The following is a 141785-nucleotide window of genomic DNA, read 5'->3' as shown; positions in this document are numbered from 1 at the left end:
AATAGAACTTTATTGTCATTATACATACAACAAAATTAATCATATAACGACATTCTGTCATAATATAAAGAAACTGTGTTTGGAACAACCATCCAGAGAAGAACAGACAGACTAACAGATGGGTGTCTGCAGCCGCTGCCGTTTTTCACTGGCGCCACCCCTACAATCAGTCCCCGGAAAAGGAAACAAACACACATCATGGGGTAGTTAGGTTAAAAAAAGTCAACCACCTTAGCAAAGCATATTTGCACATTTAAAGCCAGGATAGCAATATGGTCGGTAAGGGAGGGGCAGGAGGGGATGCAGCTGGAGATTAGAGGGTGGGGGCATTGTGGAGCCAGATACCAGCTCCTAGCCAAAACAGTTCACTGATAGTGATGGAAGTTCATCAGCGGCCGTGGTACACCAGATCCAGCTTCACAAATCACAGAGAGGGCTGAGGGGGAGAGCGACCGTCACACATAGTCCTGGAGAGATATGATTACCAGCCCAAGGCCGGCAGGGGAGCCGAATCCTGATAATGCAGATGTTGTTTTGGAACAGGCTGCTTGTTTTTTTCCAACAGCCTTCAGTTTCACTGGGAACCATTCAGTAATCCAATAATCCAAATTCATTGGTTACCGTCCTCGCCGTGCAGAACCGAACCTCCAGATCTAATCCCACTCACCTGCGAGCACGTGAGTATAACTGAGCATTACTGTGTATAACTGAGTATTACTGTGTATAACTGAGTATTACTGTGTATAACTGAGCATTACTGTGTATAACTGAGTATTACTGTGTATAACTGAGCATTACTGTGTATAACTGAGTATTACTGTGTATAACTGAGTATTACTGTGTGTGTGATGAATAATCTCCTCCTCGGAGGCCCGCCTGCTGTGACGCGTGCTCGAGGACGCATCGCGGTCTAATCTGAGCCACATCTCTGTGACGACTTCAAAACATCTCGACTGATAAGAGTTTCAAAACAAAACAATCATACGGATCACCGGCGCCAACGCGTCATCGATGATGTAACAGGCAAAAATAAAAAGCCTGCACGGCCTCATTGATCCATTTTTCATCTTTTCCTTTTGTTCTGAGGTTCTTCATCCGGCTCGAGGTGATTACCATCTCCAGCTTCAACCAATCAGAGTCTTGCTCCACACAGAACCTTAAAGTGAGGTTTTCACACTGGAAACGCACACAAATATGTTCCTGCAGTAAAAATATCTACTAATATTTGAGAACTATTATCGCTTCCCTGCAGTCAGTGGCGCAAAAAGGGGGTATGCACTATATGCAATGCATAGGGGCGCCGCAAAAGAGGGGGCGCCAAAACGATGTGGGAAAATATTTCTCTAGTTGCATTTTCTGTATTTAACAGCTGTGCATATGACATGATCAATAACAGATGTGCGGCGCTGATTAGGAGCCCCTGCGCTCCTTCACCTCCCCTCCTCCTGTCCCCGTTTAAAGACATTCGGTAAGTTATGTCATAGAAGTCTCGTATTTTATAAGTCCACGAATAAGTGATCTGCACACATGAACACAGTAAATGTTGAGAGGATGCGGATGGTGCGTTGTGTGTGTGTGTGTGTGTGTGTAGTGTTGTAGCTAGTGGTCGGTCACAAGGCGCCGCTCCGGATTTCACCTTCACTTTCGGAGCTCTGCTGTCTCTGCATTCAGCAAACAGGAGCCCCGCGGACTCCTCACCGGCTAGATCGCTGCTTTTATCGCTGCTTGCGCCTCTATTATTTCACTGCAATTTACAATCTACCACAGCAGGGAAAGTTCACAATGTGCACGTTTGATGTCCCTAAGGTCATGCGCGCACTTGATTTCGCAGCTACAGAAATTGAAATGACAACTGGCATGAATGAGAAGAAGTAAGAAGAAAAACGAAGATCAAATGAAAATTTCAGGCATGCTTTAGCATGAGTGGATCATCGCTGACAAGTTTTTTTTTCATGCCTCCATTGTTCTGTGTGGTTTTACTCCTGTGCAGAGAATGTCAGCTGTTATTTTTTGCTTACATCAGCTGTAGCCACCAGAACGATCATTATAACCACAATCTGGTGATAATCACACTATTGTGGTTTGTGCGATTGTTTGGTGCCGTTTCCTGCACTTTCTATGAACTGACAGATTTCCTCAGGCAGATAATCACACCTGTGTAATAAGGCACGTCACCAAACTCAGAAGCTATTTACTCCAGAAAAGACTGAAACTGCTGTGATTTAAACCTCTTATAAAGTTCCCTGTCTGTGTTTTGGTGTTTATGACGCGTTCTGTCTTCAGGACTTTGCTGCAGCGTTTCCTGCTGTGTGACGCAGTGATGCACTGTCAGCTCACCTGTGCAGGTCTCCCTCTTCATCTTGTCCCGTATCTGTCCCACCAATCCGCTCTTTTCCCCGCATCGCGAGTGAGGAAAAGAGACAGATGGTTTACCTCCGATGTCAGCGTTCAGGTCTTTTGCCTCCCACCTGTTTGGAAAATCCCTGTTTTCCACTTTTCGTTGGGTCATTTTTGGGGAGTCAGGCAGCTTAAATGTCACCAAAGTGCTGACCGATGTTTTATCCGCTGATCATTGATCAATCGGCAATACGGAAAACGGGATAGCACAGTTCTTGCCGGCTGCCGGCAGCTGTTGCAGTGCATTGTGGGATTTGTAGTGTAAGTGGTGGAAGCACATTTATCCGCGGGCCAAGCTATATGAAATCATCTTGCTGGCCGTATAAAATTAGATCGTGGGCTGGAAGTGGCCCGCAAGCCTCGAGTCTGACACATGTGACATAGAGAAAAACTGCAGTACGGAAGTTAAAATGTGTAGATGAATTGTTAGTAGGGCTGCAACGATTCATCGATTAACTCGATTAAATCGATTCTAAAAATTTATCGACACAAATTTACTGTGTCGATGCTTCGTTTAAACTCTGCAGCGCTCAGCTGTCTCAGTGTAAGCGGCGCTCCTCACTAGCATTAGCAGCATTAGTGCTGACGTTTTTTTGTGGGTTTATTGGGGGCTGGCAAACCAACATAGAACTGCATTACCGCCACCTACTGGACTGGAGTGTGAATCACTCACGTACACACAAGCACACATTCTAAAAAGCTCTCCGTCGCTGCGATGGATTTCCTTTAACACAGAGTGGATCATCACTAGAGTTGCCACCTGTCTCGTAAAATACAGAACCCCGTATGTTACGGGACTCCGTGGAATACGGCTCCGTAACATGCGGGGTTCCGTACTTTACGGGACGGGTGGCAACTATCGCTGACATGCATTTCCACGCCTCCACTGCTCTCTGTGTGTCTGTGTGTGTTGTGCTCGCTGAGAATTTCAGCTGCTATTTTTGTCTTTACTTCAGCTGTAGCTACCAGAACTGGTTTGCTAGCGAGCGCGGGCCATTAGCACTAGCGATGGTTCGGTACCGGAAGGCCCGCCCCCCAGGACCGAGGGGCTCCTTCAAAATATTTTTATACTTTAATCCCTTATTAGTGACTAAATATAGACCTGCAGTAGAAACGTATTTTCGAGAATGCTTGTGAATACAAAGCATTACACCATTACTCACACATGCGCCATGGCTCCCACAGCCACTAGTTTTTCAAAACACTCATAGCAGGCAGCGGTTTTAACTGCGCAAGCGCAAAGAGGCGAAGCTGTGACGGTGAGCGCAAGTAGTGAAAAAGGAAACGTTTTTCAGCGTCCAAAACAGCAGCTTTTTCTTTTAGTAACCACCATTAAATCTGTGAAACAGCTGGAGGTCCTTCATCAAGCACCTGATCAGCAAGTGTTAAGGTGAAGAAAAGAGAACTTTGTAGCTGCTCCATTCACCGCTGTTTGTTCACATGGCGAGAAACTGCATTACGGAAGTTAAAATATGCAGATAAACTGTTAATAAAAAAAGTATTTCTTATCCGATTACTCGATTAATCGCTGGAATAATCGATAGAATACTCGATTACTAAAATAATCGTTTTATGCAGCCCTAATTGTTAGTACGAAAAATTATTTCTTATCTGATTACTTGATTAATTGATGGAATAATCAAAACAATACTCGATTAATAAAATAGTTGCAGCCCTACTTGTATTCAGAAAGCCATTGTCAAACATTAGTTTTCAGCACCAGTGGAGCTGTGAAAGGCCTTCAAGAAAAATGACATGCACCTCGAGAAATGTAACTACAGGTTCACAAAGACTGTGATTAGGCTTTAGATGTGCTTTCTGGTTACATGTGTAGGCCCCGTCACTCAGTTAACAAGCAGGAGCAACTTTTAGTGGTTAGCATTAGCTTGCTAATTAGCATGGGGGGGGGGGGGGGGGGGGGCGTCCAAAATGTGTCCGCATACACCTCAGAAAGTATATAGCTGCGCCCCTGCCTGCAGTGCTGTGGCAAAAAATATCCACCAGGTGGCAGAACAGTTTCCCTAAAAAGGTTAAAAACACTCAGTCTTCTCTGTAAAATGTACAAATAAAGTTTGACTGGCTGATGGTGTGAGGTGTTTCCTTAAGTTAACCAATCAGCCGGCAGCGTGGCTAATATTGCAGATTAAAATCATCTGTGAAATGTGAAGGTGGACGTACCGATGACGTTTGCATTTGACCTTCCCGCACACGGCGCAGCTGTGACCCAGAGGAAACAGTTCCTGCTCCTGCCGCTGTGCAAAGAGAGGAAATCAGTCAACACTTCATCACAGAGAACCTGTCTGTGTACAGAGATAATCACTCAGTCAGAAGCTCTCAGGTAAAGGTGTGCGCCTTACTCTGCTCCTGGGCTTCGCCGTGAACAGGACGCTCGGAAGGAGCGTCTCCGGTCTGAGGGAGCAGTAGAAAGTCACGCAGCCAGCCAGGAGCGACCAGAACACCATCAGGATGTGAATGTACCTGCAGGATGATCACACAGCAGTCAGAGATGAACTGGGGCACCACCTTGTGTTCACTCCGTATGAACTGCAGCCGATGCTGGCTCTTCCTCTAATTCAGGCCTCTCCAAAAGTGTGTTAACGGTAAATAAACACTGAGCTTTATGATACTTTTAGCTTTCAGAAACAAAAACGTAACAAAAGGAGAGTTTTACAGTTTATCTGTAAACACTGTGTCATATACAGGATGAAATCACAGCTCCTACTTCTTTGGAAATATCCACGTAATTTAGAGCATTTATGAGCAGTGGAGCCTCAGGCTGAATAGCTCCACCCACCATCTGTTCAAACCTTCTGTTTATGAGGGGACGGCCAATCAGAAGAGAGCTGAAGGAGGGGACGAGCTAAAACGTTTCAGAAACAGAATGAAGTGAGGGGCTGCAGCATGAGATCGAGATCACTTTATATTATAGGGTCTTTATGCTACAACAAAGCAGCTTGGAGGCGACAGCTGTTTGGTTTATAAATGAAAATGAATTCAGATGGATCAGTAGAGCCCAAGAATAAAAATACAGAGCTGGAAATGAGCAGAAAGATCCACTTTGAACATCAGAACCACCACAATTTGTTTGAGTTATGTGCAACTAACAGGCACTGACACAAAGACAGGAGGCCGAGCTGTTCAGAGCTTCACTGGGAGTGACCGAGACTAGAAATGAGCCCATATCAGAGGGACAGCTCAGGCTCAGATGGTTTGGACATGTGCAGAGGGGGGAGGATGGATATACTGCACAAAGACGATGAAGACAGAGCTGCCAGGCAGGAGGAAAAGGAGAAGACCTCAGAGAGGGTTTATGGGTGTAGTGAAGGACCTACAGAGGGTTGGTGTGACAGAGGAGGATGCTGGGATAGGAAGAGATGAAAGCAGATGATCTGCTGTGGCAGATCAGCTGAAAGAAGAAACAGGGTTTTCCTGGTTCATAGAGGACTTTTAGCACGACTGGTCTGCATACAGTTTAGGCACAGTCAGTGCGACCTGACTTAACAGATGCTCATGCATTTACTTTTTGTCAAGTCAAGTCAAGTCAAGTTTATTTATAAAGCACGTTTAAAAACAACAGCAGTTGACCAAAGTGCTGTACATTTAAGATAAATAAAATAACTTAAAACACAATGTAAAAGAGATAGTTAAAACAGGAAGCATAAAATTATAAAAACAAAAATAAAAATAAAAGAAAACAACATCAGTAATGTATCCAGTACTCATTTTGATTTAAAAGCCAAAGAATAAAAATGGGTTTTCAAACGAGATTTAAAGATGTCAACTGTAGGGGAGGTCCTGATGTGAAGGGGCAGCTTGTTCCATAATTTCGGAGCAACGACTGCAAAAGCCCGATCACCTCTATGTTTTAATCTTGACCTCGGTACAGTTAAGAGCATTTGCTCAGCAGACCTCAGTGATCTGATGGGAGTGTGCAGGCTTATAAGATCAGAGAGGTAGGTAGGTGTTAACCCATGCAACGCCTTAAAAACAAATAATAAAACCTTAAAATCAATTCTAAAACTGACTGGTAACCAGTGTAAGGATGCAAGTATGGGGGATATATGGTCTCGTTTATGAGTGCCGGTTAGTAATCGTGCTGCTGCATTTTGAATCAGTTGCAGACGACGAAGTAGCGACAGACTGACACCTGAATAGAGACTGTTACAGTAATCGAGTCGAGATGAAATGAAAGCATGGATAGCTTTCTCAAAATCCGTGGAACAGAGGTTTTTGGCCATTTGATTAAAAAAAAAAAGCATTTTAAACTTAAGTAAACTGTTTTGTGTTTTTCCTTTGGTGGAAGCCCAAACCAAAAAAGGCCAAATGTGGAGGAAAAGCCTGCCTAATAAGCTGAGGGTGTTTGGAGAAAGCTCTTAGATGATTAAATGTTCATTTTGTGGAGTAAAGTATGCTGAATTAGCCCCTGAGAGCTGTTTTTCCTCTGTAACCGCTGCTGCACGGATACATGTCAGAGCAGAAACCTTAAAAACGGCACATTCTCAGGCAGATTCCCCTCCGACTGAACAGGAGCCGCACACGGACCGTCTGACACCGTCCACGCCGGTGAATTTTCCAGGTGAACGGGGTCGTGTGAGCTCACCTGTTGAGTAGCACGGTGAGCGTTAGCATGGACACCAGGAGGAAGCAGGTAAGCGGATACTGGCGGCCGGCTTCCCGCAGGACATCCACCTTCAGCCGCCGCTTCACGTCCTCCACACACGCTGAGATCTGCGCCATCCTGTCAGTGCAGCTGTCCGAACATGATCGGTCGGGGCTCGGAGAGCGGGGCTCAGGCGGTAAACGGTTGAAGCCCGGTAGCGTCGCTACTTTAGCCTGAACACAGCTAGCGTCGGAGCAGCTTTACCGCCTCAGCCACGAATCTACCGCCGCGGCTCCTCCCGGGACTAAATCAGCCTCCACGGGCGCTGCTGCCCACTCCGGTCCCGAATTACTCACTTTGGTCACTTCCTAAAGTTTTCACTTCCTCTTTTCCGTTTTGGTTTTCAAAGTCCGACAAACTTCCTCAACAGATGGAAAGAGCTGTAATCCCACCGCGGGTTGCCAGGTCTGCGGAAGAACGTAAACCCACCAGGAGCTCCGGCTGTTTGACGGGATTATGTGCGGCTGTTTCACCGCACAATTTACATGCAGTGAGTTTAATCTGAGTGTGGGGTGTTCCTCTTGAATGCATCTATAAGCACTGATATACATGTAAAACACAGGAGCTGCCCACTGAGATTTAAATAAAGAAAAAGAGGACTTTAGGGATTTTTTTGTACATAAGTTATTGTGTGTTTATCTAAATGTCAAAATGGTAAAAATTCAGATAAGTTTTTACCTCATTAAAATGTTCTGTAATACTTTATTTTGAGGTATGTACAGTTCTATTGGTTTGAGCTAGTTTAACTTCTAACTGCTGTACAAAATCATAATATGTAATAAAGTCAGCATTATCTGACTGAATCAGCTACGCCAATAACAAAAACAGTAAATAGTTTATTTTCTAATCAAATATTTGACTTTGTTGTAAACCTTTTTGGTTCCGTTTGTTTCGATCGCCTGTGCACAAACCAAACAGCCTTTAAGCTGCAACCTGATCATTCCTCAAACCTCTCTCACTGCGACTGTGTGAAAACGTGACTTCATCAGCAGACATGGCAACCCTGAACCAAGAAACGCCACTTCCGGTTGGGCGACTTGTTTTGGTAAGCTTACAGTGAGGAGATGTATTAATCAGTAATCAGGGAGGGATTTTATCATTAAAAGCACGTTTTTGTATCGCAGCTTGTAAATAAACAGAACTGTTTTCTCAGTAAAATTTTAATACTTTAAAAACATTAACAATTCTCCAATAAAACAGCAGGAGGCCTGTTTTTATAGACATCAGATGTTTAATCAAATACAAAATATACCATCAGAGCAGAAAAGTGTAAGTGAGTTTTGTGGACTTAATAATTCAAATTCATTATTTTTGAAACCGGTAGAAGAAAGAGAGATTATTGAAATGGTAAATAAATGTAAAAATAAACTTTCCACAGACTGTGATGATATTGATATGATGGTAGTAAAAAAGGTAATTGATGGAATTGTGTCCCCTTTAACATATCTGTGTAATTTATCATTCAGAACAGGTACATTCCCTGAGAGAATGAAAATTGCTAAAGTTATTCCTTTACATAAAGCCGGTGATGTTCATGACTTTACTAACTATAGGCCAGTCTCTTTACTTTCACAGTTCTCTAAGATAATGGAGAAATTGTTTGTGGCAAGGCTTGACAATTTCAATGAAAAATGCAATGTATTAATGGAAAGTCAGTATGGTTTTAGGGCAGCCAGGTCAACAACATTGGCAATGATAGAGTTAGTGGAACATATAACGGAATATATACAAAACAGAAAATATGCAGTGGGGATATTTATTGACTTAAAAAAGGCCTTTGATACTATTGATCATAAAATATTAATATATAAAATGGAAAGATATGGAGTGAGAGGGGTAGCAAATAACTGGCTGAAAAGTTATCTTGACAACAGACAGCAATATGTACAAATTGGTCAGTCCAAATCTTTATGTTTGAATATTACATGTGGGGTTCCTCAAGGCTCAGTATTGGGTCCCAAATTGTTTATTATGTATATTAATGATATATGTAGAGTGACTAATGTTTTGAATTTTATTATATTTGCTGATGATACAACTATTTTTTATACTGGGGATGATCTAAAACAGGTTTTGGATGATGTTGGTAAAGAAATTGATAAACTTAAATATTGGTTTGACAGAAATAAATTATCTTTAAATTTAACTAAGACAAAATTTATGTTGTTTGGAAATAAAGAAATTAAGACTGTGGTAAAGTTAGAAATTAATAATGTAAGGATTGAGCAAGTTTTTCAACATAAGTTTCTAGGAGTAATATTGGACCACAAGTTATGTTGGAAACCCCATATCAAACACGTGTGTAATAAGATGGCAAAAATTATAGGGATATTAGGGAAAAATAGGCATATCTTGAATATTAAAACTTTGCACACTTTATACTGTACAATGTTACTACCATATTTGGAGTATTGTGTTGAAGTTTGGGGTAACACATATAAGAGTTCTCTACAAAAAATATGTATTATGCAAAAAAGAGCACTGAGAATGATATATAATGTTGGGTATAGGGAACACACAAATCCACTATTCTTTAAATCAAAACTTATGAAATTTATGGATTTAGTAAAATTTAAAACTGCTCAGATGATGTTTAAAGCAAAAAACAGTATGCTTCCAAAGAATATTCAAAATTTCTTTAAAAATAGAGAAGGAAGGTTTGATCTAAGAGGGAAATGTAACTTTGTTCAACCATGTGTTCGCTCAAATCTTAAAAGTATGTGTGTATCAGTTTGTGGAGTGCGTTTGTGGAATGGTTTAGATGATGAAATTAAGTTGAGTACAACTATTGCACAATTCAAGAAAAAATATAAGGAGCATATAAATAATGTGTATAAATACGAATGAGATGTTTTGTTATTTTTGTTATTGTTGGATTGTAGCTTCATGTACATTAAAATGATCTATAGAAGATTGGGTAGATTGTATCACAGGGCACTTTGGCATGGGTAGGTGTGTGTAGCCATGCATGCTGGTGTTAGAGTATGCATGTTTGGTTAAAATGTTTGGTTAATATTAAAATTCAGTTTAATTATGAACTTGTAAAAGGCAATGGGGACAGGACTAGATAAGCTATTGCTTCTTCCTGCTCCCTTTTCGAACACCTTGAGATTGTTATAAAATACATTGCTGGTCATTTTATTTATTTATTTATTGATGTTTGATTTGCATTTGTTATATAGGTGAATATGTGTATGTATGCATATATGGATATATGTATGTTTTATTTTCCTACACGTTTATTTATTTTTCGTTGTTGTTTTTTTTTTTTTTTTTTTATTTTATTTTGATTGTTCGAAATAAATTGAATTAAATAAATAAAAAAAATAATCAGAAATAAATGTATAGAAAGCAGTGTGGGCACCACCTGCTCAAACATTTACTCAAACGCGCCCCCTACAGGTACGAGTCAAACTGCACCTTTAATCAAAGTGAAGGTTTTAATCAAAATGTTTATGAAGGTAATCCTGCAGACGCATAAACATGACATTGGATCACAATTACTAACTAGATGTGTTAATAATTTTGCACCTGGACATCTGAATGCTTTTCTTCATTGTGTTCAGTAAACATTAATATTTCCACAGCCTCTGAAATGTGTTTAATGCACAGAGATAAACAAAAACACAGCTGAGTTCAAAGTCCATCGCTTTATTAGAAAAATAGGTTTACGTCACCTCACTGTACAGTATAAAACAATCATCTGCAAACTGCAAACACACTGTTAGCCAAAAAAGATCTTTGACCTTTAAAATCAAGTCGATTCTAATGTGAAAAACAAACTAATGTGGCTCCATTTTTCCTGCAGAGGAAGAACAAGCAGAACAACCCTCTGAACTGGAAGAAGCTCGACATGACACCGACACAGCGGGGTCACGGCAAAGGTCACAGAGGAGGCCACCGAGAGGAGCTTAAAGGAGAAATCCAACCTCACGTCCACCTTCAGAAGTGCACCATACATTCAGGCTGCGCCTGCCTACATTTCCCAGAATTCCTCAACTTTAATGGATGTGTAACAGGCGAATTTTGTGTTCAGAAACTTCATTTGATTTGTCCTTATAGTCACCTGATCGTGAACTACTTTAAAAATGCACCACCACTAGTTTCTAAACACGCTGAACAGTTTTTGGACATTTTGAACAAAAAGTTAAAAAACTGGAACGAGCGCTCCCGCAATTATACGCAAACCAAAAACTGACGTCAGGAGTCAGAATGTGTTTCTTTAAACGTTCAGGCTCCACAGAGGTTCTTCCTGTTCCTCCCGTCAAAACCAAACCAGCACAAATCTGATTTTTCCAACATTTCACTCTGGAAAAGAACGTTCGAGTGTTTTAATGCTGACCTATTCTGCTCTTTGGACCAAAAAAACCCGAAAAGCAGCACTCCTATTACTAAAGATGATTTTCAAAATAAAATCTCAACAGAAACAGCAAATATTAAAAAACATTTCCTGTGGAAAACATTTTAAAAGTCATCCTAAAAACAGGAGCGGTCCAGTTTTAAAAGTACACCATGAGAAAGGCGGAGTGTTTAACATTAAGAGCGTAAAAACTTGAAACTTTCAGCTTCTTTTCCTTCAATTAAAACCATCAGCGGACAGTTCATCACCAAATCTTTTCCCTCCAACGTTTAACGGCGGAAAGAGAACAGACGTTAGTGTTTCTGTCACTCCACGATGTCGGACTTTTTGCTGTAAGACGACACATGCAGCGGTCCAGTTTTACATTACTCGAGGATAAAAACCGAACACATCTGATCCTCTGTATGAGCCAAAGTACCGGGACACCTACAGGAGCTGCTCGGCCACGAAGCTCCCGGCTCACCGTTTTTGCGCCGATGTTAATGAGGTTTGGTGCTCTGTAACTTTACAGTCTTTAGGAAGTCGCTCAGCCACAAACACTTCGTCTCTGCAGTAACATCACATACAGCTGAGTATCACAAATTGACTCGTTGCTACGGTGGCATCCTGTTACATTAGCGCGCTCTAATTCAGTGGAACGACCCTTTAGTGTTTGTAAAGCGACTGCGCGGCTTGGTGCTTGATTTTATACTCGTGGCAAAGGGACTGCAAACACCTGAATTCAGAGGTCGCAGCTCTGTGACCCAACACTCAGCCAATGAAGGGTGTAAAAACGAACCTTGAAGCTCTTTGGTAGTTCATTCTCCTCCCGATCAAATCAAACAAGCCCTCCAAATATCAAACATTTAACGGTCGATTTCTCCTTTACACTCACCATTTTTACGCTGACAGTGAGAAGACATGAAGCAACAGCAGTTTTACACCACAGGTACATTTGTCACGAGCACATACATACATGGCATGATAGTCTACAGCGGCATACAATGTGAAATGTGTAATTCATCTTCTTCCAGACCTGCTTAGTCGTGGCAGGACGTCACTGGATGACATCCTAAATCTAAAGTTAAGACAGCTGTCGGGTCAGGATGTGGAAGACAGAGGAGAACTGTGGTTTTCAGGCTTTACAAATAAGAGCTCAAACAGTCTGTTCATTAACTACATCAGTGCTCAGTTCATGTACAAAGACAGCCAAAGGCGCGTTCAGGCTCGCTCCCGGAGGACCGGCCGACCGTCACTGCGGCCGGCGCCGGGTCTCAGTGAGAACCTGAATTAGATTAAGTGCTCTGTTGCGAGGCGGAGGGGGCCGGGCCCCGTCCGTTTCCTCGAGTACATGATCTGTGAGAGCAGGCGTGTCCGTGAAACTGAGGTAGCTCATGAACCAGTTTTCCTGTGAGACTCAACTTTAAAAACGCCGGGCGACGGCACCTCAAACGTCTCAGTCCAAGAACTCCGAGACAAAAAGTCCTACTAAACCACTCCAAGCTTTAACGATTAAAAAAAAAAAAAAAAAAAAAGTGCAAAGCCTTTTCCAGATGGATGTCCATCACGACCTCAGCACGTCTCATATGGCTGACTTGGGGCTGGAGGAGGAGGAGGTGGGGTTCACCCTTCTGAGCATCTTCATACGTGGCAGTTTCTTTTTTAGAGAGATTTCCTCCTTCACATTAAAATCAAAATAAGAAAAAAAAAACAAAACAAAAAAAAATTGGGCTACCATTGGACCACTGAGTCAGCTGACCTTACCATTTCCATCCGCCGAAGCCGCAGCGTGCAACGCCGTCAGTCCTCATAGCGACACATCAGGACCGGCCTCGCCCCCTTTTTCCTGCTAGTCAGGTAACAAAAGGAAGCAATTAGTGAATGGAAACAGAATCACATCACATCTACACACATTTACAGTTTCTGGAGCTCACACACACACACACTCAGACGTTAACATGCACATGTCAATGCCTTAAAGAGGACGGCGAGCAGAGTCAGCTGGGCCGGTTATTAAACATAAAACTGAGGTGCGGCAGGTGAGACGTGGCTTAGACAGGCAGACAGGCAGAAAGGGGGGAGGGAGGAAGGGAGGGGGGGCAGGTGAGGGGTAAGAGCAGCCATTTTTATCATCAGTAAAAGCAACGGGAGTAAAACAAATAAAACCTACGAGCAGGTCATGCACAAGAGCACAATTATCAGACCTCCAGATTAAAACATGCAAGATTAGTATCCAGGCCTTCAACAGCTAGGTAGATCCTTCTGGGACAAGGAAAAGCTTCACTTTGAAAGAAATCAAATTGTGCTTTTATCCCCCTCCCACCAACGCTGATAACAGGGACTCTTATGAGAGACTTGTAGGGGGGCGGGGCTTACTCCTGATGCTGCGCTAACAGTGAATTTCGGACACCAATTTGTGAAACATTTATGTTTTTGGACATGAGGAACTCATAAGGATGGAGTATGTCACTACACATACACTTGAGATGCCGACTATAAGAAGTAGGTGATTTGGAATTTGATGGCATGCAAGGTGACACTGTAGCATGTGGCCAAACATTGGCAAACCTTTGGTCCATTTTCTTCCACAAGGAGCCTTAAAATTTGAAGGCAATTTGAAGAGAGAATTTGCCGAAACATGAATTTGCAACACAATTTGAAGTTTTGTACACGAGTGCGTGTATGTTTATTAAAGCAGACAAACAGCAAAGAATACAAGCCAAAATGTAAAGCCAAAAAAAAGGAAAAAAAGAAAATAGGACTCCGATGGTCCCTTTTTTTTTTTCTTCTCAATAACAAGACACGCATTACTTTGTGACAATACAAATTGTATTCATTAGATTTAAATACATGTTTAGGAGACATATGCTTTGTTGCTGTTAGCTACTTAAAACATGGTAACCAGAATTTCTAAAAACATACATAAAGCTATAGCCAAATAGACAGCTCGAGCACATTTGCATCTAAAATTTTTTTCAAACTTTGTTATGGAAAATCTTTTAAAACGACCATCTTTGTTTTTTTTTTGTTGTTGTTAAAAAAGAAAAACCCAAAGGAAAAGAAAACCAGTTCGCCAGAAACAGGTGGGAGTGTGACTACGATTCGAGTCCAAGCGGATTATTAAAATATGTACAAAAAGGAGATCTTGCCAGATGTCACCAATTTTGAGGGAAAAAACAAAAAAAAAAAAATGCAGGCAACCGTATGGGATTGAGGGCCAATCAGATCAAGTCTCTAAATAAAAAGACAAAAACAAACACGGATTTTGTTATCAAAGCACTACGGGGTTTACTTCCACTGTTGCCCAAAAGAATCCTGATAAAATTCCTGGTTGTCAGATTTGTAACCGGAATAGTTACCAGAATGATCACCACCTTGGAGCGGTTGCTGAGCAATGGGTTGAGAGCCCCAGTTCTGATTATTGGTCTGGCGACGCTTGGAATCTGGCTGGTTGTACCCATCAGCTTTGCGCTTTCCTCCTACATTTCCACCGCGGCCACCCCGCGCACCACGTACCCCTCCTCGCCCTCTCGGCTGCACGCCTCCTCTTGCGCCGCGCCCGCCACGGCCTGTTCCTGGCCCGCCGCGCTGGGAGAAGTTTGCCCTCCCTCTGGGTGCCCCGGAGCCACCGCGTCCTCTGGCCGGGGAGGCTCCGCCCCGTGCGCCCCTGCTGCCGCCCCGCCCTCGGCTCGGGGCCTGGAAGTCGTCATACCCGTAGTAGGGGTCGTCGTAGCCGCCACGGTAGTTGTGATAGTCATAGCCGTAGTAATCATAGTAATCCTCGTAACCGTAATAGTCAGGGGGGTAGGAGTAGCCGCCCCGGTTGCCACCTCTGCCCCGCCCTCTGCCAGGAGGAGGCATGTGTGGAGGGGGAGCGTAGTAGTAATAGTCGTCATACCTGATGAAAGCAACAAGGCGGGGATTAAATACAGAGCTCTGATAATGAATCGCTGAGGAAGAGGCCTGAAGGTGTTTCTTACATTTGCGTTTTGGCCGCTTGTCTCTGGGCTTTGCGCTCCTTCCTTTTCTGATCGGGCGGCTTGGCGAAAACAATCTCAATCGGCTCTCCCTCCAACTCCCTCCCGTTCATTTCCTCCAGAGCCTGAACGAAAAGGACACACACGGTCACATCAAGTCCAACAACTGATCGGACTGAGCCCAAACTGTTATCAGTAGCACTCGGTACCTTCACTGCACCGTCCCGCTCCTCAAAGTGAATGAAGGCGTAGTCTTTGAGCTTCTTCACTCGCTCCAGTTTTCCAAACTCACTGAAGGACTTCTCCAAGAGTTCCTCTGTGACTCCGTTAGCGAGATTTCTCACAAATAAAACCTTCACCTGCAACACAAACACAGAAAGGCACCCATTTTAATTTTTAATCGTATTTTTGGGTCTTGGCTGTTCACCACTAAAAACATCTGGGCCACACGTCCAGCGCCCCCTGCTGGACTCAGCAGTCATTTGCTTAGAAGAGCGAGTCCCAAACTTCAGACAGATCAGCTCTGTGATCATCACAGGAGCCAAACATCAAGTTTGGATCTTCATGTTTTGATTGTCCACTAACAGCTTTAAATCTGCCTCTGACCGCCGCCGCACTAACAGAAGACGAGTTCAGGACAACAGGTACCCTCTAACAGCTGTGTTTAGTTTTTTTTTTAACTAGCTCACTAATCTGACAAGAGCGTTTCCAAAGTGGGTGGTGGCATTATTCCTCCCACTGAATGCTTCCGATTCCCGAAGCTCACCTTGGCCATGACTTCTGGGTCGGGGTCTTCGATGGGGTCGGCCCACTCCACCGTCACCAGGTTGCCCCAAACCTTCACCTTGCCGCTCATTAGCCGGCGGCGAGCCTGAGCAGCTGTTTTGTGGTCTTCATACTCCAGGAAGCAGAAGCCCCGGTTCTTCTTTTTGTCGTCGGGCTGATGGTACAGTATGACATCACTAAGGCCCTCTGGATGGAGGAAAGAAAAACATCGCCTGTGGCTAAATATTAAAATCCAAGTGTCTGAATAAGCAGGACAGCAGCATAACGTTAAAAGCTCGAGAAAACGTTACCTGTGACTTTAGAAAACTCCTCAACAATCTGCTCCTTTGTTTTACTCTTGGGAATGGAGCCAACAAATAGCCGGTTGTTGGCAACAGATATACACACCCCGATGTGCTTGCCAGGGCGAATCTCATGATTATTACACTGGAAAAAACAAAGCCAGGAAAGGCTGCATTAGAACCAATACCTTCCACATTCAAAGCAGGTTTCTTTGGTTAACTGCAGGGTCTGTTTATCTGGCAGTGAACAGATCTCCTGAGCTCGGTCACTTCCTGGAGAGAAACCCGTTCTGCTGCAGGTTCCTGACAAACTCACCAGCTTCACCGCCTCCTGGGCCGCGTCTTTAGTGCAGAATGTGATGAAAGCGTAGCCCCTGTTCAGGCTACTCAGCGGATCCATCATTAACCGCAGGTCCCAGATCGGGCCAGCCTTCTCGAACAGGGGAACCAGCTCGTCTTCATACAGATCACGAGGAATCTTCCCCACGAATATCTACAAGAACAAAGAGGATTCAGAAAATTCACGAGGGGCTGATTTCAGCAAGCATTTATTAGACGACCAGTTTAACTGATTCAAAGTGCAGACATATCGATCAGAGTGAGCGTTCTTTGTTTTAGTGAACCAGCAAGTGTCTGAAAATGCACAAAAATACTTTCATTGATTGGCTTTTTCCTGCAAACACGTCCGGCTCCCCTCCCAAAGGAACTTCCAGGATTTCAGCTGGTTTTTGGTTTTTAATTAGGTGGGCTTTATTTTTCAACCAACTGGGCAGAAATAACAGGCAAGAAACATACTTCCATAAAGTAAATGGGTCCAACCGAGCACGTTTTCAGACCCACTCTCAGCAGGAAAAGTCCCACCAGGACAGTCAGAATACCTGTAAACACTAAGGCGGTGGAGAGCCGGGTTCTCGTGCTGCACGACTTTTTCTGAAACTTGAAACACGTGTTTTATCATCTGTGTCTCTGCCATCAGGCCTGTGATGATGATGATACGAACATACATTCCTGTGACTGCAGAAATGACAGCGCTGCCTCTCAGCTGGACCGAGGGCATCAGAGGCCTTCAGCCCGAGTTAACCTACAGATACGGGGCCAAGAAAGCTACAGAAACTCTGCCTGCTGCAGAAGAACGAGCAGCACGGATGTTTGCTGCTGGATTGTGTGCAAGTGTCTCATAAGGAGATACAGAGGCCCGTTATAAGCTAAACTGTCAATGGCACAATTCAGACAGCATTAAAGCTTCTACACACGAACACCGGTGCACCTTTACTTTGGAGTATTTCTGTGCTTTAAAACAACTCGTAAGGCGATCGACACATTTCTGGGAAGCGGCTGCATCTATCAGTGTTGGAGGGGTTTAATGGTCTGTGACGGATCAATCAGGGGATGAAATTAGAAATAAACGCCCGTGTTTTGCACCATTATGTGATAGTACAACAAGCTGTGGATAAATCGAGTAGTGCCTTCTTTCCCCATCGTCCTCATGAGCCCAACAGCACGCTAACAATTCGCATCAACGTCTGCAGATACAAATCCAACCTCAGAGCGGTCAAAACTTCAGCATATCCAAATATACAGTCCACAGCTAAAACAAGTCTGGCTAGAAGCTCAGAGTTTGTGTTTATGAGTCTTTCCTCATCAGTAAGTGCACGAAGCCTCATCTGTTTTTCAGCTCGCTCAAGAAAACTCATTCTGCCCTTCCACACTTCATAAATCAGGCTCAAAACTTCGGTGAATAAAAATTACGCCCAAACATGATGATGCCGCCTTATACTTGGGCTTTTATAAACATGCAATAGACTCTGGCTGGGTTTATGATATCGAGCAGAGCAGTAATCCCTGTAACAGGATTTGATGCTTTTCTCAGCCACACATGACAGTGAACAACACTTGACTTTACTGAGGGACAGAAAGCATGAAGACCCCACCCTGACTGTGGGTTTAACCATTTAAAATAAGTCTGGTTAAACTGATAAACTCAGACACGGGCCGATAAGGAAACTGCTGAAGGTGAGAACGCCTCCCTGCTTGGGTGTCTTTCATTCGCTGTTTCCTTTCTCCAATAAACTCGTTTTTCTACAGGTTTTAAACAAACCACCTAAAAAAGTTACCTACAGCAGCATGTCAGGAAATAACATTTTTCTATAAAATGATGGGGCGTACCTCTGTGCCAACGGGGGGCTGGGAACCTGAGTACACCGACTCCGGCGGGGGCCCGCCATACTTCCTCTGGCCAGTCGTAACGTCGAGCGTGTAGCTGGTTCTCTCGAGGAGTTCTTTGATTTTAGTCTCATCTGGTCCTTTAATGGAGTCTGAAACTTTAGTCCCTTGTTTCTCTCTCTGTCTGTAAGTCTTCATCACCCCACAGAGAAAGGCACTTTTGTTCTGAGGAAGAAGAAGAGTGTCAGAAACCTGGATATTTCCCTGCTATTACGGCATAAACAGACAGCAGGTAAATAACTCACCTGCACATGTGACAGGTCGCTCTCTTTGAACTGGACCAGCACTTGCAGGGCTCCATCTTCATTGAACTCTTTCAAAGCTTCAATCGCCCTTTCGTCGAGGTCACCGTGTGCTACCAGGCCTGATGGACACACAAACACACACCTCAGAAAGCCCAGCAAACACAGAAGGCAACAACAATAAGACCCCTCCACACTAATTAGCTCGTTGGTTACGGGATGGACTTGAAACCAGGTCGAAGCAGGTGAGAAGGCACACAGAGGCAGCGGGACTCGTACAGTTGCTTAAGAATAATAAAGCCCTCATTACATCCAGGTTCAACAATCATGTGCAGCAAAGTTTTCCTGTCATGCTGCCGAGTTTCAGGAGCCTGAAACCTCTGCTGGAGGTTCAGACAGTGCTGCTGCAGACACACAGCTGCTCTTTTGTTCCTGCCAGCTGGCCTCCATCTAACTTCACCGAAGCCTTTCTGGTCACAGGAGCTGCTCCATTTGATCCCATTTCTATACTTCAGTGTGACAATGCTTAATCTGATGCTCCCTCAGCCATCTGTCAGCACCTGATATGACTGGTTTAACTACTTTTAACCAGCTCTGCAGTCACTGTTGCTCAGTAAGGGTGTTGCTTCATTCACTGACATCATGTTATTTTTCTTACTGGTGACCAAAAATAGCAACACAGTAACCAGTCTCATCTGGAGGAGATGAAAACCTGTAGCACTGACACATTTTTGTTCTTTACTCTCCTCCTGAGTGACAACAACACAAAAACATAAACCACTTCAGCTCTTCGTGACTTAACTTTGAACAGCAGATACATATCATCCATTTGTCAACACAAATTAGGGGCTTTTATCTAAGACGGGACCGACACGTGACCCAGGGGCCGGAAACAGCCTCCCCAACTGTCCAATCCAGCTTTGCAAAGCTGTGAATTTTCATTAAAATGCAGCCATATTCTTTTTGTGGTGATGTCATCTTTACCACACAGGAGTGAAAGTGCTTCAGTCTTAAAGATTGAAGCTGTTAAGTGTAAACACAGCATGTTCTCATCTCAGGCTGCTGTCATCTATTCTGCAAATGAGTCATTCAATAAATGAGAAGTTTTAAATGGAAATAATATCTTTAGCCTTCAGCCTTTTTAAACGCTCAGGTGTGGTCTTCATAATGCACCTGTGTGGCTTTGGTATTTTTTAAGTACCCGTAAAGCAAAATAAAATAAATTTCCTGGTCTTGGAGCTGAAATTTTAAAGAGGAGCATCACCCGTTTCTGAATTCATGCTTTCTGCTGGTCTCAGTCTGCTGCTAAATTTACCCTTTCCATTTAGGACAAACACTTTAGTCCAGTTCAGAGTCAAACTCATTGTAGCTCATAGGCCACACGTTTGATCTCAAGCAGGCTGGACCAGTAAACATAATGCACAATTGATCTTTTCAAAGATGTACAATGAAACAAACCACCCACTTACAGAACAGGAGCTCAACAGCCTTTAGAATATAAAAGTTGAACATGGTGTGCATTACAGTTCAGAGGAACTGCAAACAGAACCACCACAGGCAGATTTAGGAAATGACGAGCTTTAGTATTCATATGCTGTGAACTGTTAACACGTTTTCACTCCTGTGTCTGTGATGTTGGCATCACCTGTGGAGGTGCTGCATTACATGCACAAACTTCAGATTTTAATGACTTCGTTTTCACAGTTTGCAAAACAAATCAGAGGGCAGGACAGTAGACTGGTCCGGCTCCAGCTTACCTGCTACATAAAGTTCATCCAGCTTCTCAGCGACCTTCTGAGGTAAACCTGCCTCCAGTAAAGCCTGGAAATGCTCCGAGTGGGTCACCTCGGCTGTAGTGTCCATTGGTTCCTCCGTCCCGTTCCCGTTTACATGATCTGTGGCCATGTCTCCAGACATCTGTGCACAGAAAACCAGACCTGATCAACCCCCAGCAGCACTGCCCTTACTGGATGAAGTGGAACAACAAATAACGCGTGCAGTTTGGCGCCATCGTTCACCTGGTTCGCACGCGTCTCCTGCGTACGCCGCGAAACTGACAACATTGAGCTGGCGCGTTAGATGCTCACGGAAAACCAAAGTCACGCTATCCTACCACTAAACAACATCAGAACAGCGAGCAGAAACGGCGGCTTCCGTCACCGCGCCTCTGAGCGTGGATATCTGCGGATCGTACAGATCACAGGCCTCGCTTTGCGCGGTACGCATGGAGGTGCAAAATGCACGAGGTTAGCGGCAATCAAACGACTTCCATATCTCAAACATGTGCGATATGCGGTAGATCTGCAAGTTTTGTGCACGCTGGTAATGTACACCGCATTTCTTTAACCGAGAGTCAATGAAAGCAGGCCCGTTTTTTCCAAAATGCCGGCTAGCCATGAAAACGAGCTGCTACGCTAACAGCAGCCGGTCATGCAGCGCATCCAGCGTTAGGGTGCAGAAAGCTGCAGCTTGACCCCGGAATTTAACATCTTCTGCGAGTTCCCCGGAGTGTACATACCATGCGAATCTAAATTTGGGTGCACGATGCTGCTCCGCCGTGTTTAAGATGGTCCGAATGAGGGGAAATGTCCACGCCGGCGGTCTCGGGCTGGATTCTCCACTCCCGGTGAAACAAAATGGCGGCTACGTAACGTCGCGAGCTCCGCTTCTTCCTCTGCCTGTCCGGGGTTTCTTCTGTTGTTTTTCACGGGCTCCTCCAGCGCTTCGTACATCCGGTCAACGGTGACATAGAAGCTGTGTTTCTTTATTCTGTTTTATTTTTAACAGAATTGTGTCACTCGCCGCACTTTACATCCATTTATTTTATACATATTGCACGTTTAAACGTACATTCTACGTGTAAATTCAATACTACTTCTAGAGTAAATGAATTAGTTTCATTTGAGCCTTTATTTTGAAAATTCAAGCCGGAATAGCCTTTAAAACCTTAATACTTTCTGGAAAATCTTATTTTATTATGAAGATGTTTAATTTGATACGTCTTGATACTGTAAAACAGAAATTATTTTAAAAACGTGTATTTCAAACACCAAGACTTTAGGTGCTTTCTAACTGCTTCAAAGTGAGGTTTCATTCTAAGTGTAGATTTCACCCTTGAACTGGTGAATAAGAAAATTAAAGTCATGACTTATGTACATTTAATTATAGCATTCTTTTCTGTAAAAATGAACATAAACCCACAGAATAGTCTATGCTTTTTGTTTTTACTTTTTAATTTATTTTATATCTTTATTTTATTTTCCATGTTAATGTAATTTTGTATTTTTATTGTATTTTTATTTTAATTTTCGCAATCTTTTTAAACATTTTTATCCATCAAAGTGGACTTTTATTTGAATTTCTTTTCTTTTTTCTTTTTGTTACCACTGTGCGTCGCATATTGTGGGAGTAGCTTCTGGCGCACTCTGAAACGCTATAGGCTGAGCGCGAAATTTGAAATGTGATGGGACCAGCAGCGTCTCGGAGGAGAAAAACAAGAGCAATGATGCGAATTTTCTAGACAGGAAACGATCAATCTAACGGAATTAAAGGATACAAACAAATTCACTGCTGTTTTCTTGGGAGACATTTTTTTTTTAACTTAAAGCAGAATGGATGTCGCCTCGTATTTACAGTAAGTCACACCGAAACACGGACGTTAGCCGCTGTTAGCTCAGTAGTAGCGGTTAGCTTTAGTGCTAACATGAATGTATGTCTGTTTTATAACTAATTAATAAAAAACAAAAATCTCAGGAATCTTTTAATTACTGCCATTTTTATCTTTTCAGGTGTTTTGAAAGCAGTTTGACCTCATACACAGGGGACGACCCGCTCGACCACTGGGTCAAGTGAGTGTTTTGACTCCTTCATGACTTCATGTTTGAAACTCGTTCAGAAAAAGTTGGTTGTCTGTTGTCCACGAAAGAAAAATTAGTCCGGCAGCCACTTAAATCACATTAAAACCTGTCGGGGACAGCATTAAACCCAGTATATCAGGAGGATAACAAAGCTCATCAATCACAGCTATCACTGTGATCATCCAATTATCTCTGTCCTGAGCGTTAATGTAGGAAATAAACCCGTATTTATTTGTCAAATCTCACTGTCTGTAAGCTCCTTTTTCTCTGTTTCCAGCTTGAGGTTATTTCATAAAAGATATTAAAGCCAAAGGTATGCATCATAATTGTTTCTGAAAAAGGAAAGTTATCCTCCAAAAGTTGGGCAGTTTGTCTCACAGCAGCCAAAACATCAACCACAACCAGTACCAAAGTTAAATAACTGCCCAATAACTTAGTAAAACAGAATAATGGAACATTGTGAATAAGTTCATTATTTTGTAATTTAATTAAAAAGGTAAACTTTCATATATTCTATATTCCTTACACATAAAGTGAAATATTTCCACAAGTGTCCAGCCTCCGAAAAGCAGTTGACTTGGTTCATTTCAACATGCTTGGTTGGGGCTCCTTCAGGCATGAAGGCGACCGGCTTGACGTGCTGCTTCGATGTTATCGAAGCCAACTTCTGTGACACTTCACTGGGAACCGAATGTGATTTGCAGCTATAACATGTTCTTTAAACCTTCTTGAATGGGACTTGTTTTGCTCTGTGAAGCTACAGGCTTGACAAACCGAGATCACAGTGGAGGCACATTTCTCTGTGTGCTTCTTAGGTTTGTGGAGAACCTGGAGCAGAGACTACCTGCAGGTGGTGGCAGTGGGATGTTGCTGGTGTTTGACCGTCTTGTCCAGAGATTTTTGAATGTTGAGCAATACACAAATGACCTCAGATATGTGAACTACTGCATCAAATGTGTAAGTTTGACTAAAATATGACATCTTTATGCAGCAGTCTCCATAGTTTATATGTTTCTAAGTTGGATAAAATCTTACACAAGCTTTATTTTTATCCTCCTCACTTTGTCTTACAGGCGAGTTATTATTCAGACCCAGTTGCACTATACAGCTGCTTCTTTAGTAAGGGCATCGGCACCAGGACTGCTGCCCTTTACGTGGCGTGGGCGCAGCAGTTTGAGCAGAAAGGAATGAATGAGCAGGCTGATGCGGTGTACCAGAAAGCGCTGGAGAACCAAGCCCATCCAGCCAGCGTTGTTCTCCATGAATACAAGTAAGTATTCAAGGAGCGACAGGAACTTTTTCATAGTTCCTGAAATTCCTGGAGGAAGTGTCCTCTGTTTTGTGAGTCTGCAGTGCAGAAACTGCCTTCCTAAATCCTTTGTTCATCATCAAAACTCGATGTTTGTGGTGTGGCTGTAGTTGCTGCTAAACCAACTGTCAGCTAGTTATTGCATCACAGTAGCATTCCCACGGGCGGTGCAAATTTAAAAAAAAAGCCTTTGGATGTCTGGTTTCGGGGATCTATCCCATCATATTTGTATGCAGACACGAGCAGCTGTTTAAGTCCTTTCAGTCTGAAGGATGCATCGTGCAGTCAGAAAAGAAACCGTGAGGCGTGCAATCGTCTGCTCTGAACATCCTGTCCACCCTCTGATGATGACATTTACATCACTGTGACCCAAGCGGGCCCTCACATAATCTGGGGTGTGGAAACTCAAACATTGCTGTAATCTTTTAAGGATGGTGTGATTGAGGACTGAAAGACTTTAAAGCAGTTTTCTTTGGTGGAGAAGAGTCCTCTGAGAACATAACAAGAACAAAGGTTGTTCTGCACTGAAGATTCAGCCTTCTAATGTGGATGATATCTGTGTAGGCACACTTCACAGCAGTTAAATGTACTGATTACAGCCTGTTACTGTGGTTATATGTTATATATTGTGGACTGAGAGAAACTGTGATCTGCAGGCAGTTTCAAACCAGAACCAGAAGTGAGGCAGCAGTGTCGGGTAAGATGGTATTTATTTACTTGCTAGTTTATTATGAAATGTTGGATTTCTTTATTTGGAAAATGTTATTATTCTACTGTCTGATGTCATCTTTTTTAATATATTTAATGAAACAGGAAGTCGAAACCCTCTGCAAAACTCCAATTTAACCAATCAGATGTCCCACAGAGAGCCCGTCACTCAGAATAAGGTGTGTTTCCCGCTGGATTTCCATCCTAATCGTGCATTAACACCATTTTCTGCTTTTCCACTAAAACGTTTCTGTCCTCTGCAGCAGGTACCTCTGGACTCCCAATCCACCTGTGGGCCTGCAAACAAAGTGGTCATTACGTAAGTGACACAGGAGCTCTGTTTTGAGGGTCGCAGTTTCTGAGGCCTGTCGACAGCAGGTGGCGCTCTGACCAAGATAGTTTGAAAACACTGTAGTGATGTGCTGATAAAATACTGAGTGCTCAAACACAGAAAAAAGACTAAATCTTCCTTCAGCAGTCTTTCTGCTCTTCATGTAAGCAGTGTTAATTTTGACAGCAAATTTTGATTTAGTTTTAGTCATAATTTAGTATCTGAATAGTTTTAGTTTTAGTTGACGAAATTATCATAAGAATATAGTCGACTAAATCTACAGTCGATTTAGTGACTAAAATATAAAGGGTGTAAAATGTAAATGCTTTTTCTTCAGTTCCCTTGAATTAGTCATTATACACACTTACACAAAATTAAACATTTATTCAAAGTTATGGAATATTATTAATAATATTAACATTAGCGTTTCACCTGCTTCCCACACACCTGATCATTAACACCACCTTACTGAGATAATCTGAGCGTTTTACAGCAGGACGCTCTGAAAGGTACAGGGCAGTGTTCAGGACTAAGATTATAAAGGCTAATCCAGCGCGGTGTGGAGATTTTCTCTAAACACAAACTGGGAAAAACACTTGACCCTGCAGGACATTAAAATGCTGACCTTTGCATGGAGATCTGGGTGATTTGTCGTGTTTTTACCCGAGATAGTCGCCCCACATGGTTTACACATCGTTTTGTTTGTCACAACGTCAAAGGACAAATGTGTCCATACATCGGCTCTTCTCTTTCTCCCTGCTGACATTGGTTACATCACTTAGTTCTATCGGAAGGAACGACCAATCACAGGCTAGTTTGGTCTTCCCGGGTTTAGAGCAAATTTGTGCAACTGCGTTTGATTGGATGTTTTCCTAACTTGTCCCGCCCTGTCACAAAATTAAATCAGTTTCGTCCCCGGCAAGCATTTTTGTCTCGTTTTCATTCGTTGACGAAAGTGTCAATTAATTTCATTTTATCATTTTAGGTAGTTTTTATTTAGTTATAGTCATGAAAAAAAAAGGTTCATCAATGAAAACTATGATGAAAATATTTCATCAACGAAATTAACACTGCATGTAAGACGCCTGTAAGTAAGTAAGTAAAATTTTATTCATATAGCACCTCTCAAGACATAGATCACAAAGTGCTTCACAACACTAAAACAAATTACAATTGGAGTAAGGAGGACAAAAATATATATATATAAAATAAACTAACCAAATGCAAGCCTAAAAAGATGGGTTTTTAGCTGTTTTTTAAAAGACCACAGTTCCTATACATAATGGGGTAGGGCCTGTAAGATTTATATTAAACACAGAGATAAATGACAGTGTCTTAGAAAGTTTTGATTCCACACAGATGTTTTATTTTGAAGTTTTGGACCGAGATCTTCCACAAATGCTCGCATTTTGGCAGCACTATTACAGATTCATATGAAATTAAAACTTGATTCTCCTTTAGCTGATTTCATAAGTTTCAGCATGATGTCATCTGATTTCTTCTCTCCCTCGCAGAGTCTCTCGCTCTGAGACTTCAGGAGCGATTCCCTCCAGTCAGAGCTCCAGCGTTCAGACCGTGGCAGAGTACACGAAAGAAGACCTCATCTGTGAAGGATCTGAGCTGTGCTTCGAGGAGGTCCGAGCTCAGAATTACTTCCACAAGCTCCGGGAGCAGAAGGAGAACGAGCTCCGGGAGCAGAAGGAGAACGAGCTCCGGGAGCAGGAGGAGAACGAGCTCCGGGAGCAGGAGGAGAACGAGCTCCGGGAGCAGGAGGAGAACGAGCTTCGGGAGCAGGAGGAGAATGAGCTCCGGGAGCAGGAGGAGAACGAGCTTCGGGAGCAGGAGGAGAACGAGCTTCGGGAGCAGGAGGAGGAGAACGAGGAGAAAGACTTAAGTGAGTTTTTTAAATGTGCAGCTAAAAATAAATCCATGTTGCGTTTACTTGTCCAGATTTTTAAAAACTGCGTTTGCTGTTTTTTGTTGTAGTGACAATCACGCTGAGTAAGGGGGAGGCGATAAGTAAGTGGTTGATGGAGAAAGTTCACCATGTTCTGGAAAACCAGGGAGGTTTAACCAGCCAGACGTCATCCCAGAGGGTGAGACTGTGAATTCAAAAGCACCATGATGCATTACAGGCTGCCCTGGAGTAGCATCAGGCCTGATGTGTCTCTTGGTTTGCTGATAGCTACAACAAAATGATCCGAGGTCCTAAAAACACAGTGGACCAGATCCAGTGATTACTTTGACCCGTATCTGTTACAGGCAGCGCTGCCTGAATTTTGGTCTGATTTTTGCAGTTTTAATCAACAATGATTTTATTTCATTACTTTTTGTGTAATTCTGGCTGTAATGAGTTTAGTTCATGAATCAGTTTCTTCTGAGGAAGGTTAATAAACGTAACTAAAACTAAGCTAAATCTGCTGGGATGTAACACTCGTTCTGTGACTGCAGACTAAAACTAATGTTAAAACTTATAAAAGCTTTTATCTAAAACTTTTTTAAACAATAAAAAAGTAACTAAAAGGGATTTTAACTCACTCTGGAAACTAACTGGAGAAATATAAAATAGCCCAGAAGACCCACTCACCTGTTCACACCTTCTGTTTGTGAGGGGCGGCCAATCAGATGAAAGGTGGATTAAAGGCAGAGGACTTTCAGATGAACTCAGAGTCTGCAGCACCCAGTATAAGATAGATGAGAATTATTCTGAGCAGTCCAATAATAAAAATATGGAGCGATGGGCAGATTAGGTTTGCTGTATCAGAATGAGAACAGCACATTTTCTTCTTCATTCCAGCCGCCTGTGTCAGAAACAGCTAACAGTCTGAGCCTGTGTCAGCCTTCCTTCGAGCGTCCTCCACCTTCAAACCGTCTCAGCAGCCGGCGCTCTCTCGGCTTGAGATTACACTCCGATCCGACCTTCATCCGAGAGGCCGCCGCTCTTCACGTACCTCCTCACCAGCAGCGCATCGACGGGACTGCAAACATACCGTGCTCAGCGGTATCCCATCATCCCTCTGTCCTGGCTGACAGGAGCGTGGGCCTGCAGAGGTCTGCGGCTAGCTCAGTGCCCACAGGTGAGGAGTCGGTCCTCCGGGTCTCAGTGGTCCAGCCTCCCTCGGTTCAGCAGCCCGTGAGCTTTGAGACCGCAGACCTGCAGCTCCACAGAGCCGCCTGCAGCTCGGCTGTGAATGCTGACGTTCTCAGCAGCTCAGACAGCTCCCCCCCCCCGGAGCTCAACGCTTCACACCAGTGAGTACCATCTAACTCCGGGCATGTGACTCCTGTTAGTTTATGGAACTGCCATTTCTGGCTTTGCAGGGAAGTCGTCACATCTGGGATTTAATCTTCTGAGAATCTGAGTTGTTGTTTTATAAGAACAGTGATGCAGCTGGATTATAGAAACACCCTGTGTGTGCTGTGTTCCCCTCACACGGCCTTCTCTTGAGCCCAGCTACACTGATGGAAAAAGTCAGTCAGCAGTCAGTTATGAAGAATTTTTTACTTGCAGGGGAACAATTACATTTCAGTGAGACACCACACAAAAGGTCGCTGGAGCCATCTTTAAAGGTGTATTTCAAACAGCATACTTTAGCTCAGATAAGAGAAAACACACACACACTGAGTCACAATCTATCCTCCTCAGTTATCTTGGAGCACACACTGCTCCTCCTGAGCAGCAGAAACCTGCAGCCTTGGAGGAGAAAGCACAACAGCGCTCACCATTCATTCCTTAATTGGCTACATAGCATTATACCAGTGCTCCTACTTTAATTTGTTCGTATGTTAAAGTGAGAGAGCTACACAATGATTATAATTACAGAGCATTTTCCACCAGAGGAGGAAACACTGGTGGGGACTGGCTGGGTTTGTTGAGCAGGGGGCTGGTGATTGCTCGAGTCAGATGAGTTCAAATGTTTTTCAGCATGTACTGTTTCATTAAAAGTGCGCCCGCACACATACTGAGGATTTTCATGCTCGTCATCAGTGATCTAAGATACTAATGGGATACTTTCTCTCAGGCACGCCGGTCAGCCTGCGGAGCCCCAGGAGAAGCTCGATGGTAAGTTTGCTGTGGTTTCATTGAGCTGTTCAGTGCGAGCCTCTGGTGGATGTGGTCACATCTCCTGTTTGTGTCTCTCTCAGTCTCACAGGGAGCCACAGCTAACCTGTCTCACATCACTCCTAACAACTCACTCGGCTTTGTTCAGGCCACGCCGTCGCGGGTGCTGCCGTCACCTACCGTCAACACACGGGAGGCACTGGGTGAGCACGGCAGTTTGTCCTGTTTGGTGTCACGTCAGAGATGTTTTGTGGTGCTGTGCAGTTTCCTTTCATGCACGTGATCAGACTGTTCTTCACTTCAGTCCAGGCTTTGGTGGCTGTGACCCAAACTGAGCTGTATTTATGGTTTCCTGTTTGTGTTGAATCAGGTGTGATCATGGACATGTTCCAGGCCCCAACCTTCTTAGAGGAACCATTCAGCAGCACATCAGTGCTCCACGCCGCTGAGAAGGAGCCTGACGCTGGATTCTGGACAGACGGTAAATATGCTGCAAACAGCAGTCAGGACAAATTTCACTAAATCTGAGTCACCAGTGCACAAAGTTAATGATCTTAATATTTGAATTAAGGCTGGATCCTCTGAAACTGTTTTCCTGCTGGTCTCTGTCCAGTTAAGCTAATTATTCTGTCTCTTATCATTTGCAGGAGGAGCCTCCTCGTTCCCTAAGCCTCCCGCTACAGCTGCGTTCACCATCTTTCAGGATGACGACAATAAAGAAAACAGCAGGTAAATAAGGCCTCCTCAGTGTGCACGTCCTGAATACGAGCTGTGATCAGGACGTTCAGGTGATGGGCTCCAAAATCATGTTGAATTTGGAGCATTTTGCTGTTTCTGATCACTCAGTGGAAGCGCTGTTAGGATCTCCTGGTAGTTGCTCCTGTGTGATCTACTGTGTGTCCTGGATCTCCTGCAGTGTGTCAGAATGCTTTGGTGATCCTTCAGTATGAAGTCCATTCGTCCATCTTCTGCTTCTCCAGGATAAGAGGACGTGTTCTTTTTTTATTTCAGTGCTTTTGTACTTCAGGGCAGACGGCCCAGCCTGAGACGGCTCAGGGACTCTTTTAATCTTTGTAATTTCCAGGTTTCCTTTGTCAGAACAAACGTTCATACGTGAGGTTTTTTTCTAGCTAGCAGGTCAGATGTTTTATACTTTTACTCTCAGCTGGACTTGTAGTGAATGCAGTAACAGAGCTTTCAGACAGATTCAACTTTTCCCAGCTTTAACTTCCACTCGGATGTCGACATGACATGAGTGCAGCTTTAGTTCACAAACACTCGAGGCTTCTGGGAAATGGTGTTTGTTAAAACAAATCCAGACACATTTTTCACTTATTTCTGAACAGAACCAGTTTTTCAACCATTTCTGTCCGTCGTGGGTTTGAGCAGTTTTCACACATGCGGCGTGGATTTCAGGAGAATCGGGTCGGGATATTTTCCACAGCTGTCCGTGCTCACGTGTAGGAAATACTGTGATAGAGCCGCTGGATTGAGGTAGCAGCAGCCATGATGCCCTCTCACTAGTAGTGAATGCAGTGGAATATTATTCATGCAGCTACTGTTGGATTAAATGTCCAATTTTATTTTTATATTCAGCATCATTGAAAATTTATTGTATTTTATTTAGATTTGTACTTATTTTCTTGAAGTCGTTTTTAGCTTATTGAGCTGTGTTGTGTTGTGTGACACAGAAACGTTGAGGGAAAAATATAGTATATTTGGATAACAGTAATTTTGTCCCTGTGCTGTTCAGCGCCGCTGCTCCTGCTGCTGCTGAGAGGTCTAAAGCAGTCAGAGCTCTGGCTGAAATCTCGCTGTCGAAGGCAGACAAACCCAACGTGAGTATGAGGAGTCAAACACTCGTTTAAGCTTCTGGACAGTTTCGTCACCAGGGTCGCTGTTTGGTTCACGTGCAAAGAGAGACACTCGGTTTCTGTGTTTGATCCCCGTCAGGAGACCCCTCCAGATCTGATCCCGGATGAGAGCACCATGTGGGGAGCTCGCTACAACTCCCTAAACTCGCTCGCCGCCTGTCCCAACAGCACCTCAGACTTCGCCATGCTGGCCCAGGTTGTCTCCACACCGTTCGCATGTAAAAAAAATTTCAGCGGCGACTTCTTTGAAGATCAAGGTGTGAGACTCAAACCTGCATGCTGACATAAACCTGCAGATGCTTATTCTTTATTCCTGCTGCAGCGTTCTCACTTTTTCTGTCTCCAGAGAACAAACGTGATGATTGTGAAGCTGATGACGACGCTTATATGAGACGTCAGACCAAAAAGCTGAGGTAACCAAATCTTATGTTCGGTGTTCTGGTATCTACAGTCCAGTAATGTCTCTGCTTTATAAGTGCAGATCTCACTGATGTACGGTTAAAAACCTCCCCCATGTCCGCCTCCTTCAGCCCCATCTTGGAGCAGAGTCCGAGCGACGAGAAGCTCTCTGAGACCGCCGTCAGTCAGCTGGTGCCTTCCTCTGCCAGGCAGGGCACCATCGTCGGAGAGGGGCTGACCATGGCCCAGCACTGCCTCACCACCTCCTCCATCACCATGGTGCAGCCGCCTCCTCCCACTGTGCTCTCCTTCAGGGACCAGACTATCTATCCCATCGACTCCTCCAGGACAGCAGGGCCTGGCTGGGAGGTGTACACAAGCCCTGAGCAGCCACCCAAACAGGCCTCCTTCATCTCAGTTAGACCCAAAAGCAAACCTTTTAAGATCATGGAAGACGTAGAGAAACCTGCCAGCCCACAACAAGTCCAGAATCAGGTCTGCGATGTTCCGATGAGCCCTGAGTGCGCTCTCAGACCGGACTGGCTCGCCGTCAGAAGCCCAGAGGCCACGGTCGAGCCAGACCTGGATGCCTTTCTGAGTCCCCGTCAGTCCAAAAACTCGGACGTGCCCATGAGTCCAGAGCAGCCACAGCTCTGTGCTGACGTGCCCATGAGCCCGACACCCATCAGCAGCGTGGATGAACCCATGATGAGTCCAGACAGGGGGCTGAGGCCGAGCGCTGACGTGTCCATGAACGCAGACACAGAGCAAACAGGGGCGGTCCAGCTGGTGTCAGATCCTTGGGATACCGAACTGATCTCCAGCCTGCTGTCTGGACTCAGCCCGCCTCTCACCGCTCACCCCCGCTGCACCACCTGGCAGTGCAACATACCGAACATCACCCCGAAAATGACCATCAGCATGGGTAAGACTTCCAGCTGTCTAAGCTAAGCTCTTTAAGGTGAAGTGTATAAAAACCAGAGACCGTGATGAAGGCCTCTCTCCTGACAGGAAAGCAGTCTCTCCGAGTTGACTGCATTCTTGGAGAGGGCGCCTTTGCGACAGTTTACCAGGCTACCAAGCCCGTGACCTTAGAGAAGATGGTTTTAAAGGTAAGGCGCAGGATGAAGAGCGCTGTGCTCCGTGTCTTTGTGTTTTTTTTTAACTGAAACCTTTTTTTATTGGATCAACACAAACAGACTTTTAATAAATCATATTCCCAGTAACAGGAATGTGTTTCATGTTAACGGTGAACGTGTGTCCTGGCTGCAGGTTCAGAAGCCGGCCAATCCATGGGAGTTTTACATCAACACTCAGCTGGACGCTCGGCTGCAGCCCGACACGCGTCGGCTGTTAAGCAGCATGCACTCGGCTCACCTCTTCCACAACGGGAGCGTGCTGCTCGGCGAGCTTCACAGCTACGGCACCCTGCTGGTCTGTACACATCGGTGTTTTAACCACCTCAGAAAAAATGGTCAGATCTGCGTCACATGCTTTTATTTGGATATATATCTACTTTTGAATACAAGTAAATTAAATCAGGTGCTCATTAAAAATGTAACTGTTGATAGTTGATCACGCATTTAAAAACTTTGTATAAAAAATGCAAAAATGGACCCGTTCTGGTTTAAAACGCAGTCATTTGCTGACTTTCTTGCACAATCATTTTGTATTTAGTTCATTTACTTGAAGTAATTCGACTTTTGTTACAGGATTTTCTGAAGGTCATGTTTCAGTAAACCAAATAATTCATAATCCATCCATTTTCTTCCACTTATCTGGGGCTGTGTCGCAGGGGCAGCAACCTAAGCAGAGAAGCCTCAGACCTCCCTCACCTTCACTCCTCACTCCTGCACTCCTCACCTTTGCTTTTACTCTCAGCTCCCTCTTCACCACGACAGACCGGTGCAGCGTCCGCATCACTGCAGATGCAGCCCTGATTGGTCTGTCAATCTCCTGCTTCCTTCTCGCGTCACTTGTGAACAAGACGCCGAGATACTTGAACTCCTCCATCTGAGGCAGCAACCCGTATCAGAATACATGTTGAAGTGCACGTTAAAAAACCAGCCCTGGATTATTGGATGGTGCAATAAAGAGTGCAGCCAGTCAGTTTAAAATGAGCTTCTCTCTTCTCTTCAGAACGCTGTGAACATGTACAAAACCCTGAGTGACAAAGTGATGCCTCAGCCTCTGGTCATGTACTTCACCATCTGCATCCTGCACACGGTGGAACAGCTGCACAGTGTCCACATCGTCCACGCCGACATCAAACCCGACAACTTCCTGCTGGGAGAGAGGTACCGACCCAACGCCGCTTTTATCACTGCACCGATAAGTCTGCAGGTTACTGGTGGGACAGAGTGTCAAAGATGAGGCCGCAGGCTCCGCCCTCCCCTTCTTTCACATTTGGCAGCCTGGTAATAGCTGTGCTCAAACACCTCCTCATCATCTGTGTTCTTCAGGTTCTTGGAGAACAAGTGTTTTGATTCGGAGAGCGCGGACCACGGCCTCGTCCTCGTCGACTTCGGACAGAGCATCGACATGGAGCTGTTCCCCGAAGGCACCGCGTTCACCGCCAAGTGTCTGACATCGGGCTTCCAGTGCACCGAGATGCTGAGCGGGAAGCCGTGGAACTACCAGGTGAGGACAGGAAGTGATGTTAATCGCAGGAAATAAAACCAGGATACAAAGATGTGTAAATGGTCTAAAGCCTATATTTAATTGTAAATAGTTTCTCAGCATGTTTTAGTTTCAGTGTTATGAGAAACATTGTTGCTAATCTCATTTGCCTTGTGCTCATGTTTAATCATATTTGTACAGCAGTGGGGGGGAACTCCTGTGTGTGAGAAGGAGTCTCACCTGTGAGGTCACAGTCAGGTGGTTCCAGTAAAATACGACGTGCTGCGTCCTCTCTGTTACAGGATGGGTACAGAAGCATGTTGAGGCGCTGCAGAGATCAGCTGATCATTACTCTCAGCTGTCTTTTGTTGTACTTTTGGACTCATGATGCACATCATCAAACACTTAGAGGAACACCAGGAAGTGTTGAACTGATTTCATGACCTGATGAATGCTTTTTAATGATAAATAAGAGGCTTAGTGTTTTAAAGACAACAAAATGACGTTTAAAGATGTGAAAACCAGTTTTATTTTGAAGGTCTCACTGTGTCCTGAACCTGTTGTTTCAGACCGACTACTTCGGGATCGCGGGGACCGTGTACTGCATGCTGTTTGGGACGTACATGCAGGTGACAAACGAAGGTGGCGTGTGGAAGACAAACGCCGTGTTCAGGAGGTCAGTGCTCGGAGGAAGCTCACATTTAGGCTGCTGTTATTGAGTCCAGATGTGCGCTGACCCCCTGATGTGGTCTCCCTCCGTCCTCCACAGAAACCCTCACAGCGACTTGTGGCTGGAGCTGTTCCACACGCTGCTGAACACGCCGGACTGCGGCTCGCCGCCGAGCCTGCGGAGCCTCCGCTGCCGGCTGACGGCCGTGCTGCAGGAGAACTACAGCAGCAAACTGGCCTCGCTCAAGAGCCGCCTGGTGGTGCTGCTGCTGGAGAACCGCAAGGCGGCGCGGAGATGAAGGGGGGGCGGTCGCCCTCTGGAGTCGCTTCTGTTTCAACGTGTTGCTGTGGACGCGTCACCGGAGGAGGAGTGGACCAGCTCGTTTTGACTTTTACAAACGGAAAATATTTTTACTCTTTTAGGTCGTTTTTTCATTGAATTTGTTTCCAAACTGCCACGAGTCTGTTTTTGTTTTTGTTTTTTCTGGTGAACAATAAACGATAAAGTCTGTGTTGACGTGTCGCTCCTCCTGCTCTGCTCCATCATTGGCTGTCTCGTCTTTTAGACTCTGTTACTCTGGCTGCAGCTTGTTTGTAAGGAGGTTTTATAGTTTCAGGGATACTTTGTGCCGTTTTTCTTCCCTTGTTACATTTATTGTGTTACAGAAAATAAGTGAGGAAATAAAGAAGTTTGTTCTTTGTCCGAAATAAATGATAGAGACTTTGTTCTGAAAACATCGCGGCCTGTGATTAAAAATGCCAAATTAGGATCAGGATAAAACTCAACAAATCTCAAGCAGCAGTTTACCTGAAAGCTCTTAGTTAAACCTCACAAACGTTTAAAATGTCATGAAAGTCGTTCTGCTCGCAGTCGTGATTTTAGCTCTTGGATGATGTCGTGCATGCAGAGCTCTCCTCTCCTTGATTTGACCCAGAGATCAGCGCAGGTAAAGTGTGTCTGCCCCGGAGGCTGCAAAGATGAACACAAAAAAGTGCCCCACCCACATACACTGTCCTGCAGGAGGCGCTGCTCAGGCATTTGAATCAGGCTTTAAACCTGAAACATCTGGTAATATTTAATTTAATCCACTTATTTTTATGTTGAGCTCAGACTTGTTTCTCTAAATAAATCACTTGTAAAACTGACCATCATCTGAAATATACAGTAGCTCTATGACAACAGTGATAATGAAGTTCTCCACAGAAACAGTTAAAAACATAAAAATAAGGAATAAATCAGTGAACAGTATCGATGCTGCAAACATCCATCCATCATCCTTTTCAGGGTCTCCAAACACAAAAAGCTTTAAAGCATTTAAAACCTCTTCCTCGGAGTCTTGTCTCCACAGCCCCCCCACGCTCTGATGATGGCACATTTGAACCAGGAGGTGGCGCTCAGGCACAACTGCAGGTCGTTTGACTTGAGGCTCAAAGTCTGCAGGAGGGCTGCTCCTCCCGCTGCAGGTGAAACCGGATGGATGTCCCGACAGCCCGGGCTCCAAGACGTCACCTCAGAGTCACAAAGAGGACCATATTCATGTGATGGTTTGAGGACACAGCTGTTAATCTCATGTTAACAGCTGTGCTCGTTTTCTACAAAAGAAAGAAAAAAGTGTTTTGAATCTGATGACGTTGTTTCTGCTCCCACTTCATTCATAAAGAGGAAATCTTTTTTCTGACTTCTCTAAGTCACGTTTATGTGACTGTAAGAGCTGAAGTTTTGTTACTGATGAAACATTTGACAGGAAATATGAGTGATAAAAAAGATTTTCTGCTTTGTCCTTTTTAATGATCTAAATACATGATGTACTAAAGCAGCAGCACATTTACTGCAGTATTTTACTGAGGTTTTAATGGATCTGTACTGTGAAGTATTTTATACTGCTTTCTACTTTCTACTTCTCTCAACTATATGTAACTGTTGTACTTTGTACTCCACACCATGTATTTGAACTGGTGCTGATTAAACAGTCTTAATTTGCAGATTTGAATATATGATGCTGTTATTACAGCCAATTTAGGGCTACACGGGCCTGAACACGCTGCTTAATAATTCTGCACTGTAATTATGGTCTGCTGACCCGTTCACAGTGGAACCCACCTTTCACCACCTTTCACCCTGCGATGTGCTCCAACAGACAGACAGATGGATATCCTAGTTTCCTGCTTTGCATCCTGGACACCCACTCCTGACCCCGGACATGCTGGAGAAAATGAGGTTCAGCTGGCCTGGAGGCGTCTTGTTGTCTGAGCATGTGGCTGCGTGCAGTCTCAGACGGAGGGACAGGTGAATTCACCTGAGCAGAAAAATCTGTATTCATTATTCTCATTTCTACTTTGAGTTCTTTAACTTAGATCTTCCTGTTTGTGCACAAATGCTTTCAGTTCAGTTTGCAGCATGCACTGCCTGTAAATAAAAGATGTAAGACGTTTTCTCCAGCTGTGAAACATGAAGCCAGAGCAGGTGCTTCTTAAACCTGTGCTCTTCCTGATGGCCAGCAGTGGGTGGTTCTGTCTCGGCTCGCTGATCTCAGTGAGCTTCCAAAGAGGAGCGATGATGAAGATGCTTCAAAAACTGTCACTGTGTGAGGAAGAGTTTCACTGCAGGACTTTTACTTGTAATGGAGTATTTTATAATACATTTATGTGTACTTTTACTCATGTTAAAGAGCTGAGAGGAGGAAGGTGGACTCTGATGAGTTTAAGAGTCATGATGAAGGATCTCTGTTTTATTAACAAATATATAAAGCAGTATAAATAATTAATTAACCAGTAATAAATGCATGAGTGTGTTTTTGGTTGTTTTGTACTTACTGTGTGTTGTTGGTTTGGACCTTCTCTGTGTGAATGTAAAGCATGAACTGACCGGCTCATGTCGCCTAATTTACTGCCGGTCACTTCAAAGTGGCGTCCCGGCATGGAGCCGTTCCCAGGCCGGTCAGCCCGGAATCCTCCACTCAGCTGGAAGGAACGCTGTTTCCTACTCCGGGAGGATTTACAGCAGGGACCCAACCACGAGATGACGTGTCTGTGTGTGTGTGTGTGTGTGTGTGTGTGTGTGTGTGTGTGTGTGTGTGTGTGTGTGTATGTGTGTGTGGGGTTGATCACAGACTGATGTGATAGCAATGAGTAAACATGGAAACATGTCACATGATCCTCCTCAGTCTGGTTTTTAATGTAGAGCTTCTGATTGAAAGCTGCTCAGGTGCAGTGAGTTCACCTGTGCTCTCACATGTAAACCCCCCCTGCCCCTCCTCCTGGGTTACACCTGCAGTGTTTCCTCTGGAATCAATCAGTCATTTTTTCGTGTCTTTGTTTTGATCACTTGTGTTCATTTTGGTCTCGTTGTGGTTATTTTGCATCAGGTTGTGTTTCTGTCACCTCAGTCTGGTCCTTTTGTGCTTGTTTAAACTCTTTGATGCCATTGTGTAGTTATTGTGTTTTCTTGGTCACTTTCTTTTATTCGTGGGGTCTTTTTGTATCTTTGTTTTGAAGTTTTGTGCCTGTTTCTGGGAAATAAGCGAGTACAGTGATTTTCTCTGCTCGCCATGAGTTTAAATGATGTGTTTTTGATCATTGTGATGTCTAATTGGTGTTCTGGGTCTCTGTGAATGTAATTTATATTTAGTTTGGTTTTCTTTTGATATTTTTGAACACTTTGTAGCAGTTTGGGACGTTCTCTGCTCTCACTGAGTCGGTTCATGAATGAATGAACCTGCCTGAGGTCTGAGCTCTCCTGTGGACCCAAACCCTTAGTAATAATTGTGTGTCTCTTTATAGTTGTCATAAATAAAGACAGTGGACTCTTTATTACAGCAGCAGCTCTGTTTAGTCTTTATTGTACGAAGGCACGCAGGCATCAGAGATATTTGGTTCAAAGCTCAGTGACAGTTTACCACAGACATTTAAAAAGCTTTAACATAATCAAATAATATTATGTGTTTAATATTCCACTTTCTGAAGTCTGTTTGGGAAATATGACAAAAGTCCCTTTGTGTGAGCCGGGTTCATCAGGTTTTTGTGGGGTTAGTTTGAAAGGATGCTCGTGTTAGTCGAGATTTTCTTCATCACTCCGCTCCCATCCTCGTCTCAGTGCCAAATCACATCCATCATCACAGCTGCGTCTATGAGTCAATGTTGTAAAGCTTTTGTTGAACCAATACAATGATTTTAATCACTAATCAAACAACTGCCGAGAACAAATGTGTCCCAGGTGAGATTCAAACTCAGGTGTCCGATCCAGCCGGGACACCTGAGTTTGAGGGGTGGGTAATGATGCTGTTTTGCCAAAGCTGTGCCTACAGTGGTGCTGGCACAGCGACAGCCATTTTTCATCATGAAGCACCGTATCTGAACCCAAACCTCAGTCCTTTCTTAAACCGAACCAGTGAGAGAAAACAGAAGCAAAACGTGAGTGAAACACCAGAAAAACACAAAGGAGACACACACCACACACACCACAGGCTAAACCTGAGACCACCTCCATCCCTGCAGGTTCCTGATGTGGACCGCGGGTCTCTGAGACAGCCTGAAACAGCCGGTACTGCTGCAGCAGGTGCAACAAGGTGAGAAACAGATAGAGGTGAGACGCAGACGGCACCTGAAAAACTGCAGCGTGAAGCATCCTGGGATGAGTTGGTACAAAATGAAAGTTTTATTTTTACAAAGCTGATTATTGTTCTGAGGCAGATCCTGTTTGAACAAACAAGAAACTGAACATTTGCTGGGAACTATTTTCAGTGGCGGATTGATCTGGTGTGTTAGTGAGCGTTTGGCCAAGTAGGATTGTGTTTGTGGGGTGGAGCTAAGTTGGTAACACTGAGCTGACTCATCAAGGTTCAACAATATTAGATGTGGAATAAACGTGAAACATGAAAATATGTTTAGAGGACACATTTCTGCAGAACCAGTCAAAGCAGCAGCTGGAAGTCGAAACATCCCAAAGACGTTAATAAAACGAGTTTAATAAAACCAGCTGTTTGAACTGGAGCTGGAGTGTTTCCAGGCTGTGAAACTGTCAGAAAGCTCCGACCTCAGTTCCCCACGGCCTGTAGGGTTTACCGCTGCTGCTGTGAGGAGTCTGCGAGGAAGAGGAGGAGACGGGAGGACTGGCAGCAGAGGAGGCGAAGGAGGAGGGAGGGAGGACTGGAACGCCTCCATGGAGGGCGACGGGAAATGATGCTGAGAAGGAAAGGAGGGAGGCAGAGAGAGGAGCAGGGGCGCAGGGGAGCAAGAGGGATGAAGAAGAGGAGGAAGAAGGTGAGGAGGAGGTGGAGTCTGCGTGGGAGGAAAAGGAGGAGGAGACCACACCGCGCTGGCCGGCTCCACCTCCTCCAGCGTCCGGAGAAACCAGCCCGCTAAGTCCGTACGGCAGAGGACGAAAGGCAGCCACAGCAGCAGCCCAGTGGTGGGGGTGGAAGGGGTGAGGCAGGGGATGGGGCTGCTGCTGGTGGGGGTGGTGGTGGTGATGTGGCGAATGGGAAGCAGCTGTCAGGGCGGCGGCATCACGCTGGGAGGCACAGGAGGCGAGGTGGGACAGAAGACGGGAGCGCAGTGGGTCGCCGGAGTCTAGGCCCTCCACGGCACTCAGGTAACGGGAAGCCTCCGCGACGCACTCCCTGAACCCCAGAGACAGGAAGTCCAGGGCGAGAGCGTGGGCATCGAAATAACCTGCAGACAGAGAAGGGCTGGATTAACACGATGGAGGGGGGCGGGGCATAAAATCTGATTCTAGATCAAATCGAAAAATTACGAAGGCAGTTAGGGGCATTACCAACTCTGCCCTCAAATCACAATTTGACACAATTTCGAAATCGTTAATCAATAAACCGCAGACAGACAGGTGCATACAGAGAGGTGCATGCAGACATGTGCCCTCATTCAGTTTACAGTTTCACAGTGGGGCGGCAGGGTGTAGGTTTGGTCTCAGCTGTGGGAGGACAGGTGGGGTGGGAGGCTGGGGCTGAGTGGCAGCATCTTCTCTAAGCAGTCTCTCCTGTTTATGCAGCACCACACTGGGACCTAGACACCCCAGGGAAAGCACCGATGGTGGCTGGTGTAGCTGCAGCTGCCACGACTGAGTGTGCAAGGCCACGAGGAGCAACCATCTGAGCATCAGTGCCGGAGTACAAATTTTTGTTATGAATAACATGAAGCAAGCAGCCATGAGAGCTGCATGTGTAGTGCTGGGACAGAGCAGTGCTGCTGCAGTACTAATGTCTTTATTGCTATGAAAAATCCGTATGGTGAGTGTTTGATTCCTGTTTTTACTTTATTTTTATTCTAACGATGAGTTTCAGTTTTGGCTCGTCTCCCCGTCACCTTCCTGTCTCTGTCTTCATGTTTGTGAGTCTTCTTTAGGTTTCCTTCAGGGTTGTTTCCTGTTTTACTTTGAAGGTTTGTTTTCTTTCGTGTCCTGGGTTAGTTTTGCTTCCTGTGTGTGTGATTGCTTTCACCTTTGTCTTGTTACACTACTGCTAGTCATTCCCTAATCAGGCTGGTGTGTATAAATAGTCCTGCCTCCTGTTGCTGTCTACATTTGTGTGGCTTTTGTTTTTCTGGGTTGTTGTCCTCATGAGCTGGATTTGGTTTGTTTCTGCTGTAGTTCAGCTACATGAAGGTTTGTCTTCTGTTTTACTTTGGCTGCCTGCATGTTTGGTTCTTCCTCTACACACTCCAGCCTTGGCTCTCTGGATGTTTAGTGCCAGCAAGCAGTGATAATCTTTCAGCGCAGGGTGGAGCAGGGTGGGCGGAGCCGAAGAGCGGGCTCTCGCAGGTGGATGAAAACAGTGATGTCGTGCAAAGGGCTGCAGACAGATTCAGTGTGATGCTGTGGAGAGCTTAAACATCACCGGTGATATCAGCCTGTGGGGTGGAGATTATCCCCACGTTTAAGTGCGGTTTGTCTTCGCTGCCGTCATCGCTTCAAAAATTCGTGAAACTCGAGAAAATGTTTGTCGTGTTTTCTGCGTTTCTGTGACCCAGACAGACTCGCTGTGTGTTTGCTCTGTCGCTGCTGCTGCTGTGAACCCAAACAAACGCTGCAGAGAGGCTGCCTGTGAACGCAGCCAAAGCCGACCCCGCCCTCTTCCCCCACCTCCACCCGCCTGCTTTATGAAAGCAAACAGCGCTGCTCAGGGTCAAGTGGTGCTTTTATCCCTGCAGCGTTTCCCATGGACTCACCACCTCCCTCCGTCTCTCTCACACACACAGTCCTGTTTCCATCACTTCAGAGGACCTCACACTGACTTACCGTCACTTTCTGCAGACTTTCCCAGAGCTAATGAGCCTAAATCTGACTGAGCATCACTTCCGGGAAACAGTGATGCTGACAAACACTGACCGGCCTCCTCATAAAAAGGAAAAACTCTGGTTTTTGTGCCACACCAGATGATCCAAACCCAAAGAGAAGCTGGTGGACGAATGACTAACTGGTTATCAGTCAGTTATAGTTACGACAGTGCAGAAAATCATATCGTGGAGTAATGAGGTTACCTTTGCCTCCTGTTGCCTGCATCATCTTCAGATGATCCACAGTCATCTGGAGGATTTCTGCCTTCTCCAGTTTAGCTGAACTCTGGTGGAGAGAACAGGAGATAAAGTTCACACTAAGCTGCTTTAACCAACCACTGCAGTTATTTAAATACTGTTTTCTCTGAATTTAGTGCAGCTGCTTCTGCAGAACCTAAAAAATTCCTTTTTTTTTGTGCATGTTTTTCTAAGATTGTCCAATCATATCTTTATCAAAGTCCTATCAAAATATAGCTGCCACATTAAGAAAACTCTGATCTAATGCATTTTAAATCATGTGAAACCCACATGGGACACATCACACAAGTGATTAATGTTTAAAAAGTCCACAAAAGCTAAAGAAAATCATAATTTTTGTAGATTATGTCCAAGTTTCAGTAAAATCTGATACCAGTGGGACAGTTTATTGCACTGAGCATCACTTTCTTTGTTTATTAGGTTTGTGTGTTTCAGCTGTGTTAAAGCTCTCTGCTCTGATTATTTCAGTCTTCTTCTCACTGACTATAAAACCCCTCATGTCTTCTCTTGTTTGAGACCTAATTTTTATGAATCCATCTGTAAGTAAAGTTTATTTATTTATTTCACAGACAACAGTCATAAAGCGCTGTACACAGTGAACAGCAAAACAGTAATTAAACAGCATAACAGCTAATTAAAAATATGCAATAGAACACAAAAAATGAAAGGTAGCTAAAAAATAAATAGTAATAATACAAATAATAGAATTCTCAGCAGAAGGCATGTTTAAACAAAAAAGTTTTAACTGCTTTTTAAAAGTATCCACAGAGTCAGCTGAACATTGTGGTCGACTGTCTCACAGCCACTGACTGAGAGGCTCTGTACCCCCAACAATTAACAAACTCTGGGCCTGCCAACAAAGACAGCGAGAAGCAGTATAGTTTTATAAGAAGCTGAGAAATATAATCTGGAGACCGGACGCTCTGTATGCAAATATGAGAATTTTAAAACGAATCTTAAAATCGATTTGGAGCCAATGTAAGGAATGTAAAATGTGAGCTTGCTTGCTGGAATGTGTTAATAATCTGGCTGCAGAGTTTTGTATTGGTTGGAGGTGTGAAAGAGATGATTTGTCTAAGACAGTAAACAGCGCATTGCAATAATCTAAAAGTGAAGACACAAATAAATGGATAATTATTTCCAGATCAGCCTTAGAGACCATATGTCATAATTTAGAAATGTTCCCTAAATGAAAGAAGCAGGACCGAGACAAAGATCTTACGTGCGAGTTGAAGCTCAGAGAGGAATCGAATATTACACCGAGATTAAAGATGTTGGACTTAACGGTAGGACAAAAGGAGACATACATACATATACAGCTGAATGTCATCAGCATAGAAATGATAAGAAATTACCTTAAACAACTGAATGATGCCAGTTAAAGGAAGCATATAGAAAGAAAATAATAATGGACCAGGACTGAACCCTGTGGAACCCCACAATTTAAGGAGGCAATGTTAGAACTGACTTTGCTTTTCCTAACAGAGAACGTCCTATTTGATAAATAAGAAGAAAACCTGTCTAGTGCTGAGCCAGAGATACCAGCCAAACCTTAAGCCTGTTAAACAAAATGCTGTGATCAATGGTATCAACGGCTGCACTGAGATCAAGTAAAACGATGACAGAACAATTCCTGCATCAGAGGCCATTAAAACATCATTGTAGACTTTCAAAGAGCAGACTCAGTGGAGCACTGCTTTGGAAAACCAGACTGAAAAGCATCGAAAATCTGTAAATTGGATAGTAAAGATCTGAACTGACTATCTACAATTTTCTCTGATAATTTACTAACAAATGGCAGTTCATAAACAGGTTGATAATTACCAACAGAGCTAGTATCAAGGTTAGCTTCGTTAATAGGGGACTTACCTCAGCATGTTTAAAATAAAGTGGAACATGACCTTGCCTCAGTGAACTGTTTATGATCGACAACAATGAAGGACCAATAGTGGTGAGAGTCCCAAACAGGATGGGAGGAGGTAATATCTCAAAGGAGTGTGATGAGGGTTTCATCCTGCCAATTACTAAGTAATTCAGTGTGATGGGAGAGAATGAGCTAAAAGATTCAGCGCACTGAGGACCATCTTCATAAGGCGGTGAACTAAAGGAGATTTTAGATCTCAAGTCCATCACCTTATTCACAAAATGACTAAGAAAGGTGTTACAGTCATCGTCAGAAAGTTACAAGGCCTGCTGAGGTGGAGGAGAAAATCCTGTTGGTCGTATCAAATAAAACCCTGGGATTATTCTTATTGCAGTCTGCTTTACGACAGGAGCGCCGAAGGCCACAAGTTTGATTATTTAACCAGGGTGTGCAAAAACTAACAGAGCAATGCCTAGTTTTCAAAGGAGCACAGCTTGGCAGTGTTCATTAAGAGTTAACAATGATCTCAACATTATCGTTAGGAATGAACAGAGGTCTGCATGCATCTGTCTGTGTGTGCCTGTTTGTCTGCTACCTCTACATGAAATCTTGAAATCCAGATATAAGAATACATTTTTTGCAGATGACACTCAGATTTCTCTTATAATTCCAAGTCTGTCTTATAAAAGCCAGATTCCTCAAACAATTCTATAACTGAGACACAAGCAGGTGAATGCCATCATTGATCTGACAGATGAATGAGCCTGCAGACACTGAGCGTGCAGACACTGAGCCTGCAGACGCCTGCAGACGCCTGCAGACACTGAGCCTGCAGTCACCTGCAGACATTGAGCATGCAGCATGCAGACACTGATTGAAGGGGATTATTTGTTGGTACCTGCTTCTCAAACGCTGTTGGGACGAGTCTCCGTAACTCTGACAGGCTGTTGTTGATTCGGTCTCTGCGTCTCTTCTCGATAATCTGATGTAACAAAGAAAAATATTTAAATCAGTTGAAATCGGTCCTTGGATACTCACGCACTGATGCAGACAGTGACCGCACCCCTCTGCGTTTTTTCCTCGCCATCACTTGAGTCGTCGTGGTTGGAGATCCACACCTAACGAAGGACTCCTTCATGTGCCTACGAGGGAAAGAAATGAGCCGTTGAAGAAGTGCCGCTCAGACTTTTTCAGGCATGCTCAGAAGAAAAAGAGTGCATCGCACACATGACAATTTTCATGAATCACTAATATTAAAAAAGTGAAACTTGATTAAAATAAATGTGAGGGCATCATTGGAAACTCTTCTCTTTTAATCCCCCACATAACTCATCCCCTCAGTCCCCTTCCATGTTTTTCCTGGTGGTCCACACTCCTGCCTGCAGTGGCTCTGCGCCCCACCAGGGGGACCTGCTCCACAGTTTGAGTACCACGGAGTCAAATCCACACAAAACACCAAGACTGCAAAGTTTACTCCTCTGTTTATTTATCAGAGTCAAAGGTCAGACAGGGGAGTGAAGTTTGCAGAGACTGAATGTGTTGTTGATGCTCAGCCCTGGAAAGGAGCAGCGCTTCATACGTGTCGACTTGTTTCTATTTAGAGTTCATGTTTTTATTTCATTCTTCACATTACTGTGTGACGCTGCTGCTTCTGTGCCAGCAGAGGATGTTTTTACTGCTTACTGTGGATTATTAATAATAATATTAATAATGTAATTTATTTTATTAGAATAAACTACACAAATGGAGATAAAATTGTTTAAATGAGCACATCTGCTGCAAAAAAAAACTGCTTAGAGGTGGACACATCAGGAGAAGAGTACATTTACTGAAGTACTGCAAGTTTGAGGTATTTAACTTCAGTACTTCCATCACTTTCATACTTTCTTAATTTCAGCAGCTTTCAGATGTAAATACTGCAGCGCTGCATTTGTTTAACAGTTGCTTTCAAATGAAGATATTAACAAAGATCCAATTTTGCATAAATAACTCAATTAATAAAATGAAATCCTCACACACGTCTGTACACTGTTACAAATTCCACTGATCCTAAAAACTCCTTTTTAAAAACTTCTGACCCCTCAGGTTTACCTGGTGACCCTCTGAGGGGCAGTGACCCTCAAGTTGGGAACACCTCAACCTAAAATGAAAATATAAAACAGTTAAAAGCAGCTGCTCACTGTACTACTGCAGTACTTCACTGTTACTGTAACAGAATCTACGGTACCTTATCTTTACTGTAGCATATGAGTGAAGAAACGGCTCTTTTTACCATAAATACAATTATATGAATTATTATGAAGTATTATGAAGTATTACCAATGAGAAGTATTTCTGGGGTAAAAATGAGCTTCACAAACAGCAGCTGCTTTTTCTCCAAATACAGTAAAAACTGATTGTTGTGAACTTTTACACACAGCGCAGAAAATCCGCTGCTCGTCATCTTTATTCTGCTGAGACTGATGGAAATCTTTTGCTCCGCGTCAAAAATGTTTATTTTTGATTTTTTGCGGCATAATTTTTACAAAGAATTAGTCACGTGACACAAACAGGCAACGTTTTGATATCTGTGAAACTTTCTGAGTCTTTTTTAAAGTTCCTAAAACCTGTTTGGCCTCTTAAAGGTGAATATTTTTTTTTTCTTATTTTTTAATTAATAGATTAATTAATTAATCTTAATTTTATGACGCTCAGAAAACAATTCTCAGATTCATTTTTGTTTGTTTAGGCACATCAGTATAAAAACGGTCAGTGAATTATAAAATGATCATTTTGAAATGTTAAATATAAAATATAAAGATATCAGCCAGAATCTGCAGGATTTTCTGCAGATTCGAATAAAAACCTGAGTTTCTATTATTTCTATTGCAGACCATCAGCCGCTGATTCTTTTGTTACTGGAAGAATAAAGAGACGTTTCTGAAATCTCACCCGGGACAAACGTCCTCACTGCCCACATCAATGGTCTCCTCCAGTTCGCTCTCCGCCGAGCTGCTGTCCTCGCACGGACGCTTCATGGCGCGCGAGCGGCGGGGAAGTCTGCGCGTCTGTCCCGGGAGGAGACGCGGAGGTCTGCAGGTCCACGGGACGGGAACAGCGTCCACGAGCTTTCTTTGATTCCTGTGAGTGTTGATGGTGACTGGTGCGCTAAAGGCCAGCACAGAATGAGTCTGTAAAATTAAATATGAGGAGCCTCTGGGTCCCTATGGATACAAATAATCGGTTATTAGTTTTTAATCCAAAAGCTGGCACAGGTTCAGGTTCCTGAAAAAAGTTTCTCCTCTTCCGTGAAGTTAAGGATCCTTCTCCAAATATCAGTCACGCATTAAGTGTTTTAAAAGGTTTCCGGTTTTTCTCAGCGGTGCGTGTCCGGTAAATAGTCCGGGACAGGTGGCCTGTGTGTCGGCTGCAGACTGGACTGGTGACCGGTGAGTCCTCCTTCTCCTCCTCCTCTGCCGCTGGAGCTTTCCCACGAAGCCTGGGAACCTCTCTCTCTCTCACACACACACACACACACACACACACACACACACACACACACACACACACACACACACACACACACACACACACACACAGAGGGTCCGCCCACGTGCGCCCAGACACAAATGTGAGGTGGGAGATCTGCGCAGTCTCCGCAGGGCTGCTCCTTCTCTCCTGATAATACCGACCGTCTGGTTCGGGACATGTGCGTGCGCATGCGTGCGTGTGCGCTCCAGCATGGGAATGGGGCCACTTCTGACAGTCAGAAAATAGTGATTATATAAGGCAGCAGGTCCGAGACGGACTGCTGCAGCAAACAGTACAAACCTGAGCTGCTTCTATCAGCTCAGCACCGAACATGAACGCATCCTGGCTCCCTCCTGAATATTATCGTGAGGCTTTCAGGTTCCTTCAGCTTCACAGTGGAGGCCGAGCAGCAACTCAGGGGCTGAAAAACCTGCAGTTCCTCTAATGTCCACTTGAGGCTTCAAACGTGAGTGAGTCCCCGTGGATTCCTGTTAATATCTATGCATTTTCATAGTGGGGAGTTTCAACCGAAAAACAGGATTTTGGGGGCGTGGCCTGTTTGACTGACAGGTGGATGGTGACGCAGGTGACTGTAGCTGCTGTCTGTCCGAGGCTACACCTGAGCCTCCAAAACCAGGTAATGACGTCCTCTTTTATGATGACATCATAGTTATGTGACTGTGGTGAAGTTTATAGCTGAGTGTTGATTGCACTGTTCAAACATCATAAAGAGATGATGCTGCTGAGCAGGATCTGAGCCGGTGTTTCTGCAGAGAAAGCCTGGAGGAGCCCTCGGTGGCTGTGGCTGAGGACACGATGCTGCTGCTGGCCTGGACTGTAGAAACGTCACCTCGGTCACACTTTTGTAGTTCAGTGTCTGTAACTTTAGGGCATTTTTTTTCTTTGTCTTGTTGCACCTCTGCAGTGAGCTCTTTTAAAGCTCACTGCAGTTACTGAAAGACCGTCAGTCTCGTTTCTGGACTCAAGGCCTTCAGCTGGTGTGTGTGTGTGGTTTCAGACATTTTGACACACAGATGTGAGATGTGGAGGCTGCAGAGGCTGTGCAGTGAATCATTTCCCTGCTCACACCTGACCCCACAGTTCAGTCCCTCACTTATTCATTATTATTAGAAAGCACTTGGCTGGGTTTACTCATTAAAAACTCGTGTTTAGGATGAGGGATAAACAATTAACGAGGGTTAAAATACAACAGAGAGCACATTTTTCAAAGCTTATTTTCTTGTTTTCTGAAGAGTCTCAGCAGCAGGCAGTCCTGTTGCAGCTGAGACCCTGACTGCTCCACATTCAGGTGTGTTAGCACGGTACCGCGATTCCCCCCAGGACTGAACGTCCCAGCAAATTCACCCCGAGCTCAGACGCTACGGCGCTCAGAGAAACTGCAACAAGCCCAGCAGCTCAGTCCTCCAGCTCATGGCTGTCACAAGAGCTAAAAAAAGGTGATGGAGTTGTTTCCACCTCTCATTCAGGAGGCTTCTTCAGCTCTAAAACCAAAGGTGGGGAGTCCCAGGTATTCAAACCCACTATTGTTCATATGCATCATCACATGAGCCGAGGTGTGAAAAAAGGTGTGGACTTCAGGTGAAACCGCTGTGAGACCTCGCCCCACTCTATCATGTGACCTGTTGAAGTCACCTGAAAAAAGGTGTGAGTGGGGTTGAGGTGCCTAAAAATGTGTCCACATACACCTCAGAAAGTATATGGCTGCGCCCCTGGGGATGACCATGTTGTTCCTCTTGTCCTTCTTATTCTCTCTGGTTTGTGTTTGACCTTCTTTCCTGTGCATCTGAGATGATGAAAGTCCAGTTGGGGTAACCACATGTTTTTACTTCTGCCTCAGAGGGAACACTTTCTGCCCGGTGTTGCAGAGTCCTGATCCCCCTGAGTTTGTGTTCCAGAGCGTGGTGGGAGTCAAAGAGTAGATACTGGTCTGTGTGTGTGGGCTTCCGGTAAACTTCAGTGTTGAGGCTTCCATCTTCACCGCACAGTCCAGGAACAGTAACCTATGACCCCTGGTGTCCTTCCTGGTAAACCTTATATATTCATCCGCTGAGTTGCTGTGGCGAGTGAAGGCTTCTACTTCTTGGGTTCTGATTTTGACCCAGTGTTCAGGTGCTATCCCTCTGAAGGAGCCAAGAGCTTTACTTTCCTCTTCCTCCATGTAAAGGCTGGCTACAGTGGGTGACAGCGGGGAGTCCACGGTGCATCCACGCTTCTGTCTGTAGAAACCATCGTTGTATTTGAAACATGTGGCAGTAAGGCAGAGGCCTGACAGCGTGCAGCTCTGATCGGGCTACAGCTGGTTCTGCTGTGGAGTGTAAAGTGAAACCCCATCAAAGCAAACTACGGTTTCATGTGGACTCAGTGTGAGTCTGCAGACCTTGTTGGTGAAGTCGGCAGCGTTTGTGATGTGATGAGGTGTGTTACCCACAAGTGGAGCTATGATGGTGGCGAGGTGCTCACTGTGATGAAGAACTGAACTTCTGTCCATGCACACAAACAAACATCACGTTTTGTTTCATGCTGCTGAGTCTGGGCTGCATTTCCTGTATTACATCACATTTATTCATCAATTCAAAGCGACCTGCTGGACCTGCATCCACCAATCCCTCGCTGCCACGCCCGGAGGACACTTTAGCCGGAGACGTTACGTATTACATGTCTGAAAAGGGCTAATGTGTGTGAGTGTGTGTGTGTGTGTGTGTGTGACATTCCCACAGCTCCTGGCTGTGTTCACTGAAACCCAATCATCGTGTGAGAGAGGCCAGACACACACACACACACACACACACACACACACACACACACACACTGAAGCGTCTGTCTTTTCACGCCTGCTAATCTGTTAGCAGTACAACAAGGATTTAATGCAGGAATTATTGTGTATCCACACACACTGATACACACACTGATACACACACTGTCTCTCTGTAATGGTCATTATACATTAAACCTGACCCTACTAACACAAACCCTCAAACAGGTCTGAAGTTCTGCCTCACAGCGAGGAATGATTAAAACCAACCTGGTCCACAATGATGAACACACACACACACACACACACACACACACACACACACACACACACACACACACACACACACACACACACCTTCCCACCATTTCTCCTGTTCTTTCTTCCAGTTGATAACCTCATGTGAACTTGTCAGCACCCTCTCATTGGCTGAGCTCCTCCTCCTCCTTCTGTCCAGGTCACTAAAGTATCTCCAGTTATTGTGAGTCTGTCGCACAACGAGCCCTTCATTAAACCTCAAACTGGAAGATCTGGAAGGCTTTGAATCTGGAAGGTGGAGCTCTCTTTGGGGGGAAATCCACTGTTGTTAGGTGGTGCATTTTGATGCTGTCAGATCAGTTAATAAGGAAAGGATGAAATCCCAGACACGAGTAATGAGCACTAATTTAAAGATCAGCAGTGTTTAAGGCACCAAACAGAAGCAGAAACTGATTTTTGCTGGTGTCCTGCTGACGTCTGTCATCACAGAGCTGAGGTTTGTTTGGACCTGTGTCGGTGATAAACTAACACAACTCACATCCTGCAGCCTCACACAGGGTCATCTGATTCAATCAATCAATCAACCAACAACCAGAAATGTTAATCAAATAAAGTTAGTTTCAACTTTCAAGTAAAACAAGAAGCTGGTGCTGTGTGTGTGTGTGTGTGTGTGTGTGAGTGTGTGTGTGTGTGTGTGTGTGTGTGTGTGTGTGTGTGTGTGTGTGTGTGTGCGTGTGTTGATATCAGAGGTTTATTAGTGTCAGGGGTCACAGAGGACAAGCGGGGCCATCCTATAGCAGGAAACGCGGAGTGTCGAGGGAGGAATATCTCTGTGTGTGGAGGGTAATATCTCAGGGAGCGCTGAGCCGGAGTGCTGGGCCGTGAGTCGGAAATCCTTTTGGAACAAGAGAACATGACTGGAAGCCGTGTGTGTGTGTGTGTGTGTGTGTGTGTGTGTGTGTGTGTGTTTACATATTGTGTGTGTGTGTGTGTGTGTGAGAGAGAGAGAATGGGAGGAAGTGGTGTATTATTCTCAGTTAAATGGTGCTCGCCGCCCGTCCGTCGCTACGACGCCTCAGACCTCACACCGCTCGACCCCTTGTTCCCACAGGACGCCCAACATACACACACACACACACACACACACACACACACACACACACACACACACACACACACACACACACACACACACACACACTCCTGCATCGTAATTGTCATCTTAAAATCTGTAACTTTATTTCCAGGGAATAACAAGAAGTAACAATTTCTGTCACAATAATTTGTTAAAACAATTAAAAAGACAAAAAACAAACAAACAATTAAGCTCCTCCTTTTTTTTTAGACCATCTTTATCAGTGTTGTTTTTCAGTGCACCCGTACACAGTTTAAGATCAGTGGATAATAAAATGTTACTGGCTTTGTGTTAAAACCCAAAAACACCTTTTCTTTCTGGTAAATCAGACTGTGGGGTTTCAATCTGTGGTTTCACATCACCTCTGATATTAAGCAGTGAAAGTGGGCTCAGAAACCGTGACATCAATGATCTGAAGCTGCTGCTTCACGGGCCCCCAGCCTCCTCTGGTCTGAGTCCAGCCTCGTGCTGGATTATCAGCCTCGTCCCTGCGCTCGGAGATTTGACTGGATGTGACTGATGCAGCCACAGTAATGCAGACACAGTAATGAAGTCACAGTAATGAAGTCACAGTAATGAAGTCACAGTAATGAAGTCACAGTAATGAAGTCACAGTAATGCAGTCACAGTAATGCAGACACAGTAATGAAGTCACAGTAATGAAGTCACAGTAATGAAGTCACAGTAATGCAGTCACAGTAATGCAGTCACAGTAATGAAGTCACAGTAATGCAGACACAGTAATGAAGTCACAGTAATGAAGTCACAGTAATGAAGTCACAGTAATGCAGCCACAGTAATGAAGTCACAGTAATGCAGCCACAGTAATGAAGTCACAGTAATGAAGTCACAGTAATGAAGTCACAGTAATGCCGCCACAGTAATGAAGTCACAGTAATGCAGCCACAGTAATGAAGTCACAGTAATGCAGCCACAGTAATGAAGTCACAGTAATGCAGTCACAGTAATGAAGTCACAGTAATGCAGTGTGTGCTGCCGCTCCCTGCCATACTGGTGGAACTGAGAATCTAGTAAAGGTTTATATGGGAACAGTTTTTTTTTCTGTCTTGTATTTCTCAGACTGCTGAGCATGAAGCCGTGTTCACATGTTAGCTGCTTCGTGATGCTTGAATAACCAATCTGAGCTCAGCAAGACGACCGCTTAACTTTAAAACATCAGGAACATGGAAACAAACAGGAAACTGAACTAACAGCGAAAAAGCTTATCATGCCCTCTAAAAGCATCACAGCTCAGAATAAGGCAAATTTTTGGCACCTGTGAAGGATGTCAGTGTGTTGGGGAGGGTGGGGGGGCTTTAATGCACTCCCACAGACTGTATGAATGTCTGTTGTTTGAGGACATAATGGTCTATTGTTGTGATGAAGGAAGCCTGCAGACACGTCCTCAGGGACCGCTGTAGTAGAATAACCTACAGGTGCAGCACTACTCCACTTCCTTCCTGTCAGCTGACCCTCTCATCAGGACATGATGCAGATGCATGTGTGTGTGTGTGTGTGTGTGTGTGTATGTGAGACAGTGGAATCAGCTGTGTTTTAGGTAAAAGAATCTTTTGCAGAGATTGTGATATTAAACATCACAGAGTGTTTGAAGAGCGACTGAGACAGAAAGGCTGAAGGTTATTGACTCGTTGGGACATTTCAACACACACTCGACCTCTGACCTTTCCTCCGACAGAAGTGCAGATAGCAGATACAGAAGGATAGGAGCTGAAGACAGAAATGATTGTTGTAGCAGAGCCCGATGAGAAACACGGGTGCAGTAAAGGTCTTGCTCCAAAAAGCATGAACTGCTACTCTTTGTGTGTTTGTTGTAATGTGCACTCTTTGTGTTCTTTGAATCCTGGTTACTTTTTTCTGTCTCATTTTAGACTTTTCACCTGTCACAGTAAAGTTTGGATTTTTTTTTTTCTTGCAAGCAGAACTGTGATCTGAATGCAGTGTTGTGTCAAACATTTGCTCTTTCAAGATGAGCTCTTTAGGTTCTCTATAGGCTCCAAAAGTTTGGCTTTTGTCTCCTGCAGACTTTCATGTGGATCCTCCTGACCATCTGCGTACCTGTGGAACCCAAAAGGGAACACATGTTCTTCTTTCAGCTGTAGGGGGCGCCACAGCAGGTTATCTGCCTCCATCTCACCCTATCCCAGCATCCTCCTCTGTCACACCAACCCTCTGCATGTCCTGCTACTGTCTTTGTGTCAGAGCCTCCATCTCCAAACATCACAGCAGGTCTCAGCAGGTCCCTTTCACTCTGGCTGTGCTCCATCTGTCACAGATCACCCCAGACACCCGTCTCCACCCGCTCCACCCTGTCTGCACCGTTCATTTCATTGGATGGTTGACCCCAGGTATTTAACCACATCCACCTTCATCTCCACATCTCCAGGCTCTCCTCCACCTGCTCCCTGCAGATCACAGTGTCATCTGCAAACACCTTCGTCCACAGGGCCTCCTGCCTGACCTCACCTGCAGATCCCCGATGTAATCCCATCCCCACCTTGAACCCATCTGTCACTCCGACCGCACCCCTCACCACCGTCTCTCTGTCCTCATGTCCTGCTCCACCCAGACACAGGTGAAGCTCCTTCTGACCTTCTCTGTCCTTCTCCATCAACACTCTCCAACCAAACGTCACATCTGTACTGCTACAAATATCTTCTCTGGTGTTCTCAATAAACATTCATATTACATCACATATTAGCACTTTTTTTTGTAGATTTAAAGTGAAATAAAGTGAAAATCTTTTTTGACTGAATACAAAAGAAATTCAGTAAAATATAAATGATATACTTGGATTTAATGTTTTATTGTACATTTAACTTTCAGTTTCATTCTGATTCTGTCACAGTGGGAAGGCTCCGCCCACAAAGACATTAATTAACCAGTTATTAATTGGTGATTATAATGCAGACGTGTCCAATAGATAAAACTGTGAATGCTTAGTTAGCCTAACGCAGTGATATACAAAGCCCATTTCCAAATGTATGAATGAATAAAAATAAATAATTTTATTTATATTATCTATAATTTATTATGAATTATACTAAGGTATAAAAATGTCACCTGAGATTCGAGACTTCACTTTTGCTCTTCCCCATTTTGTTCATTTAGACCATAAACATTATAAAATATGTAAGTCAATCAGCTCAGTGAAGAACCCTTCAAGACCCTCCATTTTATCAGAAGGTGAGGGGTTCCCAGAAGAGCTGAAGGTGGAGGAGTGTTGAAGAGGCTCAAGCCTCTAATCTCCAAACACCTCAACACACACTCAGGAGGAGAGGAGCTCTCAGGAATCTGCACGATGTGTGTGTGACAGGTGTGGTTGTTAAAGTCCAGAGTGAAGAAAATACCCGTCATCAGCTCCAGCAGCTCCATCACACCCTGACAGCTACAGCCTGCTAATGCCACACACACACACACACACACACACACACACACACTGATCCTCCCAAATGTTTCTTTTCTGCTACCTGATATTTCACTGCTTACATAATTTGAACACCTAGTTTTCAGTGTTGATCTGTACAAAGGTGCCAAACCGTCACTGCTGATGTGCAAAAATATATTTTTGCATTTAAATATTTTTATGTGATTTTATGTGTAGACACTAAAGACACTGACTACATGTAATAATATCACACACTCATCAAGAACTTGATTATCACCATGTCTATTTATAAATCGATTATGTTTTATATTATTGCATATTAATGTATAAATGTACCTTTTTGGGTTAAAGCTGTTTGGATCAGCGGCTCAGACGATGTGTGCTCTCACTAATGAAGGTTTTTCTGTCTGCAGTTTCATAAAATTATCATCACACAATAAAAAAAAGAGAGAGAGGTGGTGTAGATTCTTTTCCATTCTTTTCTTATCTCTCTCGCCCACAGTCGTCCCCTCTGCGCTGATACGATTAGTCTGGTTTTGAACTTATCAGAGGCAACACCCAGTCTGGAAATTCACACGCACTGAAGTGCTTTCATAAACTCTTCATTTGTCCACCGTAGGGCTGCTGACCCTTTCTGCAGCAGCAGCCATCCTCACATCAATAAACCAAAGCAAAAATGAAAGATGGGGAACGAGTATGTGAAGCACAATTTAATCATCTTATTGATTAAAAGCACCTTTGCAGCTGTTTAAGGTGATGTGTGTTTAACTTTATAACTCTAAAAGAGTTTGTTTCCATAATCGTGGAAGAGAAGAACTGTGCCGAAGCCTGGAGCTCACAGACGTCCGTGTGTTCCTGTCTTCATGTCAGGAGGTGTGAGAGCCGATGTTCGCAGAGAGCTGCTCTGTTCTCTCAGACGTCCTGTTCAGCATTAGTCTCACCTCAGGGAGCTCGGACACCATCAGACTGACACCACACACACGCACACTCATGAGAACACATCGTGTTCGTAACTGGAATGTGTGGGAAATGCAGGTTCGCAGCACCTTTGTCAGATAAATCAAACCTGGAAAACAAATCTGGAATCTTTTCCAGGGATTTTTATGACTCATCTTTCGGGGTTACCACGCAGACTGGCTGTGGAGCATCAGATGATGCATGTGAATGTTTTTGCTGCCACAGTCTGATTCATCTCTTGAAATTTTCTGCTGCTGTGTGCATGTGTGTGCTGTACACGTACCCACATTTGTCACATGCATATATTTTGTGTGTTTATGTGTGATGGGCAGTGACAGGCGTAGGCTCTGTTACAATAAGAGCCTGTATAGCAGTAGCAGGGGGCAGGAAGCACCAAGAGGGCAGAAAGAGGGCAGAGAGGGGCATGAAGTCAGGTCAAACACCCTGGGAGAGCAGGCCTGGGAAAACCATGGGAACATGGGAGGGGGAGGGTGGATGGAAGAGAGAAGAGGAGGCGAAAATACAACTGGAAGAAAGCTGGGGAGTCACAGTATGAATCAGCTGCTGATGGGTCACTGCTTGGCCAACATGATAAACTGCAGCGTCGTGTTTGATGGCTTTGATTGAAGAAAGTAGTAAAAACGTCAAATTATGTGTTGTACTTTTTACACACACACAGACACACACACACACAGACACACACACACACACACACACACACACACACACACACACACACACACACACACACACACACACACACACACACAGTCCACTGTAACCACCTCCTGCTGCCTCAGTCACACCGTAACAAACCAACCTCCATCTACTCAGGAAACGTGGATTCCCCAACAGCCTGGTGAGTGGTTGTTGGGTGTCATGGCAAAATCCAACAATACGTCTTGGTGGCTTAGTGGTGAAGCCGGCGACCCCATACATATGCCGCGTTGCGGTGTGGGCGGCGTGGTTTCGAGTCCTGGCCTGTTGCCAATTTGCCTGCGTGTCTTCCCTATATCTTTCCCCCATTTCCTGTCTCTCTCCACTGCCAATATAAGCCGCTGTGGCCAAAAATTAAAAAAAAAATCCAATAATACCCAATCCAAATCAGTCGCGAAGAGGGCGCTGCACCACAGGTTGTCTGCAGTACTCACAAACTATCTGCCAAGCAGGAGCACTCTCACCTGCAGTGTAAAAGTTGTGTCTTACTGCTGAAACCAGCGTGTTTCTAAAGGCACAACTTTTACTTTGAAGGTGAAGCTGTTTCCGGTCTGGGGTACCTGTTTGCAGTCATGTTGGTGTTTTCTATGTAAACTACTGGTGACTGTAGCATCTGCTAGCAACCAAAGCAATCACAGGGGGGATTTTGGGGCAGCATCTTTGAAAGCAATTTCACCTGGCAACCCAGCAACCCAGCAACCTAGCAACGTCTGACAACCACTTGCCAACCGGTTGGAGAACACACATTTTCCCCAAGTGACCGGTAGTTATCACGGGGTCACTGACTGAACCATTTAATTTGGTTAATGGGCACGCTGTTTTACATTTAATGAAGTCAATAACACCAGCATCTGCACAACAGCTGTGAGAGCAGATTCATTTAAAAAACCCAGAAAAGTCTCGACTGCATTTTTGCTTTCAGGCACTTTGTAATGACCGTGGAGCAAAAATGGCCTCAGAGGCCGGGATCAAAACAACAAGCTGAAGGTCAACATTTTAGTTCAATAAGCAAACAGGGAGTCAACACACACGCAGGCAGCTGGGGATGCAAGGCGCACAATCCAAAAATACACAATGCATTAGAGTCGGGCAAAAGACAAAATCAGAGGTCAAGTACAAGCAGTCGTCACACACAAACAATCTTTGCAAAGATGAGTAAAGGCTGGAACATTTTGTGAGTACAAAGACAATCTGGTTACTGCGCTTGAGTCACGTCTGGATCTAAATTCTTCTGCGGTGGTGAACAGAGGCAAAATTATCCAGATACTTTTGGACCTGACTGCAAGTTTCCTTCATGTCTTGTTTAGTCTCAATCAGATTTCTGGGACCATGTGTACAAATCAAACCTCAACAAACTATGGGACACTTTTAGGAAAAAGCTCTTTAATCTTCCAGACTCAGTGAATCAGGCCCAACGAAAGAAAAGCACAAGCACCTGAAAGCTTATCTAACGATTCGGATGTTTTGGGCGATGAATGAACAGATAACAACACAGCGAACAGACGGGCCTGATCTGTTTGCAGGTTCGCGCTGAATCAGGGAGATAATCTTGGGTAAGCCTCCTCCGGCAGCTTGTGGATGTCAGGTCTGAGGGCGACTATCGGGATGTGTGATCTCCGATGACCGGTCCCACTTGTAAACTCCACTAAACAATGACCGCCTCTCAGCAGGACCAAAGAATAACACTCTTTCACTGCAGGGACACACAATTATCCTTTTCTCTCTCTCCAGTCACTGCACGCTCTCCCTCAAACTCCCTCAGTCTTTAGATCATCGGTCAAGATGTTAATTCACTTAAAGAACAACTCTTCATATCAAGAAATCCCCTCTGTCCTCTCTGTGAGTGCTCGTCACCATCAAAGCTGTTCTCATGTTCTGTATTTATGGGAATTGATGGGAAAGGAAGAAACGGGACTTTGTAAAACTTCTTTTTGTTGTTTCTGTTCTTCAGTTTCTCAGAAGGCTAGTTTCCAAAAAGAGAAACTAACAAACCAAAGGCGCCACTTTCGAAATATTTAAAAATCTGTTTTAATCATTCAAACGAACACACAGGAGTTACTAAATCCTTCCCTCCTGCACAGGTGGCTGAAGTTCTTCTGCTCGTTTCCCCTGAATGTTGTTCGTACCAATAAAGGCAAAGATTTTGAACTTAACTTTATTTCCTCTGTTACTCGTAGGCCGCAACAAAGGACTGAGCTGCTCTGCCAGCAGGAAAGAATATTTATCGGGATCAGTGGAGTGAAAACCAGCAGACGGGAGGAGGGTTGCCAGTTCGAGCCCCTGTCCCTGCGCTGCGTTGTGTCCTTGGGCTAGACACTTAAACCACATTGCCTAACGGTAGCGCTGGTCTCTGGCTGCATGACCGCAGATGCTTGTCTCTGGATGAGTGATCTGGAACGATCATTTCGTTGTGTACCTTGTGTGCACAATGAGTTGAATCTAATCTAATCTAAAAGGAACCACGGCCGTGAAGCAAGTTCATCATATCCAGGATGTCTTTCCATCATCTGGGTTCACTTTACTGAACACCTGTAATCACGCCGAGTGGTCACAAGAAGGTGGTCATCAACTCGACTCAACACAACCAGTGCCATAGTAATAATGACCAGTCATCACAACACAAGCCGGTCAAACTTTGAATACCAGTTAGCATCAGTCAAGTCAGCTGCTTGTTAGTGACTTGGCTGATCTGCAACAGGTTGATTTTTCTGCATGCAGCGCAGCTCTGCGGTGTGATTTGATTGGCTGATCCCTGTGCTGTTGAATTTCTCTCAACTGCCAGTGTGAGAGCGAACCAAAGCAGCGGACTCCGACTTCAGTTCGGCAGCGGGTTTAATTTATTAAGATCCCCGTTAGCTGCAGCAGCGCAGCATCTATTCTCCCTGGGGGAGCAACTCTTTACATGATGACAGTGCACAAATATACAACATACACATGAACATATAATAACACAACAAAACAACAGCTCCTTACAACACAAATCATGCTCCATACTGGGGTAAACATCAGTAACATAATATTTAAATTAAAGATAAGTTGTCATGGTCCGGGGTCCGTGTGACGCTGTGTGTTTTTGGTTTGGCTCTAATTTGTCTGTTCTGGGGTTTTTCTTGTGGGGTTTTGTGATGTTTGATTTTCTAGTTCCTTGTGTTTCCCAGTGTTCAGTGTCAGGTCTGCGTCTCTGTTCCCTTGAGTCACTTCCTGTTTTATTTTGACAGTCTCGTGTTCCCTGTGCTTTGTATTTAGTTTTGCTTGTCATTAGGTTCATTTGGTTCACCTGCCGTCCTCTGTTGTTTTCACTTGTCCTGATCCCCTTGTGTGTATTTAAGCCCTTAGTTTTCCTCTGTTCTTTGTTGCGTTGTCATCTTTGTTACCTTCAGTGTTTCCCCTAGCTGTGTGTTTTCTAGTTTGGTTTTTGTTTTTCTACTTTCTCCCAGGCTTCATGTTTATTACTGCCCTGGTGGAGATTTCAGGTGTTTGTGTTACTTAAGTCACCTGCGAATAAAGCAGGTTTTAGTTTATTCTGTCTCCTGCGTCCTGCGTTTGGGTCCACCCCTTCCCCCACACAGCCCCTGACCGTGACACTAGTTTCATATTAGCAGTTTAACCCCTTAACTGGCAGCAAAAAAATCACCTGACAAAAACTACATAACACCCTCTGGTTATTATTGGCTCTGAACAACCCATTTCATAGCCTATTAACTGGCTGCGTCTGGTCCGCCGGCCGAATGAAGTGCATTTATATGGCAGGCTAGACCCGCCCATTTTGACTGACACCTCATTCGGCCAATCATGTTAAGAAATGGGTTTCCCAGAGCCAATAATACTCAGAGGGCGTCACGTAGCTTTGTCAGGTGATTTGGTGCAGCCAGTTACATGATTGGCCGAATGACGTGTCAATAAAAATGGGAGGGTCTAGCCTGCCACATAAAAGGGACTACAAACGGCCCGTCACCGGGCCCTTGCCAGTTAAGGGGTTAATTTTTATGATAATTAGATTTTGGGAGCAGATCTCATTCCTTCACAGCTGTAAGATATAAATTGGGTCTTGGTTTTTGTACTCAGTGATAAAAACTGTCCTCCGGTCTAAAATAATACAACAGTGGTCCAAGACCGCTTCCTTGAGGCGCTCCACACTTGATAGCCTTGATGTCACCCCATTAAAAGTGAATGGAAAGCTGGAGCCTTGAAGCCTGAATCCTGCCTTCATCAGCCCTGGTTTTCCCCGTCAGCAGATGGGGTCGTCTGACTGTTGGGTTTTCTCTTATTGTGGGGTCTTTACCTACAGTATAAAGCACCTTGAGGCGACTGTTTGTTGTGATTTGGCACTGTATAAATAAAACTGAACTGAATGTGTATGAAACAGTTTAGTTTTTATTATTTCAGCCGGTCACGGTGGTGTTTTACCCTCTGAGAGTGAGGAATAAATGTAAAAACTGGATTTAAATGTAATTCTGCAAACCAAGTGTTTTAGTGAAATGTTAGAGCACAGCATGCCACCACAACAGCTTCAGTCATGAAGGTCTCCTCTGGAAGCTCAAATCCATCCTTCCCAAGGAGTTCTCCTCAGTTGGTGTCCTGATGGTCTGTGGATGGAGGCAGTGTGATCATGGAACAGACCACTCCCATCAGGATGGCACCTGAAAAGTGGACCCAACCAAGTCAGGAAAAAGCCTCCCATGGCCACAAGATCCCGTCACTGGAGACCTCAGACTTCAGGAAGAACACTGAGCTCTGGGAAAACAGTGATGTGCAGGTTTTTGAACGGTCAAACAGCCTCAGACCCCTCACCTGCCCACTCCCCATCCCTCAGCACATTTCTGACACCTGACCACAGTCCCGGGTCACTTCTGTTTATTATTGGATATTTTCAGCATGATTTTTCATTCCTGTGATTTTCAGTTTGTAGTTCATGACTCGTGTTTCTTTCCCTGATTCAGTTCTCAGGTTTTCTTCATCTTATTTATGCCTCCATTTCTGATCCATAGTTATTTAGTTTATTCCCTGAGTTTCAGTTATCCTGCCTTCCTCGTGTTCCCGTGTCTTGTTGTTTAGGCTCTGTCACCGTATTTAGTTACTTCCTGTTTTATTTTGATGTTTTCTTGTCATGTGAGCTGTATTTATTTGGTCTCTCTTGTTTCTCTGATTAGTTTCTGGTGTGTGGATGCTGGTGTCTGCCATTTCCTTAATGACCTCTGTGTGTATTTACACCTGTAGTTTGCATCAGTCCTTTGTTGTGTCCTGTTTGTGCTGACTGTGAGTGTTTGTGTAGCACCTGTTTGGCTTTCTGCCGCCTGCTGCATTTCTGCGACACCCAAAGAACAGGTTGTGTTTTGTTTATTAACACAATCTTACGAGTCTGTGTTTGGGTCCAGAAATCAGCACGACAAAAGCTTTTTATGCAGACAAATCACACAGTTAACGCACTTCATCACACAAAGACAGGTGTGTAAATACACTGATCACACAGGTGAAACCAACGAGGGCGCAGAAATGAACATATGGATGAAAAAGACAGGAAATAAAATGAAAAGAAACACACAGACTTTCAGAATAAAATACAGAAGTTTTTCATTCCTTAATTAGAATCAAGACTTTGTTTGGATTTTAATATCAAACATAAACTGATGCAGATGATGTTTCTGAGAATCTGCTCACATTAAAATATTATTGAAGTCGAGGGGACTTTCCCAGCAGCTCTGCTCTGAGACAACACACACACACACACACACACACACACACACACACACACACACACACACACACACACACACACACACACACACACACACACACACACACACACAGATAAAGTGCTGGGAGAGTTGGGGGAGTCAGGGATCAGCTGACTGTGTGAGTGTGCGTGCATCTTGGACAGTCTGAGATGGGCGAGCAGGTCTTTCCCACACCCACTTTCTCTCTTTAGAAAGTGCCACAAATGTACACCCACACACACCCACACACACACACATGGGCTGCAGTGGAACGTGTGGGGTCGAGAGGCCACGCTGAGCCGGGTCACGTTCCTGAAGAGGCGAATGTCTGCAGGCAGCTGAAGCTGAACTCAGAGATCTGAGGTCTGCAGTTTACTCAGAGTTCCCACGTTATCTGCTGAAAACAGCTGAAAACACAGCAAACTGAAATCATATTCACACAACATGAAAACAGGCTGCCTGGCTGCACTGAGATCAGTGCCGGTCCAGCAGGAGCGTCGCCTACCTGTTAGAGTTGAAGCCTGAATGATGAGACCCTCACATCCTCAGAAAAATTCAGACACTCTGATGTCGACTCCAGACTGATTATTTCAGCTGTCACAGTCGAGCTCATGATAACAGTGGGAGAGCCTGAACCAAAAAAAAGACCCACATTTATTAATAACACGATGACAAACTGCCTGTGAGTTATTTTGAATAATAATTAGTAATATTTATCGGTGTGAAACCTAAAATAAGCAGGCCAAAGCCGACCGAACGAACAGCGTGCTGCTGGGCGGATGGAGAGAGAGCAAAGCCCGAGAAGGCCGGCTCTGAAGTGCTCCAGGGGGACCGGCCAGCTGCTCCCGGCTGCACTGATGAGCTCCGGCTGCCAGGAACCTGCGAGGCACCGCAGAGGGACAAACACAGACAAACCTGCTTAGGCAGGAGGCCGTCACACACTATATAAGGAGCGCGTGTCCCATCATGCCTTCCTGCCACAATCCACCTGTGCAGCCCACGCAGACTGCTGCAGCTGTTTCACAGCAGTTTACTCGTCCTTTCGGACACAAATTTTTTCATGTTTCTCAACATGAATTTCCCAACATTGTGTTGTGTCCCTGAAAGCATCTTTCCATGAGTGCTCGTGGAGGTTGGAGGGGTTTGTGGTGGAGCGACTCACGCTGCTCGGTTAGAAAAAGGTCGCGGTTTGGGTTCAAACATCTCCTAAAGCTTTGGTTTCTCTGTTGCCATGGTGACACCTCCCTGCCTTCAGCAGACAGAACATGTGACACAAAATCCACTCTGTTTATGCTCCAGGTCACGGACTCACGCACGTGAAAAAACACCACAAATCTGTGTCCTGAGACCGGCTCTGCTTTTCTCAGTGCTTTGAAACGTTGGTCGCTGCAGTTTTACAGATCTGGAGATGAAGGTCCTGCTTTGGAGACCTACGAAGTCTGCGAGAGGAGGGTGGAGGAGCCAGAGGAGCTTTGCATGCAGAGATGAATAACTGTTGGCTTTCTGACTGTGTGGGCTGAAAAATCAGAGCTGTGTCCAAAGATATTCTAACGAGGTGAGTTTTATTTGATTTGAGCTTTAATAAACTTGATCACAATCAACCAAATGGAGCTCAAATGGCACAAAAGTGTTGGCTGTTGTTTTTAAAGAAGGCATTTAGTAATATTAGTGTGGTAGACGTATGATCACGTGACCGCATGTGCACGACATTCTTCTCTGCTCTCCTGAGCTTTGAAGGATAAAGGACACACACAGCTCTGGAGCTACAATGGCCTTTGCTCTGAACCACTTCCCACTGTTGTTGTAGGCGATGGCCACAACGATATGCCACACACACACACACACACACACACACACACACACACACACACACACACACACACACACAGCAGAGGGCAGCGCTATGGTTTAACCCCTCCACCCTTGTTAAACACTATCAAGATAAGAAAGCATTGCTGTGCTTCCCACCACACACACGCACACAGACACACACACACACACACACACACACACACACACACACACCCTTCCTTTCGGGCCTCTGTGGTGACTGAAGGGGAAAACCAGCTGAACAGAATCACACACTGCTGACCTGAACACACACTCACACACACCTGAATCACCGTACAGATGTGCCCTCATACATCTGCAGGTCTGATGAAGTGTTGTGTTAATGCTAACTGGACTGTTGTGGACACCATGAGAGGAAAGCAGGGAGAAGGTGGCATAACTGATCAGTGATCAGGATACATTCATTCTGCACGAGTACTTCTTTAGATACTTTGAGTATATTTGGATGCTAAAATGTATGTACTGTCACTTAAGTAGTATTATGACTTATATTGAAATGTGTACATATTTACTTCACAAATTTTCATGCCATGAACCTGCAGGACAGCACAGAGCTGCACAAACCAGAGGAGGTGCTTCTCTGCACCACGAGAAACTAAAGTGCTCCTCTTTTTATTTTGGTTGCTGTTAAATCACCAGCTCCAGATGGAACCTATAATAATTTGGTGCTTCTGTCTGCAGTCATTTATATTTGGTGGGATGGTGGTCTGAGACTTCACTGACACACATGGAAATCCAGCAGTGGGTAGAAAAGCAGCAAGACTGCCTGAAAGATATGCCACTGATTGAGTCAGAAACAGCATGAAAAGGAGGCACTGGAGAGGAGGTGGGTTGCAAAGCAGCTTGCACACATACAGTAACTGTATGTAGGCTGAAGCAGCTTCAATTTGGCACCCAAAATGAGAGCTGCTGTTTGGAGCTGTGTAGGAGGGGGTCAGCTGTCACATCAGATGACCTGCTGGGACTACGACTGAACACTTATCACTATCAATATGCTCGGTTAGATGCAAACAGCAATGCAGCACTTCCACCTTAATACTGAATTCAAATTTTATTTATATAGCACCAAATCACAACAGTCACCTCAAGCTGCTTTATATTGTAGGTAAAGACCCTACAATATTACAGAGAGAACCCAACAGTCCAAACCACCCCCTATGAGCAGCACTTGGTGACAGTGGGAAGGAAAAACTCCCTTTAACAGGAAGAAACCTCCATCAGAACCCAGGCTCAGGGAGGGGGGGTCATCTGCTGAGGGGGGAGAGAGCCAGAGATTAATAATAATAATAATAATAATAATGTGCCACGCTCCCTTCTGAAACAGGAAGTGGAGGTCAGCCATTAGAGGTTAGCGTGGAAATCGTCAGCATTGTCATTTTTCTCCAGGAAAGCTCTTTTAAAAACATCTCTGGACTCGCAGGTTTTCATTGTTTCTACCAATAACTACACAATCCTACCCAAGGGGATCGTTTCCATTATTTACCTTTACTGCACCTTTATTTGTGCCGTTATGTTCCTGTGTTAGAGCAGACAGCTGAACCCTGCTCCTGGACACTGTGAAGCAGCATGAATGTGAAGATAAGGCCGTTCGTGCCCTGGATAAATAAAATTTGGAGAAAAACAAGTTGAGCGCCAGTGAATGAGCAATCCAGCAGTTTATTTGAGAACAATGAGAGGAGGAGGAGGAGGAGGAGGGTCATCTGAAATACCACAGAAGAAGGAGGGAAGTCGGAGAAAAGGAGGAAGAGAGTGAAGGACTCACAGAAAGAAAGACTGCCCGTCGTGTCGTGACTGCTGGTAATTTATTGGTAATTAATCAAAGGGCGAGAGAGAACAAGGAGAGAGCCGTGACCAAAGGCGCTGTGAGGATGCTGGGAGGCAGAAAGTGAGGAAGTGGAGCACGACGGCTGGAGCGTGTTTGTGTTAATGTGCTGCCGTCGGGCTGTTTGTTGACTCAGGCAGCGAGCGGCACGACATTAATTGTTTTTTTTTCAGTCCCTGAAGTCAGATTCTCAGGCTGGGAGCCCCGAGCAGCTTTAAATACACTCTGAGCCACTTACTGACTAAAACACAAAGAAAAGGATGCAGGTTCACAGCGCGGGCGACAAACTGCAGCCATCTTTGATATACAGTCTGTGGATGTCTCAGAATGGTTCTGTTCAGTGTTTGTCACACACACACACACACTGAGCCTGACGTATCCACTGTAAACTGTCACCTGCCACATTCCCGGCGTTCCTTGCGTTCCCTCCTGTTAATCTCTGTGGGACAGTCATGTGGACACCTGACTGTGTGTGCACGAGTGTGTGTTCAGCCAGCAGAGGTGTGTGTATCATGTGCTTCTCTGTGTGTGTGTCCATTTGTCCATTTTAATCCCTTTAATTACCAGTAAAGTATATTTTATGCAGCACTCTCTCTTCCCCACCTCCTCTGGACCTCCAGTTAAAGCCTCCTGATTCCTTCTCTTCCACTTTTTCTCCTGTGCAGCAAACATGGATCATGTGGACCACAGGCCCACCTACCTGCTCATGCAAAGTGCACACGCTGCATGAGCCTTTCCCAGCACTCTGTTTGCAACATAACAGCGGGCAGCTTACGTTACAGCGTGTGCTCCCGTGAACTCACTGTTTTCATGTTAAATTGCTGATCTCTTACTTTCTATAGTTGCCACAATACATACGCATACGGGTCAAAGTCTCACTGTGCTGTCATGAAACTCCAGATCAGCGTCCATCGGGTTGTTCAGGTGTCTCTGTGTGACTGCCCAAAGCACCGCCTCCTCTCAGGTACCAACAGCAAACACTGACCATGTTGGGAAAATGTTGAATGTTGCTCACTATCAGGCAACTTCTTCCTCCACAGGAGACGTCAGCGGGAGTCACTGCTCTCAGAGCCTGGAAGCGTTAGCATCCAGAACCATAGCTGCTCCCACAGACTGTCTATACACACTGTAAAAAAAAATCCATAAAAATACGGAAAGTGTCCTGGTAGTTTTCTGCCAGGACATTTTACGTTTTTCTATGGAAAGAGTTTTCCATTAATAGTAAAATGGAAAATCTTGTTTATATCACCATTAACAGGCAGTTCCTTTCACATTAACTCTTTAAATGAAATTTTTAAATATCTTTAAAAAAAACAAATTTCTAGACAGTTACAACCTATCCAGCATTTCTTCAACAATTCTTTATCTTTGTTATTATCTGTACTTAGTAAACAACAACACTGGTACACTTAATAACTGGTACGTTTAATATTAAACATCCTTTTATTTTCTGACAGCATCCATCTCCAGACTAATGTAATGTCTCATAATAAAATGACTAAACAACCATTTCATGAATAAGAGAACTCACAATCTTTATTATTTTTTTGCATTTTTAGTTTTCCTCATGTAAATGTGTTCAAATGGCTTCAAAGTGTCTTTATCAAACAGGACACCTGACATACATTTAATTAACAGTATGCAGAATATGTGTAAGCTAGAATCACTACATTGAATTTTACAACAGGCCTACAATTAAGTGACACTTTACATCCATGTCTGTCCACTCATTATACAGTGGTATGCAAAAGTTTGGACACCTCTGATCATTTTCATGATTTTCCTTTATAAATCATTGGTTGTTTGGATCAGCAATTTCAGATAAATATATCATACAGCAGATGAACACAGTGATATTTGAGAAGTGAAATGAAGTTTATAGGACAAACTGAGTACCACTTTGAGTTGCTGTAATTAGATATCAGCAAAATGAAATAACCTGCATCTTTTTTCACTTGTATTTTACTGGTGTTGTCTGTATCATTTTTATTTCCATCAAATTATGTGGTATCCTTTTGTTCCTAACACATTATCCAGTTCATATCAATATATATGCAACATGATTTTTATTCCATTGAAATCTGATGTGTTTTCACAGTATTTCTTTCTTTCTTTTTTTTTTAGCATTGTACTAGACATTTATAGAATGCTTTTTAAGTGTCTTTTTAGATTACATGCACAAATAATAAAACATGTGGAGGGTTACATTCAGCTTTGGTAGTCATTTAGAGCTTATTAGTTGTCCTGCTAAGTAGCTAATTTTAGGCTAATTCTAAGCTAATTTTGCCTAATTTGAGGGTTGGCCTATCATTACAGTGATTATTCAGAGAAATGTGCTTAACTTGTATTTCACTTTTGTTCCTTTGTATAAATTCTTCACTCTTTAGCTGGTATCTCTTGCCAATATAATGTTGCTTCGTTGTAAAAATGATGCTTTTAGGAAGCAGGAAGTGGGCGATACTTCAATATATTTTGCAAAAGTGTGTGAGAGGACCCCCGAGTGCAATACCAGTGAAACACTATAAGGAGGCGTAGTGCTTACTTTGCTCACACACACACACACACACACACACAGAAAACGTGTTATGGGCCAAAGCTAAAAACCTCACCGGCACCTTCAGAACAGCTCCTGTAGCCATTTAACAGAGTTTCCCTTGTGGGGACCTGGTTTTTGGTCCCCACAACATGATGATTACTAGAACACACACACACACACACACACACACACACACACACACACACACACACACACACACACACACACACACACACACACACACACACACACACGCGCGCACGCACACAGGCGTATCTGAGCCTCAGACACATCTTTAAATTTCTGCTTCTCAGCCAAACTGCTCACAAACATGTTCAGCAGGAAGTTTAATTGTTAGAACATTAAAATATTTATTTCCTTTTCCTGTCAGCACAGTGTTGATAGTGTGAGACTCACTGACAACAGGTTTTTAATCAAACGAGTCCAGCAGAACTTTTTAAAGGTTCTGGTTCTTTGGTCGGTTCTTTCCTCAAACTTACTGCCTCCATTTGTTCTTGCAGCTGGTTTATTTAATTAGGATTTATTTCATTCTAAATAACTTCAGAATCATATTTCTCATTTTAATATCTTAACCATGAAACCTGTGAGCCCACAGTAATGAATTTACATCCACTGTATTTATTTGGTGAACTGTGTTTCAGTCAGCTTTATTTACCTCCAACAAACATGACTTCACACGTCCTCGTTCCCACCTGTCTCATGTAAAATTAATTATATTTCAGTCTGATACACAAAAGTATCCAAGTTTGAATATAAACAGGAAATTTATTAAATGACAAAGTAATTGTTGTGGCTAAAAATGACATATTTCACGTTTGCAGCTTATTAGATGCTAATAAAGCTGCGTTTGAATGATGCAAACTTACTTTGGTTAATGAGCAGCTTCGTTCAGATGGAGGCTGAGAGCTCTGAGATGTGTTCGCCCAAACCAGCCACCTCCTTCATAGATGTGGGCCTTCATTTATCCCAGCCATCATCATCTGACATCAGCACAACTGAGGACAAACATATAGAAGCTGAAATATAAAAACTGCCTCGTCTCCGAGGGCTAAAACTCAAGCTGCTCCTCACAGCGAGACCAAACTGCCACCTTCCTGCATCATGAGAACAGACGAAGAGAAAAAAGAGCAGAGATTCAGTCAAATAAACTGATGGCTGGATGAGTCTTTATCTCCAGAGGCTGCTGCTTCTGTCCTCCTTCAGTCACCATAGTTTCTTTTCACCATGAGTCTGTTTATTATTGTATTCATGAGGAATTCCAGTTATTTCAGCCATGAGCATCTCTTATACGCAGGTAGAGTCAGAAGACACAGCCAACACCTGACCACGAGTGAAGAAAAGCAACAGCATGAATCCTCTTAGCAGGTGCTCAAAGATGACAGCGCCCCCTGGTGTTTGTAGTGATCACGCCAGGGGCAAAGGAAGGAACAGAGTCCCATATTTGCAGAGCAGTAAAGTGAGAGGAAGCCGCTGCTGCTGTTTAATGAACGTGTTTCCTGGGAGTCGGCAGCAGGAGGAGCGGGGGCTGATGGTGCTGAGACCGCCGTCTGCGGCTCACAGCTGCCTCCTCTCAGTTTGGACTTTCTGTCCCGTCATCAGCGACAATACATCTCTGACTTCATTTATGTTTTCGGGATTTCCTGCTGCTGCCCAGTTTGCCTCTCTGACCTCTGGAGGCTCTATTTTTAGACCTCAGCGACCTTTGACCCCAGCTGCTTTATTTAGCAGTCTGAGAAACTGATAGGGATTTCCCCAACTCTGCTGTCTGTAACCCGAGCGTAGCTTCAGCTTCTATCTGCAGTTTCACAGAAACACACGTGCAGAAAACTGAAGCTCCACTGTGAGAAAATCTGTTGTCGACCTTTAAATGTAAAAAAAGTAAAACAGATGTTCACACAGAGGAAGCTTAAAACTCGATTATCAGCTGTGGAAACCGCTGAGATTCATGCTTCTGGGGTCACGGCTGCGCGATCTGTCCCGTAATCAACTTCAGGCTTTCATGTGTAAATTTACTGTCCACAGTTTGGGCCTGACCTCGGCTGCTTTGGGCACTTACAGCTCAGTTATGGGAAGTGCTCTGTGGGCCAGATGTGTCCCAAATATGACCCACATCTCACCTGGGCTGGAGGATATCTCAGGGGGTACAGGGCTAACGGTGCAGCACACCCTGAACAGCAGGTCCAATAACTGCGAATGATAATGCTGTTTGTTTCACACGTGTGACAGACATTAGTGCAGGCTGCGCACAGACATATGACCATTCATGTCTGAAGTCACAAAGAAGACTTCTGTTTGCAGGCAAGCAGAGAAAAATTCATTCTCTCCACAAAATCATATTAAATATGAAATGCTATTTATTTTGATGTGGGGTTTAAACCCTCCTTTAGGTCTCAGGTATATTCTGGAAGAATTTTGTTATTCAAAACATCATAGTTTATGATAAAGTTTGCTTAAGTAGGAAATAAGAAGTGTGCTGTGTTCGAGTGGGGAAATACAAAAAAACAGACGTGCACAAAAGCACAATTAAATCATATCTGATACTGCAGCGCAGATGTGGTCATAACCCAGCACACGTTTAACCTCAGGTTCATTTACTTCATCAGAATTTGATTGATGTTAATAAATTTTGGCCTGCCTGGTTGTAGCTTTGCTCTGCAGTGCTGTACACACACACACACACACACACACACGCACACACACACACACGTACGAACGTACAAACCCAGAAACAAACTGATGCTGAAAACGGGCGGTTTAAAGGAGGTGTGGCCACAAACCAGCAGCGATATGAAAGCAATCAGGACACGGAGAACCGGAGCGCTGAACAAGGAGTGGCTGTGGCTCAGCAGGAAGAGCGGGTCATCTGCTAGTCAGGAGGTTGGTGGTTCGATCCCTGGCTGCATGATGCTGAATCCCGAGTGTTTCCTGATGTGCTCACTGATTGATGGAAAACACCTGAACATAAAAAAATCTGTGGGTGAACAGGATGTGCTGTGTAACAGCAGAAAAGCACTAAATAAGAATCAGTCTTTGAGCCAAACTCAAAGTGACAGTTTGAAGTGTGTCAAATGTTTTTAATGAAACATTTTCACAACTTTTGAGTTGTTGTGTTCATAAGACCTGCAGACGTTCTGTATGCACAGAACAAAATAAAAGATTCATTATGTTTGAAGTTGTATTTGTTTCATTAAATGACCCAGGAACTTCTGGTTCAGGCTGTCAAACAGTTTTCTCTGAGTTCCTGTTACTCTGCTGGAATAAGGCTAATATGGTAACTTTGTTTCGGGCAAATTAGATGTGAGAAGGTTATACGGGACACAGACTTTTGATTAAATGAAAGCAATTCAATAAACTGACATCTGATGAACTGAATTTGACCCCTGCTGAGTTCAAGACTTCAGTTTGGGAGAGATGCTGCCTCCTAGAGGCACACAGCTGGTCTAACATCAGCGATGATGATGATGATGATGATTTCTGTGTTGGTGAAAGAAACTCAAACTGATTCAAGAGGAAACAAACGGCCGTGCAGCTCTGCAGGAATCACAGACCTGCTTCAGAGGACTCGGCTTTGCTGCTGCTTCTTGAGTGTCTGCAGCTGAGCGTGTGAGCAGGAGAGTCGTGTGACTGTGAGCCAAACACACCGAACCTCTCAAGTGGGCAGAGTTAGTTAAAAATGATGAATTAGAGACAGAAGAAGGCCCTTATGCTATAACTTAGATGTTGTATGTGAACATATAGCATGTTTTCTTTCTCACACAGAGAGAATCACCTGTCAGGTACTTAAACATGTTTTAAAAGCTCCTCTGTGATTTCTTTACATTTATGATTGAAGTCATGCTTCTATGAAAAACGCTGCTTCCTGTTGCCATCTGCATCTGCAATCTGTTTGTGATGATATGATGATTAAATCTGCAAAAATTGCAGATCTGAAACTCACATTAACTGCTTCCATTCAGAGTCCAGCCAGAACCGCACAGATTTGAAGCAGACATTAAAAATTCCTCCACAAATAGAGACGTAGTTCTCTCAGGACAGCGATTTACCGGCAAAATGATGGCAGTGTTTGGGAACCTCGAGTTTAACTGGAAATATAAGCAGCTGGCAACAGCTGAGTCGAGTCCCAGACTGCAGACATGTCGTGGTCGAGTTGAGCTCGTCAGTGCAGACTGACTCAGATGTATTGCAACGTGTTGGCAATCTGACTACGTTTGTGGATGATGATGATTATGTGCAAACCTTCGACAATCGACAGTCTGAGAGTGACTGCAGTCGGTCTGAGTCAGACTGCGGCTGATTGGAGACAGGCCGCCTCCCACCTGGTGACCTGTGCAGCCGCTTTGGACCAAAGTGGTGACGAGTTGGGCGCCGCAGCTAATTTGCAATTGGTTGCCGACTGCAAAAAAATTCAATGCAATCACCGGGCAACTACACTGGGGGGCCGAAACACCAGCGGGTCTAACTGTGAGTGCAGCAGTTCTGAGGCTGCGTTCAGATCAGCTACAAACACCACGCTGCTGTAAACAGGTGTGTGACACATACCTGAAGGTGTGGGAACAAACAAACAAACATGTTTCCAAAAAGGGGAAACATTAAATTCTAAATTAGAGACTAATATCAGTTTAAGAAGTAACTTGAAAACCGTTTTTCACGTGTTTTACTTTGATGACGTGAACAAAGAGCTGAAAACTGCTCACTTTTTATGCAAATGAGCCGTGACGCACCGGAAACGGAAGTAGCGTTTTTTCTGGTTCTTTTATTTTCATTGTAGTCCCGCTCCGCTCTGGCTGCCCTGCTCCGGAGTTTGAAAGAGGACAAAATGGAGTACAAACTGATCATGGCGGTGTCCGGCTTCCCGAGCCTCTACGACATGAACTCCCCGACCTACCGGGACCTGAACATGCGGAGCGACGCGTGGCGGCAGGTCGCGGAGATCGTCGGAGTCCCCGGTACGTGCTGCAAGTTTAAAAACGGTGCTGCGACCCCCGCCTGACGCTCCAGCGGACACACACGCTGCAGTTTAACGTGGACGAGACGAAAGACTCCAAAAAACTAACAGATTTTCATGAGAGATAAGAGATCAAAACAAACGCGGTCCCACTCTTATTGTGTTCCGACGCTCTGCTGCAGGCACATGGGTTCCGGCTTTCAGGACTTAAAGATGATGTTTATTTATTTACTAAAGTTTTGTAATAATAATTTAATTAAAACATCTGAGCATCAGCGCGTTCAGTTGATGCACTTTTGTTGAAAAAAGCAGTTTGATACCTCAGTTTGCTGCTCGGACTCACGGAAAATATAAATAGTTACTCATGTACCACAAACTCAGGGGTTCTGTTGGCAGTCAGCTGGGTTTTGAAAAGTAGATGTTTCAGCATATTTTTTTATATATGACTCATATAGATAGTGTATATATATATATAATATATATATATATATATATATATATATATATATAGTATATATATGGTAAATGGACTAGTTCTTATATAGCGCTTTTCTACTCAGTCAGAGCACTCAAAGCGCTTATACAACATGTTTTACATTCACCCATGCACTCCCATTCATACAAGCACTTCCATGTTTACTAAGCTAAGTGCTTTTAATTAGCTAACATTCACACACATTCATACTCCGACAGGACGGTCGGAGAGCAACTTGGGGTTAAGTATCTTGCCCAAGGATACATTGGCATGTAGCCTGGAGTAGCCAGGAATCGAACCGCTGACCTTCCGATCAGTAGGTGACCTGCTCTACCTACTGAGCTACAGTAGGTAGAGCAGGGGTGGCTGTAGCTACCCCTACCCCTATAGAAAAGCGCTATATAAGAACTAGTCCATATATATATATATATATATATATATATATATGGACTAGTTCTTATATAGCGCTTTTCTACTCAGTATGAGCACTCAAAGCGCTTATACAACATGTGCATTCACCCATGCACTGGAGTAGCCAGGAATCGAACCGCTGACCTTCTGACCTTCTGACCGCTGACCTAAGAACTAGTCCATATATATATATATATATATATATATATATATATATATATATATATATATATATATATGGACTAGTTCTTATATAGCGCTTATATATATATATATATATATATATATATATATATATATATATATATACACACATATACGTATATATATATATATGTGTGTATATATATATGTGTGTGTATATATATATATATATATATATATACACACACGTATATGTGTATATATTGGTTAATACAACAGCTGGACTAATCTGAGATGCAGATCTGAGCAGGGCCATAAAACAGCTGCTGCTGTCTGGACTCATGGAAAATATAAATGAGTGTAGTTTTTAGATCTGATTGGTGGCTATTAGTCAGATATCATAATTGTAACTTACTGAATTCACTCTGGTTTTTGTAAAAAGTTTTTAACATCTCTGCAAAAATGGAAGCTGAGAATCAAAAATAAATATTGTCCAGTGTGGACACAGTGGGATCCGTTTATTGCTGGATTTGATCTTTTCATGGTTTCATTAATATGAGCGTGCCGTTTCTTTCATTAGAGTCAGAGTGCAGGAGGAAGTGGAAAACGCTGAGAGACCAACACAGGAGGGAGAGGCAACGCGAGAAGGAGAGACGCGAGAGCGGCATCGGGCTCTTTAACTACCGGCCGTGGAGATACTCCTCGATCCTGTCCTTTTTGAACCCCTTCATCGATGCCCGGGCGGCGGGCACCAACGGCTGGGCTCTGGACCCGCAGCCCTCTCAGGCGCAGGCGGCTGAGATGGTGGGCTGCAGCACGACCACGGAGACGCGGAGCGACGACGATGAGAGTTACGGTTCGTAGGCGACGCTGAGCTCTGCCTAATGTTCAGACATTAAAGAGGCCCAAAAGTGCCAAAATACAGGAAATAAAGAAATAAGAGAGGAGATCTCATTTATTTATTTGTCGTGAATTTGTACTGTGTGCAGTGATGACTAATATTTTCCCATTTCAGCTGCTGATTGGCTTTTTAAAGGGCACGGGCAGGACGACCCCCTTTTCCTCCAAGGCCTCCTTCCCTAAAAGGAGCAGCCTTTGCACCTTAATTTAAACATTTCCACGTTCAGTTTAATATTAATATTGATTAATATTTTAGTCATAATTTGGCATCAGTTTGGTCCCAAAATCAAAGCTGTGTGCTGAAAGTTGTGATTGTTTCCTCTGTTTTCAGGCTTCGCTGTAGCAGATGCAACAACAACAACATCTTCATCCTCTTCCTCAGAGTTCCTCCAGAGAAAGCGACCTCCTTCTGCCAGCTTGGACCCGTCTAGACCCAAAGAAGCGAAGGTTGAGGTGAGCTCGGGCGCTGCGGCCGCAGACGACAGCATGCAAACGCAGCAACACACCAACGTGAAGGAGCTGTTTGAGATGATGATGCACTCGGTGACGTCCCTAGCTGCGACCTTAGCTTCTTCGCACTCTTCCTCGCAGCCCTCGGAGCAGCAGACGCCTCCCGCGCAGTCTTCAGTCCTGCAGCAGGAGCCGCAGACTCATCGCAGCCCGCCGCCTTCCTGGACCGCGGCGCGGCTGAACCAGCTGAAGACGGAGGAGCCGGAAGGCGAGGTGGCTGAGCTGCTGGTCCAAACGGACGATGAGGAGGTGGAGGAAGAAGAGTGCCACCCAGTGTCTCCCAGGCCCACTCGGGCAAAGAGGAAGAGCGTCGATGGGCTTCTGGAGGAGTTCCTGAGGAGGATGGAGGCCAGGGAGGCCCAGAGGGACCGGGACGCGGACCAGAGGGACGATGTGACGCTGTTCCTGCTGAGCTTGGCTCCGGCCATGAGGAGACTGACGGTGGAGAAACAGTCGTGGGTCAGAACCAAGATGCAGCAGTTCCTGCACGAGGCCGAGTTTGGCACCGTGAAGTTCCAGTGACTCCTCAAACACTTGATAGATTTTAACAGAACCTCATCTGACGAGGACCGAGGGACGTTTCCGTCTTACCTGCAGACTCCAGAGCTTCTTACCCTTTCTTACAGCAGACAGGTGCTTCCTGGTTTTCTGTTTTAATCAGTGACTGAACGAAGTCCAGATGCCTGAACTATGAAGGATCATTGAGGTAACTTTGGCGTTAATGCCTGATTCCAGTGTTATAAAGGCTCCTATTGGTAACTTAAACAGCTCAGTGTGGCCCTCGGTGCTCGGGCAGTCGAAGAGTCTCTGATGAGTTTTTATGACCATCTTTATTCCTGCAGGATGAATTATTGCAAATTTCAAATTAATATTTTATTGTTCTGCAAGCCTTAAAGTGCTGAAATGATGCGAAGCCTGAGCGTCTAACTGTCCCACTTTAGCACACAGGCTGCACTTGAATTCCCTCAGACTGTAAAACAGTGCAGCGGATGGACGATGACAGAGCAGGCCCGTCCTGCTGCGACTCGTCTGCTCTCATACACAGTCGGCATTAATCCTCTCCAGTCTCACTCACTGCAGTGTTTAGCACACACACTCATATTGCACCTTTTAATACTTTCCTATTGTACAGCATTTTTCTGTCACAAACACTCACACACACCCTTTGTTTTGTATTACATCCACCTTAGATCACGAGTTTAACCTCTTTGTATTTTTCTAATGTGCTTCAGGCTCCGCCTCTTTGATCGATTAGTGATCCGTGTAGCCTGAATCCTGATGTTGGGCTGAGGGAAAGTTTCTGGCCTAAATTCAAATTCACTCACTGTAAACATGGATGATGTCCTCCAGCATCATTTCAAAGGGACGTCCTGTTCAGTCAGTGACCTGAAAACAGCTCGATGTTCCTCTGGGATCTTCAGCTTGTGGACCTTCGTTCTGTAAACAGCACTTTATTTAATGTACAACGCAAGCCAACATTTCGTTCAGCTTTTATTTTGGAAGGATGGTCACATGACCTTGGCTTTATTGTTATTGGAGGTCAAACTGACCACAGTTAACAGTCAATTCAATTCAATTCAGTGTTTTTTATATATATATATATATATATATATATATATATATATATATATAGCACCAAATCATATATTGTGGGTAAAGACCCTACAATAATACAGAGGAAACCCAACAGTCAAAACGACCCCCTATGAGCAGCACTTGGTGACAGTGGAAAGGAAAAACTCCCTTTTAACAGGAAGAAACCTCCAGCAGAACCAGGCTCAGGGAGGGGGGGTCATCTGCTGAGGGGGTAGAGACAGAGATTAATAATAACTCCTCAGGAGTGCGGCGATGCACCAGCACTGAAGGTAACAGTTTAAAACTCAAAGATTGGTCTTCTGTTAATAATACGTGTGATGAAATGTAAATAATAGTTCTAGCTATTCCAGGAACCAGTCGAAGCTCCAACAGCAGGTGGCAGTGTGCAGCTTCCTCCTGTTAGGGTGGTGTTGGTGGTGCAGTGATTAGTGAGCCCAAAGCACATTAGGCACTAATGTGGCTGCATTTTGTATCACAGAGAAGTTTCTATCCGTTGTTTTCCACAGTGTACACGTGACATTTCCTAAAATAATAATCCGATTTTTCCAGATAGCATTAAATATGGAAATGATGAAGCTTTTGGAGAACATGGTGGTTTCCTGTTGCTTTGTCTTCAGTCCTTGTATGTTTCATACGCTGATGAGCTGAGGGCTTATTCACGTTTAATCACATTGTTGATCCTGTAGCTGATCTTATTTTTTCTTGTGTTTCTTTTGTTGCTTTTTTAAAAAATAAAAGTTCTTCTTCCAGTTGTGTGGTTTTATTTCTAAAGAAATCTTCAGTGCTCGCCGGAAACTTTAGATATTTGCAGTTGTATGGAAACATCTGAGCAAACTGCAGCAAATATGAATGCACTGATTTTGGGCATCAAAGCCAGGAGCTTCATTAGGAGGTGATTAGTAACTAAACAGCGTGCAGCATTCAATATTCCACCTCAACGTAGAAGCTCAGCTCACTGACGTGGAGCACTGATTAACCAGGAAACTGCAGGCGAGAGGACGAACTAGTTTTCCCCGTCTCTGTAATAACATAAGGATTATTGATCCCGGGGCCCACAGAGCTGTGACCGTGGGCCCACAGGGTCACAGCCCCAGTTTAATGGCTGAGTAACTGTTTTGGTCCATAAAGTGGCACAAAATGACCTGACTGTGAACTTATGACTGTATTTGTGTTTTTAAAGTAAAAATCCTCACAGTCATTTCTGAGGAGCCTGAACTCATATTTCACAGAAGCACTTTGCCCATTAATCTGTCCATGAGCACGGGGTCCATCTCACAGAGAAATTACAATTCATAAAATATTAAGATTTAGAACACTTATTTATAATTAACCTTTCTAAAACATTTGTATCCAATCATCATTGTTTGCCTTCCTTAATTTAACTGAATTATTTTTAATAATCAGTCTCTGTTGGTTTAAAAGTGAGGAAACGTCGCCACCTGGCGGTGTGTCGTAAGACTGCAACTGAAGAACGTTCCGTCCGTCCGGCGTCAGCTGATCAAAACACGGAAGTGTCGCAGCTGCGAGTGGGCAACGCGAGCGGCGTGAGGGGAGCTGCAGGTGTACCGGTAGGGATCTTGTTCCGTGGGTTCACGAACCTTTGAAACGTCCTGTCCGCGTTTCCACGGCGCGCTGACACCAGTGTTCGCCTCTTAACCCCGCTGTAGGGTCCTGGGGTCACTTTCTCACCTGCAGACCACGCGGTAATCAGAAACTGCTGCACCTGGACTCGTTACACCTGGACTAGTCCAACAGGAGAGCTGAGGCAGTCTCCAAACACAGTTTAGGACTCATGAAAGAGGGTTTTGTTCCTTCTAAGTGTGGACCACAAAGTGCTGCAGAAGCTTCATATTTGTGAAGCCTCCAGTTTGTCTTTAAAGACACAACAAGGAGCTCTAACTCTCACACCTGGGCCGGGCTAACGCAGGGAGGCTAAAAGAGCTAACGTTCATTCTGTGTGCAACACCTGAACAAATGGTTGAGACCAGCTCCACTCAGAGGGTTGCATTCATGATCCTGCATAATAAAACAGAGTCATATAAAAGCTCAGAACCAGAAACCAGCTGTGCTCGTGTATTTGGAGCTTCGTGGTATTTTGTCCTCAGTCGTGAAATGTTTGATATCCAGGACTTATTATTTTTTGTACTGCTGTGTGTGTGAATGGTTGGTGAAATGTTTACACCTGCTCTCTCTAACAGGCCCTTTGTGATGACGACAGTGAAGGTGTTTCGCAGTGCGGCCCGTCACGGCTACGCAGTGGAAGTGTCTCCGTACCTCCCCAACAGAGTGGCCTGTGCTGCCGCGCAGTATTATGGGATAGCAGGTGTGTAACAGTGTGGCAAACAGCTGATTATGAGCTGATAACAACGTTCCCACAGGCTGAGGAAAGATGGCCGCTGTGACCTCACCCTGTGCTTTCTGTCAGTTGGAGCTTCAGTGCTGAAACATCAGCATCACCACCAGGTGTAACACACAGACAGGTACCTGCTAATCGGTGCTGAGGAACATCCAGATAACATCCCAGAATTTCACTGGATCTCCGCCTTCTCGGGCGGTCTGTTAGTCCAGTGAAGCCACAGCAGCCACATTTTTGGTCAGATAGTTGCATTAAAAATGCTCCAGAAGGCTCCAACAGCACAAACACGGTGAAGCCGAGCAGACACACGACAGCTACAGGCGCCTGTGTCAGCACGCCTGTTTTCAGCCTCGCAGCAGCAGCAGCTGGCCCCGCTGGTCTCTGTGCACTGCATCCTCCAGCTCAGCCTATGAACTCTGTAGTGCAGTCACAGCATTTAACTTAATGCTGCTCTGGATGGACGTTTGAGGGAGAAAGCTGCTTCATTTCATTGGCTGAAGTGAGAACAAAGAGTGATTATCAAGCCAAACCTTTACTTGGCTGGAGAGATTTGCTGTTTCCTGTATTTGTCTGTCACAGTGACCCTGCTGACATCAGCAGAGATTAACCAGAGCGTGTTTCTGTTTCTGACATTTGATCCAAATAAACCTCCTGGAGTCAGTTTACGGACGTTGATCTGAACGTCCTGCTGCCTCAGGAACCTCTTACTGCGACGCAGCGAGCGTCTTCTAAACCAGTCCTGAGGTCAGCGTCTGACGACGAGGAGCACTCACTCTGATTTGTTAATGGCAGATTTTTCAGGAGGTGAATGTACTGCTTTTAAAGGATGAGAGGATGGATGATGAGCAGGAATGAAAAAGCTGTGTGTGTGTTTGTGTAGGCTGCGGCACGCTGCTGGTCCTGGATGAGACGGAGACGGGCCTCGCTTTAGTGAAAAGGTGAAACTTCTTTCTGTCTTCTGTTTTCTCATTTCTCTCTCTAACGTCTGATTTACGGCGTTTCTGGGGCCGAGGATGATTTTAAGAAGCTGAAATCCTTCCTGCAGAAGGTTCAGGGATCTAATTTAGGCACAGATGTTAGTTACTGTCAGACTGTGAGGGAAACAGAAACCCCTGCTTTTATTTTAGGCTTCATTTTACCAGGAAGTCCCTGTGAGATCAAAAACCTCCTTTAACTCACAAGATATTTAATAAGGCAGCAAATACAACATATTTAAATAACAATATAAAACAGTCACACTGACTACATGCTTTATGATGTCTTTAAATCCAGTAGGTATGAGCATGTTTAAGTTTAGCTCCTTCTGCACAGTGTGGCGTGTCTGAGGCTGTTTACTCCACACGTCAAAGCTGGAGGAGCTTAAAAAACAAACCTCATTCAAAACTCTGAAATAAGCCTTTAAAGTGAGCGAAGAGAAAAAACGTTTTCAGTGGAGGACGAAACTTTAAATGTAAACCCTGTATTTGGGAGTGTATTAATGTGTGTGTGTGTGTGTGTGTGTCAGTTGGGAGTGGAGTGATGGGCTGTTCGACGTGGCGTGGAGCGAGGCAAACGAACACGTGTTGGTGGCCGGCGGAGGCGACGGCAGCCTGCAATTGTGGGACACGACCAATCACAGCGCTCCACTGAGGGTGGCCAAAGAACACACACAGGAGGTCAGACAGACACACACAGACACACACACAGACACACACCTGCAGCTGTCCTTACTGTACCGTGTGTTTGAAGGTGTACTCTGTGGACTGGAGTCAGACCAGAGGGGAGAACCTGATTGTTTCTGGGTCGTGGGATCAAACTGCCAAAGTGGTGAGATTCCAGTTTCTCCTTTTCTTCGAGCAGCGCTGAGTTTCGTCCTGTTTATACTTTTTTAATCTCCTCCAGTGGGATCCAGCTCTCAGTCGATCGCTGAGCACCCTCAGGGGTCATGAAGGGGTCATCTACAGCACCATCTGGTCGCCTCACATCCCAGGATGCTTTGCGTCTGCCTCAGGTAGGCCCTGGCGTACACTGGGAGCTGACACGCTGCCCCGGCCTGTTCGGCGCGGCTGCTTTCACCACCAGGTGGGGGTGTTGCAGTGGATTTGGGCAGCAGGTTTTCATTCATTGAAAATCTGAAGTTTGCTTCAGGCCGTTGAGATTCAGCTTCAGTTTGAATCTAAAGCTACGAAGGAAGCGATGTTTGATGTCATTTGTCAGGGTGGACAGCATGAAGAGTTTCACAGCATCTGTGTCTTCAAACATGAGTCAGGTGTTTGTTATTGGAGCTTTCTGAAACCTACGTGATGGCAGTGATACGACTGAATTCAAGAAATTTCCTCCAAAGGTTTTTGTTCCTGTCCTTCCACTGCAGCTCAGGGGGAAACACAAAAAGAGCAATTCATACTTAAACACATAAATCTGGAAAATAAACACTGCATGTGGAACCTGTTTCCCTCTGCTTTGGTGCCAGCACAGGGTCAGCTCTGTGTGCAGGTGGAGGGGTGTAGTTTGTAGCAGGAGGTGTGTGTCTGTCTTTGACTTAATTCTTGGAGGTTTTTGTTTGGCTGATGCACGTGTCTGCGATCAGTGAAGGATCACAGGCATTTCTAGACTTTCTGCAGAAAATGTGTGTGTGTGTGTGTGATGCACAGTGAAGCATCTTTTCAGTTTGATTGTTCGTCTGCACTTTTAAATGAAGCCATCTTTGTGTTTGTTTGGTGCTTCTGCTGGAGCTCAGCTGCAGAGCTGCTTGTGCTCAAGTCAGGACTTGCAGCTCGTTTGTTATCGTCCTCACAAACAGCACAGTGACATCAAAACTATTGCATGCCGTACTTTGGCGTCGTTCTGGCAACGCAAAAGAACAAGTGTGTCAGCGTTTACTACCATTTCAGTAATATCTTAGTACAGGAGTTCATGCTGTTCAGGAGATGCTGCAACAGCTTGGAAAGAAAATTTTGGAAAAACGATCGCTTTGCTTCCTGGTTTGACTTCTTTTACTTCTAAAACCAGCACTGATGCAGATCTTGTTCATGAGTTAAAATGCTAAACTGTGACTGAACCACTCTTGAAAATATCTGAAGGAACTGAAATCACAACAAACAGCTGTCTCAAGGTGCTTTATATTGTAGGTAAAGACCCTACAATCATTACAGAGAAAACCCAACAGTCAAAACATGCTTCAGCTTTTGGACCATCGTTCTGTTAATGCCATCTGTTAAGGCTCAGGGAGGGGCAGTTATCTGCTGTGACCGGTTGGGCTGAGGGGAGAGAAAAAAGACATGCTGTGGAGGAGAGACAGAGATTAATAATAACTAATGATTAAATACAGAGTGGAGTATAAACAGAGTAAATAAGGTGAATGAAAAGAAACAGTGCATTATGGGAACCCCCCAGCAGCCTGAGCCTATAGCAGCATAACTAAGGGAGGGTTCAGGGTCACCTGATCCAGCCCTAACTATAAGCTTGATCATAAAGGAAAGTTTTAAGCCTAATCTTAAAAATAGAGAGGGTGTCTGTCTCCTGAATCCAAGCTGGGAGCTGGTTCCACAGAAGAGGGGCCTGAAAGCTGAAGGCTCTGCCTCCCATTCTACTCTTAAGTATCCTAGGAACCACAAGTAAGCCAGCAGTCTGAGAGAGAAGTGCTCTGTAGGGGTGATATGGTACTATGAGGTCTTTGAGATAAGATGGGGCCTGATTATTCAAGACCTTGTATGTGAGGAGAAGATTTTTAAATTCTATTCTAGATTTAACAGGGAGCCAATGAAGAGAAGCCAATATGGGAGAAATCTGCTCTCTCTTTCTAGTCCCTGTCAGTACTCTAGCTGCAGCATTTTGGATCAGCTGAAGGCTTTTCAGGGAGCTTTTAGGACAGCCTGATAATAATGAATTAATAAATTCATGAAGTTTGAGGAATGCTCAGCTCAACAGAGCTCTGACTACTAACTGAGTCTGACTGAGCACTAAATCAGATAGAAACTCTGAGTAGGGACCAGGTGGACGATAGATAATAACAAATAAAACAGGTTTTTGATTTTCCCAATTAGGATGGACAAGACTAAGAGTCAGGCTTTCAAAAGAATGAAAACTTTGTCTGGGTCTTTGATTCATTAATAAGCTGGAATTGAAGATTGCAGCTAATCCTCCTCCTCGACCTGTGCTTCGAGCATTCTGACAGTTACTGTGACTCGGGGGTGTTGATTCATTTAAACTAACATATTCATCCTGCTGTAACCAGGTTTCTGTAAGGTAGAATAAATCAATACGTTGATCAATTATGAAATAATTTACTAATAGGGACTTGGAAGAGAGAGACCTAATGTTTAATAATCCACATTTAACTGTTTTATTCTTTGGTGCAGTTGATGAAGCTGTATTATTTATTGTTTTTGAATTTTTATGCTTAAATAGCTTTTTGCTGATTTTAGCTTTGTTTTTTGGTGGTCTGGGAGCAGCACCGACTCTATGGGGATGGGGTTTTGGGGGGATGGCAGGAGGAGAGAAGCTGCAGAGAGGCGTGAATAGCTGCTTTCTTGCCTCTCTGTTAAGGAAGTGAGTTTTTATTCATCAGACAGTGTAAGTGAGTGAGTTTGTACCTGGAGGCGTTTGGATTATCTTCTTGGTTTGTGAGGGAGCGTATTTAAACTTTATCGGAGGGGCGGTGATGTTTCGTCAGTGCTGCTGATCAGATTGTCAGCCAGCTGGAGTCCAATCTGCAGCAGCTGCCTTCAGCTCAGGAGCAGTTTGGGAAGTTTACTCACACGAGTGGCTAATGAGTTTGGGTTAATTGGTTTGTGAGCGAGCGAGCGGGAGTCTGATGAGATTTTCAAGGCGAGAAGACGTTAAGCCCCCCCCCCCCCCCCCTTCTTTAATCAGTCTTTATTTTTTTTATAAAAATGTAGATAATTGAATAAATACAAAGTTCACAGCTGGGATGATGGTGTGTTTGTGTCTATAAAAAGTTCAATAATATGGTGATCATCATGTTTGTGTTCAGGTCTGAGTTTGGAGAACAAGTCAAAGTGATCTCATTGTTTCAGTGATAAATGTGTTTGTAATTCCTCTCATATGTTTGTTATGGAGTTTTATGGATTTTAATAATTATCTAATGGTGGTATTGCAGATGAACTTGAAGGCTGTGACTCTGTGCTGTGGTTTCGGTCATGCTAAAATGAATATGACCAGCTTCTGCTGTTTTTCACATTGTTCTGCACTTAATAAGTGGTACCCATATCTGCTCTGTTTTATCTGCTTTTTTATCAACTCGGTGAACTCATTTAATTTTCCGGTCTATAAGATATGAGTAAGGGCTACAAACTGTCCACAGCGGTGTCCCACCGGCCTGCGTTAAACTAATGGGCTTGTGAAATAATGTTCAGGAGGTCATCAGATCTGTAAAGTCTGTGACTGTGGATGAAGATCTGTAGGTGCAGGAGAGGCTGAGAAAACAGCAGGTAACACTGAGACTGTGAGAGGTGTGTGTGTGTGTGTGTGTGTGTGTGTGTGTGTGTGTGTGTGTGTGCAGATTGAAAGAAAGTTTAATGTGCACACATTTAAGTGACAGATGTTAATTTTGGACGTGCATGGGGGGGGGGGGGGGGGGGGCAGAATTTATTACTTGAAGCTGATTCTTCTGCATTCGTCCAAACAAACAAGCACAGAAATAAGAAAAACTGGAAGTGACCCGACAGTTGTGTTGTTTGACAGCAGCGTCATTTAACGGCAGGATTGAGAGGCCGAGTGTTACCTGGTGGGGTTCAAACCTGTGACACGGAGTTCACTGAAGCTGAGATCAGATAAGTGCAGCTCAAAGACTTACTGAGCCCAGACCTCCGTAATCAAACCGTCACAGCTTGTGGGGTGGCTCAGGAGGTAGAGCAGGTCACCTACTGATTGGAAGGTCAGTGGTTCAATTCCTGGCTACTCCAGGCCTCATGCCAATGTAAGATGTTGGGCAAGATACTTAACCCCAAGGTGCTCTCCGACGCAAGCATTGGAGTGTGAATGTTAGATAATTAAAGCACTTAGTTACTCATGGAAGTGCTTGTATGAATGGGGTGAATGTAAACGTGCTGTATAAGTGCTCTGAGTGCTCAGAGTAGAAAAGCGCTATATAAGAACTAGTGCATTAACAGTGGAGCGACTGTGGAGGCCCATATTCAGCTTTGTTTCCTCTGGACACATTCACTGGACACACAACTCGACATCATTGTGACTGCTTCCCCTATGACATCATAATGCAAAGCAATGCAACTTATCCAACTATGTGAGGCCAGAACTGCGACCACAGTGGAGCTTTCTGAGGTGGCTGCTGCTTTCCATCAGTGATGCAGATATTTGAGAGCGTAGCTTCAGTCAGTCAGATGTTTGGATCAGAGGTGGCAAGTAATGAGGTACAAATACTTTGTTACTGTACTTAAGTAGAATGTTCAGGTATCTGTACTTCGAGTATTTATTTTTCTGACAACTTTATACTTTTACTGCCTACATGTGTCCTTTCTAGTCCTCACATTTCCAAACAGACTCGTTACTTTAGGTTTAACATCTGAGGGAAGTCTTAATCTCCCATCGCTGCCTAAATGGAGGAACAATAATAAGAGAATCCTATCGGTGTACCGATCAGTGGCTGATCGTGTGCAAAGAGAGAAATGATCACAGATCTCAAGAGCCAGAATGACCGGGAACGGTGTTTTTGGTGCAGATGTGCATAAGTTGTGGTCGCAGTATTTCAGCATCTAGCTAGTGCTACAGGAGAGGAGCATAAAGGAGCAACTTTTTTTTTTTTTTTTTTTTTAAAGTGGCAGCTAATTTCAAATGCATCAGCTCAACAAATGTCAGCAAACACAAACTGTTTGTGTGCAGTTGGTCTCACAGTGTGTCTGAGCTGAAGGTCCAGCTGCTGTATTTCCCAGAGAAGAGGAAGCAGAGAGGTTGGATTTGAAGGGAAGGACCTCTCAGGGACCTCTGATAACCCGGACGTTTAAAGCTTACATGTGATGTCCTCATTTTAAAATCATGTTGTGAAACATCCTGGAAAACAAACTGAGGTAGACTAACTTTGTGTTATTCAAAGGTTGCATGAAAATACTGCAGTTCAGTGCAGGATAAACAGGTTAGTTTGCAGTACTGTGGTGAGTTTACAGTAACGCTCTGTGTTGGGCTGGTGCAGAGCAGCTGTGATGTTCTTGGTCAGTTACAGGTTAGATCTTTAACCCCTGATGATTCTATTTTTCTGTTTAGGTTTGGAGGCAGAGTGAAAAAACTGTGTTCCCATGTACAAATATTATTGTTTTAATATAGCATAAGGTTCAGTTAGCTTTGCACACAAATAGCTGCTAGAAACGTCCCTCAAGGAGCTACTTTTACTGTCCTACATTTCAGATCCTGTACTAGAATCAGTACTTTTTAAGTATCAGTACATCTACTGAAGTAAAGAGTGTCTGTACTTTCCTTTATGATCTCCAGAGTACTTGGCCTCCCTGTTGAATGCCATGATTAGCGTGGCTCGATGAATTATCCCATGTTTAAAGCTTCATTAGCATCCTCTGATGCTGAGGAACTGGATCCTTCTTTCTGTGCCCTCAGCTGTCAAATCAGGGAAATCTGCACCTTCATTTCTCCAAAGTTTATTGATCTGATCTCGGCAATTTTTGAAAAGCTTCCTTAACAATGCATCTTTGCATCATCACCATCATCGCTCGAGCTCCAGATTTATTTCCTGATCCGACTCTTGGGGCAGATTCCCGTTGAGGCTCACCTGTCAGATTTTTATCCCTGAATAACTCTTTAAGGAGTGATGACAGTCGGTCAGGTCAACATTTCATGTTGTTTCTGGTCTTTAGCACTTTCCTGGTCACTGTTCACAGGTGTGTCACCTGGAGTACTCCACTGATCTGTCTTCAGTTTCTTCATCATAACCAGCTGCTGCGTCTCTTTTTGGTAGACGTCCTTACTTTTATTGCCTTTTATGTTTCATGTGATTGTTAGAAAACCTGCTGGAGCTCAGCGTCCTCTCGTTCACCGCTCAGAAGGATTAAAGGGGAGTTTTTCCCTCCCTGAAATGTTCTCGTTCCTGCTGCAGGAGAAACAGCCTATACTCTCTGCAGCAGGACTGTGGATGGCAACCTGCAGGAGCTGGAAGAGGAAAAATATGTCATACGCCACACAGATGAGGATGTAACGCACTTTTGTTGTCGGTCCTCCTCTCCGGTGGCCTCTCACCAGCAGCTAAGCTCAGAGGTTTGAATGAAGACACTCCTTGGAAATGTGTCTTGATCCGAGCACATCCGTGCCAGGACCGCTCAGTCTGCCTCTGCTGCTGATAAGACAAAGACAATCATACCAGGTCCAGGTTTCCAGAGCCGAGCCTAAGCAGACTCCTACGTGTGCATCTGTGCCCGTCATGGTGGGAAACGGTGTGAAGGGGCCACTGCAGTAGGAGGGATATCCGTGCTTCCTTCATGGATAAAGCCTTCGCCTTTACCCTTGAGCTGGAGGTTACCTGTTGATGTCAGAAGGAGCCTAAACTCAGTCACTTGCACCACAGAACAAATCCATTTTTCACATTCACAAACTCTCCCGTGCTTTGAGGCCAGGAGATTTGCAGCTGTGGTATCAGGACACAGCAGACTGCAGTAAAGGAGCCAATGCAGTATTTATCTAAGGAAGTGCTGATTGGCCCAAAAACCAACCTCTAAATGTTTAACACATGTAGCTCTGCCCTCCAGATGTGTCATCATTCAATCGAAGCAAAGATTTAAATAAAATAACTTTATTTTTTACTTTTTTAAAGCTACGTGAGGATGTTACATTCATGCAAACAAACAGGCAGCAGTGTTTTTGCCTCCTGAAATAAAGAAATGTGAAGTAAAGCTGAGCCTGACCTGAAAGTGAGAGGCTTTTGTTAAACCTTTATTTAATGCGTCCAGTTGAAGGGTTGTTCACGGCAGCAGCCTGAGGTGAAGCTCTGGTGCTGCTCTCTGCTTTCTGACCTGCAGCAGGAGCGATAAAACTCCGAAACAAATTACCCCCGCGTTTATCTCCCTGTGTGTTCCTGCACCTGCTCCGAGCCGCCGCGCTCGCGCTGAATCCGAGTTTCTCCTTATTTGTTTCCTGTTTTCTGCTCTCTTCCCGTTTCTTTACCTTAAAAGCTCGGTCACGGTTTGCTCCTGCAGACACGATGAGAGGTGGGTGGTCAGATGTGGGTTTAATGAGGGAATAATGTGCAGAGCTTGGCTGCAGTTTTAAGCTTGCTTCTATAGTGGTGTAAGATATGAGTGCTGAGACCATCGGTGAAGGTGAAGTCACCTGCTGCTAAAAGCAGGTTGTGGTGTAAGCTGGTCCACAGTGATCGATGTTCACAGGTGCTCCCCCTCTGCTGCACACACTGAGCTTTCAGTCGTTTTATTGTGGGAAGTGAACGTGTTTCCCTGAGTGCACCATGCTGCTGGAAGTATCACTCTTTATTTCCCCAAACAGGATTTTTGTATTGCTGTGAGCTTCCTGTGGGAACTCATGAACTCTGTGCAGCTACAGTATTTACACACTTTTGTTAATTAATTGGTCATAAACACAGGCCAGAGGGCTCTAATCGCTACAGGAGTTGATAAAAACAGTATCTTAGCAGTGTCTGAAGTAGTGAAGACTCATGATGAGTCTTTGGCTCTTTCTCTGGGGTACAGCTGTCTGTAGTCAAAGTGAACGCCCCTCCTGGGTCACTGGAGCGTGATACCCGAGTCGTCAAAGGTAAGACTGGATATGAGAACATTCAGAGGAAACTGCCTGATGGTTTCTTTGCTCATCGCCTGAAACACTCACAGATTTGCATCCATGTCTGACTTTGTCCACTTCGTGAAAATGAAATGATGATCACCGTCTTTACACTCCGGGGAGATCCGGAGCTAAAAACTGTCGAGTGGAGATGATCTGAATTCAAATCTGTGAGGATTTAGCTGCTCTCAGAGCCTTCTGGTCACTCATCTACTGTCAGCATACTCAGAATGGAAGCATCGATGAACCCTGAGGTCAGTGGAAGTGCAGGAGTTCATCACACATCGAGTTGTGTCCCAAGCCTTCAGTTTCACAGTGAAGCTTATTAATAACAGCTGAAGCTGGTTTGTGGATGAAGGAAGCATTAAAGCTGCAAGTGCATCAAATAATTCATACACACCATTATTTTTATCCAAAATTTCAGTTTCTGCTTCCCTAACAGATTTATAAGTGTGGTCACATGGTGCCACTGAGCCTGAACGCCCATCAGTGCTCAGTCACTGCTGTGTGTGTCCAGCTCAGTGATGTTTGCAGCAACGCTGAGACACACACTTCTGTTCACTGTGTGTCTGTTTGTCTTGTTTCAAGCAGGTAGCATCTGTTTAAATAACTGATAGCAGGCGTCCATCACACACACACACACACACACACACACACACACACACACACACACACACACACACACACACACACACACACACACACACACAGCTGGCATGCTGCTGCCGCTGATGTTTGGCTCACAGAGCATCAGTGGTTGTGAGGTCCTGGCCTCGGGGAAACTCTGGCCACTCTCTGCATCCACAGACCTGCATTATGAACTGTGATAACACACACACATAGACATGCATGCACGCACACACACAGACGCACACACAGAGCTGGTGTTGATGGAGGGCTGCTGCAGACCCGGTCAGGGCTGTAATCAGACCATCAATGCAGAGCAAAGCTTGTTGTGAAGCAGCCTCAGTTTTCCTGACGCACAGGTTATCAGGACAGAATCACTTCCAGGAGACCTGCAGGTATTTCACATAAGAACCTTTGACCTTTGACCTTTTTATTTACTCTGTGTGAATGTCAGAACCACTGAGGATAAAACCTGACACGATGCATGCTGAGCCTGAAGTGATGCCTGATCCTGCTGGGTCTCAAACAGGGATGGATGAGTTCTCAAACATGGCGACCTATCATTGGTCTACAGTGGAGATTTGCTGCCTTATCTCCATGTGAAGGCTTCCCCTCTGGGGCCATTAGTGGGTAACTTTAGATGCTGCAGCCACTCAGGACTTTGAAGAGAAACGAGGTGAGAAACTGAGAGAGGCAGAGATGCGGGGACAGCATGGTGCTGATGGAGTCTCATCAGCTTATCGGGGTTTCTCATGCTCCTCGCTGCTTCTCTCCCTCACACCATCTTGTGTTTCTCCTCCCCTCTGTGTGTGTGTGTGTGTGTGTGTGTGTGTGTGTGTGTGTGAGGCTTCGATCTGCCCTCCAGGCCTCCTCTGGCAGCTGCAGTTAAACTGTCCTTCCCACTGATCCACATCCTCACGGTTCCAGCTCTGGTTTTATGTCACTGTCAGTATCACTGCACTTAAACTCATCATTTTCTGCTGTCGGTCTGAATCACATGTTAATGGTCACATGCTGTTTGTCATGAACTGTTTAACTTTGTTAAAAAGCTCAGACTCATCTTCCTTTATTTGAGTGAAGCCCAAAATGAATACACGTGTTTCTGTTTGGCCTCATAAAGGTGGAGTTTGACTTTGTCCACCTTTTGGACAGACAGGCTGTAAAATCAGAAGTTGTGATTTAAACGTTCAGTCTGTTGTTCTGCACGTGTGCCGCTGTGATCGACTCCAGTGTTTCAAACCAGTGATTCTTGAACGTGTTTTTAATTTTAGGGAATGGATGAAATAATCAGAGTGATTGTTAATAGCTCACCAACCAAGGACGTCTTCTTTTAGCTTGTTTCCCAGTTAATGCATGAAATCAGTGTACTGAGAGTTCGCGCTCACATCTCTGCCCCTTTGAACTGGCTGTGCCTCTGTGGAGCAGCTCCACTGACCGTCATTCACCACAGACGCTCAGAGGTGGATGGTAGTTCGGTCTTTTGGTTTGATAGTCTTCTGTTAGATGGCCCTGTCCTTCCTTTAACCCTTTGTCACTGGGTGTGTGTGTTTGCTGGTGGTGGAGTTGTTGGTGCCTCATCACAGCAGAAGGTTCCTGGTTCAAACCCCAGCTGGGCGTGCGTGTTTGCATGTTGGCACTCTGCCGTCCTCCTGAAGTCCAAAGGCTGTGGGAGGAAGGCGGAGTCATGGATGAGAGGCAGATAAAGTTCATTCTCCTGCTGGTATCCTGCTGGTAAAGGTCTCTGGTGTGTGTCTCTCCTCTCTGTAGTTACATATTTTGTTTGGGCTACATCTGCATCACGACGGTATGGAGATGGTATTTGTCACTGGCAGTCTCGCAGAGGGCTGATGGCACAGTGGGAGATGATGGTCCAACACTATAAAATCATGTTTTCAGTGCACGCACGCAGCAGTCGTTCCCACCGAGCGTTCTCCCGCTCATACTTCAGAACCTTAAAGTAGAGCTCTGCTCTGACGGCCTGACCCGGGGGAGGGAATTCATGGTGCACGACTCTGTGAGTGGGACGGGCGTTACTGCTGATCACCTTCAGCACCTTCAGGGCTCTTCCACAGGCGGAGGCTCAGCTCGTCTTGGTTTTAATGGACTCGTTCCAGGAGCTTGTTGAACTCTGTGCAGCATCATTCATTTTAATGAATGATGCTGCAATTTACTGGAACCACAGCTTGCGAGATGCTTGGACTTCTTCATGAAACGTAACCTCAGCATATGAAGGATGTGGTTCATCTGCGTGTGACTCCTCTGGTTGTTGGAGCCGCTCTGCGATGGAGCTGCATGTGTTTGTGGCAGCGGTCATGGTGTTAAAGATAAGCTCTGGAGGTGGTTGATCTCCATCTGCCACTGAAAACAATCATGTAAATCTTTGTGCGCAGCTCCCTGGCTTTATATTTGAACCCACAGTCTCCCACACGCTCGCTCTGATCACATTCAGCCTGGACTCTGGGAATCGAAGTGAAACGAGAACAAAGGTTTAAAATGCAAATATCAAGGCGGGAAGACGGGAGTGCTTCCTCCTGCCAGAGGAGGATTAGCCGGCAGAGACGCCGTCAGCAACAGGAGCCAGTTTGGAATCAAACGGCCAAATTCTCCACAGACCTTTTATCTTGTTCTAGTTTCATTTTAGCCAGTCACGAACAGTATATGTGTAATAATACTTATGCTGGTATGAACAGAGTAGATGATGGATGCTGGGACAGGACTGGTATGTTTCAGCCTCCAGTTAAACTCTGATGTTTCAGCCTGGACTGGTTTACAGTTGGTTGTGATTTTTGTAAAATCTTCTGTTGAGTCTAAAATTGTAATAATAACTTTTTGATCAAATCTGAATCAGCCCGTCAGATCCTTCTGAAATCCTCGTCCCATCTAAATTTAGCACATTTGTCTTTGTGAGTAACAAACTAGCCGGAGATCCTGAAGCTGAGTGTCCCGGCTCCTCTTCCTCTTCCTGCTGGTTCCCAGCACAGTTCAGCAGTTTGGTTTTAAAAGCTCAACATTCATCCTATAAAATGACCTTTGCTCATATCATAGTTCATGAAGTTGGTAAGTGAAGATTTGCTGTGGCTGAAAACAAACTCAGAGAAATCTGTTTGTGCTCTGTGGTTGTACTTACAGTTAGTGTCCTTATTTGTTTGTGTGCTGAGACTTTGTTGTTTCAGTTGTTATGTAATGAATATGGGCTGAAGTGCAGACTCTCAGCTTTAAACTGGGGGCATTCACATCCAAACTGGAGGAAGGGTTTATGGCTCTTATGTAATCACGTGTCGCCTCCTCTTCTTCACAGAACAAATGTAAGAAGCTCAAAGAGGCTGCAGGTGTGAGTCTGTGTGTAGCAGCTGAACCTGCTGATACAGCAGCAGGTGTAACAACTCCCATTTACAGAAGTCAGCCTCTGATGCACTGCAGAACACACACACACACACACACACACACACACACACACACACACACACACACACACTTGCTCATTCTCAAACACACAGAGTTGAGCTGGTGTGTTTCCTGCTGCGTGACTCTGGAGGAGTTTCCATGCACGACTCAGTGAATGAGAAAAGGGACTAGAGAGGAAGAGGAGGGAGGAGGATGAAAGCGAGGGAGGAAGGGTGTGGAGGGTTAAAATGTTAATGAAAGAATCGATGGGGTGGGTGGTGTGGAAGGGAGCGATGCTGGGGGAGGGTTTTCATCCATTGCTGGGATTAAAGAGGAGGCACAGGGGGCGAAGAGGAGGAGGAGATTAATGTGCTGGTCAGCAAACATGAAGCCAGGAAGAAGCCCCCTCGGTGTTCCCTGCAACAAAAGCAGTCGAGATTATTCCAAGTCAACAACAACAAGCTCCCGTTCCAAAATTCAGGTGGCATCGTTTCAGCAGAGACACTTCATAATCCTATTAGGCAAATTAATCTTGTTCCCAGATTGATGGCCCAACTTGGATCCTTCCTCCTCGTTCTTTGGCTCTCACAGACATTATTTACATGGTTAATAAAGCCCCCGGCTCCTCCAGGCTGAATGTGAGACCCGGGTGAGAGTGGTTGCTGTTTGATGAGCCGTTCTCAGATCTTGTCTAAAGGATGCTCTCCCCATGTCTCTGTGATAGAAACACTGGCATTAATACTCCCCCTCAGTGTCACCATCACAGCTAAGAGCCAAACCTGAACCCAGGTCTCACAGACCCTCCATCACCTGAGTGACTCAGGTCTTCCTGTCTGAAACCAGCTTTATTTCCCTTCATGCAACTTTCTTCTGATTGGATGCTCTTTACAAACAGAGTGAACAGCAGGTGGATGACCGTGATGGTAATGAAGGATACCCACCTTCATGACATACAGAGCAGAATGGGACGCTCTAATAGGCTCACAGGTTTAATTTCAGTAAAGTTAGAAACAAAGTAAATACATTTCAGGTGTGCAGCGTGCTGTATCAGAGCTGGTTGAAGGTTTTTGAGGTGTTCTGCTTTGGCTTCAGCCTCAGTCTGTGCTGGTTGCTGCTTTTGCTTCCACTCAACTTGTTTAATACTGAAGTTAAAAATTAGCATCAAAATATTTGGATGAAAGTGTGCAGTTTGCTGGCAGGCCGACGTGAAGCACACCGAGGTCTGCAGAGTCTGAATAAACCTCTGAGGACCTGCTGCTGTGACATGAGGAGGAGGAATACGGAGGAGTGTAACCGTTCTGCTTGATGATTGTCGCAGTGTGCTGGCAGACCCTCAACCTCTACCCAGAAACACACACATTCCTCTGTGTGTGTGTCTGTGTGCATGTGTGTCTTCTGACTGACAGCATTCCCCTTTGAACTTCTGTCCCAAAGTGAGGACTGACCAAAACGTTCCTACTGGTACACACACACACACACCCTGCTGGGTTTATGCCATAATGAAGAGGTCCCTGAAACGAGTCCCATAATTCATAAGAGACCATGAAATAAAGGAACGCACTAAAATAAAACGACATCAGCAGGAGCTCGAAGCCCGGCTGCTGTTCTCTCCTCAATTAACCTCTTTTTTTCTTCGTGGCTCCACCCGACCCCACCCGACCCCACTCTGGAGTTTCTGTCACTTTCTCCTCCCTCTGTCTTCATGTCCTTGCTGCTTGTCTGTAATCATTTAACAAATGTTTATTAAATAATAAATCCAACGTCTTTTTGAGCACCTGAAACCTTTTTATTGATTCGTAGTGAAACTGAAGGCTTCTCTGTCATATCTGACGCGATCGTCAGTCTGGAAACTCTGGATCTGTTTCTCTGACAGTTTTCAGAGAATCCGTCTGGATACGTTTCATGTTTGTTTTTAGTCGTCCTGATTGGATTTTTCTCCTTTTTTCCATGTCAGCTTATGTAACCAAAGCTTTCAGAAACTCCAGCAGGTCTTTTATTGCTGACTATGATGTGTTGGATCGACTGTGGGTTAAAGTAAAACACACTGAGCAGAAGGGGATAAAACTGATGTAAGTAAATGATGAGACAACGAGGCGTATTTCCATGAAAGAACCTGGATGTTCTACAACATCACAGCTGTGTTCTTTGCATAGTTGGATCAACGTAATCGCACCGCGGGTGGAGCTGCTTCCTGCTGCGCTGCAGTGGATGACCCCATCAAATCATACGCACAGCTGGATTCAGCACTAAAAGTCTCCATCATCAGATTATCAGAAGCATCACTGCCTTAAAGTGGGCAGAAGAAAATAACTGTCAGGCTGAGACGAGCTGAGATCTCCTTGATTTCAGGAACATGGACAGACTAACAAATTTTTTAATCTTTGTAACTGAGGGCGGGAACCAGAGGAAGTCACCAACAAGCCACCAGCATCACGCCATGTTACCCATGATCTCACAATGTTACGATATCCATGTAACCAAAGACAATAATCCGATCTCATGAACTAAACTGTGGTGTTTTAATTAATGATGCAAGTTAATTAGCTTTTGGATTTGTTTCCTCAGCTCTCTGTTTTGTGCTCCTCCTGTATGATGGTTGTCTGTTGCAGCTCCTACAGTAACTAAGCTGTAAGGCTACAGCTGCTCACAGGCCACCAGTGTTGGCTTTGCTGTGCATTCTGGGTAATACTCTCATCTCTATTTGTACTCACAGGTGACGGGACACTCCGAGTTTGGGATGTGAAGGGCGCGGCGTGCAGATTGGCCGTCCCAGCACACAAGGCTGAGATCCTCAGCTGTGATTGGTGCAAATATGACCAGGTACACACCCACCTTCACCTCCAGCTTTATTATGTGAGATTTAAATGTGAATGAATGTGTAGAAGGAGCACTTAGCCAAAAACAGGACTTCATGCAGTTTGGTTTTGGTTGAACGTGTTCAGGTTAGTCTGATGTAACTTACAGCTAAGATGCTTTTTTAAAAATCTGAGCACAAATTAAAAATTCACTTTATCTACTTTCACAACTTTGAGTTAAAAAAAAACTTTCTTGTTTACTTCCTTGGTTAAAAAGTGCTTTTTAAAAAAATAAGATGGACATACGTTAACCTTTATTCACGGGTGTATTTAACATTAAAATGTATTTTAAATGAACCGTGGACAGCGTAATTTTTTTGGGAGGGGCTCGTCTTAATTTAAAGGTTACACAGATGTGAATCTGATTTTAGTGTCTAAGTTCGAAAGATAAGAATTCATTGGTTTATACAAAGACGTGTTTGTTAAAATGTGTTTTAGTGGCTGCATCCTGCGGTAACATTAAATCCACATTTACTTACATTTGACCTGTTTGTGTATTTGTGACTCGATAAAAATGAGTTTTTGCCTGTTTGCAGAATATCGTGGCCACAGGTTCGGTGGACTGTACTGTGTGCGTGTGGGACCTGAGGAACGTCCGACAGCCTGTCAGTCAGCTGCGGGGACACACCTACGCCATCCGCAGACTCAAGGTACGCACACACACACACGCACGCGTGCACACACACTCATCTATGCTTCTGTTTTTTCGTGGACTCATTCTGAACTCTGTGCTGGAACCTGAACTCCAGCCTTCTGTAGGCGTGTGTGTGTAGGTGTGCAGGTGTAGGTCTGTTCCTAAAACAAGAGCCAGTGCATTTAGCTGGGCCCCACAAACAGACATAAACAAGTTCACACCGTCCCCGTGTTTTCCAGCTCCCCTTTAATGTGAAATACTGAGTCGCTCTCTCATTCATACGGAGCCGCCACAGCAGGTAGTTTGATCCTGCAGATTGTTCACACCGGATGTGCAAACTGACACAACCACAAAGGGATTTGTGTCTCCTCTCAGGACTGAACCACATGTTTGTTCTTATTAGGTGAAAGTGTAACAGGCTGCTCCTTCATTGTAGAAACAGAAGGCAGGAGTTTGTGTGTTTGTGTGTGTGTGTGTGTGCTGGCAGAGATGCAGTGTGACGCCTGACAGCATCAAAACACCCACCTAAATGGCGCTAATAAGACCACACACTGTGTGTGTGTGTGTGTGTGTGTGTGTGTGTGAGAAAACAGACGGCTGCAGAAGCGATCCCAAACACAACCTTGTTATTCAAATTAGTAACACACACATCACTAAACGTGTGCGTGCGCACACACACACACACACACACACACACACACACACACACACACACACACACACACACACACACACACACACACACACCTGCAAGTGACTGCATCGAGTTGTAGATGTTTTGTTTGCTTTTTAATGACATGTTTTTATACCTAATTATGCTGTTTAATTATTATCGTGCTGACGTGTACGGCTGCTCTCTGCTTAAAGGTCTGTTAGTTGTGCTGCTGCTGTCTTGGCCAGGACACTCTTGAAAAAGAAATTTTAAATAAAGGTTAAATAAATCTATTTAATTTGAATGCACACACTCAGAATGACCATTAAAATTCTGCATTTCACGTTGCTCGAGTCGTCTAATTACTGGCTTCTGTCCCTGTCATGCTGGTTATGGATACGCTAACATCTGCTGAGATCAGCCCCGTTGACTGTTGGCAGATACACTTAAATACTCAGAAAGAAGCCGTGACGAGCTAAAACACTTTTGTGCTTCTGTCACTCAAAAAGGGAAAAATCAAAACTAAAAACATGATAAAAACATCTGGATCAGAAGCATCAGCTGAGTCAGCGCCTCCCAGCTCATCATCTTTGGGTCTCAGTGTGGAAGCATCCATTCATCATCTCCTTCTGATCCGTGTGTGTGTGTGTGTGTGTGTGTGTGTGTGTGTGTGTGTGTCACTTCATGTCATTCTCCCCCACCGCGTGAAACTGGGAATTCTGGGAAAACAGTCCAGTTCCAGTCTATCTGATGGAGCTTTCCTCCGTTTTCCTCCAGAATTTGAATATCTTGTGACTTAGTGGTGAAGTTTTGCTGTTGGGTGTATAAAGCTAACCTGCCGGTGACTCCTGCCTTCTGCGCAGCTTTGGGATAAAAACCAGAGCTCAAGCAGAAACAGCTGCTGGATCTCAGCCAGTCCAGCAGCTCGTGGGGTTTTTCGGGACAGGTGTCCCCATCGATCGAGAAGACTCGCTCTGAAACTGTTTGTCAGCGTTTGCAAATCTGCCGGCTTGTATTGATTTACTGGAGCAGCACAAACAAGCGATCATCAGCAGGAGAGTGAAGAGAAAAATAAAGTGATAAACGGAGACGGCAGCGCTTCTGTTCAGCTGACAAGTCCAAAATCACTTTGACTGAGCGGGAGATTAAACACAGATGATCTGCTCAGAATGAACCAGTCATTATTTCTAACTACCAAAGTCATAACGTGCTCAGTTATTACATACTGCCTCTGGTAGGTGGAAGCCCCCCCACTCCATCTCTGACCCGACGTGGGTTCAGCTTCTTGTTCACAGGCGTGAACTGTTACGTTAGCACTGTAGAAGAAGCCACTGTAGTGTCACTCACTGCTTTGTTTGAAGCCTTGATTTTTATCTTGATGTGTAAGATCCACTGTTTCACTGATGCCCCACGCTGTGCTGTTGGTGCTTAATCGGGCCTAAAAAGTCTGAACGAGGCAATATGCACACAAATATCTGCTATCTGCTGCTGAATAATAGATTCAGTGGTAGCGTTTCAATCACCAGAACTGGGCCACAGACTTCTGGAACAGTCTGTTCCACTCAACAAATGAAATTATTTGTCAGTTAATTATGTTAAAATGCTCTAAAAGGGACCATAAACATGACCTGGACGCCCAGTTCAGGGACTCTAATTAGCTGAGATGAAGCCTAGCAGGCCGCCTGTTTGCTTCCACTTGCCTGTCAAAGTGTCCACACCCGAACCTTTGAGCCACAGTTCTTCTCAGAGGGAAACGATCCATAGAGAGCAAAGGAGTTTTTGGCAGCAGGTGGTAAACACCTGTGAATCTACGGGACCGACTCACTATTGCCGCCGGCCTCAAGTGGACACGAGAGGAACTGCAGTTTTTGGATGGCTTCACCTTCCAGCCTCCTGATGATTAGCACAAAGTCAGCAACATACCTGCAAACAGTATTTCTGCTGCAGCGTCTCAGCTGCTGGTTCTGATTACCAAAGTGAAAACAAAGAAAAGCGTCTTTGCCGGTAACGCAGCTTTAAATTAAAGTGTAGTAAAGGGAAGGCTGTTAAACGAGGCTGAGAGGTGAAACTGTAAGAACCAGAGAGGGGAACAAATGAGCGAATACATTAATTTAGGGCTGCTTCGTCGGTGAAATCGCTCTCTGTGGACTCTTCAGGCTCTGTGTCTGCACAAAGTGCTGAGCAGAAAAATGCTGGAAATGCTGCTCAGCCTGCCTGAAGCTGTTTTTCATTCTGATGGAGACAAAAATTGTTTTGTTTTTGTTAATGCCTTTCCTATTTTTTTTTTTGAAGATTAGGGACAAACTTCAGCTCCACAGAGACTTTGTTACAGCATCAAAAACAGTGGAACATGTTACTCAGCATTCCCTGAGGATCCAAAGAAGTGCAGTTTGCATTTTCAGCCAAACGACCTGTAAGCTGCAGGTTTCCTGTTTTTCTGCTTGTTTTGAAAGGAAAACTTCTGTCTGTGCAGCATCAAAATATTTCTCCCTGCAGTTTTATTACCTAAGTTTTTATCAAACCACTCGCAGTAATTTAACTTTTAAAATACTAAAACATTTCAACCTGTTTGACTTTTTCCACTTGCATCTCATTACTGCTTAGTTTCCATTATTTTGTCCCTGCGTAAATGCTGGAGTCCAAAAGTCTGAGAGCACTTTTCATAAATATATTTTATGTATTTTCGTTTACACCTGGAAATCATCAGATTTAAACTCAGCAGAAATCTTTCCAAATCTGCAGCGTTTGCAGGTCAGCGGACTGAAGCAGATCGTCCACCGCTAGGAAACGAGTTGTTTCCTTTCATTGAAGCAGCGTTCAGACGAATTTGATCATCTCATCAGAAATCTGCTGTTTCTAGCACAATACTCAAACATTACTACAGTTTTGGAGACATAGTTCACACAGAGAGTCAGAAATCAGACAGTTTACCAGAGAAAAGCTTTTGTGTGTTTTTAAATCACAGGCAGGATGAAGACTGTTTTATCCTTCAGCACAACCGTCTCAGAGGCAACAAACTTGCCTTTCTTTGCCGACTGTTGCTGCAGTCATTTTGTACGTTCTGCATTCTGCGACCTGTTTAGAATAATTTTAGCTTTTATTCGAACAAATAAAAGGTGGTAACATGTAGCAGTGTTGGTTAAAATCCACGGCTAGCTTTCCTAACATTGAGTCTGAGATGTGAAGAAATAATGCGACGTATGTTTTAGACACTCGGGTGAAGAGAGGAGCTGAGCTGTCAACTGATCACCACCTGGTGGTGAGTTGGATCAGGTGGTGGGGGAAGATGCTGGACAGACCTGGTGCATCTAAATGTATTGTGAGGGGAACGCCTGGGAACGCCTGGCAGAAGCCCCAGTCCGGGAGATCTTCAACTCCCTCCTCCGGCAGAACTTTGACAACATTCCGAGGGAGGCTGAGGACATTGAGTCCGAATGGACCATGTTCCGCACCTCCATTGTTGAGGCTGCTGCTCAGAGCTGTGGCTGCAAGGTGGTTGGTGCCTGTCGTGGTGGTATCCCCCGAACCAGATGGTGGTCACCGGAGGTGAAGGGAGCCATCAAGCTGAAGAAAGAGTCCTATCGGGCTTGGTTAGCCTGTGGGACTCCGGAGGCAGCTGACAGGTATCGACAGGCCAAGCAGAATGCAGCTCGGGCAGTGGCCGAAGCAAAAACTCGGGTGTGGGAGGAGTTCAGTGAGGCTATGGAAAAAGACTTTCCGACGGCATCGAAGCGATTCTGGCAAACCGTCAGGCGACTCAGGAGGGGAAAGCAGTGCTTCACTCACACGGTTTATAGTGCGGGTGGGGTGCTGCTGACTTCAACTGAGGCTATAGTCGGACGGTGGAAGGAATACTTTGAGGACCTCCTGAATCCCACTGACACGCCTTCTGTAGTGGAAGCAGAGTCTGGGGATGAGGGGGATGACTTGACCATCACTGGGGGTGAGGTCACTGAGGCAGTTAAACAACTCCTTGGTGGCAGGGCCCCTGGGGTGGACGAGATTTGCCCTGAGTTCCTGAAGGCTCTGGATGTTGTAGGGCTGTCTTGGTTGACACGCCTCTGCAACATCGCGTGGAGATCTGGGGCAGTGCCATTGGATTGGCAGACCGGGGTGGTGGTCCCCATCTTTAAGAAGGGATCACACTCCTCAGCCTCCCCGGTAAGGTCTATGCCAGGGTGCTGGAAAGGAGGGTGCGTCCGTTAGTCGAACCTCGGATTCAGGAGGAACAATGCGGTTTTCGTCCTGGTCGTGGAACGCTGGACCAGCTCTTTATCCTCTCAAGGATATTCGAGTGTGCGTGGGAGTTTGCCCAACCAGTCTACATGTGCTTTGTGGACTTGGAGAAGGCATTCGACCGTGTCCCTCGGGGTATCCTTTGGGAGGTCCTGCAGGAGTATGGGGTGTCTGGCCCGTTGTTGTGGGCCATTCAGTCTCTGTACAACCGCAGTGAGAGCTTGGTCCGTATAGCCGGTAATAAGTCGGATTCGTTTCCTTTGGGTGTTGGACTGCCCTTTGTCACCGATTCTGTTCATAACTTTTATGGTGGCAGAAGGCTTCTTCCTTGGTATAAACTTAATTAAAGAGAAACACGCACATCCACAAAAAAATAAAACTGGGTGCTGGATCCAAACAGAACTCAATGAAAAAGGAGGAGGTCCGCACACCAACAAGCTCCTGGAAATATTTTAATCCATGGGTATTTCAGAAAGTAGTAATGTTTCGGGCCGCAATGCCCTTCTTCAGACTTAATTAAGAAATGCTACACACCTGCTTAAATACCCTCCCTTCACCCGAAAATTGGGTAAAAGTGCCATTCAATGTCCGCATAAAAAATAGGACAAAGACAACTTAATATAGGATGTACCACACTGGGCTGTCACATAACACATAGGACAGACCATTTATCTAACATCACATCAGTGTAGCATACCTCAAATACAATTTAAAAATACCAATACAATGCTCGTCACATACAATACAGGCCATTAACAATATACACCAAATACATATCCGATACTCAAAACGTCCCACAGTCCAGTCTCATATACATATATACACACACCTGTTATGGGTAAAGAACGTCTATATCAAATTGGACAAATTTCTTCCTTGGTGGCCTCAGAGTCTCATCTCTGCTCTTTGCAGATGATGCGGTCCTGTTGGCTTCATCAGGGGGTGGCCTCCAGTTCGCAGTGGAACGGTTCGCGGCCGAGTGTGAAGCGGCTGATGTGAGAATCAGCACCTCTAAGTCTGAGGCCATGGTCCTCAGCCGGAAAAGGGTGGAGTGCCCTCTCCGGCTCAGGAACAAGTTCCTGCCTCAAGTGGAGGAGTTTAAGTATCTCGGGGTCTTGTTCACGACTGATGGGAGAAGGGAGCGGGAGATCGACAGACGGATCGGGGCTGCTTCTGCAGTGATGCGGACGCTGCACCGGTCTGTCGTGGTGAAGAGGGAGCTTAGTGTAAAAGCGAAGCTCTCGATTTACCGGTCGATCTACGTTCCTACCCTCACCTATGGTCACGAGCTTTGGGTAGTGACCGAAAAGAATAAGATCGCAAATACAAGCAGCAGAAATGAGTTTCCTTTGAAGGGTGGCTGGTCTCTACCTTAGAGATAAGGTGAGGAGTGCGGCCATGCGGGAGGGGCTCAGAGTAGAGCCGCTGCTCCTCCACATTGAAAGGAGCCAGTTGAGGTGGCTCGGGCATCTGATTAGGATGCCTCCTGTCTGCCTGTTGGGTGAGGTGTTCCGGGCATGTCCCACCGGGAGGAGGCCCCGCGGCAGACCCAGGACACGCTGGAGAGATTATATCCCTCGGCTGGCCTGGGAACGTCTCGGGGACCCCCGGATGAGCTGGAGGAGGTGGCTGGGGAGAGGGAAGCCTGGGCTTCTCTGCTTAGGCTCCTGCCCCCGCAACCCGGCTCCGGATAAGAGGAAGAGGATGGATGGATGGATATGAATAAAGACGTCTTCTGAACACTGAATCGGCTCCGCTCTCCGGTTTCGTCTTTTTTGGGGAGGGTTTGGTGCTACAGTAGGACGATGAGCCTCATGGCCTCAAAGAACTGCTTTATGTACTTTATCACCTGATCTCAACCCCGCTGAACGTTTCTGAGGCCGTCGAATTAAACGGCTTCAAGAAGCTCTTTCTTCCCTTTTTATTTACGGGACAGGCTTCAGTTTCAGATGTTTATAATGTTGTTTGTTAGTTTATGCAGATCAAGTGCTGTAAGTATCAAATATGTGTTTAATTTTTATGAAACCTGACAGAAATCTAAAATAAGTGTCTTCATTGTTGGCTTCATGCTTTTGGACCCCTGTTTGGGGATTTTTCCTGTTTGCTTTCCTTTAATCTCCTTCATGGTGGCACACAATATTTTTTCTTTGGTGTTTTGTGAAGTTAAAAATTAAAATGACAGAAAAAATCAGAAGAATGAAAACAGTGAACGAAGAACATGAACAAACAATAAGATTGTGAAGAAATCAGCAGAGCTCCTCAGATTAAAGCTGAAGACATGACCTTCATGGTTTTCCTTCCAGTTTGACCTTTTTTAGGCGCACCAGGAAAAAGGCTGTGAACAGTTTAGTTTTCCTGACGTGGATCCTTTTGTTCCTCTCCCTGCAGTTTTCTCCCTTCGATAAGACGGTGCTGGCGTCCTGCTCGTATGACTTCACCGTCAGGTAAGATCATCTCTGCCTCTTCCTCTGAGACGTTTCTCTTTCTTCCTCCTGATCATGAAGCAGCGATGGAGCTTTGTTGGCTTAAAGTTCTCTAAATGAGGTTCTCATGTGGTAGAACATCAGGAGTGAAGCCCTCAGAGCGCTTTGAAGTATGTGTAGCTCATTTTGTATTAATGATCCATGGAAATGAAGGGCGCTGTGCGAGCTTAATGTGTTTGCACAAAGAAACGGAGAGAAAACATTAGAGAAGAAAGCAAACTGTGGCCGAGGCAGCAGAAACCCCGCCGAGCTCATTCAGACATTAAATAAAGAAAAATAAAGACTTCATCACAGATTTCTCCTTCTGACTCTACAACTTTAAAAATGATGGGACCAACACGCCTCTGCTCATTCGGCTTTAGCTCTGGAGGTCAGTCTGGCACATGATGCACAGCAGACTTACCCATCAGCATCGTGTGCGGCGGGATTTTGTAAGAGAAAAACGTGAAAATGTAAATTTGTAAGTTTCCTGAGTCAGACTTAAATAAATGATTTCATAATAAATAAATGAGTTCAGAGTCTGTTGAAGCTTCGGCTTCACGGGAGACAAAAATAGATGAAAACCTGAGGAAACTCTGGTGTTCCTTACAGTTCCTCGTGTGTTCTACTCATTTTTAGCTCCTCATTCTCCTCTAGCTCCGTTTCGAAGAACAAACCGAGCCGTTGTCAGAACCTCGGTGGCGGCGTCTGCGCCACAAAAACGTTGACATTTGACTCCACAACGATGTGACCTATGATGCTCACATTCACACCACAGATGCAGCCTGTTGAAGCACTTGTTCACTGACTGTAACAGACTGCTTGTTTTATGTGACCTGTAAAGTTTTTGTCATACAAATTTGACCCTCTGAAAGCAACTTTCTTTGGCGGTTACAGGAGCTCCAGAGTACTTCTGCTCCCTTCCTTTCAATTACCAGCCAAAGTGGATGGATGGCATCATCCTCAGAGGAGTAATGAGTCAGGACAGTGAGGGATAATTCGTGATAAAGGTAACCAGTGTGTGAGATGGAGGAAGACGGAGAGGATGAGCTCCTCCTTTGTTGAGCCGCAGAGGACGAGTTAATAAAATGTGTAATTTCAAGGAAGACCGCGTCTGCGTTTCTTCTTCGCTGCTTCTTAGTCGGATCCTTCGACTCGGTCTCTTTCGTCTCCGTCCAGTTTGCAGACATAAAGTCCGCTCAGCTCTTTACCCCCCACGTGTCAGTCTCTGGGGGTCAGATGGATGAGGGGTGAGGCTGCCCGTTGTCCAACCTTGAGTAAGACGTTGTCTAACTGATTAATCAGTGAGAGGAAAATTCATGAAGAACCCCGCTGACGGTCCATCGGTCGTTCTCAGCAGTTGAAGCAGATTTTTTCTCTTCCTCTGATGTGAGGAACAGGGTTAGGTTAGGCTCTGACTAATCTGAACGCTTTGCTTTGAGTGGCGACACCTTGTGACTAAGCGAGCAGCCCAAAGAAGTTTGAACACTGATATCTGTATAATTTTTATATTATTACAACGAATTACCTTGATCGACCTTTATCTAACTTCTAATTAAAGGGGACTCTACTAGAGTAGCTTTGAATGACTCACACTTTAAAATAAGCCAGGTATGAGCGACAAGTGCCAGACATCGCACACACACACACACACACACACACACACACACACCAGCAGAAAGAAGCCAAGGCATCGTTCTGCTCTCTGCACTCACGGTCAGCCGGGGGTGGGGCCTGAGATGACCTCATTAGGGAGATCCCCTCTCTATGACATCATACATGACATCACTGGGTAGAAAAACAGCTGTTCTGAAGTCTAAAACAACAATGTCGAAAACGTAGGAGATTAATTCGGCATCAACTGTTCTATACAGACGTGACTATTAACCCGGTTAACTAATGAAAATGAGAGTAGGAGGAGAGAGTCAGACAGAAATGTCAGTGTGGACACAGATCACCTGTGTGACCGGCATCAGCAGACCACGCCAACAATAAGAGTGCCCACAAATAAAATCCTGATTGATTGCAAACAGGATGCATGACTGTGCTGCACGCTGTTAAACTCTGGCTCAGTCCAGGGCTCTCTGTGGCTCTGAGGCTTTTCTCTTTACAGGTTTTTTATGTCTGTGGCTGATGTTAGCACTGAACTGTATAAATATCTTCAAATATAGAGTTGAAGGGTTTTTCAGAATTTCATGTCTTGAATTGACAGCTGGGATAGGTTCCAGCCCCCCCGCGACCCTGAACAGGATAAGAGGAAGAGAAAGGCTGGATGGATGAATTATTTGTATTCATTAGTTTTATGTGTGAAATCTTTTCTGCTTTTGTGGAGCCTCCGGGTGTCTTAGTGAAAAACAGCAACAACAAAACCCGTCGCTTGGTGCATTTCTTCGTGTTTCTGTGGATTATTACTGCAGATGCTGACGAGCTTACAGCCCCGAGCAGTGTGTGTGTGTGTGTGTGTGTGTGTGTGTGTGTGTGTGTGTGTGTGTGTGTGTGTGTGTGTGTCAGGGCAGCCCAGTACTCAAGAGTATTTTAGCCAGTTAAAGCCTGGATCAATAAAACAATAAAATGCAGAGTGTGACACAGAGGCGGCTCCTGGCACGTTCGAGCTCTTTTCTCTCCGTTTGTTTGCGTGTTGAACGTCTGCGGGTTTCCAGCATCATCCCTCTTTCAGCTCGCCGCCCATCGTTCCTCTCATCTTTTGTTTGGTGTCTTTCAGGAGGAATTGAGTCGTGCAGAGAAATTTAATTCACCCAATCGCGCTGAATTGAAGATTAAAATGTGGAGAAATGAGCAGAATAGGTCTACGTTAAAGCTGACCTCATATCTGCATTTAACAGTGAAGCCGCTGCTTAGTTATGAGCCTGCACAGAATAATGGATGGCTCAGTAGCTCTCAGCCTTTAAGCCTTTTTTCAGCACATAGTTTTGGTATTATGTCATATTTGTAACACCAGCATGAGCCAGCTGCTTTCAAACTAGATATCAGCTTAGAGATGATTGATTGATTGACCAAACAGGTGTGTGTGTGTGTGTGTGTGTGTGTGTGTGTGTGTGTGTGTGTGCTTTCTTCTACGGGAACATCATGCATGTTTGTTTTGTGCTGAGCAATCCAAACACAGGATATGAAGATAATCATCAGCCTTTGTCGAGCATGCAGTGTTGTATGTGTTAACTCTGAAAGCATGGATCAGGTGTGACAGCTGCAGGCTCCAATCACCTCGTTAACAGGAGGTGCAGCTCTTTACATTCAGGTCCATGAGGTTTAAAGCTTGATCTGAAGGTCACTTTTCTGATTTATTAATATTGGGTGACACAGCAGGACATTGGTTAGTACTGGTGCCCCACACAAGGAGGTAATGTTTTCTTTCTGTGTGGAGTCTGCATGTTCTCCCTGCATGTTCCTGAATGGGTTCCCCCAGGCTGCTCTGGCTTCCTCCCTGACCTCCATGTCCAAAGAGTCTGTAGGTGTGAATGTGAGCCTGCGTTATTGTTGGGTCAAAAAATTAAAGGAGTAATCCTCCTTTTTCAGGCCGATAAGCTGTCTTCCCTGGTTTTTAGTTCCAATTAAAATCAACACTTTGGGAGAAAATTCACAAAACAGAGCAGAACCGTTGCAGGTTTTATTGAACAAAGAGTTCAACAAAGCACAAAAGATACAGAGAAAAAGTGCTGAAAAAAAGACTAGATCAGTGACAACACCTGTGCGGTCAGGTGAAGCACCTGTGCGGTCAGGCCCTGATTTGTTGTGTCGTCGTGAGGATTTGGTGAAACTGTGTCTGAGCACCACTTGAGCATGCTGAGATGTTGCTGTTTGAACCTTAAATCTGAGCTGTGTTGCTGCAGCCACTCATTAAACCTTCTGTAAATATACCTGCTGCTGTGGGCCTTCCTTTGTGCTGAGGCACCAGTGGAAGCATGTGCAAACACTCACACACCTGCACACACAGAACAACACATGAATGCACATACAGTGGACACACACACACACGTCCTGTGATTCTGCTCAGCACCGTCCTCCTCTTCTTTCCTCGACACGCTCAGGTCAGAAGTCTTTAGAAGACTTGACTGCAAACACTAAACCAACATTTAAAGTCTTTGGCTTTAGCTGCATCCTCCAGATGTAGTAGGATAGCAGACGTTTGTGTAGTAGTTGTGTTTGTGTGTTTCTGCTCTCCTGTTTGGTTCTTCGCTCGTATTTTAAGGACTCGGGGACACGTTAGCTAAATGCTGCATTCTTGTCTCTGTACAAACTCATGTCAGATGGATCAGATGGAAAAACCTGCGAGCTGAGCAGAAGTGATGCTCGTCCATAACGCAGCTCTCAGAGAACAATCATGTTATATTTAATAATGCTTCCTTTTTATATTATACGTCACAATAAAGACTGAAGTACTAATAAGTACTCTTTAAGCGTTTTTTATAGAGGATTTTTGTGTGTGGGCTCTTTGGAAACAGGCAGAATGTGTTTGACAGTCTGAGCTTGTGCTGCCCTTTCAGACCATGTTTGCTTTAGTATTCGGTCACGCGTGTGTGTGTTTGTTTGACCCTTAACATTAATTTCCTGTTTAAATTAAAAGTATCAGTGTCACGAGCTCGCCGTCTCCTTGTTATCTTATCTTTAATGTGTACACGTTGTTATTTTTACAGCCTTTGCTCTTTATTTTCACCCTGGTGGCCTTTTTTTTTTCTCCTGTGACTTAATGAGTTTTATAGTAATGCCCAAAGCTCACAGGTGAACGGACGGTTCCACAGAATGAAACACAAAAGCAGCTAAATAATTACCTCCCATGGAAACTGCAGACAAAAGCTTCAAATAACATGGTGTTATTTGTCTAACTGGGACAGTCACGCAGTCTTTGTATACATACGCACACACCGTCACACAATCACTATAATGTGAATGGGCCTCAGCAGCGACAGATCCCACTTCCTCTTCCTTTAACGTGACGAACGTTCCCAGTGAGGATCTGGCCGACGGTCGATGGATAAGAACATCCAGCTTTGGTTTGTCTGAGGAGCTTCCTGTAGTTTCTTTCAGCAGTCTCAGGAACGGTTCTCCAGGCTTCCTGAAGGACATTCAGAGCTCTTCTCTGGATGATCCCGCACTGCTGCAGTGATGCTGAGGTCCGGGCTCTGACTGACTGTGTTCACCTGTGTGTTTTTATCCAGGTGCTTTTACTGCATTAACAGTGTGTTTGGGATCACTGTGATGCTGAAAAATGAAGCTGTTTCCAGTCAGATGGTGGATCAAATTTCTGTTCATAATTCCATAAATTTTGATAAATATCTCCAACACCATTGGCTGATATTTTATAATCTTTCATACACAGTGAAGGTTTCTCAAACAGTTCAACAGATTTACCCCTCACAGTGCAGCACAATACAGCTTAGTGAAGAGCAGAGGCAATAAAATAATTCTCCAATCAAATGAATGCAGTCCTGTCACAGAGCTCCATCCAGTGCATTAAGAGGCAGAAGTAATTATCAGCTGCTATGAGCTGCAGTTTCCTTGATTGGCTTCATGAGATGAGGACTGGCAGTGATTTATTGGAGACTGCAGTGAGTCATGGTTTTAGTCAACACTGGAAAAAGCAGCAGACTGAGAATAAAGCTGACTTTTCCTCCAAAGGTGGACGTAAATCATTAATATGTGCAGATAAATGTAACCTCTGATTTAACTAAACATGAGACTAATAAGACCAAGTTAGGAAGCAAACCTGTGTGTGTGTGTGTGTGTGTGTGTGTGTGTGTGTGCCATGAGTCCACATTAAACCTAATCAGTGTTTTCAAATTAAAAGCGGCTCAGCAGCGTCTCCAGACGGGGTCCTGATATCTGCTGAGTATAAACGCTGCATTTTAAAACAAAAATGTATCGATGTGAAAGCTTCCTGAAACTTGGAACACTGAATTTGGTTAAAGGAGCAGCAGTGAGAGACTGTGTAGCTTCACCATGGATGAAAGTTCTCATGCATATAAATATCCATCCATCTTCTTCCACTTATACTTTTCAGGGGGGCGGGAGCCTATCCCAGCTGTCACAGGGTGACAGGCAGGTACACCTGTACAGGTCGCCAGCCTGTCGCAGGGCCAACACAGAGAGACAACCATCCACACCTATGGGCAGTTAGCCTAACCCCACTAACTGCACGTTAGTATCTGGAGAAAACCCACACAGACACAGGGAGGCCCCAGCCACAGTGGATTCAAACCCAGGACCTTCTTGCTGTGAGGCAGCAGTGCTAACCACTGTGCTGCCATTGCATATAAATATATGAATATCAAAGCACTGGGCCTCATTCACTGATTTACAGGTGGGAAATGTTCTGCACAAAATAGAAGCCCGAGCAACATCTCAGAAAACACACACACACACACACACACACACACACACACACACACACACACACACACACACACACACAGCAGTATTTACATGTGGAAGAAACTGCATGAACAGTGATTTACACAAACACACTCAGCACATATTGCTAAATGCTTGACTGTCCCCAGACACCTATCACTCAGAGTGTGTGTGTGTGTGTGTGTGTGTGTGCGTGTGCGTGTGCGCGCATGCAGTATTAATATGGGCCTAATGGAGCCCAATGGGAGCTGCAGTGTTCCCTCTGAAAATGATTTAATTACATTTGCAAAGTGGATGAGTCTGGAGGGGCTGTTTGCTGCGTCAGGGCACACACACACACACACACACACACACACACACACACACACACACACACACACACACACACACACACACACACACACACACAGAGTTAAGACCAGGAAGAGAAGCAGTCTTTCAATTAGTCTGATTGGCCGCTGCTGGCCGAGGTCTGGATGCTTTATTTCCACGTACCTCTGTCGCTTTTATTACTTTATTTTTCATAACCTCATTTTGTAGATTGCTGTCTCACTCACATCTCTCCCTCTTTTTGCCTTTTAAGCAGCATCTCTCCTCCTTCCCTTTCTTCTGCTCGCTGTATAACAAGATTTTAATGATGAAGTGAACTTGTAGTTGGTGTTGGGCCTCCTGTCTTTGCAGCACATGCTGTGAGACCATCTGAGATCTTTGTTGGTTTTCAGATTTTTCATGTGTGCTGCATTTTTCTTCCTTCTTGGCAGAGGGTGTCACATTAGAGTTCTCCCTGTTTTCCACATGAAAAATCACAGCCTGCCTCCAAAGGCGACCTCTGTAGACTTTTCCCTGTTCCAGTGGTGGATGCTCATATTAAACAAGTTTCCAATAATGAGTTTAGTTAATGTACGAGTGATCCCTGTGAGCCTAAAGCTCCGGCTGCAGACTGCTCTGAACACCCTCTTCTACAATAGCTCTGTGCGACGTCAGTGAGAGCGGACACCCTGGTCTCCTAACCACAAACGCCCCTCATACCTGCTGTAGGTGAGGAGGTCCTGGTGTAACACAGCTTTATAGTGGGGGCTGGTGCAGCCATGCAGTTCATCCTCCCATCCAGCCCCTCCCTGTAAAGAATCAATGAGGATCATTTTGATCTGTGACCATGCAAAGCTACTCGAGCAGCTGCAAACGATGAGGTCCACTTCAGTGAGCTTTTGAGTCATAATCATAGGTGCAAACCATTTCTGACAATATCATGAAATCATAATGAATTAATCATGCAATAATAAATACCATCATAAAGACCACAAAGACGGGTTCATTGTTTCAGAACAGCCCCATTTTTTTTTCTTGTTCCTTCCTCTTTGCCTCCATTTTCTCAGTTGCATTGAATGGAAAAATGATTCAGTTCAATTCAATTTAACTTTATTTATATAGCACCAAATCATAACAGTCGCCTCAAGGTGCTTTATATTGCAAAGTAAAGACCCTACAATGATACAGAGGAAACCCAACAGTCCAAACGACCCCCTATGAGCAGCACTTGGTGACAGTCGGAAGGAAAAACTCCCTTTAACAGGAAGAAACCTCCATCAGAACCAGGCTCAGGGAGGGGGGGGTCATCTGCTGGGGGAGGGGGCTGAGGGGAGAGAGACAGAGATTAATAATAACTAATGATTAAATGCAGAGTGGGTTATAAACACTCAGCAAGCTTTTCCTTTCCTGCAGCTTCAGTATATCAAACATGTGTCTGTGTGTGTGTTCAGGTTCTGGGATTACAGCAGACTCCAGCCTCTTCTGGATACCGTGGAGCATCATTCAGAGTTCGTCTGTGGATTAGACTTCAACCTGCATATCCTCAACCAGGTAATGCACCCACCTGTGGTGTTTGGAACGAACCGGCCGGCTTCACTGATGTTCAGCTAAAATGTTTTGGCTCATTTTGTGTTTCTACATCAGCGTTTACACAAACGGGTTTTAGTTCCATTTCTCCAGCTGCAGATTTCCATCAAGGATGGATAGGATAGTTCCGTAATATACATGAATTCAGTGCCTGGATCCAGGATATGTGGAGCTGGAATCATGATGTGTCTCCTATTCTTTTCCTTCTATCATGCAATGGTAAAGAATCCTTCCAAAAATTCCTGAATCCGGTTCAGGATTGACTCCAAAGGTCAGTCAGTCCTCCTACCATCACATGAACACCTGCTAAAGTGTCTCTTTGGTGGTTCTGGGTCCAGTCTGTGTCTCCACAGTTCTAGTTTTAGCACTGCGACACTCACACATGTTCAAACCGTGATTGGATCCACGGAGCGTGAAAACGATTCCAGTTGCCCTTTAGACTGCTGCCGTAGCAACTCTAACCAGGAAACTGTGACTTAGGAAAAAGACTTGACTGGATTAAACCTCATTCAGTGTGTCACTTCCATCGTGCTCTGAATCGTTACTTTTAACTGAAGAAAATGTAACTCATATTTAAAAAGAAACTAAGAGGTAAATACATTTTGGGTCATTCCCTGTTTGGATATTCCTGGTGTTACTTCCATATTCAGACACGCTCCTTGTTCCCTGTTCTCGCCCACATCCTGTTTCCTTATCTGTGTGATGATTTCTGCTGTTTTTGAATTGGGACCATCCATCAATCTGTCTGCAGGTGAAGCTCAGCATCACGGCTGCCACCTGGCTGTGCGCTCCAATGTGTTGGGCTACAGAAGCAGTGAATTGAAAAGGCCACCGTGTGAACTCATTTGGCAGGAGCTGCGCTGCGTGGCTCCCAAACAGGAGGGAAACACGTCATCCAGCAGAGCTGTATGAAAAGCCACTGGGTGGATGCGTGGGAACTCCTGACACAAACCAGACTCAACCTCAACCCCTAAAAAACACCTTTAGCCAGTTTCCTGTTTCATATTTTAATGTGGTCACGCTCCTCAGAGCACGCACGGCTTTACAGGTTTTAGTCCGTTGGCTTCAAATGGTGCACACATCACTGCTGAGCTTTCACAAACTGCACCACAAGTCCTGAGGTTGATTCTTACCCTCCGGTGGATTCAGTTCATTCAGGCAGCGTTGGAGAATCAGCCAGCAGCTGCAGACCCCTCTCACAGCATCTGTAAGGTCTCTCCTTGGTCTTATATCATAGCAGCCATTTTTGTCTTTGACAAAGAAAAGCATGAAAACAGTTTTCAAAGAGACGTTTTGGCTTAAATTTGACTTCAAGTCAGGCCAAAGATCGGCTGCTGGGGCCTGTGAAGCAGAGAGGAGGCACTTTGAAAACTAGCCCGATAACTTTCATGTTCTCGGGGGTTTCCAGCGTTCCCTGCAGATATCTGGGCAACGACCCCCGGTCCATCCACCACTGTTTACCTGCATGCAGCCAAAGCCGGCGCAACCGGGAGGACTGCAAACAGGGCCTTCATAATCATACGCAGATATTTGTTAATAACAAGTAGAGAAGGGATTTCTGTCACAGCCTCACTGATTTCCAGGACTGAAATACTTTCAGCCGCTCCCTTATTAAGGGTCGCCACAGCAGATGAGCCTGGATAAATGGGAGGCTGGGAGTGAGCCTACTTGGAAAAACACCAGTAGGCTCTTCTAAATCATAGTTTTCTATTCAAACTGTCAGGAGTGCTTTTTACTTTAGACAGAAATCAATTTGGAAATGACTGCAATTTGTCCTTTAATAACAGACGAGAAAGTGTAATGACGGATTTCATCCTACTATCAAGGTCTGGGTGCATGAAAGGCTGATGTGCCTTCTGCACCACAAATATTAGAAATACAGTAGTGAGCCGCACACTCCCACACACACACACACACACACACACACGCGCGCGCTGTACTTCAGTAGATGATGAAACCGCACCTGTGACTCAGACCTGCAGTAGATGATGAGTGCAGAGGTTGGACCCGTTTGCTTCATGTTTGAGGGGTTTTTACAGGTGAGTCAGAAACAGACTCAGTTTTCATGTTTGTTGAAGGAAGAAAAACTCGGCCTGCTTTAATTCACTTTAATTTAACTCCGCCTCCAGAACAGGCAAATTAATTTGTCGCGTGCGCCACCGTTTAGTTTTCACTCGGAGCCTGAAATAACTCAAGTGGAAGATCAGATTGAGGTGGAGGTGCGTACGTGATAACGGCCTCACGAGCCGCGGCGTGACCCCCCAGTGAGACGGGAGAGAGTCGGTCACCCACAGCAACCAATCACAGAGGGCGGGCTGTCCGACTGCCGGGTTCAGTGTGACAGTCAGTGAGCTGTGTGTGTGTGTGCATGAGACAGAGGTGCAGTAACGAGCTGCATTGTGTGTGTGTGGACAGTAATGAGTTGTATTGTTAGCCGTGCTGTTATCAGACGTGTCATTCTGGGGAAGCAGGCGGTGAAGATACGACCCACACGGCGACAGCGTGGAGGACGCGTGCTGACGTCATGGATCAGATCTCCCCGCTTGTTCCCGCGTTTCTCTCTCGAGCCGCCCTCTCCTTCCTCTCCGGTTCAATCACATCAGATGCTGGTACAAAAATCCCTTTTCAGGGAGAACATGTGGAAGACTGAAGTGATGCATTCCTAAACTATCATAATTTAGGAGGAAAATAAAATGGGTTACACACTGCTCAGATTATGTTTGAAATCGTTCTGTTCAGTATTTTAAGTGTCAGTGAATCACTGCGCTCATCTTTTACATTAACTGTGGCTAATGTTAGCAGAGCTAGCAGCTACGTCCCCACTCCCGCGCAGAGTTGCTGAAATAGCCTTAAAATTAAGGTTCAATAGTAGAAGCAGAACAGTGTTTAAATTAGAGTATAAAATAAGTGCTTCACGCTGAAGTAGCTCAACAGGACACACACAAGATCGTCACAATAAAGCTGAAAACCCTTGTTTGTAGTTTTTGGGTGCAGTTGGTCTCCAGCTCACGCGTGACACCGACAGCTGTGATCTACGACCTCCTCCACTCCCGTGATTCGCTCAGTCAGCTCTTTGTTGTCCGTGTTTCTGTGGGTGGGCATCGAACCGTCCTTTCATTCTCATTAAGACGCATGTTGACTAAAAGCTGTTGAACACCTGCTGACGGAGGTTAAAGGGGAATTCTCCAGCGAGGAGGAGCCCAGTGTTACACACACGATGGGAAACCAGCTCTTTGGAGTTCAGGCCTTTAGAAATTCAAGTCTGAAATTACACAAAATATAACGTCTTATTCCCTCATATGGGAACATTCAGCAGAACCTTGTTGTTCTGTGGTTCCAAGTCGTCCAGCTGAACAAATATCTACATCAGTGCTCAGCTGCATGGGTGGAGGTCTGGCAGTGGGGTACGTACTGAGGTTGCTTTGCTCTTATGTGCTGATTATTTTTAGGCACGACAAACGACTTGGTTTGGGTTAGAATATTTATTTAAACGCATCCATGTGGAACCTGCTGCATCACAGGACTGATGCCCCGGTCTGAGAGAGCCCAGTGCTCTGAAGGAAACAGCTGATGCATCTCCATCCTAGAGAAGCAGGCATTGGTTGGTTTGTTTCTCCTGGTTCACTCGCACTGGTCTCATGCAGCTCCTCAGCTCACCTGCTGTGAAAGCAGCTCCAGCTTCCATCTGATTTCTTTGAGAGGAGCAACCAGACCAGCAGCTCGTGGAGGTGCTCTCTGTGACATCATATGAAGCTGTCATGAAGTGAATGTTCAGAGCAGTCTGAAGCCTTCGAGTGTGCAGGGATTCCTTAAATATACTGACCTCATTATATGAATCTTTGTTTCGTATATTTGAGTATCCCTGCACAGTAGGTCCACTGTTGAAGTAATCTGCCATAAATTGTCAGCACAGTGAAATAAACTGAGGCTGAACAGGAGTAACGAGTCCGCTGCACAGAGCTAACAGGCAGGCAGAGATTGAGGGGAAATGTTGTGCTGCATTAGATTTTAGTTGTAAGAACTCAAACTGAACTCGCACATCATTTCCATAAACAAGGCCGTCCACTCCGTTAATCCTCACACGGGCTAATCTACCGGAAACCCGACAGCGCTGCATTATCTGTCCAACTGTGAGACGTCACGCCCTCGTCTCTGGGCGCCGTGCATCATCATCCTCCTGCTCTTCACCACAGTTTCTGGTCTTTTCCTGTTTTAATTTCTTCCTCTCATAAATGTGCTCACTCCTGCCTCCCTCACCGGCGTAGCCACGCATGTCTGATGGATCGCCCTCTTTTTACCGCACACACACAGACACACAAGTGTGCTGTGTAGGTGTTATCGTGTGCGTTAGAGGCAGAATGAGGCGATAGATCACACTGACATCTACTCACACACCTGTAGGTCACTGTTTTCATAAAACTCCTCATAATAATGCTGCAACAGACCATAATTATTATTTCCTTTTCTTTGGAAGAATTATTAAACTTTCTTGGTATCATTTGTCTCTGAGTTTCAGTCTCCCACACAGGATGTGACGCACACGAAGGAGCGTCTGGGCCCGATGTTTTGTCTCAGCAGTATTTAGTGAATCCAGTTTTGGACACAAAAATCAGGTAAAATTAGTCTGAGCTCCTGCTTGTCATGTCCCGCCCTCTGTGGTGAAGCTCATACTGAAGCCAAGCAGGAGGACATTTCTAACTCAGGATCAGCACACCTGAGTTCACCTGTCACACTTCTCCCATGATGCACTTGGTTTTCAGAGAATTTCAGCTTGCAGTGACAGAAACATTTAGAATTAAAATTCGGTGCAGCCACAAAATACATCTGTATGTGCTCCTTTAAAAGTCTGTTTCAGGTTGTTTTTATTTTCCTGATCAGCTGATTTCGAGCACGTTTGTCTGCTTCATGAGTGTCTCTGTGTTTTCTTTACTGTCGCTGTGATCTGGGTACATATTTGATGACCTCACTGCTTTTAGTATTTACACATTCATAAATGGTCCTGTGAGCACCTTAAAGCACTGCGTGACTCACCTGAGAGAACAGCTCTGTCTCCAGCTTATTAATGTGTTAATTACTCTTCATTTTTCGGATTTTAAATAAAAACATTTAAGAGGACATGAAGCATTCCTCAGCCTTTGAAGGGCTTCTTCGTTCTCCCTCTCTGTGCTTTGCTGCAGTCTTGGCAGCCTCTGCGTTACGTCCGGCTGCTAAAGTTGATTAAAGAAGGGCATTCCTGTCCTCAGCGGCTGAGTCACCGCACGGCCGCTGTGCTTACTCATTCCCTGAAAGGCCGTTCAGCTCGTTAACTGTGATTCAGAAATTCCACGGAGCAGGAGGGATGTTGTTACTGAGAGCCACAGTCGGGCCACTTTGAGACCCTTACAGGAAGTTCTGCCTCGTTTCAGTCGGGCTGCCGGGTCGCCGGTGCCTCTGGGACATTTCAGATCGTTTGACTGTGAACCTGCTTCACTAATGGTGGAGTCCTCTTCCTGTTCACTCCACTTCTTAAGCAGCCAATAAAACGACCTCGTCACAGTATTACTGACGAGGGGCTGCGTGCAGCTGGGCGTCCACACGATTCAGAGCACGTCAAACATCGGCGAACGTCTGTGTGTCAGCTCAGTAAACTGGTGGCAGGTGTTTAATTCCCCCTCTGTGATGGAGGGTTTAACTTGTTACCATCCATCAGTCATGTTTTTAGAACCTAACCCCCCAGCAGACTGCAGCTTCCCTCCTCCTCACTGCTTAATCAAACCCAGAGCTGCTTCTTCGCAACAATGGGAATCTGAAGCAGCAGAACCAGGGTTTTACTTTGATAGCTGAAGTCATCAGCCTCTCTGCAGCTGGGACAGATCACAGTGAGGAGGTCATTCAGCTGATAGCCACGTCCACGCAGAGGCATGCCATCCAAATGATAGCCACGTCCCGGCTGATTACAGAGTGAAGGGGAGGCGGAGCTGCAGCTGTATTTCCTCCAAAGCTCTCTGGATGGAAACACACTTCACATCCATGCATTCAGTCAGGATTTTTCCCTGAGGAGGAAGTTTGCTTGGAACAAAAATGTGAGATATTTGTTATTGTTGTTATATTTGTATTAAATCATGCAACGGCTACAAAGAAATGCCCACCCCCGACACCAAAGTGACTGCTAGATCTAAACAACATGAATGCACGTTCAATAAGAGATCAGGGAACCCAGAGCGCCTCCTGCACTTTCAGGGGTACTTTTATTCCTTCTGCTCTGATATCTTGAAATATGAAGTATGGCTAAATTGCTGTATGTGGTGTTACTGTGATTCCACCTACTAATTAAACCCAGGTGCACTTTCATAGATTATCTAGCTGCTGCTTGTTTGTTACGAGCAGGTTTGGTCTCAGAGGTTTAGAAGATGGAAACAGCAGCAGTCAGTTCACCTGCACACAGGTTTTTTTCAGTCTTTGGTGGTTGTTGCAATAATCTTGGAGAAACAGGGCGGGGATAACGGCCCACTCTGTCTGCAGTGTTGGCATCAGGATGGGAACAGTGCAAGTTTTTGGCCCTGATGTCAGTTTCTGCTTCTTCACCATGGAAAGAGCTTTCAGTGATGTTTAATAGAAAGTGGACAAAAGGCCAAAACAGAGGAAAGCTTCATAAATGGCCATGAGCACATGGACGAGGCCTCAGTGTGTCTCCTTGAGACTGTGTGATGCTGAGATCAGGACTCTGCAGGGTTCTGCTCCTTCTTCTTGTGGATGATGGTTGTTCTTGAAGGCTCGGCTGCATATTGATGCTGCTGAATGGATACGGATCGATTAGTTTAACTTGAGAGACACGAACTGTTGTTCTGATTGGAGTGTAGAAGTCTGAGTGTGAGGATGATCAGATATTTGGGTGGCTGGTTTAAGAACCTTTAATGGTGTTCTGGTACGATGCTCCTTTCTTCAAAGTCCCTGCGTGGATATTCAGGGTCTGGACTCTGCTACCTCAGGAGGGTTCATCCAGACTCTCCCGTTATTCGGCCCTTTGTCTCGTCGGTGAGTGGAATTTACGTCCTCTTACTCGAGCATCAGCTAATATCTGGGCTTCCTCCCCGCTGAACATGGCGCTATTTAATGCCCGATTAGTGACTAATAAATTGTTCTTGTTGAATGATCCTCTGTGCTGTGCTGTGGTGTACTGTCCTCCTGGCCCGAGTAGCATGTTTTTAAAGGAATTTAGTGACTTCTTATTATCCACCATAAAGTTGTCCAGACTGGTCATAGCTGAGGATTTTAATATCCACATTGATGATGACTCTGACTTCTTCACCAGAAGTCTTCGCCATTTTCTGTGCGAGCCAAAATGCAACGAAATTTCGTTCTGCGTACACTTATGTATAATTAATGACAATATACGGTTTTATAAGCGTCATGGATTCTTTTAATTTCCCCACACAAGCTAAAGGACACACTCTGGACTTAAATATTGATTGTATTCATTCGAAAGGCATTTTTATTTCTGATCACCATTGTATTCTTTTTAACTTGTCTTATGTCCCTCTGTCCCCTGCCCGTTGGGTAGTTATTTCTTTACTTACTAATACCTCTGAAAAAACTGCACTTGGACCCTGCGCTGCATACGTGCTGCCAGCGCTGCTGTGATGAACACCTCACATGGTGCAGTAAGGAAGGCTGATGTCAGGGAAGACCTTCTAAAGCCTTTTAACCTGATGAATGAATATGAAGACAGTCACTGTTATTTAGGTCACAGTTTTGTGATGCTTTTGCTCTCAGTGGTTGTTGTGACTGATTTGTGTGTCTGCAATACAAACTCGGGTAAATGGACACACAAACCCTCAGTTTCCGTTTGGGAAACGCTCCTGACCTGATCTGATGGAGACGAAACCTTTGGGAACTGAATGTTCCTGAGCTGGAAACATACCGAAAATCTCAAAGCATTTTTATTAATACAGTCTGTCTGCGGATCAGTGCACAATGATGAAAGCACGAGGAGGATGAAGCACAGTAAAAGCGTTTCCATCAGCTCTCAGACTGGCCTTTAGGAACCTGTGAGTGTGTGTGTGTGTGTTCTGTTTCTTTGGTGGCAAACAAAGGAATGAAGGAGGAACCAGGTTTAGCTCTGCAGACCTGCAGCCACTCAGCCGTCCCTCTAAACGCCTTTGTCCCAGACCTGATGATGGAAGCTAATTCAGGTGGAACACTTTGATGTGTTTGTGAGAGCAGAGCGAGGCCACACTTACCTGAACGCCTGTGTCATTTCAGCTGAGTGTGATTTAGCTTTGAACACAGAGTTTGCAGCACAGTCACTTCCTGTTCTCCTGCAGAAGAGAACATTGAGCTCCTTCCAGCTGTTCTCCGATCGAAGCCTCCGAGTACACGAAGTAGAAGATAAAGTTTTGGTTTGAACACCATGTTTGTTTATTTTTCCAACACACAAACGACATCAGTGCTTCATTTATTGTTGAGTATTAAATCTGTCAGAGCTGATGGCACGGCCCCATGTGCAGCTAAAAGCTGCAAAATAACTACCAAATATTGATTAGCACAAAATCTGCTCATGTAAAGGTGTATGCGCATGAACTCAATACAGACACACACATTTTAACTCAGAATTGAACCAATACTCACAAACAAAAACAGGAGAACATCGTCTCTAAATTCAGGAATGTCTCTCTGACGTAGTTTTCCTGTTTTGTGTTCCCGTCGTCACTGTGACAGCGTCATCTCGCCTTCGGTCATTTCCATCAGTAATGAGCCTCGGCCGTCATCCTTGAAAGTATTATTTTGCAGTGATAAATGTGAAGGAAGCCATATTTTAGAGAAAGTGTTGAGCGTTTCATGTCATTTATCCCGGTGCAGCAAAGGGCCGCACACACAATATTCAGCAGTTACAGGTTTAGGAAAAAACGCACCATCAGAATTGTTTTTGTCACAATCTTTTATGATGCCTGTTTTTTATGAGCGTGCCATCAAATGGAAATATAACAGATGTTCTATAAATCATCAGCCCGACGTGTTCGATATGTTTATTTTATTGAATTGCGTCGCTGCAGGTTCAGATCCCGGTGTGTTACTCTAACAGCGTGTGTGCGGTTGTGTTGTCTGCAGGTGGTGGACTGTTCCTGGGATGAGACTGTGAAGATCTACACACCTGCGTGCCTGTCAGCTGGAGCTCATGGTGCAGCACCTTAAAACACACAGACTCACGCTCTGATACCTCTGAGCACAGACTGAATTCACCTGTGTGCTGGTGGGCGGGGCCTTTCCCTGCTCTCTGATGACGTCGCCAGCTTCCCTTCACCATAACGAGTTCTTCATCCCCCAGAACTGACTCTCAGCTTCAGCCTCGTTGTTAAAGACACGTCACCGAGGATGACACTGACCTGATGGACATGTCTTATGGCAAAATAAAGCATGTGCTTTTCAAACTATAATAGCAGATGTTTTAATAACTTTGGTTTTTGGTATTGAAAATCTAATAAATCAGGTATTTCAGCGGGATTGGTACCAGTGACCAATCTGTGGCACCTCTCTAGCCAACACTGCCCAAATGTGCCTAGAGCAGCGGCACGGTGGTGCAGTGGTCACGGCTGTTGCCTCACAGCACGGAGGTTTCTGGTTCAAAGTCAATTCAATTCAATTCAATTTTATTTATATAGCGCCAAATCACAACAAACAGCCGCCTCAAGGCGCTTTGTATTGTGGGTAAAGACCCTACAATAATACAGAGAAAACCCAACAGTCAAAACGACCCCCTATGAGCAGCACTTGGTGACAGTGGGAAGGAAAAACTCCCTTTTAACAGGAAGAAACCTCCAGCAGAACCAGGCTCAGGGGGGGGGGGGGGGGGGGTCATCTGCCACGACCGGTTGGGCTGAGGGGAGAGAAAGACATGCTGTGGAAGAGAGCCAGAGATTAATATCAATTAATGATTAAATGCAGAGTGGAGTATAAACAAAGTAAATAAGGTGAATGAGAAACAGTGCATTATGTGAACCCCCCAGCAGACTAGGCCTATAGCAGCATAACTAAGGGATGGTTCAGGGTCACCTGATCCAGCCCTAACTATAAGCTTTATCATAAAGGAAAGTTTTAAGCCTAATCTTAAAAATAGAGAGGGTGTCTGTCTCCTGAATCCAAGCTGGAAGCTGGTTCCACAGAAGAGGCGCCTGAAAGCTGAAGGCTCTGCCTCCCATTCTACTCTTAAGTATCCTAGGAACCACAAGTAAGCCAGCAGTCTGAGAGCGACGTGCTCTGTTGGGGTGATATGGGACTATGAGGTCTTTGAGATAAGATGGGGCCTGATTATTCAAGACCTTGTAGGTGAGGAGAAGGATTTTAAATTCTATTCTAGATTTAACAGGGAGCCAATGAAGAGAAGCCAATATGGGAGAAATCTGCTCTCTCTTTCTAGTCCCTGTCAGTACTCTAGCTGCAGCATTTTGGATCAGCTGAAGGCTTTTCAGGAAGCTTTTAGTACAGCCTGATAATAATGAATTACAATAATCCAGCCTAGAAGTAATAAATGCATGAATGAGCTTTTCAGCATCACTCTGAGAAAGGATGTTTCTAATTTTAGAAATATTGCACAAATGCAAAAAAGCGGTCCTACATATTTGTTTAATATGTGCATTGAAGGACATATCCTGGTCAAAAATGACTCCAAGATTTCTCACAGTGTTACTGGAGGCCAAAGTAATGCCATCCAGAGTAAGTATCTGGTTAGACACCATGTTTCTAAGATTTGTGGGGCCGAGAACAAGAATTTCAGTTTTATCTGAATGTAGAAGCAGGAAATTAGAGGTCATCCAGGCCTTAATGTCTTTAAGACATTCCTGCAGTTTAATTAATTGATGTGTCATCTGGCTTCATTGATAGATAAAGCTGAGTATCATCTGCATAACAATGAAAAATGATGCAGTGCTTTCTAATAATACTGCCTAAGGGAAGCATGTATAATGTAAATAAAATTGGTCCTAGCACAGAACCCTGTGGAACTCCATAATTAACCTTAGTGTGTGAAGAAGACTCCCCATTTACATGAACAAATTGGAGTCTATGAGATAAATATGATTTATCCTTTCTGTGTGGACTCTGCACCTTCTCCCTCACAGCCCAAAGTCATGCTTATCGGGTTATTTGGTGACCCTGAACCCTCCCTTAGTTATGCTGCTGGGGGGTTCCCATAATGCACTGTTTCTTTTCATTCACCTCTTTATGCCTCACTCTGCATTTAATCATTAATCTCTGTCTCTCTCCGCCCCCCCTCTCAGCAGATGACCCCCCCCTCCCTGAGCCTGGTTCTGATGGAGGTTTTTTCCTTCCCACTATCACCAAGTGCTGCTCACAGGGGGTTGCTTTGGGTTTCCTCTGTATTATTGTAGGATCTTTACCTACAGTATGAAGCACCTTGAGCTGACTGTTGTGATTTGGCACTATATAAATAAAGTTGAATTGATTCTGAATTGGCCGTCAGGCTGTGCTGTAGATGAAGTAACAAAAACACGTGTGGTTAAAAAAGCTCAGTGATTCCAGCTGTTGGACTTTTTCGCCTCTTCACCTTTAAATAATTCTTATACAACATTCATCTTTCTACAGCTGAGTGCTTCCTATCTAACATTCACACTCTGACTGTTGCATCAGAGAGCAACTCAGGGTTCAGTATCTTGCCCAAGGATACTTTGGCACACAGACTGGAACAGCCAGGGATCGAACCACCAACCTTCTGATTGATAGGTGACCTGCTCTGCCTCCTGAGCCACAGCCATGAGGGCAGAAATGTCCCGAGATGGACCGCCCCAGATCGGGTTCCCACAGAGTGCCATAGACACACTTGTGTAAACACACACACGTGCATCAGCAGTGGGCTTTGAGCGCACTTTCATTTAACTCCCACTGGAACAGAAGCATGTGCTGCTGTCAGACCCTGAGAACTCAAACACATGTTGGGTGCTGTGTGCGACCCTTCTGCCCTCCAAAGTGTTTGATCAGTTTATTTCAGTAGAAATGTGCTTCAGTCAGTGGCTGCTGGGTTTCACTCATCTGTGATGAACGGAGCACATTTGATACTGTGTATTATTATTATTATTATCAGTCACTGGGAAGATGAAAAACTTTGTATCTGATTGTACTAATTTCCTGTTGTCTGTTTATGTTCCAAATAAAAGTAGTTTTATTAACAGCGTAGAAACTGTTTGGTGTGAGCAGCAGAAAGATTCGGAGCGCCGGGAACAACTGTGGACGATTGTCCCTGTAAACAAGCGCGTTCAGATAAAAGGAGGAATTAATAGATTCTGTTGGACTGGATTCTCTTTACGGTATAAGTCTTAAATATCAGTGGCATAAAATGTAAGAATTCTCCGCCAGTGTTTAAACAATGAACTTATATATGAGGCAGTCACTGGCAGCCCCCCCCCACACACACACCCCCACTGGGCTGAGTGGCTCGCAGCTACGCGCTCTCATTTCTGCACCGTGATGTGTGCTGCAGATTCATTTAGAAACCCATATTAAAAATGGATTCACGCCTGTTCTGCTCTGTGTTTGAAGTTAAATGACTCAGCCTAATCTATATTACCTATAGTTTCTAGAACAATGCATGCATGTATTTGGAGTTCCCCCCCTCCCGCTGCGGAGCGGGAAGAGTTCCGGTCTAAATCCTCGGCCCGGTTTTAATCTCCCCCCGTATGAAAGCGCCTCCGTCATCGTCTTTCTCTGCGCGTTAATTGGAAGCTAATGGCCTGTGCTCGATAAGGGCGGATCTGCCTCCCTCGTGGCCTGCACACTGATTTTCTGATGAAATATTTCAATTAAAATATTGTCCAAACCATTTCCACGCCTATTATGACTGATGGTGAAGTCTGTTTTTTGATAAGGAGGAGGAGGCTTAAAGGAATGGAAAAATAACTGTCTGTTCCTCCAGTATCATGGCAGACATGCAGATGGAGCAGATTTCCCGGTGACAGAGCTGGAAAAAAACCCACTAATGCTGCAGCAGATAAAAATCCCTCAAACTTTTTTCTTTCCATAAAGGAATGATTCTGAGTCTGATGTGGAAGAAGTTGAATGTCGTCTCTCTGCAGGACACTCAAGATCTTTGGGAGCCACGTGGGTGGAAATCCCCATCAGGGACATCACTGAGTCCCAGTCTTATGTTCTGAGACTGTTTCAGCCGTCCCGGCGACTTTAACCGAGGTTAAAGTCAAATATGATCTGTAACTATAACCAAACTTAGATGGTCACAGGTTAAAGGGTCACAGGTGTTGGGGTCAGGTTATGAACGTATGAGCAGTCCCTTTGGGGTTGTATCATTAGGGCTGTAAAGATCTTCCAAATCAAACGACCTGCCGCTCGTTAATAAGCTGGAAGCAGCTTGTTCCAGGTTACCTGGTCAGAGTTTCGATCCTGCACTTTCCACTCGGTTTGCTGAGATCAGGGTCCTGTGACAGAAGCTGATCAACATCATCAAATCACCTTTTTGTGAAGGACTCGGTAACAACGAGGTGTCAGTCAGACCCAGAGGACCTGCGACAGACTGGAGTGAAGTGAGTCTGAAGTGACTGAGGGAGGAAATCTGAGGATTTGCTGTTTTTATTATTTAAAATTTCTTACAGATTGATGAACACATTTGAACAGGACACTCCAGCATCAAACATACAGAGCTGTTAATATCTGTAAAACCTGTTGATGATTTAATCCTGCAGCCCATACAGCTGATTTGCTTCAGCAGCATATAAATCTGTAATCTGTCACAGCGATAAATCGGATTTAAATTGAACTACAGAAGCAGTAAACACAGCTCCATTCATCTATGTCACTGCAAACATTCACCATCAGCAGCACGTTGATATTATTCCACCTCCAGAGAAACGTTTGACTCTCTGCATCAGTGAGAGCCCAAAAGCACAACTTACAGAGTTTAAGCTCTGCAGCCGTGTTCACCTTCCTGCACCTGTGTCAGTCCGGCCTGTTGTGGAGCCGTTTACCTGCAGGTGGACTCAGAAGTGGGAAAAAGTGGGTGGATGTACATGTTGACCCTTCAATGCTCCTTCTCTGAGCTGCACTGCGGGGCCATCAGGCTGAAAAATGCTTCAAGCTAATTATAACAATAGCTTCTGCATTTACTGCTCATTCCTCATTGCATGGCCCAAAGGCGGCTTTAAGGCTCACACAGCTGATTCCCTGCTCAGCTGGACCTTTGCAGTTAAACGAGCAGAAAGACCAAATCTGAGATGTCTGTAGTATCAACCCGGCTCAAGGCCTGTGACAAAAAGGTTATTGAATATTTGAATGAAAATAAAACAAAGATAACCTGACTCCTGTCAGCACATCACTGCATGGAGAACAATAAGATGCACTAAACCAAGGACCAACACACTGTCAGCAAAGCCACGAGGAGCAAACAGGAACCTCCTGCAGGTTCAGGCAAGGCTGATTTTACAGCACACCAGCGCCTCTGCTTAACTGTCTGCAGCACATCCCTGTGGATGAGGTAGCTGATATCTTTGGTCCTCTTGCCTCTTCCTGCTCCTCGACTGTCAGAAACCTTGGAGTGTTTTTAATAGTTGCTTTAAATTTAAGAATCAAATGAACACAGTTGTAAAGACGTTACGGGTAATTACCAAAGCTAAATCCTACCTTCTTCCAAAGGACCTCGAAAAACGTATTCATGCTTTCATCACCTCTAGACTGGACTGCTGCAGTTCTCTGTATTCAGGTCGTCCAAAATGCTGCTGCACGTCTTTTGACAGGTACTAGAAAGCATGAACACATCACTCCAGTTTTAGCAGATTTATACTGGCTCCCTGTCCCAGTTCATATTGATTTTAAGATTCTTTTACTTACTTTTATAGTCTTAAATGGAACGGCACCCAGCTATTTAGCTAAGCTGCTCAATCTATATAACTCTAGAAGAGCGCTGAGATCATCTAGCCAGATGCTCTTAGTGCAGCCGAGGTCTTGTTTTAAGCATAGAGGGGATCGGGCTTTTGCAGTCACAGCCTCTAGACTCTGGAATAATCTGCCATTTCATATTCATACAGCAGAGTCTATACAGTCATTTAAATCCTCTCTAAAAACTCACCTTTTAATTCACGTCCAGTTTGAGTCCATCAGGTTTTATGTTGTGGTGGCTCTTGTTTTAGTGTGTTAGTCATTTTATTGCATCACACACACACACACACACACATATATATATAGTTTGATTCTATTTTATTGACCTATGGTGTTATCTTGCTTATTTTTGTGGTTAATCTCAAACATTCAGTTTGTTGTATCTGATTCATAAAGTGAAGCTTTGACAGGTAACCGCTCAGGGACTGAACATGTGACACCAACCTTTCTGTCACTCACCCCACTGAGCTGAAGAAGTTTGATCTGCAGCAGGAGATCAAAGTTCATCACAGCTGCTGCAGCACACAAAAACCTAAAAATAGAAAATCAAACAAAAACATCAAAGATTATGGGAGGAATAAAATCCTGCATGTAATAAAAAACCCAAATTAAGAAAAAATTAAAGTAAGTCAAATTACAAAGAAATAATAATCCTGATGGACTGCAGGGAGGAAATGATGGTAAATTGTCCTTCATCTTTAGAAACAGCAGGTGGACCGCTCTCTGTACGGAGATGCTTAATAACAGATGGAATTAATATTAAAGGCTGTTTAATGCCCCACGTCATTTGGCACAGTAATAAATAAGAGTAAGGGCTTCATTTCTGTCAGGAACATGAGGAAGAGCAGGCTGCAGAGGTAAACGATAAAAAGTGAATTAAGTCATAAATACTGAAAGCCGTGTCCGCGCAGTCGGTGTCTCCTCAGTGACTTCATTGACGGAGCGGGTAGAGACCGCCCCCAGCACACCTCCCTCCCTCTCCGCGGCTCTCTCGGGTTCTCAGCCAAGAGGCGCTGCGGCAAAATGTCTTATCTGAGTGGCTGCGCTCTCAGAGGACGACCTCCCTTCTACTGTACACCTCCCGCTGCTGCTACTGTACTCCACCTGCTTTCATTCCCGGGCTTACCTCATTTCTCTTCTTTTGCGCCCCGCTGATAGTTTTGCGGGACTTTTATTTCTTTTTCTCCGCTTTCTGATCAGCAGATTAAAGTGGGTGATGATGAATGTCTGCAGGTGATGGTGATTCAGTGGAGACTGAAGTTTTTCAGGCTTTTTCCTGCATGCAGAAACACTGAGCGTGAGTTGCAGTTTTAAAGAAGAACCGAGGCTCCCCGCTGCGCTTCTCCTCATTTATTCATTTTTGAAACTAAACGCTCCTGAATGCAGACTCGATAACGGAGCGTTTCAGTCTCACGTCCTTCCTTTCCTCCGTCCAGCAGCAGCAGCGCGGCTGTGCGTAAAAGCCAACCCTCTCCACGGCGCACCGTCAGACGGCTCCCTGGCACTGAAACCACTTTGACTCGCTTTTGGCTTCTTTAACCCGCCGTCATGGATGTGTTTAGGAGCCGGCTGTTGGGGATTTCCGTGGCCGTTGCTCACGGCGTGTTCTCCGGCTCCCTGAACATCTTACTGAAGTTCCTCATCACTAATTATCACTTTGATTTCCTCACGCTCATCCAGTTCCTGACCAGCAGCACAGCGGTGCTCACTCTGGAGACCCTCAGGCGGCTGGGGAAGGTCCAGATCCCCCCGTTCAGCATGCAGCTCTCCAAGGTAAGAAGCGACCAAATCTATCAGAGGAAGTCTTCTTCTTTTTAAAAGACCTTCAGGAGGCGTAATGATAGAACATGTTTCCCTGAAACAATAAAATCTAAATATTCAGAAAAGACGTTTATGGTTTCCTCGACGCCCTGACTGTGCCGCACCTGGTAGATTATAACGATTCATAATTCAAGGATTTCTACTTATGTTATATGTTGAGTATGTTTTTAAAGTGCATTTCTCTCCATTTTGGTCCCATAATTTAAACTGCAGCAGCAAATTCAGGCTGCAGACATTGTGGAAGTTGTTTTGAAACAGTTTCACTCAGTGGGCTCATAAATAAACTGGGCTGCTTAATCATCAGGTCGCGCCTGCATCACTAAAAAAGTCCATTTGAAACTTTGACTCCTGATTCAATGAAATTTGAGAGCTGAACCCAGAACAGATTTATGGCTCTGGTGGCTCCTCCCACTGCCGTTAACGCTGTCTGACAGATGAGCGGCTCAGTGATGAGATACAGAAACGTTACTGGCAGGAACACTTTGTTAAAATGACTGCAGTGAATATAACATCATCCCAATCGATCCCACAGGAACACAGCTGGAAGTTTTATATCAGTGCTGAACACACGCTGCACACAACACCTGGTTTTTGGTCATTTTAATTCATTCCTCACAGAGATGGTGCTGTAGTCTGGCATGGACACAGACTGTATAACAAAGATGGCTACAAGCGTCAGCGTTTTCCTGGAAACGTGTTTTTCTGCTCTACAGCTGGAGTCTGTGGGGACTGACACACTTCAGCGCAACAGAATTGAATAATAAAATTACAATAATTAATAGAAACAAATGATACAGGCCCAAATGGTGAGGATTAAATATTCTGCCAAAGCGTGAGGGGAGAGGACCATCTCAGTTCACAGGAACAGCTTAAATGTGGGATTTATTTCCCTCCTTGAACAGTCCTGAATGCTTCAGTCACTGAAACGGACTCATGCTGCATATTCATAGCTCATTTATTAGGATTATGTTTGAATTTAAACTCCATACTGGAGTTGCACTCTTTGTTAGCTCTGCTTACAGTGACAGTCATTCATAATTCATGTGAGCTTTCACCTGTGGACGGGAACAAGGCCTCCCATCATGGTTCTGTGTCTCAGTACAACAAACACGCTCAGACACAACTGCAGTCATTTCAGCTCAGCTTGTATTTGTTTGATTTGACAGTAAAAAAAATGATGACAGTCACTCCACATTAAACAGAGGCTCAGGGTCCCCAGAGACCGAGGCTGGTGCAGTGATCCATCGAAGCAAACGCACAACGAGCACAAATATTACACTTGCTGGTACTGCATGTTAGCACCAACTGGAGTTCTGCACAACTGCACTCAGAGGCAGATTCAGGCAAGACTGAGACATTTAGACTTTGCTGGGACATTTCTGTTTCATCAGGCCTCAAACCTACTGCTCCTGGTACTACTGCTAATGCTCCTGGTACTACTGCTACTGCTCCTGGTACTACTGCTGGTACTGCTGCCAGACTTGATGCTGTCATGTTGTTGAAGTTTCCCGTCTTGGTTTTTGCACATGAACATCATACAGTATGACACGATGACCTTTTTTCACAGCATAGGAGAAAAAAACTAAGCAGGGGTTGAGATTTGTTGAACTTTGACCTCTGTGAATGCAGCTAATAACACAGACACAAAGCTCCTCGGCCTTTGCGTGTCTCTGATTTCCAGAGCTGCACGGCAACAACTCAACACAAAAGAAGTCTGTTACTGAGGTAACCACAAACCCAGGATGTGACAGTGTTTCACAATTTAAATACACAATGCTGTGAGTCTGATAGTGATGCCTCAGAATGAAAGCAGGAGGTTCTACATGAAATGATGATTTCATGTTTGGCTGTGATTGCTGTTGGCAGCCACATGGTGACTAAACTACTGAAGTCTTCCACAGCAAAATCAACAATTCAATCAATAAAATGTATGCTTTGATTGGAAAGCTTCCAGCTGCTCTCTCGCCACAAGGGGGCACTACAGCAGGTAGCTCTGCAGATCTGATTTCACAGGGCAGGGTTCCAGCCAGAAAAAGGCATGTGTAGTGGGGCTAATGCTACTTAGCCTGCTAATGTTAAACACTAAATGCCGTGGCTGCTTGCTAATTGCAGTGATGGTGAAGAGTTAGGGCGATAATTCTTTTTGCATATAAACCAGCAGAGTCGCACAGAGCGCCGTTTCCTTCCACTCATGAGTTTGCAGAAATCACGTAAAAAGCATACAGAACAAAAACGTTATAATCTGGGAGTTTTATCGATCCCATCAGCTGCTAACAGCACTTCCTACGTTGGAATATCCGTCATCATGTTGTCAGCATGAACTATGCCGTTTTTAATACAAGCCACAAACTACAATAACAGGAAGTTACATCATTTTGTTGGGAAATGTAGGTTTTTCTCCAAGGCCTCTCACAGCTCATAGGAAGCCTCTTCTTCCCCTTCGGCTTCCAGTATTAGGAGATCGCGCGTGGACACTGTGAATGAAAATGTCCGTGTCCGGTGGTAGACTGTAAATTGTGGTGAAATAATAGTATAGTGCAGCGGGAAAAAAATATTCTGGTATCGGTGACGGGGCGAAGTGCATGGGCTGCAAACCGGTGAAATTCTCAGCCCGGCGCATGACGACCTCAGCATGCCGCAGTGCTGGTGATCAACCGCTGGTTAGAATCCTGGACGGTATCTGTGTCCGCAGCTGGAACCAAAGCAGCCACCCTGCCAAGCAAACGTGGTAACTGCTGCACTGTGGAGAACACGGACTGCCGACTCCGTCATTACTCCATCTGTGCCCCACACCTGGCTTCTTCCTGAACTCTGAAACTGTAGGGAGCAGCAGCAGTTCTTCCACGTGACAGGAAGCCCAGCATTTCATGTAGCTGTACCTGACAGCGAGTGTAAGGAGGAACGTAGATGATAGCAAAAGTGTGATGAAGGATGCAAAGCAAGAAACACAATTTAGAGTTTCAGTAACAAAAAAAAGTTTCTGTTGTTACTCTGTAAGGACCCTGATTAGTGCTCTGGCTCAGAGAGAGGAGACAAGCCTGAAATATGAAGGAAATAAGACGTGTAGAGACTTACTGCCAATATCAGCATAGCAGCTAAAGCAGAGATCTTTGGCCCCCCAGTGTTTTGGACTGGTAAACTCCACACAGGTCACTGTCCAGTTCAAAGCTTGATCCAGGCTCACATTGCATCGTCATACCTGTGCAGGTAGGTGGAAACGAGTGTCAGCAGGAGAAACCTGGAAATGCTGATGTCTAGTTCCAGACTGAGAGTGTGTGTTTGCAGTAATCAGTCCTCCATGAAGGTGATGTAGGTTAATGCCTTCCTCGGTGACAGACTGGTCTCTCCTGTGTGTGCAGGAGTTTGCCTCGGTGTGCGTCCTCTCCACGCTGCAGTCCACTCTCACTCTGTGGTCTCTGCGCGGCCTCAGCCTGCCCATGTACGTCGTGTTCAAGCGCTGCCTGCCGCTCTTCACGCTCAGCATCGGCGTGTGCGTGCTCAGGAACGGGGTGCCGTCTATCGGAGTGGTGGTCGCTGTGCTCATCACCACCGGGGGAGCTGCACTGGCTGGTAAACGTAAACACACACACACACACACACACACACACACACACACACACACACACACACACACACACACACACACACAGTATTCCTGCCAGACGTTTGTCCTGCAGTTAAATAAGTTGAATTCCTGCAGCAGGAAGTTCAGCTCTGATTTTCACCACTGATAGTTTAGTTGGACATTTGGGTCCTGATGTAGCTTTGAGATGATGACTTCAACCGATCCGTCACAAACCTGGGTGACTGGTGCAGTTTGGGGTCCTGCCCTCAGTCCTGTGTCTTTGTTACTAACATGTTCCATATTTTGGCCTAATTAAAAAAAAAACTACTTCCTACTTATTTGTTTACATGGCTCATGAACTGAATCCACATCCGGTTTACATGCAGCCTCTCCACACTGTGAGTACCAGAGCATAACTGCTTTTAAACGCTGGTGAAATTACAACCACATACGATAGAACAATAATTCTTTTTGTATTTAAAACCAGAGGATTTACACTTACATATCACACATTCAACATGTCCCAGAGTATCCGTCCTCTAACGGCTTTGCAGAAATCACGTAAACAACAAAACGTACTCAACTTTATCATTTTCATCAGCATTTACAGCATTTCTGTATCTAATAAAATATGTAAATACTTTTTTTTTATAGTTTCTTTGTGGGTTAGTGCACTTTTTTTAGCTACTTCCTGTAGTTACTATGGATTTCTTTCATATATATTAAAATCAGGGTTCTGATTATTATTGTAGGGTCTTTACCCACAATACAAAGCGCCTTGAGGCGACAGTTTGTGATTTGGCGCTATATAAATAAAATTGAATTGAATTGAATTGAATTGGTTGGTGTGTATTAAGTTACAGCATGTATAAATGTAAAGATATGGTCTGGTGAACTTGTTCTATTATGGGTCATAAAGGGCTAAAAGGGAGTTCTTCCTTCCCACCATCACCAATTGCTGCTTGCAGGAGATTGTCTGAAGGTTGGAAGGTCTTTGCGATAAAGGACCTGGAAGGAGACCCTGGTGCTGTCCACTAGTGGCAGACTTGTAAACACAGCCTCCCTCTCGTTACTTTAACCACCTTCTGAAGAACAGAGGCGTTGGGATATCTGCACATATCCAAAAACACATCGAGACTTTCTCATTCAGACCTGAGATTTGGGCTTTCTTGTGAGCAGATCAAGGACTAAGGGAAGATTGTTCTTTATGCTACAAGTGTTGCAGGAAGTTTCAGATTTCAGCCTCTTCTTTAACCACCTTGGAAATAGGTGAACTCTAACATAGTGTTGCAGCTGCTCAAAGGTCGGCTTGTATCCCACACAGATACCGTTTGAGTTGGCTGCATTTGTGTGAAACTACTGAATTCCACGTCCTTCTTTTTGTCTTAACTCATGCACTCCGTCTCTCCCTTCTTCTTAATTGTTAAAGCAGGAGTGCACAGCTGTCCATGGTCTAAAGTCAAAGGTCTGCCGTGAACTTTTTAGAGCCTCCTCTTCTCATTCGTCCCTCTGTGAACACATTTACTCTCCTTTCAGTGTCTTTATTTTCATAAAAGAGAAGAAAATAAAGAACTCAAAGCTGTTTAACATTCTATTAACTGTCTAATACAGAACCTTTAGCCATCTTTCTCAGCAGTGACTGTTGGCCTTCTATTAATGATAATGATCCTGAATCACAGTTCATTTCCTGAATTGATCCAGGCTGCTGATGCTGTGCAGGCGTCGGGATGGGGAGTTCAAACATGGACTGAATCTAATGAACAGATTCATCATTCTGGGATTTAATCATGGCGATAATTACTGCTGCTTACAGGAAAACTGTAAGATTTGCATCTTCCAGGCGTCTCGTGGATTAATCAAATATCATCTCTGCAGCTTTAGGAATGTTTGTGGCTTCAGAAGTGCCTCGTATGCAGGCTGTTTTCAGGTATGATTAATATTACAGGGTCACACACTGAGTTTAATAAGCTTTTAGGATGCTGGATGTCAGTGTGCAGCCTTTAGGGTTTTCGTCCTGCTGTGTATGTATCAGCACTTGGAGATGCTGACTGATCCGGAACCTTTATTGAAATTTGAAACCTTTATCCTAAAACATCACCAGTGCTGCAGCCATTAAATTATACGCGGTGCTGTTTTGAATCACGTGGAGGATTTGGTGGAACTGCCAGTGTTCAGTGGGCACGATCAGCATGGTGGAGAGAGCCCGTCCAGCTTTACCAACCCTCCTCGCTCCCTTTTTGTGACACAGAACAGCTTCACCTAAACCACCTGTGGTGCTTCAGAGACGCTGAATTATGTCAGAAGCAGATATCCCTCCATAAAGCTGCTTTAAAATAACAGAAAATGAGACTCAGATCTTTTTCATGGTATTCACTGAGCAGTGTTTCCACGTCCATGACCATATATAACAGATTCTAATGGCCCTTCTATCTGTGCTTAGTGGCTGAACATTTTTATAAAACGCAGCGAAGGATGAAGAAGAAACAAATGAAGACGATAGTTTGGATGGAACTGAAAAAACATTCAGTTTATCCTGGATCAATATCACTGAGCTGGGGAGGTTGTGCAAAAATCCCTGCACCTCCCTACAGGAATAAATCTGAATGGAGCTTTAAAGATGGTAGGTGCTCATTCTGCACCATCAGCAGTGAAGAAAGGGCTGACAGTCATAGGGTGAGAGGGAGGTTACAGCTGGACAGGTGGCTAACAGAGAGACAGACCATCATTCACACCTATGGGCAATTCAGAGTCACCAGGTAACCTAACCCCACTGACTGCATCTCCCTGGACTGGGGGAGGAACTGGAGTCTTTTATTTTTAGTGAAATGCGTTCCCTCGTTAGTTTAACGAGTCACAGTTTTTAACTTTTTCTAACAAGACAGTTTTCATAGTAACAACTTCAGAATTCCCAACGCTGGCCAGCTCCGAGCCAAGAGCCCGTACGACCGTGTGCCTTTCCTAAAACCACCGAGCACTGCAGGTTATTAGGGACCAGTTTCAGCAGCAGGTTCATCTAGAAGGCAGCAGCATCTTCTCAGTGACTGTCGTGTCTGCCAAGTCTGATGGACAGGTTGACCAGGTGTACTGGTTGAGACACGAGTTGATGAGTGACCTTATAAGCACTCGTTGCAGGATCCGTTTCAGTCCTGATGTTAGTTAAAATGATGATCTTGAATGAACTGATGCAGCATTTGGATCAGATTCCTGATGCAATCAAACATCAAAACTTATTCAGAGGGTTTTTCCTACTTTGGAATATCGAACTAAAATATTGCATTTTTGTCAGCATTCACACTTTTGATAGTTTCATTTGAAATGAGTGCAGCTCTGACGCACAATCTAAGTGGAGCTTTCAGTTTCAGTTTTTCAGTGTATAGTTAGTTCAAGTCACACTGAAAACAGTGTGTGTGAGCAGCTTCCAGCCTACAGGCTCAGTGTGGGATTAATTCCATCATCCGTCCTCATTCCTCAGCTTTCCCACATCCAAACTCCCACAGTCTCCTGTCTCTTGATATCATACATATGCTCAAGTACAAGTAACCATCCCAATCACAGCCTGCCTGAGAAATGCTGGTTGTACTCAGTGAAGCAGGGGTGTGGCTCGCTGCTCGAGCGAATGCTTCACACAGGGTACCTCAAAGCTTTTAGCACACAAGCACACATTTCATAATTACCTGCTCTCTAAAGCCTCAAAAGCACATAAAGGTAAAAAAAGTTCATCATATTTAGAGGCAGAATTTATAATGTGGTGTTGTAGTAATGTTAGATTAATTGCTGTAATTATACCCTACCCCTTAATTCAGAGACTATTCATCAGCTGCAAGCATGACTCCACACTATAGTAGACCTGCAGTCACTGAGTGGACCATAAACTCCTCAGTACACCAGAGTATTCTAGAGGCACATGTGAGGCCGGCTGTCTGAAAGCTGAAGCTCGCCTCAAACTGGGTCATGCAACAGCAAAACGATCCCGAGCACAGCAGCAAATCTCCAACAGAACGGCTCAAAAATGAACGAATCAAAGTGCTGCACCGGTCCGGTCAGAGTCCAGACCTCAGCCTGGCTGAACGCTGAGCTGGGACCTTCAGAGAGCTGTGCATGAATGACTGCACCCAAACCTCAATGACCAAAAGCAATGATGTAAAGAAACGTGGGCTAAAATTGCTCCTCAACCACGTGAGACGCTGACAAACTTACACAGAAGATGATTACTTAAAGTTATTGTTGCTGAAGGTGTTTTTACAAGATATTGAATCACAGGGTGTATTTAGTTTTTCACAGGACTGCATAAACTGTACGAGGTCTCAGGCTACACTGGAAAAATTACACATTGTCATTTTTCAGCACAAACTGAGCTGCAAGTCTGAATTCTCATTTGGTCCATTTAACAAAAATATCAGAGTTGTTATCATTGCATCCACCTCCCATAACCCACGCCTATTACTCAAACTATCAACTCTGTCCTGAATGCTCCACAGTCTGCCTATTCTGAAAGCTCTTCTGATATGTGCAATAAGTTTTTACACTTTTTTATTGATAAGGTTGCCACTATAAGGGCCCTCATCCCGGCCCCTGTCTCTGACCCTTCTGCCTCTGTCCCATGTTCTGCTGTTTTTAGCCAGTTTGAGCCTGTGACTCTGGCATTCTTAGAGGATGTAGTTCATCATATTAAGCCCTCAGGGTCTCCCTGTGATGCTGCTCCTCCTCAATTTTTTTAAAGAGGTTTTTCCTAGTATAGGACAATCAGTCCTTGCCATCATTAATAGCAGTGTGTCTTCTGGTGTGGTCCCTGTGAACTTTAAACTTTCAGTCGTGCAACCTTTAATTAAGAAATCTGGCCATGATCAATCTGTGCTTGCTAACTTTAGGCCCATCTCTAAGCTGCCTTTTATTTCTAAAATTTTAGAGAAGATTGTTTATACTCAGTTGAAGGCTGTTTAGGAAAATCATGATATTTTGGAGGTTTTTCAATCCGGATTTAAAGCCCTCCATAGTACAGAATCAGCATTGTTAAGGGTCTTTAATGATATTCTCCTGGCATCTGATTCTGGTGACTATGCGGTTCTTGTTCTGCTTAATCTAAGTGCGGCTTTTGATAGAGTTGACCACGATATTTTAATATCCCGTTTACAGTATCTTGTGGGTATTCGCGGCACTGCTCTGGAATGGTTTAAATCTTATTTAGCAGGCAGAACTATCTCAGTTAGCTTTGCTGGCTCTGATTCCTCCTTTGCCCCCCTGTTATGTGGGGTTCCACCGGGCTCAATTTTGGGGCCCTTGCTTTTTCACTTTATCTGCTTCCATTGGGATCCATTCTTAGAAAACATGGAATCTCCTTTCACCGCTATGCCGATGATAGCCAAATCTATGTGCCATTAAAGGAGGAGGATGGCTTCCCAATTAAATCTCTTCTTGCATGTCTTGATGACATTAAAGCTTGAATGGCCCTAAATTTTCTACATTTTAACAAAAAAAGACTGAAGTGTTGGTGTTTAGACCGAGTAGCTCTTGTGAGCCTCCTCTCCTGTTTGATTTGGGTCCTTTGGCTTCATATGTTAAGCCCATAATTACAAATTTGGGCTTTATAATGGACAGTGACTTTAAATTGGATAGTCTGCAGTGGTGAAGTCTAGCTTCTTTCACTTAAGGTGATTGACGAAGGTAAAATCTATCCTTTCTAGGCAGCATCTAGAAACAGTGATACATGCCTTTATTACATCTCGGCTTGATTACTGTAACGCGCTCTATGTTGGAGTCAGCCAGTCTTCTCTTTCACGTCTCCAGTTGGTTCAAAATGCCGCCGCACATCTTTGACTGGAACACGTAAAAGACAGCATATCACACCTGCCCTGGCTTCACTCCACTGGCTGCCTGTGCACTTTAGAATCCATTTTAAGGTCCTTGTATTTGTTTTTAAATCCTTAAATGGCCTTGCTCCACCTTACCTTTCTGAACTGCTTTGTTCCTACACTCCCATCCGAGATCTCAGGTCATCTGATCAGATGCTCTTACGTATACAGAGATCTAAGCGGAAGCTCAGAGGAGAACGAGCTTTTTCCACTGTTGCCCCTAAGTTGTGGAATCAATTGCCTTTGCACGTTAGACAATCGCCTTCACTGTCTATTTTTAAAACTCATCTTAAAACGTATTTATACTCTCTGGCCTTCAACCCAGCACGAGACATTGATCTTATCGATTTTAATGTTTTACATTCTTTATTTATTTATTTATTTTTAATCGCAATCTTTTTACTCATTTGGTGTACAGCACTTTGCATTTGCTGTGGCTTTTTAAAGTGCTTGATAAATAAAGCTTGGTATGGTATGGTTAGGAACATAGAATAGTAATCAAATCAGCAAGTGGGGGGGGGCAGATGACACCGTACTAATCCAAAAAGTCCCAACAGGATGCAAACGACCGTCTCCTGGCTGATAAACTCCTGACTTATTCCACCACCACTTCAACCTCCTAATATGGACTTTGTTTCATCCCCCATTTAGATGCCTACTATGTGCAATATTCAAGTTATACTGATACAAAGTTCAGAAAAGTATCCAGGGAAATAAACTGGTAACTTCCCAGATGTTGGAATGAAAATGTGAAAACTTGATTTTTCCTTTCCCTCCAGGTGCTGGCGATCTCACAGGTGATCCCTTTGGTTACATCACCGGTGTTTTGGCGGTGATCATCCACGCCTCCTACTTGGTCCTGATCCAGAAAACCAGTCTGGACAGCGAGTACGGACCACTTACTGCACAGTATGCCATCGCTGTCATGGCCTCACCGGTATGGAGGGCTCTATTTTCTATCTTTACTGCCATCTTTGATCTTGTTCTCTTTCCTCATTTTCCATTTATATCTTTCACTTATCTCAGGTGCTGCTGGTGTGCTCCTTCATTTCTATGGATGCCATCAAGATGTGGTCATACGAGGGCTGGAAGGACCCTCACATCACCGTCATCTTCGTCTTCTGCATCTTCATCGGCTGTGCCATGAACTTCACCACGCTGCACTGCACCTACATCAACTCGGCTGTCACCACCAGCTTCGTCGGTGTGGTCAAGAGCATCGCCACAATCACTGTTGGAATGCTGGCCTTCAATGACGTTGCGCCGACCAGACTGTTCATCGGTGGCGTGGTGGTAAATACCATCGGCTCCATCACCTACTGCGTGGTCAAATACTACGAGACAAAGAAGAAGAGCTTGTACGAGGACCTGGAGGAGGCAGAGAAAGATAACGGGCTCCCCGGGGAGCCTTACAGAGAGAAACCTCCACTGGACGGCAGCGGGTCTGCTGCAGGATCTGATCCAGAGCAACCGCAGACAGAAGTAGCGTTGAGCAGTGATGGGACGGAGGAGGCAGCCACCACAGCCCATTTGACTAATGGACAGCTGTGGACGGGAGAAGGAGAAAAAGGTGTGAATTCTTGTGTCATGACAGAAAAAGAGGCGCTGGAGATGCAGAGGGAGCACCTCCACAAGGAGAGCGCCACCCCTGGCCCTTCGCTCAGTGACAGCTATGTCGGGGTGTGGCGGTCCATCAAACATCTGCAGTTCCTGAAGAAAGACCCTTTGATCAATAACATGGAGCAGCAAAGTCCATGAGGGCAGGACCGAGACCTGAACTAAAAAAAGAAAAAAAAAAAGAAAAAGGAAATGAATGACATGCTGAGAAAACCACAGAAGAAGAAATGACTGAACCTCTACTGTATGTCCGCCAGGAACCTCTTGTTAGTGTCAGCAGTGCTTCATGAATGCTTGTTGGTCACGTTCACTGCTGTGGCTTCGATTACCTTGAGGTTTCATCACACAGGAGTCGTTTTTTTGTTCATGAGTGAAGAGGTTTCTGGTGGAGAAAAGTGGATGAAGAGCTTTGGGAGAATCTGCCTGTCGAGATAAAATCCGCCTCTCGTCTCCCTCAGCTCTTTGGTGGGGTGGTGGAGGCCGGGCAGGCCGCGGCGTAGCATGATGCGGTTCGCATCCCCGCTGATTAGCCAGCTTGCCAAACCAAAGCGAGTCTTGCAGAAAAAGAGTGTAAACTTGTGTAAACTTGAATATTGCACCCAGTCAGGGAGGAGCTGAATACGGCTAAAGTTTTCTGTTTTGCGTTTTAATTGGGAAGAACTCTTGTTTCTGATTGGCTGTGGGCATGTGAGTGACTCCGTGGCTGTGTGAGTTTGTCCAAGTCAAACACTGCAGGTCTGTCACGTTACTGTTGGTTTACTGTTTCTGTGTTTACTTTAACAACTTTACCTGAAAATAATAATCATGTCATTTCATGCTGGGCTTCTGTGTCATTTTCCTTTGTGTCTTTTCCTTAATTTTTTTAGATACACTATTCCGCTGGTGGATGTTCACATTAAACTTGGCCGAAGTTTCAAAACTAATATCAGTGTAACGTGCAGGTACTCCCTGCGAGACATAACTCAGCATTCAGACATTTTTTTTCTACCCTCGGATCTTTATGATGTCAGTGAGAACAGATAT

General features: G+C 44.7%; 7 protein-coding genes across 18 annotated transcripts in view; 4 read left to right on the top strand and 3 right to left on the bottom strand.

The window, feature by feature from the left end:
- Positions 1–7458, bottom strand: part of LOC115774089 (sorting nexin-14-like) — a 31147-nt gene extending 23689 nt beyond the window's left edge. For 2 of the 3 annotated variants that reach the window (XM_030721155.1, XM_030721156.1), the window contains exons 1-3: positions 6998–7134; positions 4755–4875; positions 4576–4649 (exon numbers count right to left, since the gene is read on the bottom strand). In XM_030721155.1, the coding sequence (XP_030577015.1) occupies positions 4576–4649; positions 4755–4875; positions 6998–7134 (332 nt within the window). Of the gene's footprint in view, positions 1–4575; positions 4650–4754; positions 4876–6997 lie in introns of all 3 variants that reach the window. The other variant, XM_030721154.1, reaches the window with a different exon arrangement.
- A 3221-nt stretch (positions 7459–10679) lies between these two features.
- syncrip (synaptotagmin binding, cytoplasmic RNA interacting protein) lies at positions 10680–21611 on the bottom strand. Of its 7 annotated transcripts, none has more exons than XR_004019231.1 (12): positions 21424–21611; positions 20663–20822; positions 18909–19027; positions 18607–18828; positions 16757–16933; positions 16450–16585; positions 16140–16345; positions 15583–15732; positions 15377–15498; positions 14756–15294; positions 13161–13245; positions 10680–13074 (listed from the first exon to the last, which is right to left on the bottom strand). XR_004019231.1 is itself a non-coding variant. In XM_030722442.1 (12 exons), the coding sequence occupies exons 1-11, from the start codon at positions 21424–21426 to the stop codon at positions 13204–13206; spliced, it is 1716 nt and encodes a 571-aa protein (XP_030578302.1). In that variant the 5' UTR covers positions 21427–21609; the 3' UTR covers positions 10680–13074; positions 13161–13203. The 7 variants fall into 7 exon arrangements, 5 of the variants coding, with proteins under 5 accessions (XP_030578302.1, XP_030578301.1, XP_030578304.1 ...); XR_004019232.1 differs by having other exon boundaries at positions 13161–13242; XM_030722442.1 differs by having other exon boundaries at positions 13161–13242; positions 14913–15294; positions 21424–21609.
- A 731-nt stretch (positions 21612–22342) lies between these two features.
- On the top strand, positions 22343–35245 carry bub1 (BUB1 mitotic checkpoint serine/threonine kinase). 2 transcript variants are annotated; one of them, XM_030722439.1, is made up of 24 exons: positions 22343–22539; positions 22694–22753; positions 23578–23719; positions 23836–24032; positions 24728–24768; positions 24885–24958; positions 25046–25098; positions 26625–27004; positions 27097–27206; positions 27908–28362; positions 29133–29173; positions 29257–29376; positions 29544–29654; positions 29821–29902; positions 30927–31011; positions 31127–31304; positions 31394–31460; positions 31578–32371; positions 32458–32558; positions 32719–32880; positions 33586–33743; positions 33909–34086; positions 34635–34741; positions 34835–35245. In XM_030722439.1, the coding sequence occupies exons 1-24, from the start codon at positions 22517–22519 to the stop codon at positions 35031–35033; spliced, it is 3918 nt and encodes a 1305-aa protein (XP_030578299.1). In that variant the 5' UTR covers positions 22343–22516; the 3' UTR covers positions 35034–35245. The 2 variants fall into 2 exon arrangements, with proteins under 2 accessions (XP_030578299.1, XP_030578298.1); XM_030722438.1 differs by having other exon boundaries at positions 25043–25098.
- A 3327-nt stretch (positions 35246–38572) lies between these two features.
- hey2 (hes-related family bHLH transcription factor with YRPW motif 2) lies at positions 38573–47635 on the bottom strand. The gene is made up of 5 exons (XM_030721737.1): positions 47078–47635; positions 45210–45288; positions 45045–45128; positions 42229–42310; positions 38573–40404 (listed from the first exon to the last, which is right to left on the bottom strand). The coding sequence occupies exons 1-5, from the start codon at positions 47161–47163 to the stop codon at positions 39752–39754; spliced, it is 984 nt and encodes a 327-aa protein (XP_030577597.1). The 5' UTR covers positions 47164–47635; the 3' UTR covers positions 38573–39751.
- Positions 47636–73618: 25983 nt separating this feature from the next.
- LOC115774639 (uncharacterized) lies at positions 73619–77806 on the top strand. Its single transcript, XM_030721997.1, has 3 exons — positions 73619–73792; positions 75402–75677; positions 76053–77806. Exons 1-3 carry the CDS (start codon positions 73663–73665, stop codon positions 76751–76753), a joined length of 1107 nt encoding a protein of 368 aa, XP_030577857.1. The 5' UTR covers positions 73619–73662; the 3' UTR covers positions 76754–77806.
- Positions 77807–79301: 1495 nt separating this feature from the next.
- On the top strand, positions 79302–122685 carry pex7 (peroxisomal biogenesis factor 7). Of its 3 annotated transcripts, none has more exons than XM_030721714.1 (11): positions 79302–79395; positions 80026–80150; positions 81064–81121; positions 81688–81838; positions 81912–81989; positions 82065–82173; positions 96652–96758; positions 97330–97443; positions 104704–104759; positions 112904–113003; positions 122127–122685. In XM_030721714.1, exons 2-11 carry the CDS (start codon positions 80036–80038, stop codon positions 122208–122210), a joined length of 972 nt encoding a protein of 323 aa, XP_030577574.1. In that variant the 5' UTR covers positions 79302–79395; positions 80026–80035; the 3' UTR covers positions 122211–122685. The 3 variants fall into 3 exon arrangements, with proteins under 3 accessions (XP_030577574.1, XP_030577575.1, XP_030577573.1); XM_030721715.1 differs by having other exon boundaries at positions 79395–79530; XM_030721713.1 differs by lacking the exon at positions 79302–79395 and adding an exon at positions 79787–79917.
- Positions 122686–128965: 6280 nt separating this feature from the next.
- slc35d3 (solute carrier family 35 member D3) lies at positions 128966–141577 on the top strand. The gene is made up of 4 exons (XM_030721982.1): positions 128966–129683; positions 133091–133301; positions 139925–140082; positions 140172–141577. The coding sequence occupies exons 1-4, from the start codon at positions 129459–129461 to the stop codon at positions 140901–140903; spliced, it is 1326 nt and encodes a 441-aa protein (XP_030577842.1). The 5' UTR covers positions 128966–129458; the 3' UTR covers positions 140904–141577.
- The last annotated feature ends 208 nt before the right edge of the window (positions 141578–141785 follow it).

This window comes from Archocentrus centrarchus, chromosome 24, assembly GCF_007364275.1.
Source record: "Archocentrus centrarchus isolate MPI-CPG fArcCen1 chromosome 24, fArcCen1, whole genome shotgun sequence".
NCBI lineage: Eukaryota > Metazoa > Chordata > Actinopteri > Cichliformes > Cichlidae > Archocentrus > Archocentrus centrarchus.
Note: the sequence above shows the minus strand (reverse complement) of the source record. Positions and strands in the feature narration are given on the sequence as shown.

Bases quoted from the DNA above. Each gene is read 5' to 3' on its own strand.
- LOC115774639 (XM_030721997.1), top strand. From the start codon at position 73,663: ATGGAGTACAAACTGATCATGGCGGTGTCCGGCTTCCCGAGCCTCTAC. The intron at 73,793-75,401 runs GTACGTGCTGCA...TTCTTTCATTAG, and splicing joins GGAGATCGTCGGAGTCCCCG to AGTCAGAGTGCAGGAGGAAG. The intron at 75,678-76,052 runs GTTCGTAGGCGA...CTCTGTTTTCAG, and splicing joins CGACGACGATGAGAGTTACG to GCTTCGCTGTAGCAGATGCA.
- hey2 (XM_030721737.1), bottom strand. From the start codon at position 47,163: ATGAAGCGTCCGTGCGAGGACAGCAGCTCGGCGGAGAGCGAACTGGAG. The intron at 45,289-47,077 runs GTGAGATTTCAG...TTTCCCTCGTAG, and splicing joins AGTGAGGACGTTTGTCCCGG to GCACATGAAGGAGTCCTTCG. The intron at 42,311-45,044 runs GTACCAACAAAT...TCTCTCCACCAG, and splicing joins CAACAGCGTTTGAGAAGCAG to AGTTCAGCTAAACTGGAGAA.
- slc35d3 (XM_030721982.1), top strand. From the start codon at position 129,459: ATGGATGTGTTTAGGAGCCGGCTGTTGGGGATTTCCGTGGCCGTTGCT. The intron at 129,684-133,090 runs GTAAGAAGCGAC...CTGTGTGTGCAG, and splicing joins TCAGCATGCAGCTCTCCAAG to GAGTTTGCCTCGGTGTGCGT. The intron at 140,083-140,171 runs GTATGGAGGGCT...CACTTATCTCAG, and splicing joins TCGCTGTCATGGCCTCACCG to GTGCTGCTGGTGTGCTCCTT.
- bub1 (XM_030722438.1), top strand. From the start codon at position 22,517: ATGGATGTCGCCTCGTATTTACA. The intron at 25,099-26,624 runs GTAAGTGACACA...TCTCCCTCGCAG, and splicing joins GCAAACAAAGTGGTCATTAC to AGTCTCTCGCTCTGAGACTT. The intron at 31,461-31,577 runs GTAACCAAATCT...CGCCTCCTTCAG, and splicing joins CGTCAGACCAAAAAGCTGAG to CCCCATCTTGGAGCAGAGTC.
- pex7 (XM_030721713.1), top strand. From the start codon at position 79,802: ATGGTTGAGACCAGCTCCACTCAGAGGGTTGCATTCATGATCCTGCAT. The intron at 82,174-96,651 runs GTAGGCCCTGGC...TTGTACTCACAG, and splicing joins ATGCTTTGCGTCTGCCTCAG to GTGACGGGACACTCCGAGTT. The intron at 104,760-112,903 runs GTAAGATCATCT...GTGTGTGTTCAG, and splicing joins TCGTATGACTTCACCGTCAG to GTTCTGGGATTACAGCAGAC.
- syncrip (XM_030722440.1), bottom strand. The intron at 16,346-16,449 runs GTAACGTTTTCT...TCCTCCATCCAG, and splicing joins GGAGTTTTCTAAAGTCACAG to AGGGCCTTAGTGATGTCATA. The intron at 15,295-15,376 runs GTAAGAAACACC...TGCTTTCATCAG, and splicing joins CAAGCGGCCAAAACGCAAAT to GTATGACGACTATTACTACT.